The sequence below is a fragment of the Leiobunum rupestre genome, chromosome 6, assembly GCF_980474605.1.
Source record: "Leiobunum rupestre chromosome 6, qqLeiRupe1.1.hap1, whole genome shotgun sequence".
Classification (NCBI taxonomy): Eukaryota; Metazoa; Arthropoda; class Arachnida; order Opiliones; family Sclerosomatidae; genus Leiobunum; species Leiobunum rupestre.
The window spans coordinates 25,863,930-26,008,108 of NC_143389.1; the positions used below are offsets into that span (position 1 = coordinate 25,863,930).

Here is a 144,179-nt window from a genome sequence, read left to right on the forward strand (position 1 = left end):
TTGCAAGCCCCTTCGTCTGACTATAAAAGTCGCCGTTAAATTCAAAGTAGGTGTTAGCTATACATACGGATTGCACACTTAAGTTAGTCTTCTGTAGTAGAGTTTTATCAGAAAGCAACCTCCCTCGAAGAACATTCAAAACACCGTCAATAGGTACATTAGTAAAAAGGCTAACTACATCTAAACTAAGCAATTGGTCTTTGGTGGATAATTTCAAGTTTTTAATTTTGGACACAAAATCAGTAGAATTATTTAAATTTCTTTCATTTCCTACTGATAATAAAGTACCGGTCGGACAACACAGTGGCGTGGTTTAAAAATTAGAATGTAGTTGCTCTAAAAAATATTTTGGAGAAATTAAGCGAAAGGTAAATACAAGAATTAGTGAACATATAAGAACTGTGTGGCTAGAGGTGACATGGAGAATGGGTTAGCCCATCATATTTGGAACTCTACGGGTGATAATCATAAGATAGATTTCAATGGGGTGGAAATTGTATACTCGAAAAAAATTGGTTTAAAAGGAAATTTATTGAGGGTTTATTTATTAAAAAACATCAGGATAATATGAACTTGGACGAAGGCCGCTTGGAGGCAAAATTATGGGGGGACATTTTATAAATATCGGTCGTGACATTTTTTACAACAAAAATGTTTGATGTTTTTAATTTTTTAACTTTTAGTATATATACTAATGGTTTTTATATTTTACTTTAGATTGACTAAGGCCTTTCGAGGGCTGAAAGCTTTCTCCCGGGTTTCTTTTAATTTAATTTGACAATCCATGAGCTTCTTCTTTTAAAGAATTTTATATAATTTTACCATGGAATTTAAAGGTTTTAGTATTTAAGTTTTGATATAACTGATATGTATGGTAGTATCCCAATAACTGAGGCCCTTAAAATTATTGGAATCTAAATTGAGAAATTACTCTAGTTTATCACAAAGATCTCCTCTTAAAATTAATACAATTCTGAAGCTTTCGGAATTATGTTTAAATAGTACTTATTTTAACTTTAATTCCCAATTTATAAACAAAATGACGGCCTAGCAATGGGGAATCCATTATCACCGGTTATAGCAAATCTCTTCGTGGAAAATCCAGAGGATACCAATACATTTTTGGGTCGGACATGGACAAAAATCATTTGGCTTGCTGGCTTCGTTTTATGGATGACTAGCTTTAATACCCGGCTTCGCCCGGGGTCTTTTTGATTTGTACGTAATAAAAGAACGGTACCATAACAAAACCGACTTCAGAAAACTTCGTATTTTTATTTCCTTCTAATAATTCTTCGTAATAACTTTTGGGAGAGCTAACAATTCTCGACTTTTAATTTCCAAATGACTTGTGTTGAGTCCGTTGAAGAGCCCCCAAATTATCCTTTTACTAATTCCAAATTATGCGCCAATAATATTTCATATACATATGCATGCGTTTAAATTATTTTTACTTTTTAACAATATAATTTAGACAGCGTTATATTTACGAATTAATGGAACTAAAGTAAGACCAAAGAACAAAGTAGTAAAATTTTCACTAAATACGCGACATTTTTCAACATCCCCCCCCCCTAATATCACGTGCGGTTTTGCAAAATTCGTATTTTTTGTGTAAATACGTAAAGGCCCAAACACACATACGGTTCACAAGCGATTTCTCCTGCGAATTTTCACGCACGCGCCCATGCGCCATGACTTCCATTCTATTTAATTCACGCGACGCGACGCGATTTGCCAGCGAAATTTCGCGCGCGAAGGCTATGTGTACATCCGCCTTAATTTGCGTTGGATTTATTTATTTATGCGCAGAGGTGTTATTGTGTAGGATTAGGCATCATGTTTTACTTAATTTTACCCAGTTTTATCACAATTTTACACTGCTTCTTGCGGGGAAACAAAATACGTGATATTTGCCGAAAACCCCCCTCTCCTCCACGTGAGATTGGGTGAGATTGAGCTCGACCCCTCACTCCCCTAAACGCCTCACGTAATTTATGGACGCTCCCCTATGGGCGACTAAGAAAAACCCTTCCCGTCAAAACCTCCAGCAAAGAGGTGAAAGTCCAAAGTCGAGTAAAATAAAACTGAAAATTGAATTAGATTAATAACCATGTCAGGTATTTGAAATTAGGCGCGTTTAGTTGGAAATCAGGCCCTGAACATTGAGTTAAAATTTCAAAGCTCTAGAGCTGACCGTTCTCGAGTTTTTAGGAACATGACATACAAATAAATAAATAAAAGGACAAACTTTCAGACTTATAGTTAGTGCTCGGCGATTTGAATAATGAATAATTATCCGAAGTCTATCACCTTACTTGTTTCAGTTATTTTATTCGGATAAACAATTTAGTACGGTTAACCGATAACTATTATTATCCGTATAGATAAATCTGTCAAAGAATAATTTTATTATATACCACAAATGTTCTTTCGTAGCAAAGATATTTGAAAAATAAAAAATCAGCGATTATTTCATTTAATGAATAAAAAACATTCTTTATCCGTCTGGTCAATTACCCACTTTCTCGCAAAAACAAAAGATATTTTTAAAGAATATATTTTTATAGTTTTGGTACGATTAATTTAAAGAGCAGCTAACCGCTGATGATTGTTCGTTTTTTTAAAATATTATTTTTCCTGAAATATTATTATTCGAAAAGAAGCATATTAGAAGAATAATATTTGCCGTAAATCGATTACGAAAAATAATTAAATTGCTTTGCTAATCTAAAAAAAATTGTCCTTTTTAAAATAAAATAAATAATTTATATTCGGTTAATTTTTTCACTAAAATATATCATTAACCATCCGAAAATTATCCTTTTAGGTATTACCCCGGTGTATAAATTTTTAAACTTATACAACATTTTCTCGGATAATGGATGGATAATGCCGACCACTTGAAACAATTCATATTGCATTGAAATATTGGCATTTGTTTTTGTTACATCATAAAATTATTATAAAACTTTCCAAATGTATAATTTGTTTCATTGTCATGATTAATTTTGCTGTATGTATTAATGTTTTTGTACCTTATATTTTATAACCATTATTTGTAAATGTCCCCTAACAAAAATAACTCTTTCCAAAAGTAAAATTCCCCATCCTAAAAATTCCTGAATTGAAGCGGCACAAATTGATATATTCTATTCTCTATTGATTTGAATGTAAAACTAAAACTTTACCGCAAGCCGGGTCACCCCGCCAATTTATTCCCCCTTTTCGCTAAACGGCCTTTGTACCTTTTGCGATTCTGCGCATTGATGTACGCAACGTAGTCGTAGAGAAAAAGGCTTCAGTTGCAGTTATGTTTCCCACGAGCCGGTGAAGAAGGGGGGATTATGATCTCACTGTCTGGAAAAGGGAGAGACCCAATCAGCAGCCAAGAGCTTCAATATACGACGATTTTTTCGGAAATTTGCTCCGATCCCGTTCCATTCCAAAGGTTTTGGAAAATTTTACTCCGATCCCGTTCCGTTACAACGTTTTTTCGGAAATTTGCTACGATCCCGTTCCGTTACAAAGATTTTTCGGAAATTTGCTCCGATCCCGTTCCGTTACAACGATTTTTCGTAAAATTTGCTCCGATCCCGTTCCATTACAACGATTTTTCGTAAAATTTGCTCCGATCCCGTTCCGTTACAACGATTTTTCGTAAAATTTGCTCCGATCCCGTTCCGTTACAACGATTTTTCGGAAATTTGCTCCGATCCCGTTCCGTTACAGCGATTTTTCGGAATTTTGCTCCGATTCCGTTCCGTTACAACAAATTTTCGGAAATTTGCTCCAATTCCATTCCGTTCCTCTACTTTCTTATAAATTGGCTCCGATTCCGTTCCAGCGCCGTGGAACGGAACGGAGTCCGCGGAAACGGAATAATTTCCGTTCCGTTGCAGCTCTCTGATTTCTACCGAATTCTGAATATTAGGGATAACAAGGCATTTTAATTACTGTGTCTTTAATGATTATCTTCATATTGAGACGTTAATACCAAAAAATATTCGATAAAAAAGATTAACTATACATTAACAATTAGTGGCTACAAGCTTTCTTCACACGCTGTTGGTCTCTCATTTTACCCACGAGTCACCGAGCCTACCAATATTCTTGACCTTGCGCTGGTCTCTGACGACAACCTACTTGAGGACCTCTCCCATCTACCTGCAGTCAGTGATCACGACATTCTCTTTCCAAGAATCCGAGTGGCTATCAGCTCACCTCGAGAACAGGGAGTTTCGAGTGGTACTCCTCGGTGCCACCTCCGACTGGCTCCTTGCTTCGTCTGGCGTACCTTAAAGATCGGTCCTGGTGCCTCTCCTCTTCATCATCTACATCAACGACATCGGAGACAACGTCGTCTCCCAACTTTACATCTTCGCGGATGACATAGCACTCAGTCTCCAGGCCGATCTTCTCGACACAGGACTGCATTACTCTTCAATCCGACCTCGACACCATCGGCATATGGAGTGAGCAGTGGCTGCTACCGCTAAACTCTGCAAAGTGCTCAGCTCTCTCTCTCTTTGCAGAGTTGGTCAGCCAGTTCACTCAGCGAAATATTAGGAGTTAAAACCTACGTCCTTCCGATCCGGGAGTACTGTTCGGCCGTCTGGTCCCCATCAACTGCAAGTGGCGTCCACGCGGTTGACAGTATCCAGCGGCGTGCCCTTCGCTTCGCGACCAGTGTTGGATTCACGTGGCGTACGTCGATGACAAACGTGCTCAAGAACAAAAAATGGGACACCTTAGCTTTGCACCACCGTCTTAAGCCGTCGTAAATGGGGTGGCTCATGGCTCCTGTGGTGCACTCGCCACCTTCTCGGCGGTCTTGTCCGACTGGCGTCGCCCACCAAGAGGGAATCGGGTCCCCTCTATGATCCTTCCGGGCTTCAGACTTGCCGTCCGCAAACATTCATTTCTCCCCTCCTCCATACAAAAGTGGAATTCCATTCCGGAGTACCTAAAAGGGCGGTGGCGCACTGGGAGATGTTAGCTCTGATTAAATGGTCCTATCTCCACCTCCAACTTCGGTCAGGTTTGGGCTGGATACTGAACTTCGGTTTAGGCTAGCATTGAGGGTCCAGGCAAACTGGTTAGCCTGCTGTGGGGCGGCGGGCCTCCATATGAGGGCACGGCGATCATGTTTCCCGGCCTTTCGGGGCCTACCGGGATCTCCGGTGCCAGCTGTGCCGGGTTACTTGGGCTACTGTGTGCTCGTCGTTCCCCTTTAGGAGCTCTCTCCAAAGGGTTTGGCTTCTTACCTACGTAGGTAGGGTGTCGGCTGGAGTTGCTATAGCATCCATTCTAAATCCCACTGCTGTGTGCTAAGTGGGGATTGGTCCACCCATTGCTTCACCTTCTGCTGGGTTGAGTGGCTTGCGTCAAAGGTGCGACCATCAGTAGTAGGGTTCTGCTACTCATGCTGGATTTGTCACCTGTCCGGTCTAGGTGGACGCTGGTGTAGGGCACTATGATGATAGGCCTCCTGTGGTATGGTCTCTCTTACTAGGTACACCGGGCTATAAATTCTGACACACTGTCCCGCTGCTCCTTTGCGACGAAGTCGTTAGGAGTTAATCCGAGGGGCAGATCACTTTGTTACAAGGTGTCCTAATAATCATGATTAAAAAGCTAGTCATGATTTAATCATTTTTAATCTTTGTACAGCCAAAGCTACAGATTTAATTTTAATCTAATCTAATCATGATTTAATCATGCGAGGGGTGTCCTAATAATCATTGGAGTGAACTGCCCCTCGAGTTAATCGAACTAAAGAAGCTTCATGGCGTCAAGGAAGATCATAGTTTGAATCACCACCAGAATTCATCATTTTGCAAAAAGGAAAATAATTTCATATTCCTAATGAAAATAATTTGCGTAGTAAATTTCAGATATATGGCCAACAAGTAGCGTTCAAAATAATGGAACTAAAAATTGGTTATTGGAAATTTTTACTATAATATTTTTAATTCGGCATATGTTGAGATATTCATTAATTCATTTGGCCTTTATAGATAATTTATCAGAACTAATTATTTTTGAAACTTGCTATTCAATAGATTGTCTTTTCTAAGTGAACTAAATCTAATGGAAGAATAGAAATAAGGTTTGTTTCAGTTACAATAGCTATTTTATGAATAAAACGAAAAAATAATTGATGGCTTTGGGTAACTAAGTTATTTTATTCAATCAATTCTTATTTGAGGAATATCTGATATAAATTATCAATAGTAAAAAATAACAGGTGAACATCACTTCCAGATAATCTTCTTTTCGTCTTTTTCCAATAATTTATCCGACCCGCTTAATTTCTTAGCTTACTTACAAATAAAATATATTTTTTATCTAAGTAAACTTAAGTGATTAAACAATATATATAATTTTTTTGAGGTTTAAAGTTATTTTATCGGATTTCGTTTGTTTTTTGACTTTTCTAAATTAAATTATCTTTACAATTAACTAGAAATAGAAAAACGGATAAAAATAACTGATTTTGGTGGTTATTTGAAAAATAACCGAAATTTCCTCGGAAAATGGATGGATAATGCCGACCACTATATTTAACCCCCGAGTTTGAAACAAAATCGGGGAGAAACACCTCGTGGTGTCTCCTTTGGAGTTTACATAAATGGTTATAATACACGTATACGTTTCAACAATTGAATTGAATCTTATATGTACTCATATTCATCTAATTACATTTTATTAAGCAAAAAGTGTAATTTGCGTTTAGTGTACAAACAATAGTTTTTTTTTGTTTTTAGCGTCTCTCTTTCTTGAATTTTTTTTTAAATTCCTCGACACAATGCTGAAAAACAAATGATTGTGTCATAAAACGTTTGCTGAATGCATTACCTACCGATATTATTTCTGAAATAACTTACTTCCAACTGGGTAATATCTGGTACTACTCCCAATTGGTTAATTAGACATCGCATCAAAGGTATCTTACAAAACAAAATCAATAAATAATCTACTCTAATTTATCTGTTTTAATTCTTGCTTTGCGTCTTTTGAGTAAAGTAATTTTACACTTAGGTTGACGGCCCAGAATAACTTATAATCAATTGAAACTCACTCCTTTTGGCGTTTGAAGTGCGGCGCACGCTTCATAATCACCATTTTGAGAAACGTCATCTGGATTAACTAGAAATTCGGCGCATGGTGCGTCTCCATCTTGCACACTTTGTTTAATCTGCAACAAAATATTCTTACATTAAACAAATTGTACCACTAATTGAAATAATTATTTTTTTTATCTATTTTTGTTCATTCGCAATTAAACGTACATGAGGTTTATTTGTGTGAATTTTCATTCCACATTTTGTACTGTGAATGCTAATTAACACTTTTAACAATACTCGAAATCAATGTAACGTGAGACAACCGAAGCTGTCGTTATTTAACAATAATAAACATTGGAGTATCTTCATTATCTGATCAATAGAGGACCGCTTTCGTATTGAAAGCCGTAATGTTCAAATAAAAGCACCCACAGATAAAATATTATCTCAACACTTACGGACTTTTCTGGCCCATCTTTAGTCCTTAGTTGTAAAATATTTTAAAACAGGGTTGAAATTATATTTTTAATGTAGAAGCGGATATTGTTACGAATTATGGTATATTTCTATATATATATATATATATATATATATATATATATATATTTGGTTGTCCGCTATAGGAATCTATAGTATTAATCAACTTAGGTTGACCACATTTTGTATACTCTCTCATGGTCGGCAAAACAAATTGCATTAATTGAATTAAATTAATAATAAAATAATATATATATGTATATATATATATATTTATATATATATATATATATACAAGACACTACACTTTGATCATAGCAAAAAAACCGAGTTTCTTAATTGTTTAGGCAAACACACCAAAAAAGCTTAAATTATTGCATTTTTTAAAAGCCTTCTGCTATAGACACTAGGCCGTATAATAAAAGGCAAATTATTATGTAATCAACGTATAATTGGTTAAAATTGTCTTTAACCCGTTGGTTATATTGGGTACCGTGTCATGCGTGGAGACAGCTATGGCAGCCTTCTATTATCGTGTTGAATGTGTCGGAGTTTATCACTGGCGCTTTTTCATTGGTATTCCTTGGTTCTTTTGTGCAAGAAAAGTTAAGTTGTAGTTTAAGTATGTATAAAAATCCAAATAGTTAAATATTCACCGTAAAATTTGTTAAAAGTTTCATAAGAAGAGATACTACACTTTATAATATAAATATTCATAATATCCTGGGAAAAACATGAAAAATCCCTGAAGAAGGAGGAAGAGTTCCTCCGAAACGTTGGATTTTAAATAAATAAATTGTGAATTTTAAAACCGTTTTAAGTCTCTTTTCATTTAGTTTTTCACAATGTGCTTCTCTTCACTTCTAGCATTAACATAAATATAATTATTTATATGAAAATACTTATTTTTTACAAGGCCTTTGTTAGTGGTAGACAATTAATTTCACCTTACTCCAATCTAATGAACTTAATCAGAGATCACTTTATTTAGCAGAGTATATTTCCGGCGGAGGCCGACCAATCTTAGCCTTTGGCAGTGGTCCAAGGTAACAGTGCTTTCGAGTAAAGACATCGTGAGCTTTAGCACTTGAGTTATACGATCATTGTTAAATAAGTTAAGTGTATTTAATCGATGTCGGATGGGGAAAATTGAATTATCCGGTTTCTTCCAATGGGTCAACTCTCCGTATCACCTCTTTAATAAATTGTGGTATTTAGTAAAAGAAAAAGTGGAAAACCTACGTTTTCATGATTTGGCGGATTAATTTCTGCTTCACAGTTTTTATAAAACATTCTCTCCTCTGTGCTGGTGTCAGTACCTGTATAAAAAAGGGATAAGAATCCCAAGAAATCTTTAGTGGAATTTGTCGAATTTCAAAGTGGTTTTATTGACTTTGGTAATATATTTTTTTCTAGACGGTAAAAATTACAATTGGCCGACTGTTCAAATAACTGACGGTGGTATACTTGTTTCGGGCCTGATTACCGACAGTCGGCCGACCGTTGCATTAAATCGGAGGGGGGTTAGTTAATTCGAGATGTTTTATATTTTTGTTAGTAATTTGTAAAATACTAAGTTATAAGTTTGTACACTTCAATTTGAATTCACCCTATTGAAAACGGTTAAAAGTTAAAACACGATATTCTAATGTAGCAGACGGCGTTCACTGGTCCAAGGTTAGTAAATTTTAGTAATAAAAGGTTGCCTCGATACGCTGTGGTTGCTAAGGGCTAAGGCTGGCTACTTTGTTGCTAACGAAAATCGTGACGTCACTGAGATGAGATCCTATTGAAAATCAATGGAATCTCATCTGGGTGACGTCAGCAACAGACGAATTTTTGAGGCAATCTAATAATTCTTTCAAACCATTTCTCGATCGAGACCCCGTTGGTCAAGGTCCAGTTTATTTATTCTAAGCCAGGGGGTCACTGGTCACATGTCCACTTTAAAAAAAATCCTCATTTCTCACCCTGCCACCTAGACTAGTTTCGGTTAACGAGGATAGGAAGGGAGGCGAAGTAGCTGGAATGAACGCGCCATCATCCTTGTAAGACGTGTAAATGGCGGTAAGAAGACGGCCGCTACGCCAAGGGGTTCTCATGTACGAAAAAATGCATATTGGCCGAACCAGGTGACGTCACCTGTAACTTTGAGAAGGCTAGCATTTTCCGAACCAGTGATGTAGAAGGCTGAGTAACAGACCTAGAATCAGAAGACGCGTAGACCAAAACCCCCTTACCAACCTTGCGCTACGTGCTGCCGTCATTTTTCCGAATTTTACCAGCCGAGCGCGCGCCAAACTTTTTACAAGGATACTGGCGCGTTCATGTCTCCTACTTCGTCTCCCTTTCTAAGTTTCTATCCTCCTTGGTTTCGGTATCGAATTGATTATACGATTGCTTAAAGACTATTTCAGCGATGAAGTGACGGACCGAATATTCAGCGTTCAGGTGTGGGAGAAATAGTCACATCGCAAGTAGACTATTTTTACTTGTTGTTAATATATTCCCAACTGTCCGTCTTATTGAGTTATTAAAGACAGAATAGATTTATGGTTTTTTCGACCTGTTGTTAAAATAGCCACTTATAAGTTTTGGTTTCATCAAAGATAATTTAAACTCGTACCCTAGATTCGAAATCACTCTCTCGCGCGTTGCCTATAGCGTTTACCCACTTCCCGCTTAAACTCAGAAAAAATTCGCTCCATGGTTTGCGCCTTACCGCAACCGATAGAGCCCGATTTTTCTGAGGTCACGTGCCGGAAAAGGGTAAACGCTTCGTAACAAAACCGTCAACGGGAAAGCTCTCAGTATTCGAATCTAGGGTACGAGTTTAAATTATCTTTGGTTTCATCCGTCTGCTTTAAGGCATACACGATTTTAGTAAGCTAGGCTCTAGGAATTATATTACTTGGGCGAGTTTCGTTATTCATTTAATCGAAATATAAAAATACTCCTGGCGTTTTTATTTTGTGTAATATTTTGCTAAATCTAACTAAAAAGGCTTAGTCTAATTGATTCATATTTTATATGAATCTTGGATTTGAAGTAAATGTTTTCTATTTGAAAAGTGTAACTGTTTTATTTAACTTAAAATTCAAGTAAAAAAGAACACCTTGAAATTAAAAGATTGTTTATGTTTTAAACTTCTAAAATTTTCAAAACAAAGTAGTGATATTAAGCTTTTCTTGTTACTAAAGTGCTTTTACACTTGTTCTGAAAGCGTTCTAATATTAATTTGAAAATTTAAAGTGTTATTTCCTATTGAAGTGAAAACTAGGAGAAATTTTGGAAATCTGAACAGTATTAAAAAAATTAAAGTCCCATCTTAATGATCAATATATAGTTATATTAATTTTATAGGCTATTTCTCAATAAATATATTTTTAAGAAATATTGCACTGTTTAAATTCGGGATGTATTAATATAATACGTTTTTATAGGTTCATACCAGAATTATACGTCCAGAGACATCTTAATATTCCAAAGAGTTCGTGTTGGGTATGAATCCGAAACGGGGTCGGGTGGGTATCCGAAATGTGGTCGGGTGGGTATCCAAAACGGTGTCGGGTATGAATCCGAAACGGGGTCGGGTATGAATCCAAAACGGGGTCGGGTATCATTGCAATATTGAGTCGTAATACCTACTAATTGTTAGTCGGAAAGTAATTTCTTTGCGGAAAAAATATTTTCCCCGACTGTAATTTGGAAGCACATAGTACCAGTCAAAAGAGTAGTTTCCCGACTGTATTTTGGCCACGAAATAGTCGCCGTCAGACAGTCGGCCCAACCGAAAATCGGCGGAATGAAGGCTGCCATAGTACTCTACTTTAAATGGTTCCATTTACTAAACTAAGAATAAACCAATATTTAAATAAACCCACTCTGCAAAGATCCACTAACAAGCAAGAACAATATTAAACAATTCAATATAACACTTAAGATACATCGGCATTTCGCTGTTACACCAGGGCCGCTGCTGTTTCCAAAAATGTTACCAAGGCAGTTGGTAGTTTCTTGGCTCTGCTCCTACAGATTCCAACGGGGCGTGGTAGCTTTGGCCATAAACCCATAAAGCCCAAAGCCACTACAGATCTGCAACCGGCAGCCTTTATTAATAAGCAGGGGGGTCTCGGGTAAGAAAAGCTGACTCACAATGTCCTACCCAAACCTCGGCGGCCAGCGGGAAAGGGAAGACACACGGGGATAATTTAACAGAGAAGGAATTTTAATTGGTCGAACCCACAGCCCGCGAATAATTTATTTGCGATTAAACTAAAATTATGTAAGATTCAACTATAACATTTAATTAATTACCATCTCCCTCTATTAAAAAATATTACTAAAAAATGTTCGTCACAGGAGGATCAACGAATTCCACATTCCTGCCACCAGGCTTAACAGGAGCTACGGTGATTGGTGCTAGTTACGTTAAGTACGAGCCGTAGCGTGATTTAGCAGACGATTTTTCCAATAATCGGAGTCGTATCTGTCTGTCACTCGAAACGAACGAACACGAACCAGAGCCTTCTCGTTTATTGGGCCAGAACAAAGGAAAACCATCCGTTAATAAGGGTATATGGCGAGCCTAGTTGACTTGGTTTTACTTGTAGTCCAGTAACTTTAGTAAAAATGCAGGCCAAACTTCGGAAAAATTGCTACCAGTCTGAATTTATGCAGGCACCCTAATTTAGTCATATTATATAAAATATTAAAAGCACCCATCATTTGGTTGTGGCGAGAAATAGGCGTTGGTATTAGATTTATGGCTATAAACTTAATTACGAAAATAAGGGCACGGCTATTTTCTATTTCGGTACGAGCCATCGTTTTTACGCAATCGCAGTTTGTAACCGAAACGCGTTTTATAATTTGGCGCCTTTCGCGTTTTTAGTCAAGGAAATCTCAAAATTGTAAAACGCGTTTTGGGTGCAACGTTCCCATTTCATTAGCGGAAAATAATGGGTCGTATCGAAATATTCCACAGAGCTGTTTCCGTAGAAAATAGCCAGACCCCAATTTTCGTATTTAGGTTTATAGCCGTAAATCCCATGCAAAAGGAAATATTAGCCAAATAGCAAATGATGGGGACTTTCGACATTTTATATATTATGACTAAATGAAGGTGCCGGGAAAAATTCAGCTCGGAAGCAATTTTTCCGAAGTGAAACCCTACAGTTGGTGGACTATTGAGTATGGATTATATTTGTCTTCTTTGGTTAGCCAGGCGAATCTAGTAAGCGAACACTGGAAATATTTCATTCGACGAACTACTTTTAGCCACGTAGGAGGAGGATAAAAAGAGTGGATCTTTTATTGAAGCGAATAATCAACCTTTACCAATTTACACGCATAAACATGTATGTAATTACGAATATTCTGTTGTCTGGGGCACCTAGCGTGAATACCTTAGTTATTCTCGTTCGATTAAGATATGCCGTATTAACTTCCGTTAAGAGTAATCAAGTATTTGCAATTTAAAACGACCTTAACGTATCGAATATCAGTTCAATTATTCTAGAGCCACGTCTAAATGTAATTAAGAGTAAAATGTGACTACTATCAAGAATGTAATTATTTATACTAAGGAAAAATGACCACGTTGAAACGATTCTCGGGCATCGTAGTCTAATTTACTTTGGTACGAGAAAGTCTGAAGGGAAAAGGAAAATATCACCGACTCGTGCTTCAATAGCGTCGGAAGACGTAAGGTTTAGAGAACCCAATAAATACCTGGCTAATTTGATTTTTTATAGCGCAAGCAGTTTACGCTACGAGCGTGAGGGGATTGAGAGAAACGCTAAAAATCGTCTCAACACAGTCCTTCTCCCATGTATAAAGAAATAAATTCTCGTTATTATCTTACCACAGCCAGCTTGTTCAAGAAGAGTGATAAATTTCATAATTTGTTCGTTAGATAGACCGTCTCCAGCTCCTTGCTGCGGACAAACAGTAGGAAAGCACCCTAGTACGGCTATGTTGATGCAAATACCTAAGAAAGAAGAACTAGGTGTCATTTTCGAAGTTATTGCTATTTCGGTTTCTAGTAAATAGCAACTAGAATTCTCGGTGTTCAAACTACGAAAACCTTTGTTGTCAAAGAACCACTCTGCTAAAATGATCGGAAATCTATGCAGGATTTTGTCACTTTGGATCTACGGTTTATGAAGAATATTTTTGCAGGTGGCTTCACGAATGGAAGGACGATCATGATTGCATGTTGTGTAATAAAGCGTCCATCACTCGCTTGACATATCATATCCATTTGTTACACGAAAACGGAAATATTCGACATAAAATTGCTTTTATGACAAGCAGCCTTGAAGTAGGAATTCCACTACTCATTCTTGAAGACGTAATCTATTTTATCTTTCAAACACCGTACATAATTAAAAAAAATATTTATTAAATATATAATGTATTTTTATTTATTTATCCTGAAAGATATCAAATAAATTACAAGCAAATAAATAATCCAAATTCCTTTAATGAAAATTTAAAGTAAGTTTAAAGTTTAAGTAGGTAAAATTGGAAAAATTGCCAACAGCTTTGGTGAAAAACTGAACCTAATTTAGGAAACCATTTTAATTTTACCCCAAAGGTTGTTGCTCTATTTTATATTTTAGTATAGTTTTAAGTTATTTCTTTGCAAACGAATATTTTTCGTTATTGTAATAAACGCTTAATCAATGATGGAATTGATGCTAAAAACGTAAAAGGTGATGTTCATGGCCTTGATGAATATAAAACCATTTTTTCAAGCTTTCACGTTACTGTTACCAACTAAAGCAATTTAATAACAAAATGGTGGTTACAAGTGTTTACCTTAATCCTCAAGCTTGAAAAGCCGGGTTCCCTAAAATTTTCTTTTTCCGACGTGATTAAACCACATGAATTCCAGTTCACCTATCTCTTGGCAGAGCTAAATTAGACCACGAGGACCGCGGATGGTCTCAACGAAGTCATTCTTTTTAAATATAAATAAAATATTATAAATTTTCATAGATTATGAATTTAAAAGTATGAGTAAATATGTTCGATTTTAGACTCTTTATTATACCTATCTGTTGTGGTATAAAGAATTAATGAAGGTTAGCAATGTTGTTTATCAACTACAATGACACCAAATTGTACCAAAGCAATTAGCCCTTTTTAATGATTAATTTTGTTTATCATTGCTCACGAACTTGAGTGATTGGCACAGCAATGACAACGTCGCTATTAAGCATAATTTAATACCTACTCATTACTATCTCAATTTCCCCGGACACAATGATAACTAAATTTAGGTAAAGTGCCTCCACCAAATATTTGGTTAGCAGCTGTTGTACATTTAAACTAAAGAACTTATATGATAATCAAAGTTAATGAAATAGCTCTTTATTATGGCTATTATTTTTTAGGAAAACGATATTGAAAATTGTATATTGTTTACAAAATATTTTCCCGTATCAACGATTATAATAATAATTTACCACGATTTTTATTTATTTATTTATTTATTTATTGAAAAGCAACTGCGAAGCCAAAGGCTGGCTTATGTGCAGAAAGACAAATAATCAATATAACAAAATAATATAGAATAATAAAATACAAAAAAGAACAATTTTAAAAATCGAAGTTGTAAAAGAGGGACAATTTTGAGCGGAATTTGAGATAATTTTTTCGGTTACAATATCATTGGGGAGCGATTTCAATCAATAATTTCACTGTTTGAAAATCAATTAAAACGAAGATAAAATTTACATGCAGGTTTGTGAAGTTTGAGCGAGTGCCTATACGGGTTCTGGACTCCGCACTTAAAGAAAAATAATCCGAAAAATTAAGTTCTAATTTGTTATTAAAAAACTTGTGTAGAAGACTTAAATGATTAATTTTGTGTCGAATGGAGATGGAATTTATACTAACAGCGTGTAATCCGGAGGGGGCTGGGAGCTTTTCAAATTTGTTCACTAATTTTGAAAATTGAGTCCCAACGGGGGAACAATAATCACTAAGCGATAGAGTGAGCGAATTGTAAAGCTGCTTTATAAGTTTAGGGTTCCGAAAATCAAAATTACGTCTAACGGACTCGTTTAGAAACTTTATTGATATGCGTAGAAAATTTAGGGCAGGGTCAACCAAGACCATCAGGTCACGCTCAGAGAGCGTAGAAATAATTGGAGTACTCTTGATATAATAATCAAAATTACTAACATGTATTTTCAATATGATGATTTGACATGCTTTCGTGTTGTATGTCAATATGTTGAATAAGTCGTCAGTCGTAGACTAATATCCTTTAGTGAAACTCCTTGAATATAGAGCTTGTGGTTGCAATGTGATTTGACATCCATTATACTAGGAACGCAAAGGAACTAAAAATGTGATGTTCCGAAGCATATGTTATGAAAGATGTCATTCCAACTTTAATGGAAAAAATGTCATAATAAAATTTATAATCAAGCGGAGATGTAAAGGACAATTTTGGTTGTGCTCTACTTATACAGGGTTGGCACTTTTTTATTTGTTTTTTCAAATCAATCGATTTTTTTAATTTAAAACGGATTTTTCTGATTTATTGACTTTAATAATTTGTATACAATTAACGGCTCTTTTCGTGTACAATTAAGGAATATTTTACTTTTAACAATTGGCTAATCTTGAAATATATTACATCTGAATTAAATTTAACTATTATTTAATATTTTCGTATGCTCAGATATTTGATGTATTTTTACCCAAATACTTTTGAATCATGATTTAAAATAAAGTTATTTAAATTAGCCAACCATGGCTCGATAGCCATTGTCACTCTACACTCTCAATCAGCGTTGATATCTTACACTACTTTATTCTCATTCATATGCATAACATAAAGCACCTTTCTATCAAAATTGTCTAAAATATCTCGTCAGTTTAAAATGACGCTTTGGCTAAATTGGCGTATTGCATAAGCTAGGTCTGTTAGCCGCGTCTTCATAGACGTTATCTTCCCCAGAAAACTTTAACCATTTCCAAACATTTCGCCACTTTCTTCAATTTGTTAATTATGAGCTACGTCTTTACTTTTGCATTAATGCTGATTAAGTATCAACATAAACTTAAATTTAGTAAACACTAATTATCACCTCAAATACATAAAACATTTACAAAAAAGCAAAAAGATACTAATCCGGGGTGTTTGTTGGCTTTAAACAAGATGTCCCGGACATTTAAGTAAACACAATCCGCCCGATGTACGTATTAACTATATTTCAAATATTAAATTTATAATTGAACAAATTTCCAATCATTTTGTACTTTAACTTTTAAACCCAAGAGGAATTTAATCGAAAATGAATTTTTCGAGTTACCTGGTTTTGGAAATAGGGTAGCGAAACGTGAACACGTTAATTTAAATTAATTTTTAGGGAAAACGAATTTTTCGAGTTACCTGATTTCGGAAATAAGGTATCGAAACGACAACACCACAATTTAATTAATTTTTAGACAAATCGAATTTTTCGAGTTACCTTCTTTTTGGAAATAAGGTAGCGAAACGTGAACACTTTAAATTAAATTAATTTTTAATCAAATCGCATTTTTCGAGTTACCAGTTTTTGGGAAAAAAAAGTAGCGAAACGCGAACGAGTTAGATGGCGCCTTTATAGAGCTCAGCGGAACAGATAAATTAACCACAAAAATTTAAATTATTCATAAGAATTTCGGTTAGTAATTATTTATGAATATTATTCGCGGTTATATAACGAATTAATATAAGTTTTTAATCGGATAATTTTCGGCTAAGGATAAAAACAAATAAAACGGATATTTCGTATCCAAACGACGAGCTCTACGCCTGTATCAAATGGCACGAAATTCAAATATGACAATAGTGCGTACGCGGGTTGTGGGGTCCCACGAATTAGCCAAAAAGATCACTTAAAATTAAAAATTCTTAATGCAACCGAAATCGTAGTTCAGAAATGACCAGTACCAACTAAAAATATAATATTCAAACAATTCACTCTTAATTTTAAAAAAGTACGTACATTTTAAGACGAAAATCGGCAAAAATCACTTAAATGGGTCCCGATCCCAAAAATTATGAAAATCCCGTCGAGGCTATAATAGTGCCTACCGATTGAGATATCAATCGCCTTTGTACCACTAACGTACCGCGAGCAATCGTGTGTACGGCCCAAGCGCGCCGAAAGTTCTTACCTCTTTAGGTGGTGTGGAAACAGAACAAAGAATTGTCTCACTTATTGTCATACCTCTTTACATTAATCACGAAGAATATAAATCACGAAAATATTTTTATCAACCCAGAAAAATTCCTCTGGTCATAAAAATATACTCTGGTCATTATTACTGATGAAACCGAAAATAAAGGTCCGGCGATAAGTGTCAAACCTTTTTATCACTTCCCGTCATATTTTATAGAAATTTTAAAATTTATCGGTGTCGCACTTATTTATTACTTCAGGCCAGAAAATTACCTATGGTCATAACAACATTTAGTGGCACACTTATTTTTGACATCTGGACATAAAAAATATTTAGGGTCACACTTATTTATTACGCTCCTGTTCCATTACGTTAGTGATATTCAGTGGCGGCGGTAATAGTTCTTTTTATAAAATAACCTTGGCCATCTTGTTGAAATGTTGCCTCCCCGCTTCAGCTGTGGATCCGTTTATCTCCCACTAAAGGGTTTATGAACTCATTCTTAGGCATTGGCTGAACTACTCCAGGACAACATTTCAACAAGTTGGGCCAAGGGCGTATCCAGGATTTTATTTAAGGGGGGGGGGGGTTTGTGGAAAAATTTCTACGGGATGGTGCTGACGGAGGTTTCACTGATTTTTATTTGGCACCCCCCCCGTCATCAACATTTCGGGGGGGGGGGGGCTTTGAACCCCCAAAACCCCCTTAAATACGCCCTTGAGTTGGGCAAGCGCAAAGACATTTTATGAAATCAACTATTGGTAGTATTACTGTTCTGCAATTTAGGGGGTACAAATACATACATTGTACCCCCTAGTTAAATCTGGGGGGGTATAATGTACCCCTGTACCCCCCTATTCCGCCGCCACTGGTGATATTTAGGGTCACAATTATTTATTACGCTCCTGGTCATACGTTATTGTAAATTGTACATAATAGTGGCCTACCGATTGAGTAATCAATCGCCTTTGTACCACTAACGTACCGCGAGCAATCGTGTGTAAGGCGGCGGCGGCGGTGATCGTAATACACAGAAATCCCTAAGGATTGTGTGTAAAATCGTGTTTCGACAGCTCTGGGATTCCTTCGCGCTTGGACTCCAAAGTTTTAATTACCTTGCCAGCTTTTACTTCTCAAGGGTTCCAACGCCCCAGACGAATAACATTTGCAGTATAGTGATATGGATACTTCTTGCGTAATAGAGATAAATACTTCTGATAATATCTTTATAAAATATAAACCATGAATAATGACAAAAACACGGCTTATAAAGAAAATAGATTCGCAAATAGATTTGCAAATTTCCAAGAACTAATAAGAAATCCATTTTGAAGAGTTAAATGAAGCAATGTAAGTTTATTTTTTTGGTATCGGAAAAAGTTTCTTTCCATAGTATCAAATATCCCGAAAGACTTATCTGTTATTGAGATACCGTTATAACGATAGTATAAACTTTGAGCCTCTCCATCGAAGGTTATAATTCTAGTTTTACTTTTGGTTTTATCGAAGTGATCCGAATAAACATACTTTCAAATAGCGCAGAAAAGTTTAAACGTTTACTGTATCGAAGGTCTACTTTCAAACAGAGTTATAAGTGCGCTTTTGTAATGCTACCAAAAAACCACAAACCCTTTGTACGTCTTTTTCTCTGGCTCGGGTTCATTTGCGTCCTGAATTTTGGTAAGTTATTTTTATTTTGTTTACTTTGAGCGACTGATATAAGTTATTGAACTACCTTTACGCCAATTATATCGTTTCAACAAGGAAATAATTGATTTATGAATTGCCTTCCGTTACTTATTTGAATTTATGCAGTTTGATTAATTAAGGGACCATTAAGTTATTTTTTCAAATTATCTTTTGATTTAAGCTAAAAGTAAACTAAAAAGTCCATTGTTATATAATAGGCGAATGTCATAAAATTTGTAATGTGATAAATTCAAAATTTAATAGTTTTCCAAAATTTATTATTTGATAACTGCAGTCCAAATTTAACACGGAATCAATTATCTATTCCAAATTTATGTTTTTCAAATGAATCAATTAAAATGAAGTCAATATAAGGTTATCTTTTCTTTAAAATAAATAATCGCTGGTCGAATATATTGGAGATTTGGGTTTCTCCTCCTGGCAGTAGTGTTCCAGGAATTTCCCGCTAAAGTAAATAGATTACATGTAAGAGCCCGCGTCTTCATTTTGAGTTCTGCGGTTTCCCTATTGATACTCGTTTCCTGCGTAGGGTTAGCAATGCCCGTGTTTCTAGAGAGCTACTTCCATCGCGACCTTAATTTGTGACGTCAAGTGGGGAGGTGATAAGAACCAAGACTATATATACGCTCAGTACACCCGCCAGGAATTTTTAACACACAGGCCCGGTCTGATTTAAAGACCCCCCCTATCTATATATTTTAATTTTGAAATGTCCGATTTTAAAGAATTTTCTTGACTATAGTTAATATTTTAAAATCATGACACTAATATGTTAATTTAAACGTTTTCTTAGGAAAGATAAAATTTTCTGCCCTCGCAATTTAATCAAAGAATGATACTCTTCGATTAGAGCTTTTACCAAATTCGTCAACCACTAAATTTGGGTTTTCTTTTAAACAATTCGACAAATCCCGATTAATGGACAACGTAGCCAGATTTGAAAGTCGAAATTATCCCATAGTTGTTCGAAGACGTGTTTCTATTCTTTTCAGGGAACTGAAACTTCTTTCTGAGGTGGTGTTTGCGACAGGAATGCATTGAACAACCTTGTAGTACTTAACAAGGTCAGGGAAGCCATCTTCCATGGGCATTTAATAGTGGAAGCAGTCGCTTACGCTGTTAAATTTTTTGGGGATAATTAGATTTCTCGCAATTTTAATTTGACTTTTTAAGGAATCAAGGTCGAAATGAAACCTATCGTATGTGTTACAATGTGTTAGGATATAGATTTCGTTTAGGAAGTTCTAAGAGTTAGTGTCAGACGCCATGATACCATTATATAGACCAGAGTTTTCTAATAGCCGGATTTTCATTTCAGAAATAAATTTGTCTATTAATTCGAAATAGGTAGACCTCATCTGGTCTATTAGGGTTTTTGCTTCAGTTTCCCTGGTCCCCGTTGCAATTGTTACCACACTATGTTTTAATCTCCTGTTAGGGATAATTTTACGTTTACGTAAAGCTAATGGTTCGCTGTTACGGTCAGGTACTGCAATAAAAGCCGATTCCGCGATTTTAGTAGCTTCTTCCCAAATAGAATCAAAGCGTTCAGAGTTTCCACAATCTTCTAAGGTCTTGACAGTAGCTTGGCAAATGGCAACGGCTTCCGTAAAAATAACTTTGGAACTTTGTAAATATTCCGAAAGGGAATTTGTTACGCCTAATACTTCGTCTAATGCAACGACTAATATTAAGTTGTTAAAGTTATGTAATTGGGATATATACCCACGACACTCAGCAGCCTCGTCGGGTTTTCCGTTTTCAATCAGATTCTCTAAAGCTAAAACTACGGAATCGAGTTTATTTCTAAAATAGTGAATCCCTTTTTTTTGCTCCACCATCGAGTGTCGCGGCTTTGTGGCATTTTCAGTATGTCGTACCCTAGATCTTTTTGAGAGTTTTCAAAATATTCACTTCTAATAACCGAATTGCTTTCAAAGTTGTAAATGGCTTGAACCAAACCAAGTAATTCCCTAACTGTCGATATTTTGGAGCAACAGTCAACTAAAACTAAATGTAAGCGGTGGGCGTAGCAATGAACGTACGGACAATGGCCACCTACTGCTTCTTCTACTTTAACCCTTACTCCTTTTACGTGTCCACTCATTACACTAGCTCAATCATATGTCTGTGCAACACAATTCTCCAATTTGAAACCACCCTCTTTTAAAAGATTTATAATTAATAATCAGCTAGGCTAATACCCAAGGCACCACCTTAGGCCTAAGTCATCAAGCGACTTTTGAAGCCATTAATTCAGGTGGCCGGGTTACAATGCGTAGGAGGGTGGTGGCCAGCCCTTCAAGCCACGCGAGCCAACAGCTCCCTACACTAACTATTACCGTTAACCTCGACAAGTTTTTATGGAAGGGGAAACCGAAGAGCTCGAGGGAAAACTCCTTAAACAAGCGGGGAGAGAACTTGCAAACTCAACTCAGAAGGAGTTGTTCCGAGTTTTCACCCAGTGCCACAAGCTGGGTTCGAACCCGGCTCCTCTTGCTGCGAGGCGAAAGTTCTAACCACTCCGCCACCCCAAGCTGATACTATCAGAATCAAACTTGTGTAAATCTGTGAACCCTATAAATCGTTATACGACACCTATTTCTGCTTCAGTATATCGAATACAAAGTTAAAGACTCACGCTTGACAAGGGGTGTCATACCCGAAAGCTAGCCACATTTTTAAAAATAAAAATGTTTTAACCATGAAGTATCCGTCGTTGATTTTAATTTTAGTTTAAAGACTTAACAGCTCTACTCCCGCGTTGTCTCGTGTTTCGTCTGCTATTACAGAGTAGAATCCACCGGATTCGTTGACCTCTTGAACAATAAATTTTCTCACTAAACTTGCACAAATGCCAATTATTTCGTTTTGTATGGTTCTGTGCAAATATTTGGCATTATTCGGCATATTATCGCACTTGGCTTTTAAATCAGGACATTTTATTTTTAAAAGATCTAATATTGCAATAAAGATTCCCCTATTCCCAATATTGTCGGCGGATGTGTAAGTGTTCCCCTGAAGTGCTAAATCTTGTTGGGCACATAAAATAATCACTTCCACGTGTGTAGATAGAACCTCTCTGTTTCTAATAACGTCTAGTCTATGGTGGTCATTAACCTGGCAAACTATTGATCCACGGGATTTCGATTCCATGTAGTCTAAGTACATTTTGTAGGCTAGTTGGTGAGAAGATTTGTGGGAAGTGAAGTGTTCTTCGAATTGTCTCCCCATGTTTTTCCAATCCGAAAATCCCTTTAGAAATGCAGTGTTTCTACTGCCTAAAAAATGACGGCCACAAAAACAATACATTGCATCCTTTGCAACAGAATATTCAATCATTTGATATTTGTCATACCAAGAAGAATTGAAACCTCGATTTTTACCGCCAATTAATCTTTTAGGCTGAACTGGAAGGCAATCTTTATCTAGACTTATATCCAAGTTATTTAACGCGTGTAAGCCCATTTATTTTGAATTGGACACGTTGTTTTTTTTGTGCATGGTTAGAGTTGGGGTTTGCAATTACTTCTGCAATTTCTCCTTCATGAGTTAATTCCATTTCCATATCAGTACTGACGTTTGGAAGAACTTCAGCAGTATTACTAAAACAATGACTGTTATCAGTCCCCAAGGATTCTAAAGCCTTTCCCAATTCTTTGACTAGGTTTTTCTCAGAACTATAGTTATGGCTTTGCGCCGACGATTTAAAAAAAAGTGCCATTGCACCTTTCTGACTACTAACGAAACTATCTTCCCTTTTCCGTTTTTCTCGTTTTTGGAACCCAGATAAAAAATTTCTGGTACTCATATTTCAAAATGCTACTATTATATACTAATAGCGAAATAACCTTAAAAAGGCTTAAGAAAATAAAGCTTAGTTAAAGCTATGTAGTCTTCAAACAGACTTTTTAAGAATACCAGCTATGTCAAAGCCCTGAAAAAAGCTGTTTGAATATTTTTTCTAGGTTAGCTAATTAGCCTTGAAAAAGGCTTTTTGAATAATTTAGCTAGAATAGCTAATTAGCCTTGAAAAAGGCTTTTTGAATAATTAAGCTAGAATAGCTAATTAGCCTTGAAAAGGCTGTTTAAAAATTAGCTTAAAACAGCTAAATAGCCTTTAAAAAGGCTGTTTGGCAAAGTTAGTCTCGGAAGAGACTTTGAAAAAATTTGACTGGGAGAGAATCGAAATTGAGAACTACCTGATTGTTCAGGAGCAGAAAACGAAATGAAGAAACGCGCGTTATCTGGGACAAGTCCGACCACCGAGGGTCTAGGTCCTTTCTCTACGATCAGTGGTCACTGATATCACGTGATTTCGCAAAAGGGACAAGGAGTAAAAAAGAAAAAACCCTAATCCCCAGGACGCTCTCTATTCAAAGTAGTGACTGGTACGATGCTTTACGCTTCGACTTCAGCTCCGCGGGGATTTCCCTTCGTTTAAGCCTTGCAACGGTTTAAGTCGTATTAAAGAAATCCAGTTTCTCACTTTATGCCCCCTTTTGTAGAATTCCTAGAAACTAAGCTTATGTTTATTGTGTTGGTTGGAGCTAAGTTATCACTGAGGCGAACAGGTGTTTTTTGCTGCTTTCCTTGCACGACGGACTTCCCCATCCCGGGCCAGTCTTTTGTCATATACTCTATATCAATGTTAACAATAACAGAGTTCACTACCAAAAGCAGAAACCACAGAGTTCGCTGCCTTTGGTTGTGTACTCAAGTAATATTGATTTCGAGTATAGGTGGTTCAAAAGAGAACGTTTTGTTAGGGCCATTTAGGACTCTTGGAAATTGGACTTGAATGGGAGTTCTTTTTTTAGGGGGCTAGATGACCAATTTTTTTACAAAATTAAAATTTAAAAATCACATTTGGAGGCCCAGAGGCAATTTTTTTAAACTTTTAGAGGCCCCTAAAATAGGCCTAAAATTTTTGAACATAGGCACGTGCCTACTTGGGCCTACTGCTGGTGCTGGCGGGGGCACTACGCTTGGCGTACTAGACAGACGTCTCCAGGTAAAAAACCCCAAATCATTTCGTGGCTGGTGCCATCTAGTGGCTGGTCCAAACGAATTTTGAAATTTATTTTCCTCTGCATACCAAAGACTATCCAGCAAAGTTTTATAGTCTTTAGATGGCGGTAAATTTAATATTTCCCTATTAGCAAAAACAATATACATTTTTTTATAATAATCATTATTATAGACAAATAAAAGATATTTTATTTCTCGATGGTATAGGCAATAGATTGAACCCTAATTGCTATTTAAAATATATTTCTTTAGTATTAAGATACCATGCAGAAAGTAAATACGAATAATATATTTTAACTTTTAAAAAACCCAAAAACGTGGTTTAAGTTTTTTAGCAAACTTCAGCCATTTTCACTGTGAAATCAAAAGCGACTGTCATCTCTATGCAAGGTTCGGATATAGAGTAGCTACGTGAGAACTTGCTATATTATTTCGGAGCAGAATGAAGGCGATTTTACCCCCTCGTATCTCAAAAACTATAGGTCATATCAAAACAAGTGATGTATCGCTTGCAAGGTTACAAGCCCGCGAGAAACGTATACTAATTACATCGAACAGGGCTGGCGCGAATTGTGGTAGACATGAGTCAAAGTTAGGCTTAACTTTTCTTTTTCTTCTTCCATCTTCTCCTCGCAGACCGCTCTACAGCAAAAACTTGGGTATTAGCCTAGCTGATTATTTTTTTATTTAACTACTGAACCAATTTAAATGAATTTTGGTATATAATTTCACTTTAAGCTCCCATTGTGAACTTTCAAAGGAAAAGTTTCAATCTGTTATAGTTCTTGAGAATCGGTGGAAAATGTACAGCTCAGCGAGTCGGTAACGACGCCAAGGAGTGTTAAACCTAGGAGCAACAAACACAACACCCCACACAAGGAGAACGCAACCCGTCAAAAGTCATACATTTTCTTGTGTACAGTTTTCATTGGTTAGACGCTTTAGCGCCTGCGGTCGTCGGAAGGGGAAAATTCGGAAATTGTCTTCCCCCTTTCCGTAAAGCGTTCAGCGAAAAGGCTCGTTCAATGAAATTTGTACACCACACTGCGTTAGCGTGTTTAAAGACTAGCTGTGTTCTCCTTGTGTTTTGTTTCCCCTAGGTTAAACAACTTAAACACAGTACAAAACGTGAATCCGTTCCTCCATCTTCTCCTAAGTTCGTCTGCTAACCTTGGCTTCGCGTTACCAGACTTTGCTTATATTGTTATAAACAAAAAGGTGTGAAATCCACCCAAAAACCATTCAGTTAAAAATGGCAAAGTTCTTTAGACAAAAACGTCACGTCCTATTTTACTCTAGCCCATAAAAGTCGTAAAATCAAACTATGAGCAAGCTAGTCTTTACAACCCATAAAAGTCGTGAAATCAAATAACGAGCAAGATATCTAATTATATTCCCATAAACATAATAAACTGGACTTATTTTTTCAGAGCACATCACTTGTCGACAGTGGCGGCGCCAGGAATTTTCACCAGGGTAAGCAAACCAAATAAATGGGCCCCCTACTCGCCCCCCCCCCCTTTTCAACGAAATGCTTGAATAAAAAATTACGATTAAAACCTTTTAATATGCTTGGTTACTGGAATAAATTTTACAATGAAAGACTCAAATATCACTTTTTCATTATACATTTTATATAAGAAATTAATGAGATTCGCCTATTGCCTCTTTTAGCGAATTTTATCTCTTGGGAGAATTTTGAGGCCCTTTCTAGATCAATTTATAGGATGATTTTGGGGCCCCCTTGAAATTTGAAGGTAGGCAGTGGGCTACCTGGCCTACCCCCTAGCGCCGCCACTGCTTGTCGACAAATATGCTAGACCTTGCGCGTCCTAAGTGTTTTACTGAGTTGTAAGGCTTATCTTCGTTTAATATTGACATCCAAAATTAAAACTTTTTAAAAATGTCTCTATTTATTTCAGTATATATCAAAGATATGGTTCGCATGTAATATGTGATTACAACGTTTTATATATTTAATTATTTCATGTTTGTTCCGAAAATAATTTAGTATCGGTTGTTTAAAGAACTACAAATATCTAAACTTATATCCGAATATTTTGTATCAAATATATTGTTTATTTCGAAATATATTATCTACTCTATTTAAATTTACTCTTTTACATTAAAAGCATAATAACATTAAGCAGACAAGTTGCTGACTGCAGTAATTACGTCCAAAAAATGTGATTCTAATATTAGCCATTCTCTTTGAAATGTTTTTTGGTTGTACAAATGATTTTAACTCACAAGGAGGTGTTTATGGCCGATTTTGTTCAAAGTCGAGGGTAATGTAGACCTATATGAGATATGAAATTTCCCGAAAGGAGAAGTTGTACTACTCATTCTATTTGCCATGGAAACCGAAAATCATTTTTATAAGCGGATTGAAAGTGAAATCCAATCAAATAATAAGCACCTTAGAATAGTTTTAATTGAATAATTTACTACGAAGTTTTCCTATTTTATTTCATTCCTGAGAAAGTATGTTTTGGGTAATATAAATATGGATAAGTGATGCATTACAATACTCCTGCGAATAACCTTTACATCCAAAATTTAAAATTTTACTCTTAGTACAAAGATTTCGGAATTTTCCTAAGGACGAAATATTTCATTTAAATACCGCAGTTGGTTGTTATGAGACCATATTAATGTTAAGTGTCGGATATTTGTCCATTTTTTCGGTCCATTTCCTTACATCAAGATTTAGGAAATTTTTTATCTTGCTTTGGTGGGCAGTGCAAGTTACGAAGTTATTTTTCGTACGTTATTGAGAAGTTCATTGTGCGTAACAAAAATAAGTATTAACCAAATAGATTAGCTCTCGTCAGGGGCGGATTAACCCTTTCGGCGCCTTTAGGCACCGAAAAATTTGGCGCCCCTTTACATTGGTCAGCTAAGGAGGGGCGTATCGGTTTTTAATAAATAAATAAATAAATATATTTTAGTTTCCCCAAACCCTTTCGGCGTTATCTTGAGTAGGGGCAAGCCAAGTACATGGACCGCGGGGCTTTATCAGAATTTTGGCGCCCCTAGAAAAATGGCGCCCTAGGCACGTGCCTACTTTGCCTAATGGTTAATACGCCCCTAGCTCTCGTGTTTAATAAAGGAAAATATTGTAAAAGGAAAAAATTGTGAGGCTGAGGATAAACTAAAACTATCGATAGTTAGTCCAATTCTCCACTGTCGTTGGTTAAATCTATGACTTCAATGTTCTGGTCAGGGTGTATAAGCTAGTCATCTGTAAAGTCATGGTGATTTCGCACCATACTTTTCTTCAATATTTATTTGGGAAGACATTCGGAACACTCGCTCATGCTATGTTTGAAATGTTCATAGTAGCAAACCTTTTGAATTGGATATGATTGATTCGATTTGTACACTTCAAATGTTATCTATGGTGAATTAAATCTATCCACTTGCGTTTATTTGATTAGGCAGCTTCATACTCTAATCTAAATTTGCATTTAAATTTGTTAGTGGAATACGATCGTGGTTAATAAAAGCGCTTAACTGCGAAGAAAAATTCACATATTTGTCAATTGAATTTAAGGTGCATAAAAAACCTGGAATTACCTTAATGATCCATATTATATTGATGGCAGTTTCTTTTGATACCCAAATGCCGCTACTTCAACCGAATATATTGTAGATTCGACAATACCGTATACAACCTGGAATTTCACAATAACAAATGTTATAAATGATGGTAATAAATAAACAAATGAAAATGCAGGAATTACTTATTAGTGGCGTAACATTTCCTCTTTGGCAGTTACACATGTTATCGCATTATGATGTGTAAACAATGTTGAAAATAAAATACGGTTATCATCATTCCTTTCGCTATTGTATGACTCGTATTTAATAGTAAGAATATGTCGAGTATTTCAGCTTCCCTATTACCACCATGGAAATTCTGGGAATTCTGATAGCATGTTATGACTATCTTCTTGAGTTTGCAAGTTCTCTCCCCACTGGTTTAAGGGGTTTTCCCCCGAGATCTTCGGTTTCCCCTTCCATAAAAACTTGTTGAGGTTAACGGTAATAGTTAGTGTAGGGAGCTGTTGGTTCGACCGCGTGGCATGCAGGGCTTGCCACCACCCTCCTACGCATTGTAACCCGGCCACCTGAATTAAGGGCTTCAAAGGTCGCATGATGACTTAGGCCTAAGGTGGTGCCTTGGGTATTAGCCTAGCTGATCATTCTCCGAGAAGCAGAAAATAATCGTTTCAATGTTACGTCCCTAGCTGAACCTCACTATCATAATTAGTGTTGGACCCAAACCGATTTGATAGCGGTATTAGTTACTGGTTAATCGAAAAAAAAAACCGATTTTTTGCCGAATATTTATTTAAAAGGGGTGAATGGAAGATCGCACGTGTTCAGCGGTGTTTAAGAGGATTTTGAGATCATATCCACCTAAATGGTGTTTTATTAATAATTGTTTGGCTTTCGGGGGTTTTGATTTTTTTTCGCTCGCATGTGCTATGGTTGATGATACTATTGTCGATGGCTTTATCGTTGATGGTGGTGCCGATAAATCTTTGCTTGTATTATTTCGATTTTGAGTTAATAAGGTTAATCTCGTCCCTGTCATTTCTAACCCCTGATTTCACAAATTTGATAGCATGGTATAGCCACATACGGCCACACAGTTTCACGAGCTTTTTTAGAAACCCTTCACAAATTTCACGACTTTGAGTTTTTCTTTTGATATTATTAGGCAATTTTAGGGTGGTGTATGTTTTCTTTAATTTATTTTAGGAAAACGTCTTCACAATGTAACATCAAACTAAATACATCAGATGTCGAAATTAGACTGCCAAAACTAACCTTGTTGTTGACCATATTTCGCAAGGAACTAACAAATTTCTTTTGAGGAACTACACTCATGGTCGTTCTTAACTTTCCGAGTAGAGTTACCGATGACATATGATAAGCAATTAAGGTCCCAAAGTCTTTAACAGTTTTTTCAGTGTCTAGCAGTTAGGAATGTTTTTAATGAAAATAACGTTTGATTGGAAAAATTTTCGCAGTTTTCGTTTCCATTATTTGAATTTAAAGTCATCATCAGCACTGGCTTAAAAGAATACTTAAAGTGTGTTGAGCTCGGATTGGTGCTATTTCCTCGTCACGGACTAATTTCTGCAAACAGATTTTCCAATGGGTCTTGTGTTAACCTTCTAGTGTTAATATTTGCACAATTCAAGGATTGCCGTTATGGATTGAATCCACCCTTTTACTCAATATATTTCGACCTTTTTCTGCACCAGAAATTCTAGATCCTCAAATATTTTTTTGCCTTCATCAGTTTGTGACCTTAGTGCTGCTTAGGACTTTTAAATCTGCTACAATTCACTGCGTCAAACGCTTCATCAACGAAGCTGATGAATTCTGCTGTAGCAGCAGCGTTTGAATTCCAGTTTGCTACTGAAATGTAAGTGGACATGCCAACAGACACCGCGAGTTTCTGAAAAGATTGGTAGCTCATTTTACCCTCATTTTCCCAAAATTGTTCGGGTTTATAATTTAGGCGCTAATCTGATAAGACGCTGGCTATCCATTTAAAAAAATTCAGCAACGTTATGAAACCAAATTATTTTACCTTTATAGAGAAGCACATATTTTCTGAAATTGTTTTTTAAACTTTTTCAAAAATGAGAGCAGTCATACAAGCAATATACTTTTGTATCAGTGGCATGATTTGGTAACATTTTTTAACGCTTCTATTTGTTCCACTATTATCACAAACTATGGCGCGAACGTATAGACCGATTGATTGAATTTTTTCAATACGTGAAAAGGAATGTTTTCAGGAAATCTTAGATTACCACTTGTTGTCTATACTGTTTAGATAAACCATGTACCATAACAACCAGGGCTTCATTGGCAAGGATCTGCTCTTTTTTATGTCTTCATAATCGACCAATCAGTCTATAATATCTTCAGCAGGATCGTACACAAGACCTTCTGAGAGTGTCATTTCGTCGACGGGTCCTTGGGTTTCATGTTTTGCATTTTCTTCTCAAGCGCCTCAAAAGTAAATAGCTGAATGTTAATAGTAGAAAGTTAATCCCTAAGTGTTCTCGGATGAGGGAGGCACAACGTTTTACGAAGAACGTGGTAACACTTTGGACTTTGATAGCTAATTGATAAAGAAAACTTTTTATTGTGCTCTGTTCACCTCTTTCCTTTTGGCTTGAGTGAAGTAAGTCATAATTGACTTTCAAAAAACAATTGCTGGTCTACTAATAATAGGCTTTTGCTATATTCTAAGATTTGTTAATATCGGCTTATTTGGGACGATTTCACTCTCACCTTTTTTAGATAATTTACTTTTTGGTGTTCTTAAAAAAAACATTTTAGTAAAAAGATCCGAAAACGTGTAAATTAAAAATAAATTGTCGAACAATGTACGCAAATTTAAATTTGGTCGGAATATTTGCTATAATGTGGTCAAAAAATCAAAAATATTAATATGTATAACATATTAATATTTTTGATTTTTTTGGGCCTATTGAAAAACCATATTGAAAAGTTAAAATTTTAACGGTTTTTAGATAAAATCGAAAATTATCGGACGTTATTGTACGCTCTAGCCTAATTATCGAAACTATTTGTACTTTATCATACGTTCTGAACAAATAATCGAAACCTAGCGTACGATACAGTATCATGTTGTAATAATCGTACGGTCCAAAAATAGTTCAGATATTATCGACGTGTACAAAAAGCCCATTATTGTCCACCCTTTTAGCGATTTTCAAGTTAAACGAAGGTCTACTTACCACCAAACTTTGAACGAAATCCTAGATAAACACCTTGGGTAGTCTTCTTGTAAGTATTTCTTGAGTAAAGTATTCACAACATTTGAGAAGATGTTCATCTTTTGCAAAAGATTCCTATATGTTCCTTTTCCTTAATGCCAGCTCTGGTCGTGATAAAACATCTGTAATAAATTTAGATATTAAGTCATTTAATTGAATATTGAATTGCATCTAAGTTTAGGTACCTTGTACATTTTCGTCAGACAGAAAGGTTTTTTTAGGAATTACAGGGTTAACAGTCCTTGTGAAATTCTGGAGTTTTCGTTTTCGTCCTGGAGCTCTTTTTGGACTTAATAGAACTTCTCTACTTTCTAGTCTTGGACTTCTAACGACTTCTCTACTTACTAGTCTTGGACTTATAACGACTTTTATGCTTACTAATCTGGGACTTCTACGAAGTTTACTTCTCCCAACTTAAAAATTCAAGACGATCAAAGAGGTAAAAAAGACCAACAACGTTTGGGGAAACTAAAATATATTTATTTATTTATAAAATTAAACCGATACGAGGTACTTCGACCGATAGTCCTTCAAGGTGAAGTTACAAGTACCACGTATCGGTTTAATTTAATAAATAAATAAATACATAAATATATTTTAGTTTCCATAAACGTTGTTGGTCTTATTTACCTCTTCAACCGTGTTCATTGTTATCTTTAGGCCAACGGTCAGGACCGTAGCTACGATGCCCCCTCAAAAATAAATGTTGATCCCTCAAATGAAATTTTGATTTGCCCCCTCAATTTAATCCATTGCCCTCCAAGAATATTATCTGCCCCTTCATCTTTATTAATTTTTTAAACTTCTATTCGTTAATTTTTTTCTTTTGGACCACTTGTCTTGGTTTAAGGTTTAGATCGTTATTTATAGGTAACTATTTCTGAATAAAATACAAGTTGTAGAATGGTCTGCTTCAGAGAGCAAGTTTTTTGTTGAACACCAAAAACAATTCACGGCGCCACTTATGTTGCTTGCTACGGGCCTGCCAACGGTGGTTCTCGTTTTCTTAAAAATTGTAGGAACAACGATTTTTATTAGTTTATTATATGGAATGTCCATAAACTTTGAAGCCTTAAAGTGTCCAGAGCACAATCGATGATTTTTGTGGAGTACTGTGAAGTTTCCACCTTGCAAATTTATGTTACCCCAGTTGAAAACCCATTTATCATAAATGGTTATAAAATATTAATATATAAAATATAATATATTGACCAAAACTTATCCACTACTATGTTAAGGCTAAATGAGTTGGGTATGAACATATGCGGTATATAACACAATTCACTCATAAACCAAAAACGGCGAACTGCATGAGCACCAATCAAGCAACATGTTGTTTATACAATGAAAAATTGATTTATATGGACGAAAGACATCAGTCATTGAGACCTATAATAAGGCATAGTAAGCCCAAGTCACATGTGAATTACCCAAAACAAAGTTCTCGATCATTTGCAAATCTAAAGAATGATAAAATACATCTCGAAACCCTTTGCTTGTTGGTGGAATTGGGTGCTGAACAACTCGTCTTTCCACTCCACCAGGTTTTTTCTTTTGCACTCATTCCGACCCCTTTGGCAGACATATACTTCAATTTTGACAAACAAATCTTTAAACTATGCTTATAAATATGATAATTAGACATTATGTAATATCAGATGGTATTTATTTTGAAAGCACCTGTTGAATAAAATTCAATTTAAAAATCCAATTATATCAATTATAAAAATATAGCTTAATTAACTTACTTTATAATGAATCCATTTTTATAAAAATGTATTATAACTCTTCCTACTCATCGAGAACTAAAATAAAACACACGAATTTATCATATCGAGACCCGCGATTCCTGGAAGGAGAGAGTGACGGTGTGACCAGGACGCTAAACCGTTTACTCGGCCCAAACCCTTGCCGTAATATTAAGTAATGTCGGGATGTAACCAGGCGCAAGTACGGAATTACGGGTGGTCGTGTTGGAGCTTCCTATCACGCTGTGTGGAGCTTCTCACCACCCATGGATCGCCGGTAACCACCTTCTTCGTGATCCGCCGCGGACCGAAAATCTGGCGAACAGTGGCGTAGCCAAACCAAAATCGTGGCTACGCCACTGCCAGCGGATCACCAGCACCACCGATCTCCAAGGTCCAGTGGGCACATTGAATTTAAATGTACCATTTAAACCTTTATCGTCGGTCGATTTACTACATCGCGACAACTTTTCTATTGGTTAAAATTTAAGTCAAGTTGCGTGCACTAGCCAGAATGCCAAATTATGCATACTTATTTTAAGTATTGGTTAGGAATAGTCTTAAGCTAGCTCCTCAGTATTGCTTAGGATTGATTTTAAGTTAACTTCTCAATTTGTTGCTTAGGATTACAATGTTTAAAATAAATAATTTAGTTATTATGGTAATCCTTAATCGTACTTGGTTACTTCGCATATCAACAACTAGACGTAAGGTTAGTACACCTTAATGTGAATAAAACCATAGAAGCTTATGGGAATTTACGTAATGGATCCATCCGCCCGCAAAGCTTTACCCAGGTTAAGCTTAATATTTTACGCTATGTATACATTTTTGGTTATTTATAGTGATAACAGACATATTTTAACCCAAGTCAGGTGTTAAGGGAGTGCAGCCGATCAAATGATGAAACATTGATACTAAAATAGTAATTTTTAATCGAAATATAGAACATTAGTCAATAGCGTAGCCAGGAACGCAATTGACATTAGTTTACCTGACTTGTACGATATGGAAACCACAGGAGGCTTGACTAACCAATGTGTGACCTTGGTGCGGAAAATATCCGGGGCAATTAGAGGAGGGGTTAATTTTGCTTTTCTATTTTTGTACCATTGCGAGTAGGCATTAGTCCGGCGTTGATAAGGTTTCGAAAACTTTTCACTGCCGCGATTCGTCATTCGTTCGTTACGAGACGAGGCGGGGCGGGGCGGGGCTCAAAGTGCAACCTCTTTCTGACTAGGATGGCATTATAACCATATTCATGGTTAGAATTAATACATTATCATATTAACAATAGCTGTGGAGACAAGCACACTCTATGAACAAATAATTTAAAATATTCTTTATTCAATCCTAACTCCAGAAAAGGGGAAGTTTTCAGTTTTCATCTCGATTAATGTAACATTTTCGCATTAGGATCGACTACAACACTTCGTGTGACCTGCGGATCTGGAAAGTATCCGTGTGCGAACAATGCGTCTTGCATTCCCAAAGATTATTTTTGCGATGGAAGCTACGACTGTTCGGATCGATCGGATGAAAAAGGATGCGAAGGTAGATCTACATTTAATTATTCGTTTTTGGTGATAAATATCGATAGTTCTGTTACGGTACTGCTAAGAAGTGTTAGTGAAAACGAGAATATTGCTCTTAGTGGCATATCAACAAATATCGCACCCTTCCCGTGATGTCTTCAAGGGCCCTTTCCAAAAATTGTGTTATTATTTCCCGATATTTTTATCGTCTTTTTATGGAATTTTAGTTTGAGAGCCACTAGTGGCCTGAAATATATTTAGCGCTACTTTTGCTATGGTTTTTGAATACCCCACCTGGTATAATTGAGGATTTTGTCATTAAAGTTTAACTTTAGATTCAGTTTTGAGCCGAACTTAATTTTAATTACAAACATCATTATAATAGAAATTTTTCAGTTCTAAGCACGTTGTTTATTCACAATTTATTACACAAAAGCGCTTTTGAGTTTTGGTTCTCTTTGTATCACTTAAAAAACATTTAACTTAGTGGCAATTAATTATAAAAAAGATAGTATACAAGTATATCGTTTGTTTTAGACGGGAAAGAATGCAAAATAAAGGCATGTTCTCACGTTTGTGAAAGCTCAACAAGTTCGGCTAAATGTCTCTGTCTAAAAGGATACACTCTGGATTTGGATGGAAGAACTTGTAACGGTAATGGTTTATTTAATTATTTTTTACTTAAAATCATACGGAAAAAGAGTCAAAATTATGTAAGTCAGTTTTTCTATTTATACCCGATTCGAAAATATTTGTATCCACACTCAGTACAAAGACAGTAGTTGCACAGTAATTAAGATGTTTAAAACTTCAATTTCTATTGGCTAGTTGGCTTTGCTATGAACCATTAGATTAATGATCTTACTCTGATGGAAAAGAGATAGTTTAACCAACTTTGAATCATTGCCCTATCAAAAGCAAGAAATAATGAATGCAGCATTGCAGCCACAAGAGATGGTAACTTTATATTTACTCACATTTGAGAGTTGCAATCTATGCTCCACTTTTTTCACACTTAATCGAAAGTTGAAATCGGTGCTCCACTCTTTTCGCGCCCATTTGAGAGTGGTAATCAGCACTCCACTCTTTAAACTGTAAATCGAAAGTTGAAATCGGTGCTCCACTCTTCTCGGGCTCATTTTAGAGGCGCCAAATTAATGTAGTAGGAAAACTAAAACCAGGCCTCTATCAAAAACTAGAGCGCGGATAAATCAGGAGAAGTAGACAATATGTTCCTCGTACCATATTATATAATATCTCCCGTTATTATAATATCTCACAAATTATTTGATAAAAGCATAATTTAACGGCAATTGCTTCTGCTTAAATCATTAAACGTTAACGTTTAAATGAATCTGTACCGACCAAGGAACTATTTTTCCGACGCGTTTCTAGAGAACATTTATAGATAACCCATTCTCCAGCCAGTAGCGGAGGGATGCGATGGGGAGGATATATCAAGTAAGTTTATTTAAAATTAACATTTTTGGTTGGGCTTGGGTATCATGCGCCATCCATTATTATGACGCCTGCCCTTTTTTGCAGAGCCATCTATGCACACTTAGGAGATAATACCGAGTGGTTCCACCAATTTTCTGTTACACGACAGCGAAATAAATAATTATTTTTGCAGATGAAAACGAATGCAAGAACAGCTCGTTGTGCAGTCAGATTTGCGTCAATACTCCTGGGAGCTACCATTGTGAATGTAGATCTGGCTATTTTATTGATGAGGACGGTTCTTGTCTGTTAAATGGAACAGGTAGATTAATGAAAACTAAATTCCAGCAAAAGTTTAAAAATAAATTTATTCACGGGCACTATAAAAAGTTAAATTCAGTGGCGGATATGGAAAAAACTGAAGGGGGGGGGGGGGGCACTAAAATACATCATGAGCCTCCCTCCCCTTACCGTGTATCCGCCACTGTTCAGAGCCGTAAATTCTCCGTCCTGGGAAAAAATATTAAAGGAAATATATATCATCGGTTATTTAGCAATTAAAAATAACTCGGATTTCATTGGATCTGCAAAACAAGCAAAAGACTTCGTTTCGCCCTAAAAAGTGGAAGTTGACTTTTTATTTTGCCTTTAAATCAAAATAGCCTATTATAGTTATAGTGGCTCAAAAAGATCCCCTATAAATGGAAATTATATAATACGCTTTTAACAAAAAATATACTTATGAAACATCTAGCGCCTCGAATTGAATAGCAATAGATGCCACCAGGAAATTATATATCTATTCACTAAATAACTCGGCTAATTTGTTGTGGCCCAGTTCCGCTTAGAATCACGAATTTAGATGGTTACAAAAAATGAGGCTAGTGTGAACTAGTAATCGAGAGAAAAATCAAATCGAATCTAAGCTTAGCCGAAAGTATCACAGCACAAGCCAAAATGTTGGCTTTAAATCCCTCTCGTTTTAATGGAAATCATCAGAGAAACCAAAGCCTTTCATAGAGATTCCTAATGTATACGTATATAATCTCCTGTTTAAACTAATACCGGGTGTCTTTTTCTGCTCCGACTGGGTTAGAGTTACGAAATTTTTAGGTATTATGTCTAGTATGGGAACTTTTGGTTTTAAATTTATTTTCAGGTGGGAAGGTGGTAGATAAATATTTCCAATGAGAAAGTTGTAGAGCACTATCGATAATGTGCAAAGAAAAATATTCTATTGAAAAAGACCAATTTTTCACTAAGACACGAGGTGATGAATAAAAACAAGTGGTCCGTGTAAAGCTTTAGCCAGTTTTGTGCGCTAATTTAAGAAAATTCTTAAAAGAGGTTCGTTTTAAAGTTGATTCGTACCATATTATCAGAACATTTATATGTAAGGTTCAATGATATCTCCGTTGGCGACGATGCATGTTTTGGCCCGATGGAGCATCTCCCGAAACCAGCTGGAAATCGTTTTCGTAAATCATCTATGCTCGCAACGGGCGTCTCGTAAACTCTTTCTTTGATAAAACCCCATAAGTGTTAGTTCATCTACGTTTGGTCGTGGAGGCCATCAATCAGGACTGATTCTAAAAATGCAACTCTGAGGGAACTCATTGTTAAGATACTCCACAACACATCGAGGTTGATGAAGTGGTGCACCGTCATGTTGGTACCATAGTTGTCTGTAAGGTTCCAGCGGAATGTCGTCTAACGCTACTGCTACTTCGTTCTGCAAGAAATTTGTTCATTAAGACGATTGGGGAAAAAAAGGGCCGATAACTCTATCTCCAACCAAACCCACCCAAATTAACATTCAGTCGAAACTGTTGTTGATGATGATGGTAAGGGAAACCCACATGTGGTTGTTTTGGTGGTTGAAAGGTTCATATCTTCCAAAGGAGCACTCGTCGGTTACCAGAAGATGAGTGATGAAATTTGGGTCATCATCAGACATGTTAATTAGCCAGTTGCAGAAATCATATCGTCGTTCCATATCTCCTTCGTGCAGAGCTTTCAGCGTAGCTCGATACGGATGAAAGTGGCGATTGTGAAGAGTTCTACAAACGTAGTTCCTTGATAACCTAAGATCGTTGCTTGCGCCTCTTATATTTGCTCGAGGGTACGCAGCAAAGAAGACTAGAACGATTTCTTTCATGTTGAGGTTTTGACGACCTTGTCCACGGAACCTGGGATTAACGTTTCCGTAGTTGTAGAAGTCTCAAACAGCTCCAAGAACGGTGTGGTGGCTTGGTCTTCTGTTAGGATAGCGTATGCTAAACATTTAACTTTTTCTATGAGCGTTACGATTGGCATCTCCGTACAATAACTCGACCATAAAAAGGCACTTCTCAAGAGAATGAAGTGGCATCGTTGTTGATTAGACTCATAAATGTTAGAGAATGGTTTATAACTGAAATATTTCGCTTTAAATAGTACTTGATAACTGACCTTTGCGCAAAAGCAACAGAAAATATTTTATTAGAAGGCATCAGATTTTTTTATATTTGGATAAATCACATGCCAAAAACTATTTTAAGACATGTTTTAAATTTGCGCACAAAACTAAATATTGATCCCATATCGACAGCATGTTTTTTTTTTCATCACCCCGTATCTTCGTTGGTATTTTTTCTTTGTACATTATCAACAGTGCTCTACAATTTTATTATTGGAGTTTTTGGTCTATCACCCGCAAAAAAATAAATTATTCAAAAACGTGAACAATGTTTTAATTTTTCTGGAAATTTGGATTTTAAGCGTTCCCATACTAGACGTAATACCCTAAAAATTTCGTTATTCTAACTCTTCTAGTTTTTTAGATAAATGCCCAATCAGAAATATTACCTTTATTTGATTGCTATTGGATTGGGGTGACTGAGAACCTGAAATAGGAATGTGCCCTAGAAATTCGGACATATCAGCCCTACTGTAAAAGGGCGAGTCTAGGAAGACGTTACACTTTTTTTCGAGCTTTCTTTTTTAATCTCGGGGGCTTCTTTTCGACAGGTTAAACAAATTATTCACTGTGTATAAACAAGTAAGTATCATTATCATTAGTTGCAGGAAAATCAAATCAAGAAACGATCACCTGCTTAGGAGGAAAATACCCTTGTGAAAACGGTGCATCTTGCATTCCGGAGAGCTACGTTTGTGACGGCAGCAACGATTGTTCCGATGGCTCGGATGAAACCGGTTGTGAAAGTATGTATTCAGTACGCAATTGAATTATTTTGGAGAAATTCGCCAATATTTTTAATCAATTCAAACCCATAACTTATGAATATTCCCTACACATTATCAGCGTGTCGTGGAGGCAGGACTTTACGGATATTAAAAAACATGTACAGGAATAGTGACTCTCCAATTGGTCCTAGAATACCCAATGACAACTCGGTCTAGATTCCCGATTTAGAGCGTAGTAAATATCGATAAAGGTAGTCCTGCCTCTACGACAGCCCCATCAAAGTAAGGCGATCTATGTACTTTCTACATTCATGTTTGTATATGAATACATTCATCGTTTAACTTAATTTAAAAGAGTGCAAATTTGTTGGGTCATTTGCCTGTTCCTGCAGCTTTGGTAAGAAACTCGCAAATTCGGAAGGACGTCTTAAGATTTTGGTTATTTTATAATTCGTTCAGATTTAGTCAGAATCACGCAAACTTCGATTACTTCTGTACATTTATTTAAAATTGCATGATCTATAGTACTTATTCAGCTTTTGTAGGAAATTTAATTCGAATCGGTTAATACACTAAATTAACTAAATTAATCAGATAGTACTTGGATCGGTTTATGCCCACTAGCGCAGTTCCCATTTGCGTGGTTTCCCAAAAGCGCAGTTCTCAAAAGCGCCTTTCCCATTTGCGCAGTTCCTAATAGCGCGGTTTCCTGTTTGCGCACTTTCCCTATCTCAACAAATGGGTTGAAAACACCTAACCTAACCTACAGTGCCTACGCGCCTGCGGCGCGCCCGGCTAACCTAACCTAACCTACCCTAACCTACCCTAACCTAACCTAGTCATTTTATATTCAAAGTTATATACACTGAAATTTGTATAATTAAACCGCGCTTTTGGGAAACCACGCTATTGGGAAACCGCGCTATTGGGAAACCGCGCTATTGGGACACTGCGCTATTGGGACACTGCGCTTTTGAGAACTGCGCTTTAGGGAAACCGCGCAAATGGGAACTGCGCAAATGGGAATTGCGCTAACGGGAACTGTGCTAATAGGCAGATACCCTTGGATCACAGGTAAAATAACAAACATTATGTTTCGTTACGAAACGTATAGTTTTTGGGTTTGCTAGTCTACGATATGTTAGGTTTAAGTTAAGGTTATGTGTGGCTCCTTTAAATGTTGCGATAAGTTTGGTAGTTTAGTATTAACTTTTGGAAATGCGAATAAAGTGAAAACGGATTCAGGAGAATTTTCCTGTCGTGAGTGGGCTCCGAGGTAATATCGAATTTCAATGGTGTTATGCGTTTTTGTCACGCATTAAATAAAGTATAATGGAATTAATCAATCTCCGAATTTTGCAATCGGAGTGACGCTTTAGCAGTTTTGTCTGGTCTTTAATTTCGAATTAATGGTATACATCTAAAATCAATTGAAATGTAAAAATTACGTAAAAATATGTTTTTAGCAGGCTTTTTCGCGCCATAAAAATTAACTGTCATGTTATATATAACGACCATAAGTAATATAATAACCATAAATATGGCAATTCACCTAATTTCACATCGAACTGATTTTTAGAGCTATTGCGAGATCAAACTTTAGTTCTAGTGTCTAAATATGCTCAAAGCAAAATACAGGGTGTCTCACGGCGATCGGCCAGAGCAATTTTTCCCAAAATTAAAAAAAAAATTAAAAAAATTATTCTTTCACCGATAGGCGTCAGATAAAAAGTTTCAATAAGAAAGTTGTAGAACGTATTCTCGAGCCACAAATAAAATTTGTTCCATCGAAAAGTGTCAACTTTCACTTATATATTACGTCATGAACGAAAACAAGTTGGTAATACCGGAAATTGCTTTTGGGGACCATTTTTTAATTAAGTCATAAGCATAACACTATTATGTGTACCAAAGAATAATTTTTTAATCAAACAATTAGAAATTTAAAACTTACTAGAACATGCTATTTGGTCATGGACATAGTGAAATGATGTTTTACAGACATTAAACAGAAGATACTACGGAAATAAAACTCAAAAGAGTTAAGACGTCAAAGTAATTATTTAAAGGTATGGTTCAATAATTCCTCCTTCTGCTGCGAGGCAGATCTCGGCCCGAGTAACCCTATTACGAAATGACCTCGGAATCATATCAGGAGTCACCAGACAACAAGGGTCGATGATTCTCTGGGGCAAGTCGTCAATAATGGCGAGATGAAACCCCACAATAAGTCGAGCGGGTTTATGACTGGCGATCTTGAAGGCCAAGGAACAGGACCATTTCGGCCAATCCATCGCTGGGGTAACTCCGCGTTGAATTATTCAACAACTTGACGCTGTTGATTTGCTTTAGTACGATAGTGCTTGACCTCGAACATCAGCCAATGGAAGTTTTTCCAACTCATTCGCAGCTTCGTTTTGTAAGAAGGCCAAACAGGTCTGCCCATTAAGACGAGGAAAAAGAAAAACGAACCAATAAGAGGACTAACTGGTAGTTGAAAGGGCCATCTTTTGAGAAAAAGCATTTATCAGATTTCAAAAAATAAACATAACAAATTCTTGTCAGAATGATTTTAAGTACTAAATGAACTGTTTTTTATAAAGCGTTAAAATTTACAAGACTAACTTGTTTTATTGTATAAAGTAGCTCTTTTAGGGATATTTGCTCGATTGAATACCGAAATTTAGAAATGGCTCACCAAAAGCTATTTTAGGTAGTTACAACTAGTTTTTGTTCATGACGTAATATATAAGTGAAAGGTGACCCTTTTCGATTGAACAAAGTTTATTTGGGGCTCGAGAGTGCGCTCTACAACTTTCTAATTGAAACGTTTTGTTTGACGCCCCTAGGTGGAAAAATACCTTTTTGAAAACTACAAATTAAAAGGTTCCCTTGCCAATAGGTATAACCGGCAAATTTCAGATAACCCTGAGACACCCTGTATACTACTACCAACGACGACAATTCGATCCGGCTCTGGCCGCTTAAATTTCAAAACGTAACACGCCTGAGTACGCCACCTGGCCATCAACCAAAAGTAAAAGTGAAAATAAAAACTAAACTGTCTGTAAACCGAAATATTTTAAAAGCTTTTCTTCGCGTCACGAGCTTAAGCTTCTCAGTACTTTATTGGGCCGCGCGTTTCGCAAGTGGACTTCAAATTCCAAAGTCTTTACCGACACCAGCGCATGCTTTCTTTCTTCTGTAACTATAGCTAGGGACGTTGAAAAAACATTTACACGTGAGCACTCGTATTTTATAGAAACACCTATACACTCTTTTATATCCTTATTTGTGAGAGCTGCCATTTTATTACAGGTCTGATTTCAAATAGTGCATGCGAGGCCGCTTCACGCGGTCAAGTGCACGCGACGTCTCGAGCTGATGAGCACGTGCAGGCGCCCTTGCCTGTACTATTTTCATTTAGGCCTGTAATGAAATGGCCGACTTGGTAAAAGAGTGTATAGATCCTAAAAGAAATTGATTTGAAAAACGTCAACGGTTACATTGTAGAAATAAGCGCGCGCTGGTTCGGAAGGGACAATCTTATTGGCTGAGACAAATATAGATAAATATTGCTAAGCCTGCGTGATTCGATTTTCATATCAGAATCACGTGCGAAGAAAAAATGCACGATATTATCGAGATTTGAATTTAAAAATCCTTATTGACGCGAATTTCTTTTAGCGTCTATTCCCGAGTGAAACGGAACTCGAGAGAAAGGGAAAATTAAAAACCATGATAGAGAGACTATGCCACGCTTAAACTTCGAAATTCTTCACGATTAACTGTATTAACAGCATATTCAGTGGCGAAGATACAAGTAACATTAAGATGAAATAAGCATAAAATTTGATATCGTTAGATTTATCCAGACAAAAATCGTCTCAAAGTGTACCCGGTTTCACCTAATTATCTTAATTTATGGTAGATATCATAAAATACCCTTGTAATGTATGTGACCAAGAAAGACTTAACGATCTAGTCATGTACGCAGATTTTATCCGGAAGACATCGACTTAAATTGCGAATTCACTGACGGAAGAGCTATTAGAAAGGCAGTGGGGTGGCGGAGTGACTAGCAATTTCACCTCGCAGCAAGTGGAACTGGGTTCGATCCCAACTTGTGGCACTTGGTGAAAACTCGGAATTACTCCTTCGTTGAGTTTGCAAGTTCTCTTCCTAATGGTTAATGGGTTTTACCCCGAGTTCTTCGGTTTCCCCTTCCATAAAAACTTGTTGAAGTTAACGGTAACAGTTAGTGTAGGGAGCATTTTGCTCGCGTGGCATGAGGGGCCTGCCACCACCCTCCTACTTATTGTACCCGGCCACCTGAACTAATGACTTTAAAAAAAAGTCGCTCGATGACTGAGGCCTAAGATGATGCCTTTTATATTAACCAGCTGATTATTATTATTATTATTATTATTATTAAAAGACTTTTTAAAAAAATATAGTAAAAAATATTTAGAACTGTATATTTTCTTTCTCGAGTTTTAAGTACATGGATTATTGGATAGAAAATAATGGACCAGGCCCCCACAGGAATTTTAACCGATCGCCGCCGCTGAGCATATTATGATAGTTTAAAATTTCTTCAAATTGCATATGTAGTCGGAGAAAAATACAACGGACAAATGACGAAGAGTGTACATTTATTAAGCGTGAAATAACTTAAATTCAAACGCTGTTAAATTTTTTAAATATAATATTATGAAAATTACAATGGATCCGGTCTAATAAGAGTGGATCTGGAGCCTCGGCTCCAGTACCAGCTCTTCAATAACTTGGAGTGGAGCCGGACTCGCTTGGAACTAGAGCAGTGTTAAGCACTAACAACGATATCCTACTCAGTGCACTTGCATGTCCCAGTCGGAGCTAGTCGAGTTGAGTATATGTTCGCAAAAAAATTGCATTAATTCAATATGAAAGGGCCAATTTTTTGTTATTATTTTACTTATGTAACCACTAAATTAAAGTGCATACAACTCAACGGAAAAGCTAAATTTGACACTTTTATTCAAAATTTAGGTTTTATAAATTTATTTAATAATATAATCTCATGTTACGTTTTAGACGGAGTTCTTTGCAAGAGAAAACGCTGTGAGCAAGAATGCAAACAAACAACCCGTACAGAGATAGTGAGCAACATTACTGCATACTCACTAATTAATTTTTCCGAGCCATAAAATACATTTTAATATTTTAAGATTCAACCCCAGTCATCTTACGTATACAGTTCTTATTCTTATAACAACATGTACAACAAACCCAAACCCCAATCCAAGGAAATCAAAGAAGCGCATTGCAGTTGCAGAAATGGATACAAATTGAACGTCACTGGAAAGTGCGATGGTAAGTTTGAGAAGCAATTGCTTACTCTTAATTTCATTTGAAATTTTAAAATTAACTGGGGCAATTGAAGAGAAGGCTTAACACCTTCCCTTTATTATGCTAAAATAAAGATATTTTCGAGATTACTGAATTAATAATAAATTATATTATCATGATCTTACATGTATTTATTTAAACTTAGGAATAATGACGATTTTAATCGTTCGCACAATCCAACTCACAGTCTCACGGTCTAAAAGTAAGCTCCTTCCCCCTAAAGAATCAAATCAGCCCGAGCATATCATTGGCTGTCTTCCGACGCGATTGAAGCACACACCAGCTTACTGTTAGAGTGTGAAGTGGACTGGAAACAGCACTAAAAATCGTCTAACGGTCGATATAATGCTGAATCCGTGGTGGATCAACAAATTTAATGTTTCTTCACTGGGAGCGTTGTTGGTTGACCTTTAGTATGAAGAGTCTGTAGGAGTATTCTTTTTCTAGTACCACTTCATAAAAAATTTGACTAGGGCGCCACTTTTCCGTTAAGTGGAATATTTTATTTAACACCTCACTGCGTAAACGTGGGGAAAACCGCTATCCTAGTTTATCGGAGTGCAGATTTGACTGAGTGTGGCATGGAGGACTGAAATTGCTGCCCAGATATATACTACATCCCAATTTTTAAAACAAACGTTATACTCCATTGGCAGCTGGTGTCATGTGGGGCTATGACCGTGTATAGAGGTCAAACTCTCAATGTATGGCGTATAAATTTTCAAAAAAATTTAATGGTTAAAGTATTTTTTCAGATATTGACGAATGCCTTTTGAAACCTTGCTCTCAGTCTTGCGAGAACGTTCCTGGATCCTACAAGTGCTTATGCTCGGACGGGTACCAATTGGAGAAGGACAATTCAACGTGCAAAGCCACTGGTCAGTATTATCCGTTAACCGGGTATTTATTATCATTCTTATTGATCGAACAAAACGTGTGGATAACTAATACTAGATTCGTCTTAGAAACATGAAATTTTAATCATACAAAGGAAAGGCGCTTTGTTATGTGGGTCTTGGAGTTATTTCGAAATAAATATTTTTAAATAAAAGGGTTTCGGGGAACCTGCATTTTCTTCGAAGTAGGGATGCACTGATACCGGTATAAGAAATATATTTTCAGGAAAAACTTAAAAATAGGAAAATTATCGATTAACTAACTATACGATTTGTGATAGAAAATATGTAACAATTAAAATGAAAAGAAACATATTTGGTACTTTTCCAGGAAAAATTAGAATCTAATGGTATGACAGTGCACGGAACCGTCTTTTATAATCGTTTTATCTACATAACTTTGTTAATATCGGTCGATATTACGGACGATATTACGGACGATATTTCGGCTGTACCCATATGTAATGTGGGTTTTAAATAAAGGTTGAATGACGGAGATTGGTTCTTAGCTACAAATCGTGAAATTTCATCGTAATTTCTTCTTTAAACTGATTTTGTCGCTTCTAGGTGACTACCCTGTTTTGATAAGCACATCTTTGAAAGAAATATCACTCACTCTGTTGGGACCAAAACGAACTTACCATTTCAATGGTTCAAGTCAAAACACCATTTTAAGAGCGGCCTTTTACGGAGCGACGTCCGAAATAATTTGGCTGGAGACGTTCGTCAATGGAGGAGTTGTCAAACGAATGTTCTCAAATGGCACGAACACCGTCCAGACGATGCTGAGCAGCGATTTCAAGAACCCCGAAGGATTGGCGGTCGACTGGTTGAACTCGAAGCTCTATATCACTGATCGCGGAGAAGGGATCATCGCGGCCTGTTCCATGGATTGCAGGAAATGCACCAAAGTCATCAATGATTACTCGTCGTCACCGGTAGCTATTGTGTTGGAAGTTCTTGAAGGGTAAGACACTTCGCTTAAAAATCGATAACTTCTTAGTTACTATCTATTTTTTTAACAATTTTTACAATGGATGTACACTTGTGGCTGAGCGAAAACATTCTGTAGATATTGTTCGTAGCTCAAACAACAAGTTGGTACTAAGTAAAAAGTGAAAGTGGGAAATTTCTGGTTGTATTAACCAGTTTAAAGCTGTGTTAGACCTTTCTTCTGGGAAAAAGTGGAAATTTTCAAGATTATTTGAACGTTATCGCAGATCCAGCTTCAAACTTCCTAGATATTAATAAATTATAAAAAATTATCAGCTATGCTAATACTCAAGGCACTACCTTAGGCCCAAGTCATCCAGCGACTTTTATTGCCTTAAACAGGTGGCCGGATTACAATGCGTAGGAGATGGGTGGCAAGCCCTTCATGGTACGCGAGCCAGCAGCTCCTTACACTTACTATTACCGTTAGCCTCAACATGTTTTATGGGAAGGGGAAACCGAAGAACTGGGGGAAAACCCCTTAACCAGTGGGGAGATAAATTGCAAACTCCATGCGGAATGAGCTTCTCCGAGTTTCCACCCAGTTCTACAAGCGAAAGTGCTAAAAATTCCAACCCCCCCAGCACCTATCTTCTAAGCCGGAACTAAGAGACGCCTTCAACTGTATATGGTGTCTGAAATAACCTTTTCATTCAACGTATTTGTTATTTAACCGAGAACTCTGACATTTCCAGGGTATACTTCTTAGATAATTTACGTTTTAATTTTTAATTTTAGATTTGATTTGGTCACCCTTAGTACTTAGATAAAAGGTTCTAGAGCTTCAAAATGTTGAAATTTGGTTGGTTCTATCGCAAAGGGTTTGTTCACCAAAAATACCGTTTCGGAGATGACTAAAACATTTCATTACGTCAGTTCTTATTTTTCGACATCCTTTTTTAAATTCATTTCATTCATTGATTATTTTTTAAATATTATATGCATGGCTAATTCCCCTGCGGTATGGTAAAAAATATTTGACAAATCGATTTAGTTCTAATAGATATATGATATTTAAAACTACTATCCTATTGTTTAGACAGTAACAGTAGGTCAAAAACGTCTGACAATAACCGGATTAATATAAACCGATGAACGCGAAATTCGCCAAATGCATATGTTTATTTTGATAAGTGTACATTTGTTATTGAGATTAGTAGAGCAATAGAAATTATCTGGATGGGAGAAAATTAAAGTAAGTGATCGAAGACCAATACTACTTGAAATTGTAGTTCACAAATTTGGAACAGGGTTTTGATGTTACTTGTATATTGTGTAAAGAAATAATGTAGTGAATAACCAACGTCCAGAAATATATTTATTTACATAAATTAGAAAGACATAAGCCACAATCAGTAGTCGACTTAATTATTTGTGCAATGAAAGTTGGAGTTGAATAGACGATGTGAAATAAAGGTAGTAAAACGCCTAACCACTTTTGAAATTGAGATACTCTATTAAATACCACTATTCGTACATTATTAAAGGTATTTCTCAAAGTATCCACTACAAAAGAATTAAAGTTATGAATTTTACGAAATATCATAGACCTATAGTGGCTAGCATTGCATACTTTTAACACGGCGTCTTTTTGTCAAGGAATAATACGAAAACAATTATTTCCAAAATATGTATTCGATCTTACTGTTAAATAATTTTATTACTGACTTGGACCCGGTGAATAGATCACCGTTCTGTAGATTTATAAGTTTATTTAAGGAAAGCCTTGATTTAATGTAGAAAAATTTATATTTTTGTTGTTGTCCAGATCGATGTATTGGTCAGATTTGGGATCGAAGCCGGCAATTTATAAAGCGGGGTTGGACGGCTCGGACAAAATTGCTTTTATAACAAAAGGCATTGGCCGACCGAATGATTTGACCATTGATCTGATTAGTCGTGTTCTTTATTGGTGCGATTTGGACAAGTCGGGCATATTTTACGTATCTCTTAAAGAAGAACCATCAAACATTGTGATTTCAGAGATTTCCGGGATGAACGAAGTCGGTAAGGAATTTCAATGTTACCCGTGAACAATATCAATGTTGTGATATTGCTTTCTATTACAGTGAACACTTTGGAAGTGTTTGAAGACAGAATTTATTACTCGGCCAAGGACTCTGCGCAGATTAAGATTCTTAATATTAGAACTAAAACTAAGGAGTTATTTACAACTTACGTGGAACCCGTGGTGCACATTTCAATCTATCATCCTGTCTTAAGCCCCATAGGTATGTTAGTTTTTACCTTTTAAATTGTTTGGTTAAACGTAAATGAGTTTTAACGAAGGTTACCTAAGTACTGTATACTAGAATTTAGTTATTTAGACATTTTATTATAGTAAAATTATGAAACTATATTTATACATTATGTATCAAAAATATTTACGTTCATAAATTCGTTATCACATTAAAAAAATTATCAATAGACCAAATTAGACATTTCGAAAGTCGCAGATCATCATAAGATATTTTGAAACTAGCAGATCATCATCAGACAAATTGAAAGTCGCAGATCATCATCATACATTTTGAAAGTCGCAGATCATCATCAGACATCTTGAAAGTCGCAGATCATCATCAGACATCTTGAAAGTCGCAGATCATCATCAGACATTTTGAAAGTCGCAGATCATCATCAGACATTTTGAAAGTCGCAAATCATCATCGGAAGAATTTAGTTGATGCTAAAGAATTTTCGCTGAAATGATCTAGTTGAATATTTTCTAGTTTATTAAACAAAACACAAATTCGATTATTTCTGAATCCTTTGTGGCTCATTTTTCTCGCTGGAGTACTTTTGATGTCGTCGAGGTGCTCTCTGAACCTTACGAAATTCTTCCGTTTATGATAGTCCCGGTTTTTGGATTTTACTATTGCCTACGTTATTGGACAGGCCCATGCACGTCCCCCGACAAGGGAGTAGACTTTAACGACGCAACGAATTGTTTCTTTGTGTCTGATTCAAGAAAGGTGGCTCTCTGGTCTGCACCTAAGAAGGGGTTTTCAAATGGTTATTTTCCATTAACAATTTATATTAAAATCAATTAAATTAATGAAATATTTATCGTCTTCTTTTTGTTTCTTAAAGAATTGGAATTAAACTTCTTTAAAGAAGCTAAAAAATGTAAATTACAACCCAACTTTGTTATAATGCCGTTTGTACTTTTCAATGCCATTTTTGTTTGGGAGTCTTGACTCTTGAAAGTTGATCCTTCAAGCTGTTGGCTAGGGAACGGGGTTCAGATAAGAAATAATATAGTGGCCAAAATTGTGTAATTGAACAAAAATTCCGGATATTATTGATGAAATTACCCATGCATGGGCCCTTATAATAAAGTAGGCAACGGTTCTAGTGATTCTTTTCCTTTTGATGACGTGTTTTTATCGTCACGCGCTTTTATTTAAATTCCCATATACTGTTGTTAGTGTTAATTTTTGTGTTTTGGTATAGAAGGCCTAACTGCGTGAATAATATTAACACAGGTTTTGGCTACTTTATGCAGATTCACACAACAATCCTTGCGATCAGAGCAATTGTTCTCAGTTCTGTTTGCTAGCTCCGAATGAGACTTACAATTGCGCTTGTCACGATGGATACAAATTGAAAACGGATGGACTCACGTGTGTTCGAAGACATACGTTCAAAGGTACCAAAACAAATTGTATCCTTGTAAGCTGAAACTCAGAAAGAATTAAGTATTATTTGTAAATGTAACAATGTAAAAGATGAAGTGAATAATATACTCCTATACGTGAATATTTCGTTGTCTTAATTAGCGGTGGAACTCATAGTTGTGATCCCAATGGCTAAACGTTTCTCTAGAGTAAATGGCTTCAACTTTTAAAGCTGGAAAGAAGTTGAAAAGTTGAAAGGAACAAGGAAAATTAAAAGGAGTATAACCCTAGTGCTAGGGCAGATCCATCGTCAGTCAATGTTCACTCGTAGCCGCGACAGTCTAGAATCCTGGAGAAGAGAAGGTGGTTGTGGAGGGAAAAGTACGATACCTCTAGCACAGGCGCTACGTACCTAAGCCCGAGTCAGAGGGAGTGCAAGGTTCCTGCGGGGGGGGGGGTAGTCATTTAAGTACGGTTTTACAGACATCTAGAGGTCAAGGTTAAATAAGACAAAAATGACATTGCTAGTTTCAAATTCGTCTAAATGATTACAGGTCTGACTAAAATAAAACTCCCTTTCCCGAGCTGATGTTCAGAATTTTTTCCTCCAGAAACACCTACTCTTCTCCAAGCTAGAACATAGAACATTCCATTTTCCCATTTTGTGACGGCGTGTACAGAATTATTGTTGCGAGACATAAGATCGCAGCAGGATTTTCTTAATTAAGAGCCATTTGCTTCGCCAAATCTAGCCCCACCGTCAGGGGTAAATAAAAATAATAATTAAAATTACCTTAGGCCTTAGTCATACAGCGACTTGAAAAGCTGACCACAGTCGTTCAAATTACACCTGCACCTGGCGTCGGTTAAGCTCACGGGGGATTCAGACAGATTTTTTTATACTATAAGATATTACTAGACGTTTCTAATGTACCCCTTACGAGATAAGTATTTAAATACGTCGAAAAACGAAATGAATACCTTCACAGGATTTGAGCAGCTTCTAATAAGCGTGAATTTTCCGACAAACCGTGGATGTCTAGACCGAGTCACTGCTCAAAATGTGCCACGCATTTTAATTAAACCTGACGATTTAAATTATAAATAAATTAAGTATACTTTATCATATTTTCTACTCTGTAATAGTTTTAGAAACTTAGTTTATGATGTATTTCCGTCACGCGCTATATTTTCTTCCGAGGGAGCCTGTGAACATCTGAAGGTACAATACATGTTTCAGGGGACTAACCTTGGCGGTGTAGGCAGATGAATGCTTCTCTCGTAGGTTATACGTTATATACTTCTGATGTTACTAATGATGAATATTGAACCGGATAATTGTGAAAAACATAATATAATGGTTGTCCGTTATGTTGTTTTAAGGTTAAAGAATTTCTTTTTTTACAAAAAGACGAAAAAACAACATTTGAAGACAATGAAATGCCATCAACGCACATTCCCAAATTTCTTTCCGAATCTGAAGAGTTTACAGTCCAGGAGGGTGGATCTGAAATCAACCTTCCATGCCAAGTGGACGAAAGAGGTTGAATTATTATTATACGCGTATAAAGATGTTTTGTGTTTGTGGTGCACGAATTTGTGTCGATCAGCTACGAACAACGTCTAAAACTGCGTTAAGATAAAAAAAAAATTGTCACGCGCTGGAATACTAGCAACGTTTCAGTTATAGAATCGCCTACCCCATACCACTTTTCAAACCTTCGCCTCTTAAAGGGCAGCGGTATAGTTTGAGCTTTTAAGGTGGAGCTAAGTAATTACCAGTTTCTGGAAGTGGAAAAGTACGTCTGAGACACATGACGGAAATTTGTATCGAATCACCGGCCTTATTACCTGGGATTTTTCATACCTTTTCCTTGCCTTATGGATATGGCAGACTAGAAAAAGTGCATAGTGGCTATGATTCCATATAATAGGGTCTACGAAGCTAATTGAGATTTTGGCCTAAGGCCTACTGAGGGTTAAACAGCTCTATTTCCAGTACGCCTCTTAGCACCTCACGAAATGTAGACCAAGAGGAAAAACATCAGAATAGTTTCGTTTCTTAATTCAACTACAAGAAATAAAACAAACATAAGATTTAAACTTCTTATTCTCCCAACACAACAAATTTGGGCTAGTCGTTAGTATTCATGGAAGCTGACATGTAACGATAATAAAAAAATCGCCATCTTTTTTAATTTCTGCGTAACACTTGAATCTGTTAAGAAATCGTTGAAATCAGTTTCTAACATTTGTAGGAGCAGGTATTTCCTTGCTCAATTTATTTAATGATAATAATAATTTTTAACTTCGCAGATCAATAGAAAAATCGACAGATTTCCTTTTGATTAATTTCTTTTGTGTCCAAGCTTAAAAAGCTACTCGTGATTCCAAAAGTTCCATAATTACAAAAATTTTGTCAATGGAAACGTTTTTGAAATTAATGTTACTCGCGAAGAAGGTAAGAGAAAGTGGAAGGGTATACATTGGGGAGGGAATAAAGTATCGAAGTAGAAGAGAACTAAGGAAGCGCTGGGGAAGGCTAGCGGGCTTAAGAATTTTTTTGTCCGTTGACGGAAATGCTACCGCCATCTATCTACATTTTAATACAAAACAAGAAAGAACAAAGCAGAAAGTGGGTGCTTAGTACAACCTAGTCAAGTAGCGTAGTCCTATAATCCTAAGCTTCTGGGAGATAAAGATTATGGATGGCCGTGTGAGGACGACCACCAGTCCCCCAACGGGTGGTAGTTATAATTTCCGCCACGGTTGTCCCATCCCTATCCCCAAGTATCACCCCGTTGGCGTGGCCGTAACACGTATCTTCCCTCTGATAAATCAGTTGGATGAGAGGACTAAATGATGTCCCGAACATTCTAACCGCTAATTAAAAATAAACCTAATCTACGCGTTCGATCTCGATAGCGTAATTCAGTAGATTTTTAGCATTGGAAACCATAAGAACTGGCACAGCTTTGGTAATTATGTAACTTTTAGTGGTTCTATCTTTGTTACGTTCAAACCGCAAACGAAATACATAAATTATGAATTTTATTTTAAAAACAGGATACTACTCAACATTGTGGCAAAAAGGGGACAACGATGAGGTGTTGTTCATCAATAATTTTTCCACCACAACTGATGTCAGTTACCTCCGGGGAAAAGATGGATCTTTGACCATTAGAAATCCGCGAGTCAGTCATTCCGGAAATTACTTCTGTAAAATCCCTTCGGAGCCTGTAGTGGTCCTCAAGCATAAGGTGAACGTGCTGTCCGCGCCGAAATTAACCATTCAGCCCGAAAGCGAGATTTCGATACGTGCCGGTGACACCTTGAACTTGACTTGCGAAGCGTCCGGAAACCCACCCCCGACTGTTACTTGGAAGAAATTAGTAAGGACCCCTTGTACCCTTTGTAGTTAACTATGAAATATTATTTGTTGATTGTCGAATGTGATTGTTTTCAATTTCAGGAAAATTCAGAAAACAGCATTGTAGGAGGCGTCATGGTCATCAGTTCAGTGGAAGAGATTCAAGCTGGAAGTTACGAATGCACTGCTAGCAATGGAATCGGCGAAAATAAGACTGCAATTGTCCATGTGAAAGTGTCCAGTGAGTTTACTTAATCATAGTTATAATAACAATAGTATTAATCAGCTAGGCACAACCATAATTAGCGAGCGACGTTTATAGTGACATTATTGCAGGTGTCTGAGTTATGTTGCGTAAGTGGGTAGTGGATTTTGTGCAAAATAGACCAAACCAACGGCCGAGTTGTTGAGCAGATGATTTACTATTAGTCGTTGTATAGATGGGTAGAATAGTTTCAGCGTCATCAAGTGTGCTTAGATGGGTTTTAGGTCTTTTTTTGTTTAACACTAGCTCTTATAGCAAAGATAAATTCCTTATTCAATTTGGCTATGCATTGAATAAATAGTCATTTTGGACGTTACCGCTCTTTCTGATCTTCAAGCACATTAATGACATACAAATGGAAATTATTGGTGAATGATTTTGAGAAGTTTCTTTCCACGGACACCTACTAAAAGGCGTACCGGCATACTTGGCATACCAGTTAGCCAAAGTAAGAGTGAACTTCGCCAACTTTAACACCGCTTACAGCTATCTTAGAAACAAATGTGCCACGCCATGCCCCAAATAATAGTTTCACACGAGCTTACCTAGCGAACTATGTGACATCCGTAAATAACAATAAATGGGTCAGTCCCATATCTGTCGCAGTTAATTTTTTTCTGAAAGTTCTATCTAGAATGACCACGAATTTGACAAAACTGGTTATTTTTATTTAATATTTATTAAAATACTTTTATAACAAAAATGGAATCCCAACGCGAGATTGACAGACTATCTAGTCACCATGTAACACGCCTGAGTCAGAGTTACCAGCCATAAGTAGAGATCGGCGGAACAAATAAATTAACCGGCAAAATTATGATTAATCATAAAAATTTTGGTAAACTGTTTATTTATGAACATTTTATACGAACAAATAACGATTTAACATGCAAAAATAATGGGTTTTTTTTATATTTTTTGGATAATTGTCGGTTATGAATAAAAATAAATAATTGGATAATTTCTTATTCAAACGCCGATAAGTGAAGTTCCACAGCCAAAACGGAAATTAAACTAGCCGAAAAACCGCCCACACTCAAAAATGTTTTTCCAAAAATAGCCCATATTCTATCGTAATTTATAGCAAAATTTTATCGAAAAAGAGTGGAAAATTTTATTGGCGACCAAAACTATATCAATGCCCCCTTTGGTTCGCCATTGAAACCTAGATAGGTAGCAGCTAAAGCAGTTGATATTAGTTTTCCCCCCTCGTTATTGGTAAATTTGACTTAATTTAAAAATAATTTTTCCTTATATTTTGATAAGTTTATTTAAATAAACGTTCTTATGACTTTTTAATTTGACTGTAGCAGACGCCAGATTATAGGCGATAAATCGGAGAAGCTAGCACCGTTACGCCTCTTAGAGACGTTTCGGTCGGGAATAAAAGCGATAATTTTTGCTCAAATAATTATATTTATAAAAGCTGAGGGCTTTGTGAGCTTGAGTGCGAACTCTGGAGATGTGATGGTCCCAAGAGGGTGTGGCAGTAAGAGTGACGCGATTATAGTTAAATTCCGTCACGTGATCAATAGCTGCGTCATCGACTTGGTATGCAAAGTCCACTGGGTGAGCCCCATTTAATTGGAGTTTCCATTGAGTACCCCAATTGGCAATTTGATTTAGGTTGAGTTGGTGAGGAACTCCAGAGGTGACCGGGTACCAAGCAGATTCCGCACCAGGCAGAACCCCGCGGAGCTCCCGCCCCACGAGGTAGGAGGAAAGCCGTAGCAGGGTAGAGCCACGGATGCCATAACTATAAGATATTGACTACATCGAAATGTCGTTCACCGTAAAATAGTCGTATATACCCAAAATTCACAATGTAAAATTATAAAGAAATTGAATTCGTAGAACCTTTCTATACGTCTCATGGCATTTAGTGACGCGATAAAAAAGCATAGACAGGGCTGTTAAATAACAAAATAACATTGGTCTATCACAATTGGCGGTAATCTACTTCTTTAATATATTTCTTGCGAATAACCTGATTATAAAAGTAAATTTTTAATGGTTTTTGAAATATTGAATGACAATATTTTGTTGAAACATTTCAAATGATATGGGATGGCTGAATTGGTAATGGAATAACCCAATTGTAGAAATGAAAGTAATCTCTATTATTGAATTTCTGGTCAAAGTTAAAATACCCTGTTTTAACGGTTTTCAAAGTTTGCACTTCATGGCTTTTATTTTAAGCGCGAATGTCACTTAAGTTGACTAAGACTGTACCCTATACAAAAATCCGGCAATTATATTTTTGGGATATTTTTAAACTCCATTCTACGAACCAAAGCGCAATGTTTCGAAAAGGCCAAACTTCGGCCAAAGCTAAAACTCATCAATTAGTCATAATTGAAGTTAATAGTAGTAATAAAAGTTAACGGGTTTGAATGAAATACTGGGCATATCTAGAACTATCTAAGACTCCCAACGAAGCCCGAATTTGAAAGATTCATCTTTGGTCTGGAATATTTTAGGATAAAATGAATAATATGTAAGTATACGGAAATCTACGACGGTCTAAAGATTTTATGCAAGATTTTAGGTAAAAACCCTGAGACACCCTAAGTTTATTTATTAATGTGCAAAAATACGTATCTTCAATTATGTGAGTTCTATTCTGTGAGCCATAAATTAAATTTCGATCAGATTAAATTAACTTTCGTTGTAATACGTTATACTACGTAAAGCGCACCTGCTTTCCTGCATGTTCGACACTTTATTCATAGCTTTACAATATGAACATTTAAATCTTAAGCAAATTAATTTACATCGATTCAGTATCACGCCGCTAAAAACAACCAAGTAAATTTCTTAGCCTTAACAAATAAATAAGGAAGAGTGACTTATCACGGAGATTTGTAACCCGTGCTCCTAGCTTGGAAGTAAGCTTTCCTGCTGAAAAACATAAGGTGGCCTTTGGTGGTATTTAAGAACCGTGTGTCATATGCGGATAACCTTAATTTTTCCCAACGTTTATTAATATACATTTCAATAAGTCCAAACCATAAATATTTGAAACTTCCCTGTTCTTTAGGAATAAACCTTAAGGCAACAACCTATTAAATGCACTTTTTCAACAATAAAACAAATTGTATATTGACTTTGAAATAACTTATGGTTGTGAATATTTTAGCATGTTCTCTAAAGGATACTGTCACTCTTTTTTATTTCATTGTTATAATAACTCCCCTTTTTTAATTTTTGCGAAAAATTGGCATCTGAAACACTGCACTGTAACACTAGCGACTAAAATGTTAAAGTAAGAGCACACGGTGTTAGACGTTTTCCATTTAATACAAATCTCTGAAATGTTTTCTACAGACTATACGGAATATAGATCAATATAGCTGAGATAAAGTGCGAAAAAAGATGACATATAGTAAACTGTTTGTCATTGCACTAATCCCAAATCTTAAAAAAAAATTAATCCATTTTTAAAAAACTTTTTGGCTACTGCTGAAACTAAATCATAGACAATATATTTTAGCGAAGCCTGTGAATTGTGATTTAATTTCACCTGCAGTTTACTGGTTATAAGAGGAAGGCTCGAGGTGATAAAAGTATCTTCTATTGCTAATAATGTTTAGTTTTAAGTATAAAGTTAATCCACGAATTGTAGTAATTCTTCACAGCTGTGAAGTTATCTTCTATCTAAAATTAGGTGGGACCTTTATAAATGGAATCTAAGATGACTTCTTGCTTGTTATGCTTTTTCCAGAATAGCTGCAAATCGCGTTGAAACGCTTACAATTATCTTCAAAATTGAGTAGAATTGATATAAAATTAAAATAATTTAATTAAAGTAATTCTAAAATGATTAAAATAAATTAAAACCGAGTAATGTTCTCGATAAAATTGGGTAAGACCCGTTAAAAATGAATATAACCCACATTTTGTCCTCGTAGGTGCAATTACGTTTTTTCTAATATAGCTTTAAACGGCGTTATAGTTGGAAAAGTTTGCTCTTACCTTGGCTAACTGGTATGTCAAGTATCCCTTTTAGTAGGTGCCTTTCAAGGTGCTAAGCTATAGCTTTAGACTTTAGTATCGTACAAGGATGGTCCGTATATTAACTGTCCATGGTACAAGTTTGAATTTGAACGCCACCTGTTGGCTAAATGCCCAAGCTGGCATTTGTATAACTATTTTTCCCTAGTACTGTTTTACCTATCCACCTTTAATTAAATTTAATTTAATATTAACATATTATTAATCTAAACATATAAATATTAACATATTATGAATCTAAACATATAAATATTAACATATTATGAATCTAAACATATAAATATTAACATATTATGAATCTAAACATATAAATATTAACATATTATGAATCTAAACATGTAAATATTAACATATTATGAATCTAAACATATAAATATTAACATATTATGAAACTAAACATATAAATATTAACATATTATGAATCTAAACATATAAATATTAACATATTATGAATCTAAACATATAAATATTAACATATTATGAATCTAAACATATAAATATTAACATATTATGAATCTAAACATATAAATATTAACATATTATGAATCTAAACATATAAATATTAACATATTATGAATCTAAACATATAAATATTAACATATTATGAATCTAAACATATACATATTAACATATTATGAATCTAATGCCAACGCTAGATTTTTCTCACAAGCTATTTTAAGTTTGTTTTTGGTGTTATCTCGAAATTTCTTTGACCTTTTTGCACCATCAATTTTGCGCTTTAGGTGACTTTGGAGATCTGACAAGTGGGCTCTCTTGTCTTTCAGTTATTTCTCTTGTTCACTCGAAATAAGACCCGCCGAGTGTCTATTTACTAGGCCAATGATATCACCACTCAAAACGGAAATCTGTCGTTTGAGGTCTTCTTGAGCTCTGGCTTTATATTCTCTTTTCACATCGTCTGATAAATAACTCGATGCAGACTCGCCTACGACAGAACATTCGTCGTTTGTAGTTTTCGGAGATGATTCAATAACGTCCTGTTTAGTAGCCGTCTGCGATTGTTAACTTCTTGTTTGTTTTGCCCAATAGCTCATCAATAGTCCCTTTTTCTTAAGTGCTATTGCACCCCATTCTTCTAAGAGTGACTCAACTAGACTTTTCAGTTCCTTGTTTTTCTTTATTGAATTCCTTTTCTTGACCAGTTCTACAGCCTTGTTAGTTCGATACATAACTGTTGTTGTGCACGTTAAATAAAAGCATTTAATTTAATTTCATTTCAATGTTAAATAAATAAATATTAAAATATTATTATTAGTAAATTAAATTAATATTAAAATATTATTATTATTAAATTAAATTAATATTAAAATATTATTAAATTAAATTAAATTAATATTAAAATATTATTATTATTAAATTAAATTAATATTAAAATATTATTATTATTAAATTAAATTAATATTAAAATATTATTATTATTAAATTAAATTAATATTAAAATATTATTATTATTAAATTAAATTAATATTAAAATATTATTATTATTAAATTAGATTAATATAAAATATTATTAATTTTAAATTAAATCAATATTTAAATATCATTAATTTTAAATTAAATTAATATTAAAATATTATTAATTTCAAATTAAATTAATATAAAATATTTTTAATTTGAAATTATATTAATATGAAAACATTATTAATTTTTTACTAAATTAATATTAAACCATTATTAATTTTTAATTAAATTAATATTAAAATATTCTTAATTTTAAATTAAATTAATATTCCAATATTATTAATTTTAAATTAAATTAATATTTAAATATCATTAAATTCAAATTAAATTAATATTCCAATATTATTAATTTTAAATTAAATTATTATTTAAATATCATTAAATTCAAATTAAATTAATATAATATATTATTAATTTTAAATTAAATTAATATTTAAATATCATTAAATTCAAATTAAATTAATATAAAATATTATTAATTTTAAATTAAATTAATATTTAAATATTATTACTGTTCTCACGAAGGTAGATAGGTGGATTTTATTTTTGCTACGATTAAAATTATTAAATTATTTTCTTCAGGTGACGATGAACGCGGTACAGATGATGCAAGGTTTAAAAACCTCATGAAATCGCTCTTTTCCGAGGGACACGATGACATCGATGATACATCTAGCTCAACACCCACACCTTAAACATGATACAAATAAATCGCATAATTTTACCAACACAATTAATTTAGATTATAGTTATTAATATTACGACTACGTGTGTTGCACGAATATGTTATTTGTTTGAGATCAAATTAGCGGAAGGTTTAAGGAATGTGAAAGTGATTGCAAGAACAAAATTATTATTAAAAATAACACATGTCAGAAGTGACCGATATTAGGCGTAAGGTGGTGCCTTAGGTAATAGTTTAGCTGATTATTATATTATAAATGTAACTTGCTTTTATTATATTAAAAACTGTTTTCCTTTAATTCTTTAAGTTGGAACACCAATGAAGTTTTATTAATACTACTATATCCAACTTAGGTTCAAATTGCTCGATAACCTCAAAGTGGATTAATGCCATTATTATTGAAGTTTGGTGTTTTTTAAATAATGCGTTTCGGAACATTTAGACCTATGACGTTTAAAAAATGAACGAAGATTTAAACGAACAAGTTTTATTTTAAATCTTACAAAATTATAGAACTTCCATTTTGAACACGATATTTCTCCTCTATGATGTAACAATTAAAAGCCAAATTGAGATTACAACGAGTTTTAGATAAGAATCCTTGAAATTGTTGAAACTGAAATATAGCAATATTTAAATTAACAATAAAAATATGACGCGTATGTCTCTACGTAACTTCTAATGCCCGACAGTAAAATTAATCGAACTAGTCACGCTAGTCTTTCATAGATTTTCAAACACCTTTGGAAAGTCAGCTTCAGACCCTGTATACCGGCTTCTTGGCAGTTAAATATTGATTTTGTACCTGTAACCCTAGATATATGTGATTTAAGTTACCCACGTATATTCCAAGTTCAAAAATTTTAACTAAAGGTTTCGTAAGCGCTTAAAACGATAGTTGTTTCAACAAAATAATGAAATTGTTGAAATCCTTGTTTAAAAAAATCAAAACTCAAGTTACGACAATTCTAAAGTAAGGTAACGAAGTATAAAATGCTGCTCTTACGTCAGGAGACAGACCTTTTTTGGTAAAGTCTTTGCGACTCTAACAAGCGCTATCACGTGCTCTAAGTCTGGTAAACAACGACGTAAGAACTACATTGAAAGGGCCACACAATCATTTGCAAAATTCGAGCCAAATTTCAAGTAGCCCCTCCTTGTGATAGTAGATTCAACGAATCAATTTCTAGAGACTAGGAGGATAAATTTCACAAAATTCAAACGATACTGTGTCTCTTGAAATCAAGAAGCCCACGTTACTTAATGGTAAGGCTATTCCAAAAAAATTAGCTGATTTTAATTTTCTCTTATCGTGAGACAATAGAGTATAAGCGGAGCCTACGCAAGCTGCTGTCACCCCTATATATCGAGCGTGCACAGGCCTTTATAATAACGTAGGCTCCTGTATAAGGTAATAGGTGCAACCACGGACAACTTTGATTTCTCATGCTGTAGCGGCCAACCCATTCGCCGAAATTCCGTGAAAAAGGAATTTCCCGCTATAAACTGTAGGAGTTCAACGCCACGCTAGTTTTTATATTGGCTTCAATGAAAAAACTATTCTAAAAATAATATTCCGCTAGGGGTGCTCAAACCATACAGATATCTTTTGCTAATAGGTTAACATAGAAACTTCAACAAATGGGTTGACCGCTGTAGCGCGAACAGCGCGTGATCAAAGTTGGCCGTGGTACAACAAAAATAACTCGTTAAATAGCTTTAGCCTTTAAAAGCGCCTCATCCTTAAAGTTTAGCTCTGTGTTGAGAATTGGTTTGGAAATCAACTGAATCTATTTTTTAATTTCATACATTAAAAAACGGCACAAAGCCACTGATGGTGTATTTGTCTAGTCTAGGAATTGGATAAATGAGAGGGAAAGAAATAACATTAAAAAAATAGTAATAATAATAATAATAATAATAATAATAATAATAATAAAAATAATAACAAACTAATTGAGTAATCATTAAAAAAACTGATAAAAGTTTACTTCTTTTATTAAAAAAATCCTTGTACTTAAAGTTGCTTAAAAATAACTACATCAACCGAACAGAGCTACTCGAAAAATAAATCAGCTCACGTAAGGGAAGATAAGCCCGAGTGGGGGTAATGCCGTCATATACTTATTTAACTATTGTTGATTTGTATTAATTACATTATTTATTATATTATTACTGTACTTCTATGAAGAGTTTAAAGGGGCTGGAAAGTGGGGTTTTGAATAACGTCATCCGTGACGTCATTAACGAAATTTGGCGCGTAGAACTACTTTTTCTCAAGTTCGCGAAGACGTAAACAGGCACCGCTGTGTTGGGATTTTGGTATGACGAAATCCAGCGTGGTCTTGGTTAATGTTAGCTGAGCTCGTAGGAAGTTTTCAAATTTAATTAATCTTTATTAAGATTTAGTTTAGTGAACAACAAATGTTTAACGAAAAATTCATTTCAGTGATAAGGTCTTTTGATTGTAGTGTGTTCATAATTTTTAAATTATTATTTGCGAGTTTCATCGAATTTGGTAAAAAAACGCTAGATGAATCGAAGCCAATTTCTAAGGGCCTGGGTTTCATTGGAGCATTTTGATAAACCTTGGTATTCAACCACAGTTCTTTTGCCTTTTCCCACTTATCTAATTCACCAACAAGAGATATTTTCGTATCATCACGTTTCCGTTTTTTATTTGAATTAAACTCCTTCATTATAAATAAATAAATATTAAAATACTAGAACCAAAACCACGTCCACAAAGGACCGAATATCTTAGCTCGCGTATGAATAACTCTCACTAGTCTCTCTCGGGTCGCTCCTCACGATTTCAAAACCCCACTTTCCAGCCCCTTTAAGATAAATAGTTTTTTCGCTAACTGTTCCCGGTTTTTCGGTGGGAGTCTGATTTGAACTCAAGTTTTCCGCTAAACACTAATTACTTACCTATGAACAGCGGAACTGGTGGTTTCTGAACACGATCCAGATTGATATGTGAACATGACACAGTGTTGATGAATCAAAGGCCCTGACATTCTTTCAGTGTTAAGATTCAGAAATCTGCTGGCATCCGAACCGCAATCTCGAGACGTATAATGAAATTGGCATCGCAAAAATAATGTGAGGGCACTGAAAATAATTTTCACATCATTAGTCGAAATATATATTGCTTATTGCTCACCAACTAGTTAGCTTTAGAGAAAACCTAACAGAAGGATATTCAACAGATTTCTACTTTGACATAAGAATAATGGTCGCGTTTAAAAAATTCTGGATGAATGTCATGTAGCTCCTCCTCTTCCGCCACGTTACTCAGTATTACCTTCCCTCTTTCTTAAACACGTGCTTATGTAGTCCAATTTTCTTAATTCAAACGATACTGTGGAACTTTAAAGTACAGCGGCACGGGCCAACCAGTAGCTAAATTACATCAGAGGCCGTTCAGAAATTATGTAACGCACTAAGGGGGTAGCGACACTTAGTTTTTTTTTTGAGAACCAAAAGCCTTAGGTACCAAAAGCGACACTTACAAAGTTAGTTCAAGTGCTGCTAAATAGTACAGGATAATGGTCCCCATTTCGATCTTATTATCTTGTTTCTACAGATAATATAGCCGATAAAACACCTTATCTAAAAAGATAAAATCTGTAAGCCTTATCTCAACTAAAAACCGTTAATAAAGTCTATTAAGGAAGCCGAATGAATTTATATTTTTATCTTTTTATTCAAATTCTCCTAACTTGTGAAGACATACGTCCATTACTTCACTTGTTTGTTCCATCGTCTTCGCCCTACTCTCTAAAGCGTAAAATGCCACAGAATCGTACAAATTTAACAAGTTTCCCGCGCTAGTCTCCGGAAAAAGGGCAGGCAAAATGTAAAATTATGATTGGTCGTATTCCCGAGATAGGCAAGAGGTGGAGCTACCTGAAAGTCGGGCAGAATTTTTTAAATGGTCTTGTGGCTCTTAAAGTAATGATGACGTAACGGTCATTGGGTCAGCACTTAGGAGAAGTGAGTTTTATCAAGATATGACGGGGGCATTGTCTTTAGGCTCCGAGAGGATGAGTCCCTGCCTCCCATTGATTCCTATGTCCCGAAGATGAAGATAGGTAATTTTCACCCATTGACTTACGGAATCGACCTAATCACGAGCAATTACCGTAAAAATTTTAACCAACTTATTCAAAAATAATCCAGACAGATTTATCAAATATATAAAGTTTTAAATTATATTTACTAACGAGGAGTGTACCCGAGGTGTTAATCATCGATTTTGATGAAACTCGGGGGGTATGTAGACCTTGGGGTAACATAAATTTTCACCAAGGGAAAAGTTACGCTGGGCTTCCGTTTTGCTATGGCAACCAAAACTGTTTTTGACAACTTAAAATGAAAAAATCTACATTTAAAAAGCATGGGATTTTTTCGGTTACTGTGAAAATTTTTCGAAAAAAAATTTCAAATCTCAACTAAAATGCTAAATTTGAACTATTTTGGATGAAATTCATAAAGTTTAGGTAAAATTGAGAAAATTTCAATGAATTTGATAAATAAAGGAATATTTACAAAAGTTTACATAAATAGGGTATTGTCTAATAATTTTTTTTTAAATCGACAAAAATTGGGTAAATTGACCAAAATTGGGTAAAATGACCTATAATGTTTAAAATTGGATAAAATCGTGTTAAACCAACTAAAATCGTCTAAAATGGAGTAAAATGATAAAATTGAGTAAAACAGCCAAAATTAATTAATATTGAATACAATTGTGTTAAATCAACTAATATCGGCTAAAATTGGGTGAAATTACAAAAATTGGGTAAAATTGTGTTAAAACCACTAATATCGGCTACAATTGGGTAAAAGGAAAACATTTTGGGTAAAAAGACCAAATTTTGGGTAAAACAGCCAAAAACGTGGCTAAAGATGATTAAAATTGAAATTTGGTTAAGCAACCGAACTTTGGGTTAAATAAATGAAATTGACTAGAATCGTGTTGAATTAATTGTGTTGACTAAAATGAACAAAATAAATAAGTTTCGACTGCAATCGTCTTAAATCAATTAAAATTGATGAGGAAGATATTGAAAAGTCAAAAATGTTACTTACGAGGAGTGTAATGACATATAGATATTTGACTCACTTGAGAGGGAGCTTCGACAAAACACAAGTCAATTTTTTTGCAAGTTGTAATTAACGAACAATATTATGGAAAACGTTGAAGTATGTTTTTTTCAAAATTGGGGTATTTTGGATGTGAACGAAAGGGTGGTTTTTAACGAAAAAATCTCTAAGTTAAAATAGTTTTCGTAATTAATTAGTGTTTACGAAATTACAACGAAATCGATAACTTTTATGTTTTTACTTTACCTTATTTTGTAGGTTTTCTTCAGTTTATCTACTTTTGGTCCTTTATCACTTTTGGTAGTTTGACAGATTGATTTTAGTCAATTTTAATTTATTTAAGACGATTGTAGTCGAAACCTATTTATTTTAAGTAAATACTGCTTATTTTATACAATTTTGTTCATTTTAGTCAATACAATTAATTCAACACGATTCTAGTCAATTTCATTTATTTAACCCAAATTCCGGTTGCTTAACCAAATTTCAATTTTAATCATCTTTAGCCACGTTTTTGGCTGTTTTACCCAAAATGTTTTCATTTTACCCAATTGTAGCCGATATTAATGGTTTTAACACAATTTTACCCAAATTTTAGCCGATTTTAGTTGGTTTAACACAATTGTATTCAATTTTATTAATTTTGACTGTTTTACTCAATTTTATCATTTTACTCCATTTTAGACGATTTTAGTTGGTTTAACACGATTTTATCCAATTTTAAACATTATAGGCATCTTACCAATTTTGGTCTTTTTACCCAATTTTGGTCAATTTACCCAATTTTTGCCGATTTAAAAAAAATTATTTGACAATACCCTATTTATGTAAAATTTTGTAAATATTCCTTTATTTATCAAATTCATTGAAATTTTCTCAAGTTTACCCAAACTTGATGAATTTCACCCAAAATAGTTCAAATTTAGCATTTTAGTTGAGATTTGAAAATTTTTTTTCGAAAATTTTTCACAGTAACCCAAAAAATCCCATGCTTTTTTAAATGTAGATTTTTTCATTTTAAGTTGTCAAAAACAGTTTTGGTTGTCGTAGCAAAACGGAAGCCCAGCGTAACTTTCCCCTTGGTGAAAATTCCTGTTACCCCAAGGTCTACATATCCACCGAGTTTCATCAAAATCGGTGATTAACACGTCAGGTACACTCCTCGTAAGTGAGAATGACTAATCAGGCTAGGTTCCAGAGGGTGGACATGGGGGCCTTGCGCCCCCCCCCTTAATCCGCTGAAGATATATATGGTGCTGTATGAGGAAAAAAGATGCGGTCGCTTCCCTCGCTCGCCAAATATCAATGTGATAGTCCACCACTGGAGGCGCCCCTATCAGTCCGTTATTTCATTGGCTCCCTTAAAGGGTAACGCAAGTGGCCATGCAGGGGGTAAATTATCTAAAGATTAAAAGAACGACTGCGCATGCGCTATCTACCATAGCTTTTCCCTTGTAAAAAAGCAGAACCATATTTGCCTAATTCATTTTGTATAAATGCGTATCTCGCGATTCTTATGCGATAGCAAAATCCATGGATTCCGAGGAAAGTGAAGTTATCGAGGTTACCAACAAATCGGATCCTTTTTACAAATAAAATGTAATAAAACAAAGATAAATATTCTGACGGGATGTAATGATTTGGAAATTATTATAGTGCCAAGTGTGTGAGGCTAGCCGCCAGCGGCAGAGATATACCGCGTCCAAGGCCTAATGTTTCAACCTCCATAATTGAAAATATTCAATTGGAAAATAATTTTTTCCAAAACATTGTGAAATCGAAAATATCAACGTCAACCTCTTTGAATTTAACTCATTCCTTTTCTCCATGATAAATAAACTAAGCTAAGTTTAAAACCCTCGGCTCGTTGGTGTTGAGCTAAGAAAATCGAAAAATTCGCGAATGAGAGCGAAATTGCACCACGTGGCTACACCAAGGAGAATAAGGTTTCCGCGCGAAATAAAATCCTCCTTGGAAAACCAAATTACGACTTGTAGAGAAAACATAGTTCCAAATCTAGCGCCCCCTTACATGGCCACTAGCGTTGCTCTTTAATCTTCCGTCTTCCGACGCGATTGAAGCACACGGCGTGGACGATTTTCTTCTCGTGCCCGGGGGAAATCTCGAACAAGAGGCCCGCAAATCGTCCCAACATAGTCATTCGAAATAAATAATTTCTAGGTTTCACTAGGGAGTAAATACTTACCAGCAGTATTTCTTTAAAGCGTTATCAACATTTGAAGAGTTCCCGTGATTATTCAGCTCATGAGACACTTGAACCACCCTCTGATAGTCATTGGCGCAACGCGCTGCGTCTGTGCTGACATTTTTGTAGCATAAAGCATGCTTTAAATATTCTGTTGGGAAAAACACACTTTTAAAAATTTTATTTAAATATTTTTTCCTTCTGATGAAACATTATCATAATGGTTGACTACCATTCATATTACTCGCCATTACCTAGTAGTCCAGGTAAATTAGCATAAAAAATTGTACTTGAACAAATATGAAAACCGTTAAAGCCCATGGTAATTGGAAAATATCTATTTGTGTAAGGTGTTCTTGGGATCGACATATTTCTGATTGTACTAACATAATCCAGCCGTTGGAAATTCAACGGCTAAGAATTCGAAGTCGTACAAACACCATTATATACAAACTCTTGATATCAATCTTTGACACATTGGCCAATTCTTTGAAAAAAATGGGGTTAAATGGGAAAACCAAACACGGACGTTTTAGCAAAATTACGCGTAAAAGAGTGTTTTAGAACAAAGAAGAAGCTTGTTTCCAGTGTTGCCGATAGGTATTTTTGAATACGGCAAAAAATGTTTTTTGTACTTTTCTATAAGAAAATAATACGTCACATATTTCCGTATATTTTTAAAACCAATATTTTTCAAAAGCTGGTGTTGAAGGTTTTTTTCCGCCGAATAGTTTTACTTTTAAATGGAAATAAGGACCAACGATATTTTGGTAACATTGTGCATGTGAGTCTCAAAAGTAAAATTTTGCAAATCTAACCTAGTCAGGAGCTTCTCAAAAGCCGTTTTGGAAGATACACTTTCAGGAGAACTTTCCAAATCTTAAAACGTACCCATATGGCTATAAAAACACCTTTTGTACTTAGAATTTTAAATTGTCACTTTTATGGAAAAGGTTATTTACGACCTTTTCTGTAGAGACTAGCATAGGAAATAACCTACCCATTGGAAGTATTAAAAAAATGTTAATAGAACATATGATATTGGCAAAAAACGATTATGGCCGCCATTTTTCCAAGATGGCAGCCAATGCAGACCAGAAAATTTATCTTTTAAATAAGACCTACTAATAAACCGATTAACAAATTCCAGATTTCCAAGAATTATTTTCTTATTAAACTACCTGCCGCCTGGCCTATTTGTCAAGAGAGAAGATACTCTCACAGGGGTAACGCCATTAGAGGTCGATTATTCATAAGTCAGATGGGGCGAATATTCCGAAATGTAGAATCATGAAAAATATGAACATTTCCTCGTTTATTTTTATGACGAATTTTTACTACGTTGAAACTTCTTTAAGTCTTTCGCAAAAAGTGTTAGATGTATTTTTTTTTAAATAAGTCAGGAAATATTAATTTACTTGAAAATGGCGACGTCTAGTACAAATAAAATCATCAATATCTTAACGCTAGTACTTTTTCTCGCTGAATTATTGTTTCCCTGTAAGCAATTTTGGAATCGGTCTAAAGATTTATATTTCCTTCATTTGCGCACTCTTAGCTATTATATCGAAACCAATAAAAAAGTAATTATTATGAAAGGACACCTTTCTGCATCTGGCCATCGATGCAGAGGTCCTGGAGGGTTTGTTTCGAACCAGATACGACGGAATGAAACACTGTTCTTTGGGCTCTGGTGAAGCATTCTCGCATGTATTGATCTACACAGTAGACACCACTTCGAAGTTGTCTGAAATTAACATATAGCTTTATTTAAAATATTTAAATGTTAATCCTGAAAAAAGTGTATGTAGAAGATTAAGAGTCTAGATACAAAAATTGTCACTAATAAAAACCAGGTAGGCTAATACACAAAGCACTATCTTGAGCCCAAGTCAAATAGCGACTTTTAATACCTCAATTTAGGTGACCAAGTTACAATGCGTCAGTTACTTTCTTCTACTGTACGAGTAAGGTGTATCAATATCTAAAAAGGCTAAAGTTCAAGGGCTCTCGGAGTGTTTCCTACTTGTACTGATTTGTAGGGACTACAGCGCTTTCCTAAACAGCATTTGTTTAATCAGCATTTTCCAAAACAGCGTTTTTCAAATCAGCGTTTTATCAAAATAGCGCTTTATCATAACAGCGTTTCTTTATACAGCGTTTCCCAAAACAACAAATTGTTCAAACGGCGCTTTGTCATAACAGCGTTTCTTTATACAGCGTTTCCCAAAACAACAAATTGTTCCAACGGCGCTTTGTCTTAGCGGCGGTTCTCAAAACCGTATTTTGTCGAAACAGCGTTTCCCAAACGGCGCTGCTTTCTATAGCACTAATAATATATGCCTATTGTAATACATATTATTCTGGAATTTCGGCAAATTTCATTACCTAATGGTTTCTGCCTATAGTTAGTATTCCAAACTTACCTAACCTAACCTAACCTAACCTAACCTAACCTAACCTAACCTAACCCCTGAAGTTCATATGTATGTTATACATTTTCCATCGTCAATTCATATAAATTTTAAGAAACCGCTGTCTTGAAAAAACCGCTGTTTCAAAATCACTAATTTGAGAAACGCTATATTCAGAAACGCTGTTTATGGAAAAAGCTGTTTTGACAAACCGCTCTACTGAGCAACGCTTAACCAAAAAACGCTTCAAAACGCTCTTTCGACAAACCACGGTATTGATAAACGATCTTTCGACAAACCGCGTTATTGAGAAACGCTATTTCAACAACCGCTGTTTTAACAAAGCGCCGTTGCAACAAAATGCTGTTTTGAAAAACGCACTTTTGAAAACGCTATTTTAACAAATGCTATTTTAGTCAAGCGCTCTATTCCCTACATACCACTTGTACTTTGTACTAGTAAAATTAAGAAATCGCTAACTTAGTGATTTTGGAGTCACCTATAATTAATTTCCCGCAATACTTTAAAATAGCATAGGCGTTATAAGAAAGGTTTTTGTACTTTTTGGTAATTTTAAATAATTCCAATTTCTTTCAAAAGGAAATTGATAATTACTCTTTAAAACAAACGTTAATATCGCAAAGCGGAATTTTGTGATTTGCATCTGATTTGTAATACTTAAATATATTTTTCTAATAATTTCAAAATATTTAGCCACATAAAATATTTAATAACCACTTTTAAATTCAAACTAACCGTGCTTGAACTAATCCTGTCGAAATAGGCAACTCAAATATAACAACATCAAATTTTAAAAAGCTATTTAAATATTATTAAAATGCCAATTCTTTAAAAATAATGAGAAATAACCGTAACGCGTGACACTGGGCGATATTCACATTGGTTTTCAGACGTAAGAGGTACACCATTTTGTATTACACTTGAGCTCTAACCTTTTTAGTTATTGAGTAGCCTTGGTTTTAATTAAAGGGAGTATTCAATTGTTAATTTATGTCATACGATCTTTAATGAGTTCAAAGCTACATGTATAGCTAAGTTTATAGTTAAACTAGCTTTTTGTAAAGTCTTATTTCCATAAATATAACGATCAATTTGCTTAGATGGCGCCACGTGCTCAATAAGGTATCGTCATTTACGTTTTCCATAGTTAATTGTTATTCAAAAATATCAACAAATCCGGTGATCCATCGCTAGCTGCGTAGAGGTTTGAAGTTGCGAAGGTTAAAAACTCCACCCCCATTTATTTTACCATCTATTCAGGTTCGGGCTTCAAAATATTTTTCCAAAAACTATTTTCCGGGGGCCAAAGAGTGTCTATTCTTAATTGAGCTTTTTTTGGTCACTGATCGATCATTTTTTTGACCTAGTTAATCTTACAAATTTCTGAGCACCTCTTATTCGACCTTCCTCCCGTTTAAGTCCTCCAGAAATCGCGTCACCACGACCAACTCGAAGAAAATTGCGTTCGGTCATTGTCATAGGTTTGAAAGTTTTCGTTCTCTTGCCGCGCAGCTGTCTTTTGGAAGGTTGACTCTTCACTCGATCATTGGTGCCACTAGTGTCTCGCAATTCTATTATAGCAAGTAGGGGCCCATATATATTACCTCAATGGCTATATAGCAAGTTGGGGGTCATAGATAGTATCTCGATGGCTCATTAGGCGCCGATGTCTTCACCTTCCCCGTGCACCATTCAAATGGGGGCACGCAAGAAATACCAAGACCCGTTTTTTGGAATACCAGAATTTCCAATCCAGATCGATAGTATACATTATGGGGTCCCTATAGCTTACAGGTCTCAGAAGAAAATCAGTTACTTCCACCCCGGTTTCCAATTCTTACGCACGGGACCTTAATAACTGCAGTCTATTGACATCAGTGCCCCTTTCAAGGTCTATTTTGTCGGTCTCTCGTATTTACCCCATTCGCGGGATTTGGCCGAGGCTTAGTAGTAAATTTTACTCAGTAAATTATAACAAACATCTTTTGGATTTAGAAAAATAAGTTAAAATATGTTGATTTTAAGTTCATCAGCTTGCCACCACCCTCCTACACATTGAATCCCGGCCACCTGTTTAAGTCATTAAAAGTCACTAGATAACTTGGCCCAAGGTGCAGTGGCGTAAATAGCGCCGCCGCAGACCCCGCGGCGCGGGGGGGGGCGATAACTAGGGGCCCCCAAACGTTTATGATTAAAATCGGTGCTATTTAAAAGGGCCCCGAGTTGTTTTTCGCGGGGGGGAGGGCGGAGTTCCAAGTTACGTCACTGTTAAGGTGGTGCCTTGGGTTTTAGCTTAGCTGATTGTTATTATTATTATATTGTAGCAGTGGCGTAAGCCGAAACGTTATCTCGCTCCTGCGAAATGGAAAAATGCACCCCCTCTATGCTTCTGCCACAGTTATTTAACTCGTTGTTGAGGATGCCTGAGCTTATTGTCCCCTCTAAATAACGCGAGACCTAGTGCAGTACATACAGGATTTTAAAGGGAGTAGGAAAGCATCGAAAAATCCTCTGCTAACTCTCGCTACAACTTGTTTTAAAAGTAACTAGCGTCAATTTTCCCTGGCTTCTGTTAAGCCTAGTGGCAGAAACGTGAAATTCGTGGATCCATCATAAATATGGTAGTTCATACTCCCTTTAAAGTATTTTCCTTCTTCTGTTAAACTGGAGAAATTTGCTGAACTTCATAACATTCGATAAAATGTTTTCCACTGCAATTACGATTGTTTTGGGGTGTAAAACGCTAAATGATATTTTCTGGCTTCAAACACCGTGTTAGATATCTGGATCTGAATAACTACAGTGTCGTAGCTCGTCTATATTTTGTAGCAAGATATATAGCTACCTCTACACCTCTACCCGTTCTCCCCACAAATACTTAAAATTAACGTTATAAAAAATTAGATTCCCTTTATTTCGGAATTTGATGTCAACTACAATTAGACCAACAAACTAATAACATTACCAGATGAAAAGTACAACTTACTCGCATACAACATCTAGCTCAGCCATTGTGGTTGCAAACGCCATGTTATCACTTTGACCAACCTTTTCCAACATAAGTAAGCATCTTTCCAGCGCTTCCACAGTGCAGTTCTTTTTACTCCTAACTAAAAATAAAGTCAATTAGTTTTGGGAAATATTTTTAAATTTCCAACACTATCAACTATACCCATCGTTTCCAGTAAATTACAATTACGCTTCCAAGAGAGTTATCACGTTACTTGTGTTAATCGCTGTATGGATCCGAATAATGCAAGTTAAGAACCTGCCATGCTAATCACAAAATTTATTTGGACAGGCTCAATTTATCATAAGAAGACTATGAAGACCCGAGCTCTGATGGATTTCCCAATTGGAGCACAAAAAGCGTCATAGTCTAAAGAAGCCTCAAAAATTAAATTCTAAAAATAAAAGTGAACTTAGTTTATTGGCTCTTGAGCAAATACATAATTAGCATAAGGGCTAAGTCAACAGGCGACTTGTAAACAGTAATACAGGATAATTAAAAAATAAAAAACAAAAAAATATGTATAAAAAAACGAACTTTAGTATAAAACAAAAGAAAACAAAAAAGTGGACAATGTTAAGAAATAGTCCAGAGTCTCTTTAAACTTAGCACTCTTTAAACTTAGCAAGAGTAGTTTCAGATTGAATTGATCGATCCAAGGAGTTGTATTCCTTTACACTCGTATAAACATTAAATTGGGTTTTTTACTCGTTTTACAACTTGGGACTTCAAATATATTAGAGGGTCTTCTATAAAAATTGCGCCTAAGGCCTTAACGGAGAAAAATTGCCACATGGCATGACCAGCCTTGACCACTCACTGACACCGTTTTATATCAAAGACCACAATTATAATTTTATAACTAGAATTGAACACTATTACTTAATTGTAGTAGAGCTCATCATAAACGATTACTAATGTAGTTCAAATACAGAAGAAATGCAACAATTTTTTTCTTGCTAACTTTAGTTGCATTAACAAATAGAAATGTGCAAAATTCAATTTTGGGTAGGCTCCCCGCGAAACGTTTTATCGATGTATTTTCTCATAAAATGGATGCATTCATATTTATATTACAGAGGTCAAATGGTTAATTTAGTAAACTGTCAATACATGTGAAATCCACCATCTTCCCTAAATGGTTACCACCATTTTCGATTATTATTTTGTATCAAGAGATTCAGAAACATAAAAAAAGGAAGAATGGCGTTTCCATTGGTTTTACTGCATCATTTTTCCAGAACCTTTTTTCTTCAATGAAAATCAACTGAACTGAGCAGTATCGTATCAATCTGGTAGAAGCATATTTAGACCTTATAGGGATTTATGCTGAACTTTACGTTTATTCCACAATACTTCGTTATTTAATAGTAATATTTAGTTATATAAAATTTATTAGGCTGTGCGTGGATTGAAGAGCTTTCAAAGCGAGCCAGAGAATAGAGCTAGATATAATATCATTCAATAAAAAACATGGGAAATTAAAATTAGTTATAAGGCGAGCTAAAGACAATAGGAAAGCTAAGATTTATTAACTGTTTAATCATTTTAATGACATGAAAGTTTATCAATGATTTCAGCCGGAAATTTTGTTCCAAATGTATCAATTAGTCGGTTTTCTTGCGTTGTCCAATGAGGAAGACGTTGAGGATTCCCGGATATAAAAGCAGCAATGGGGAAGATTGTGACTCCAACTATGCGGGAGATGGCACTGCTCAACATTAGGGGCTTTCCGCATCTATTTTATAACGGCGCGCGACGCACGCTCGTTTTCAGGTATGAATTGGAACGTGCAACCGAGCGTTCAAAATAATTTCGTCAGTTAAATGAAACCCACTTTCATTGCCCCCGGATAAGTTTCAGAAAATCATTTGATTGGGCTAACGAAAATTGCCTTTGATGCAAAGTTTATTTTCCATATACAGGGTGTCCACTAAAAACGAAAAATGATAAATAACTGAAAAACTTTTTTTAAATTTTCAATTTTCAATGGAACATTCCTCGTGCAGGGGGACATTTACAATTTTAAACATTCAAAAACTATTTCGAAAACCGTTGGGTTTACGGATTTGCTTCCAATTAGAAAGTTGTTCCTCGCCATATTATTAGTTCAAATAACTTTGATTTGACCAAAATACTTTAATAAGTAGCCTAATAAACTACTTAAATAAAGAACTTAAAGCATTATTAAGCTAATTTTACCAGTCAGAAGCCGAGAAATTGAAGGTTAATGAATTGAGCATGATTTCTGTAAGATTGGTTGTCATGACAGCAAATAATAATAAAGCCTTCCGTGACATTTCAATTAAAACGTTGAACAACACTATGAACTCCGTCGTTAAACCGGCTCAAGTATGTATCGTAGCCGACTGTGGCATAATTGAATCGTTGTAAACTATTCATTATTTATTTTATTTAGTCACATTAAAACTAATCAGATTATTTTATTATCAAACACTAAATTCAATTTATTGAGCTACAACGGTTCTCGAGATAGTTTTTGAATGACCTTGAAGACATGGTTCAAGGTCCTTTAATTTTACAATGGACAAATGAAACCTTTTGTCGGAATGGCTCATCTTAGACTCAACGGGGTAATATCAACATATCCTATGGCATAGGGATAACGTTAATTATCTTTTGCAAATTGTAACTTAGACACTAAGACAAAAGTTTGAGAAGTCAAATGTCTCAGGTCTCCGGTCAAATATCTCAGGTAACAGGCCTAAATTAAAGCTTGTTTGCTAAACATGTATTCAGAGTTACATAACATTTGGTAGGGTAGTCTTTGATCAACAGCGTTATCCACATTGCATTTCGATTCGCTAGTGAGGGTACTTCGCTCGAAAAAAGGTACGGGGTATAGATCTGAAACGGTTTAAATTTTAGAGTTGTCAAAACTCTACGTTTCAATTTAGCTAAGTATCGTGATAAGATATTATCTACTATTATATTTAATAGTAGATAATAATTAATTAATTTTCTGAAAGCTATTTTTGATATTGAGAAAAACGAGTGGTTTAGTTTGCGAATATGCGAGTCACCGTGAGTGTATAATAAGGCACCACCCAAGTCAGCTAGCGAGTAGCCAGGTTACAATACGTAGGAGTGTGGTGTATAGCCTCCTTAACCGCTCTGCTTTCATCGTCCCTGCTCAACCACGACCCAATAAAGTTATCGAGCTGTTTATCGATAGGGCTGTAGAAGTTTAAGTTTTTCCATTTAAAAGCGATGATATTTGCGAGCTAGAAAGGTAAGCGGTACTATTTGTTTAACGCGGGGATTCCTTGTATCAGCGGTGGTAATCGCGCTAACAATGGACCACTCCAAATACCTACTTATAAGCTCAGTCACGTTCGCCGGGAGAACATTAAGCCATTGTCATTAAAGAGATCTCGGAATTTTTTTCATTCCGAGATCAAAGGAAACGTAATTTCAAAAGCGTTACGCTGGCTTTGCCACGACAGAGATCGATCTAAATGGAGCGCGAAGAAACGGGGATCAAAGGGAATCCAACGTGATAAACTGGGCTCGTGGCCACTTCTCCGGGAAGTGTCTCGTGCCGGATGCCCGACTAAATCACCGAGAGATCTCTTCCCATTTTTAACTTTTATCGCTTTGGACTTCCTTACAGTCGGGGGATGCCTGTTTAAATGAAATATCAAAGGAAGTTGCCCGGACGATTTTTTAAAACCTCGATTCTTTCGAAATTGGCCATTTAAACGCTACAAAATTGACCGAAACGGAAATGTTCAAGCTTTAATTTGACCAGTTTACCCAAAAAGGAATATTAGCTGGGAAATTTTATCATATACGTAACGTTTGAAGAGGTTGGAAGAATTGAGAGCAAGCCTATAAGATATCATCAAACACATTACGAGCATTCTCCTTTCGTAACAGTTCTTTTTAAGTGATTCTCTTGACTTTGCCACGTTGTTGTCTCGTCTTTGATGCCGCGTATTTTCCATCTCTTGTATTTCTTAAGTGGTTCGTTTCCCAGGAAGGCCTATCAGACATGTTGTTTTCATAATTAGAGCTTTGTGTCCCTCAAATCATTGTTTTTATTTATTCGCGATTTTGAGAAACGACGCTGTAAAAACGTTATGGTACCAAGTACTTAACGCAAAAAAGATCTAATTTATTTTAACTCCCCATAGTAACAAAGATTAAAGAATTATGATGTGACTTAACATATTTCAGTGAGCCCCCCTATCAGTAACATTTAGTAGTTAACGCCTCTTCCGACCTTAGCTTGTTACAGAGTTGAAAGGTTGACTTATACTTAAATGTTTTCTATCGGAAGCAATGGTAAGTGTTTTCTATCGGAAGCAATGTTATTGTTTTAACCTATACAAGACAAATTGAAAGTAGGAATTACAACCTTGTTTGGTAAAATGTATCCGTAAATTATACAAGCAATAACCAAACTAGATGAAATGCTTATACCCCTGCTCCCTGACCATGTCCATGCAGATATTTTCCCGGAACTTTGTAAGATCAATATTAGCTAGTGTTTATCTTTGTATTTAAACTTTTTCTCGTAATTTTGGAATTAATGCTTTTAAAAATGACCAGAATGTTTAAAAATCTTTCAAATATATAACATTCATAATTTTTCAAGTAAAATTTTCTGATTTTTCCCTGACATTTTAGGGTTATTTTAAAAATGTGGAACTTTTCCCTGTTTTCCCTTACATATGGGAATTCTAAAAACGCGGTATGGATCTTGATGGCCAAATATCTTATAGAAAAAGTAATTGCTACTGCACTAATAATAAAAAGGTAAACCCACTATAGATAACGGAGAATACCAAAATGTATATAAAGTTTCTAACGTGAAATTAAGATTATATTTTTATTTGCTGGACGTTGGCGTTGAAGAATTATCTAAAATACGGTTTATTTTATAAATTAATTGTTTTTTTGGATAAGGAATAATTCATTTGAAAGATTTCAATATAAATTTATGATCATATCATAAATAAGGTTTATTAATAGTAGGCGCTCACGGCTTTTTAAATTTAACATTTATGATATTTTCCAAAATGGTATTCACCGACTCCTTTGATCTTGGCATAAAGTAAAGTTCATTTCAGAGTTTGAAGCCCTCAACATTTACTGAAATTTTGTTTTCGATACCAAAGGCTCGAATTTTATTTTTTGTGGGATAGCGTTTGCTTTGAAATTAAAACTTCTGGTTTTAATTAAAACAATAGGAGACATTTCCAGTTTCATTAAGAAAAATTTCCGCTTCAAACGCAAACATTAAGCTAATTCACTTTATTTAACGAAACGGAACTATTCATCGTGCCTTAGAGCAATTCCGCAAAAATATGAAAATGGGTCATTTTGGAACCAAAGCAATTATCATGAAATTGGAGAGAACTCCCTATCCTATACGCCCAAGACAGTCTGTGGAAAGCATTCGAGAGAGTTTTGGAAATGTAATGATTTTTTGGTCCAAGCAAGAACTTGTATTAATAATATTATGTCTCTTACCTATTTAAAATGAAATACCTTTACACGGAAATCTGATCCTAAACTGAGGTCGCGCGGAGACTACACGAAAAGGCAAAGTTCAGCCGCGGAATTTCTTATGACCTTTCATTTTTATACTTCTTTAATCTATCTAGTGTGAACGACTGACTGTAAGAAAAACTCAATCACGCAAAAAAACGATAAGTAAAATGGAATATTTTTTTAAAGACAATAAGAATATCCATATCAAGAAAGTCTCACAATGAATATTGGTGATAAAGTAAACAGCTCAAATAGCCTGCATTTGTTTGAAAAGAAATCGAAATCGACACGATGTTTTTTTTCAAACTTTACACACGAGTAATAATCGATCAAAGACCATGTTTCACAATGTACATAAAATAAATTTAACTATTCGGGAGTTGATTCCTAACACACTTTATTCCCGAAAAATGCAAAGATACATATATATCAATAAACTCAACTGCATCGATCGAGATTTTTAACGAAAGGAAAGGATGTGATATAGATTTCTCAACATTTTGTTTTTAAAATTTCCTTGTTTCGACCAGTGGCGTAGCTAGGGTCTCCAGGGGCCCCCGTGAAACCCTTTTCGGTGGCCCTATAATCAGTGGCGTTTATAAGGGGTGGTTGGAGACCCCCTCCATTACCGGTTTCGACGGGTATTACGTTTGATTTTTTCAATTTTTCGTTAATTTATATTTATACCAGAAACGTAATATATCTCCTGATTACGTCAACGATATTTATATCTTGAAATGGTCAATCCGAAGTTGAACGACTACGGAAATACAGTGCCCTGACAAATAATCAACTGGTATTAAGTTTTCGGAAAAATACCACGCATGTGCGATCATGGTCATGTGCCTCTCTTTATTTATTAATATGAGTATTATTTAGGGAATCCTCGTGAACGTTTTATGCTTTGGATACTTATAAAATATTAGATTACTAAGCGTTTTTCAATATTGGTGAAACCTAAGACATATAGGGATATAATTTAATGCTGTCACATTTATGAAGTTCAAATTAAGATATTTAACAAGATAAATATGCGTTCAATTTGTTGGTTAGATGTTTATTTTGTAAGTAGGATTCGTGTCTTTCACCCCAAATTCCCGAAACAAAAACAGTTTTGTCATTGTATCATTTTTCATTATAGTAGCTCAAATACACGAAGTATGGGAATGCTTTTCTCATTTTAATTTTATTTCAATGACTCGGATACGACTTAAAACTGGGTGTTAGTATATTTCTTTAGGATCTCAAGGATTTGTCACTTTCGGTCAAACGCAAATAGTGTAAAATAACTAAAAAAAGTGTCTGCCAGATTTAATAAAATCAAATTTTCCATATCAATTTTTCAGGAAAATGTAGTTAAAATTGATTTCAACTCTATTTAATATAATTAAATTAACCACATCAATTACATTACTCCAACTGTCAATATGTTTTATACTACGGTTAAAATATTTAACTAGCCTATTTTCTATACTAACCAAAATGATCTGAAACTAAGACTGATATGAATTAATAAAATTAAGTGTCCCGGCTAAGCTCCAAAAGTGGGTATACTATATTTATGAAATTTAAAAGTTCTAAAGCTATTAGTAAAGGCATAAATACATTATTGGATAGGGAAGTTTATTATAACGAATTAGCAAGCATACAGAACATACTTTCCCGTACGTTAGAAGGAGTAACATTTCCTAATTTTTGGTTTAATCATAAATAATAAACCTAGTTTTCCTCGTGTAGGGCGCTGTTGACTCGATCGCGTGGCATCATACATGGGCAAAACTCCGGAGGGAAACTCCAATTTCGGAGCGAACAGGAGGGAACGTGGAGGAACACATTTTTCCCTCTACACTCCATTCTCACCCCTCCGGAGTGAAAACATTAACTCCGTTAGCCCTCCACGGCATAAATCTCCCACTCTGCTACTTTCCCTCCAATCTCCGAAACATAAATCCCTCCTCCACACTTTATCCCTCCACACTCCGGAGTAAAAATATCTTCTGGCTTACGTCCCTCCAGAGGTAGGCAAAACTCCGGAGAAAACCTTCAATATCGGAGTGAGCCGGAGGGAACGTGGAGGTACACATTTTTCCCTCTACCCTCTTTCGTCAGCCCTCCGGAGTGAAAAAATTAACTCCGTTAGCCCTCCACGGCATAAATGTCCCACTCCGCTGTATTCCCTCCAATCTCCGAAACATAACTGCCTCGTCCACGCTTTATCCCTCCACACTCCGGAATGAAAATATCTTCCGGTTTACGTCCCGCCAGAGGTATGCAAGATTCCGGAGATAAACTTCAAGATCCGGAGAGAATGGGATAGGGTGTTTGTGAAAATGTTTTCCCTCCACCCTCTGTATGAAACAATTTACTTCGTCGGCCCTCCAAAGCATAAATGTATCCCTCCGCTCTATGCACTCCCATCTCCGAAACAACTTGTACCAGGAGGCAGAGCCATTAACGTAGACAATCGTTACTAATCACACCATACATGTACAGTCCCGGACAAAATTTCCGGGCCGTTTAGTTTTTGTGGCCATTTTTGTGTAGTTTAAGCTAGAAATTTCAGTGATAGCTTTTTGGAAAGAACAACGTCGTGACCGTACAAATCTTTAAATATATTTGCGGTAAAACATATTGCACCAAAATGAAACCGGAAGTGGTCACACCCCTCGAAGTCAGCTTCTCATAACTCCTCAGGAACGTATCGTGAAGGGTTCCATTATACGCGCCTTGTTGCCCTGAATACAAATATCTTTACAGATTTAAAATCGCTAAAGTATTTCAAAAGATATTAAGCAAACAATTCAGCATTTAAACTAAAATTTTAACCCTAATGTTATTTATGTAGCAAAAGTTAATACGGGTAAAACAATAATAAATAACCATAAGGCTTAAATTGTAGTTTAAAAGCTGAATTGTTTGTTTAATATCTTTTGAAATACCTCAGCGATTTTAAATCTGTAAAGATATTTGAATTCAGGGCAACAAGGCGCGTATAATGCAACCCTTCTGGATACGTTCCTGAGGAGTTATGAGAAGCTGACTTCGAGGGGTGTGTTCACTTCCGGTTTCATTTTGGCGCAATCTGTTTTACCGCAAATATATTTAAAGATTTGTACGGTCACGACGTTGTTCTTTCCAAAAAGCTATCACTGACATTTCTAGCTTGAGCTGCACAAAAATGGCAACAAAAACTAAACGGCCCGGAACTTTTGTCCGGGACTGTACATTTATTGTAGGGAACTTACGCTTTAAGTTATGTACTGAATATTCAGATCTGCCAAAAGTAATTGTTAAAGAAAATGATTACGTCCAACACCTAGTTAGACAAAGTAGACAAAAAAAAATGCGTCTTCCATTTCAACGTGGTTACGAGTAAGATACTAAAACGAAGATTTGTTGCCCAAATTTACGCTTATTTTTTGTTTTTTTCTACAACTGGGGTAATATCAATCCGAGGTTTCGTGGTCGTGCTCTCCAGGACATCGCCATTGAAAACACCATCCTTGCCTACTACGTCGCCTCTTCTCGAGAGAGCGTCAGGACCATAGAAATCTCATAGGCAACTAGAATGCTGCCGCCTACGGCCGAGCTTGACGCCAGTTCGCCTTGAATCTTCAGCCAATGAGAGGCCGTAGAGTGGTTCCGCCAAGGAGGATAATAATCCTCCTTGGATCCGCTACTATAGCGGGAGATAGGTGACGTCATTCTCTCTGGTTACATTAAATTCTTGGCAGAACCACTCTTTGAGCTCTGATTGGCTGAGATCTGGCTATCGTCTGCCACGGCGTTTGGCCCATTTGCCAGTTACACGGCAGCATTCTAGTTACCTATGAGATTTCTATGGTCAGGACTGCCAGCTTCAACTTAGGGTTGGGTCGAATTGTTCTTTGTTTATTTTCGAAAACCTATAACTGAAATGCACATGTTTCCTACAATTTCTTAAAGGCTATTGCCTCATAGTACAACTCGTTTTTTTCACGGCCTCTAAACTCACAAGCCAGTGATAAATAGGTCTTTTTCGACCGAACGAAATATATTGTTAAATTTTCATTTATACTCTACAACTTTTCCATTGGAACATGTTGCGTGACACTAACCGGTGAAAAACTAATTTTTCCAAAACCGCGAAAAATATGAAATTAAGAAAATATACCCTTAAAATTTCAGAAACCTAGGATAAACACCTTTAGAGAAAAATGGCCTGATCTATCAAATTGAGACACCCTGTATAGTATTATTATTACCATATATATAGTACCTTATTATTATATTATATTATATTTATAATATAAGTAATATTTTACTCGAATCCTGGTTTCAAGGCGAGATTTTCTCAATTTCATTGGTCAAAACTGGCAACGAAACCGACTTAAACGGACTTCTACGGCCTGGTGTGACAGTGGCTTTAGATTTGTTCTGTACACCCTAAACCTGGCATTAGTGAGAAGTTAGAAGAACTTCCATCGTCACGGATTAACGACTGCTACAATTGACATTATTTATTTGCGGACTACGAAGTTTAAGTTTAAAAAATAAAACTAAATCATTATAAAACCACTGAAAACGTAGATAGGAAATTTGTAGCTCTGTAGAAGTAACTTTGTTTTAACGAAAAAAACCAAATCTGATAAAAAACATTTTTGAGGTTTCATTTGAGACTTTCCACCAAACTTGTCAAATCTGAAACGGTTTCACATAATGTTAATTTTTTGACTATTTTAAAGATTATATTGCACCGAAACAATACCAAAAAAGTGTAATTATCACTTTAATATTCGATTTCGTAAGTAAAATAACTATGTCTCGAGTATAAACCATATTTTTGATATACGGAAATCAGAGCCCACGATTATCGAAGGGTGATGTTGATCACCTTTCCCCCCCAAGGCGATATTTCACAATTGTTATTGTAGCCAATGGGTTCTAACACATACAATTTTCTACTTACGCCTACCTAAAACCATGCAGATACTCCTATCAATTAACATACATACATACACACGCACATACATACCTTCCTACATACATACATACATACCTACATTTACACAAATACCTGCAAAAAATGCAAATTAAACAACCGTACCTTTTCGTTACTCTCAACACACCTATCGTCATCCCTCCACACCCGTACCTACCCACCTACGTATAGACATATTTACACACAAATTCATTGAATATTCTGGAACGTGATAGCGTGTTTCACACCATTCCCCATACATTTAGTACTTAACACTACCTCATTTATAACCCAATCTTAACGTGAGATAATTGAGTCTAGAACAAGCACGCGTTTTCAGAATTGGGAGTTAGACCTATAAAAGATAGCTACAGTCTAAACTTTCAAATTACCAACCACTGCTATATGTAACAGGGCGAGCTAAATGCCCGTTATGAAACTCCAATACAGCACGCAAATATCAAATTACTGAACTAAACCACAAATCATTATAATATTTTATTAAAATTTTAAATAATAATTGTACAATATTTCTATATAACCATGATCTTTGTGTTACTTGTGCAAGTTTATGAATTCGTTTGATTGGCTAAAAAATGATAACATTTCCATAATTACATAAAATAAAATGTCATGTATTATAGGAAGGCGTTATTTCATTAAACACATTATTTGTTAGACGTAGAGAGTCCTGAATAAAACTCCGCAGTTCTGGAGGGAATCGTAAAAACCTCCAGCACTTCTCCCTCCACCCCTCTACCCTCCAGTCATAGTGGCAGTCTTTTTCCCTCCGCCTGAAGAGTATCGCACTAGCATTTTCCCTCCGTCCCTCCGCCTGAAGATTATCGCTCCAACACTTTCCCCTCCGTCCCTCCACCCTCCAATCGTAGTGGTATTGTTTTTCCCTCCGTCCCTCCGTCTGAAGACTATCGCTCCAACACTTTTCCCTCCGTCCCTCCACCCTCCAATCGTAGTGGTATGGTTTTTCCCTCCATCCCTCCGGAGTAATCGTTCACTCCTCTAATAAATCCCTTGTGACTCTGCTAAATTGGAGGTATTTATCAGGCTCTCCGAACTTATGGAAGTTCTCTCCGGAGTTGCGGAGTTTTTTGGCGTTCCCTCCGGAACTCCGGAGTGAAACTCCGGAGTTTTGCCCATCTATGCGTGGCATGCAGGGCTTGTCACCACCCTCCTACGCATTGTAACCCGGCCACCTGAATTAAAGGCTTCAAAAGTCGCTTGATGACTTAGGCAGAAGGTGGTTCCTTGGGGATTAGCCTAGCTGATTATTATTATTATTATTACTTACTGATAACTGTTTATTTTAATTCGTTCAGACGTATGTTAATTTATTTTTACCAAAAAAATACATTGTCGCGTTGTCCACAATCCAAGATACTATTTCTATAGCTTAGAGATTTAAGATAGTCCGCGAATTGTAACATTTTAGAATGCAAGAAATAGTCAGATTTATCGCGTATAAAGGCTAAATATTGAATTGAAGGGGTCCCAGAGACGAGCCCCGAGAAACGCCACGGAAGACGTCGAATCTAATAGGAGTCAATTCCCCATTGCATTTGATAAGGCTTGTAGGACCATTAAGAGTGACTGCCCCGGGTAACGCAAGATGCACCAAACAACGTCATGGAAAGGTAAATAGCGTCGTGATGTAAGCGCCGTTTGAACATAGTTTAAAAAGGAAGGGGGCTTGTTTTTGAGGAAATCTCCCTTGAGAAAACCGTGTTGGGTAGATTCTACCTTCCTGGAATTATAAAGTAGAATACAAAGCCTATTTTACGTACAGGATAAGTAGGGTGGTAGTTCCCGGAATACTCTCTAAGAACTTTCACGACCAACGGTTGTAAAAGAGATATCTTACAATTTTAGGGAAATTTGCCACAATAATTAAAAGAATAATATATATGTAAAACTAGAGCTAAACCATATAATTTTTACACCACGCTTTACTGAAATTCGGTACACCATCTATTCCAAACATACATTTTTCTTTCAATTTGTACATCGTTATTTCAATGTCTACTTCGCCTATAAAACATTATCATTTGTTCTTAAAGTGTTTACAAGTTATCAAGTACAAATATATAATTTTTTTGTGTTGTCTTCGGCTTCTGCTGAGAAGGTTTATAGAAAATTTGGTGGCTATATCTGAATTTTTGTGATTATACAATGTTTTTTCAACTAAATTGTATTTTGGTGTTACCTTAATTTAGAATTTATCAAGGGGCAGAACGCTCTCTTGAATAATCATTATTAAAAATTTTCATTATTTCGTAATTCACTGTTTGGTAAATTCTGCCAAGCTTAAAAACGGAAATTGAAGTTGTTTACTTCCGGAAGATGGGAAGGTGTAATTGTAAAATGTTACTAAATTATTTTATACCAAAACATTCATGCTGTTTCAAAAAATTTTTTATACTACTTATAACTAAGGAATTTGATTGTTACGATATGACCACAATTAAGATTGGTGTCAACCTTACTGAGGTGTTTTCTTTATTTATTGACAATTTCTAAATATTATAACGTTTGTATTATACATTTTTACAACTAGTAAGCAACCTTTAACAAGTTACGTAACGGAACAAACTCACTTTTTCGAGGAATGGGGAAAATTCCATACCCTAAATCACGAAAACAATTTCTTAATAATATTAGCACCATTAACTTGAAAAGTATTAAATTTAATTTAAAATGAAGCTGGTTTATTTATTTATTGTTTTACCCCTAGAAAACTTATAATACTTTTATTTGTAAATTAGAAAAACAAGTTCTAAACTGCGACTGTAAATTTAAATAATTGATAATTTAGGTTCCGGTACAAAACTAGGATATGTGACGTAACATTTGAGATACCCCTCTCCTTTACACCATAACATTCACCGCCCTTAATGGGTTACGTCATTTCTGAACGGCCCTAATTAAAATGAATTTGTATATTGTTATTTTACCCTTAAGTATTTAAGTGTGAGAAACCTATACCACGAAAGCTGTGAAAGAAAATATGGCAGCTCCACCAACTTGTTAAGTATTAAATTTGGAGTACCTCTCACGTCATCTGTCATATCGTGGTCGTCACAAAAACATTAATCGTTCAAATTCGATTAGAAAGCATTTCTTTTATTGAGTAGTGAATGACTGTGAACAGTAAACGTATCAGTATAAATGGACTACAGCTGTGAGATTTCGTTTAGATGATAAAATACTGTATTTAGCGAAGGCACTCTGTTTTGAGCGGGCAATCCAAGCGTACAAACGTTACGAGAGTAATCGATATAGAAGAACGACGAAGAAGCTTAAAACCACGGGCTTACATATAGATCAGCACGATGCATTATAAATCTTTCATTTCTCGATATTGAAATTCAAAGCGCCGGCTCGCGAAAACAAAGTCTAGGCCATCCGCGAATACGATATTATATCAACATTTTATGGCGGATAAATATTTCGCAAACGGAATATCAAAAAATAAGTAAATATAGCGAAATATATATATATATATATATATATTTATATAAGGTGGAATATAATCTGGGAAACTCAACGAAAATCCCCAAACGCGGTCGTGTATCATGCGAAAAATAAGAACGTACCTTCACGGCCGAATGAAAGCAAAAGGAATAAGGTGAGAAGTCGATAACAGTTCATGAACGAGCGAGCTAGCAACATATATATGGGGCTAAAGAGAAGATAAAATCATCTTTTTCGGGCTCCGTATCGAACTCGGTTTAAGCGTGGAAGCGGCGCTCTTTTTCATGGTCGCGCTCGGCCTCGGAGAACCTCTCTCCCGAATCGAAGCTTCATCTTTCTCGGAAGGAACGGCACTCTCAGGGACGATGATCTGGACGCTGCCTCTTGAGATACTTCTGTCGCTGTTTACGGCGGACGAACTCACAAACCCGTCAAATATTTTACGACGAAAGTAAACGGCGAGTGTCGGCGAGCGGAGCGGCGCATCACGAACCGCGGACGTCGGCTTGGGGACTGCGTAAGGAGCGCGACTTCATTTGGGAGAGAGTACGATTTCTTCGCCACCCGTATCGATTACCGAGCGTATTTTTCTGCCAGCAGATGACGACACCGACGTACTCCTTCGTTAAAAGGATAGGCGACACTTTAGCGGGATCCCTTTCCACGAAAATATCGGCTCATCCCCCTCGCCCGGGCTCACCGACAGTTAAAAAATTCCACCCTGTTACCGAAAATCGCGATATAGCGTAGCTGTTGAGTTGATCCGGCGTTCGCCAAAAGCAGAAATGAAGATAAATGAGTGCCGTAATAATAAGTAGGCGCCGGTGTCCCTCCTCGGAGCCAAAAAAATATTCTAATGAAGTTCTAATGGAAGGTTCGCATTTGCTCATTTTTATTGCGCGCCGCGTTACCGTTGGCTCCGGGATTAGGAAAATAATCACGCTCCAAATTTGGCATATTTAGGCGTAAAAGGGGGAAGGATAATGGGTTCGTGGCCCGTCCTCGCTTCCCGATAACGTCATCCGAAACCAACGGGGAAATGATTAATATAAGGCGAAAATTACGATTACTTTTCGCTAAAAAATGGCTCGTCGCGCTTTTGAAAAGTCGACGGGCTTTCGTATAAATTATTAAAAGGAAATTGAGATGTTTTTCGCGACCAGCGCCGTTCGGTGGAGGCCCGCGCTTATTAACCATCGAGGCGCGCTAATGGCATTTCCAGATTTGGGAATTCGATATCACCGCGTTTGTCATTAATACGCGTTAGCATCTCTTATTCGCGAATGCTAGAAACTGGTACGTATCCGGACGAAACACCGCCTCTTATACGAGATATTTGACCAATTTTAGATCTATTTTTATGTAAGAACGCGAAAGCTTCGTTAAAGTTTTCTGACAAAGTTTTGAGTGTCCACTTTGAAATGTTAGAAATACACAGAACGAATAGGCGTGAACCAGCTTGGAAACGAGTTCAATTTATATAAATTAGGCTGAAAGCTTGCCTACTTCATAACCTAATCGGTACTATATTAATTTGATTGAGCTCGAGTTTGGTGATGTTTGAATAACTCGTACCATATGGATAATTCAACCCGAATCAAAGATATATTGATTTGAGAAGTTTCTGAGAGATTAAAGCATGGACAGTAAATTAAGAGGACAGGTTTTCGATACCCTTCCACAGTGCATTTTATTTCTCCCCGCGTATCAATCAGCTCGAGAGACTCCGAGGGAGTCTTGCAAGGTCGTTTGTACCACGTGATCTTAAAATTTCAAAATGGCAATCTAATGCGGTTGATATTGTTACGTAATTTTTGCGCTTTATATTTTAGTAATTTTTAATTTTGGTTTTTTAATTCAATAAAAAATATCAACTGATATTTAGTCTATCATATTTAATCTATAAAAACGTGAAAAAATCCCTTTTGGCGTAAAAAATGTACTTCGTGTTTATCTTTTTTCTTTTTTCAAACAGTATCGTCCACTCTTAGCGATACTTGTTTTTTTTTTCAAATAACCTTGGACGACTCCCTTAGTGTGATTGGCTTACGGGGGCTAAAACCCAGGCTTTTTACCGATCCTCTAAAATCTACTATCCATGATTAAAGTGTATAATTTAACAAAATTTTTAGGAAAAAAGCTTTGAGTTTCCAATTGAAGTTTAAAATTATTTTGGAAGAAATTGCGTCAAGGCTTCAATTAACTTTCTCTCATACTAAAACCTATTGTAGAGGGACTAAATGAAATTGATTCAAACGAGCTGAAGATGAAATATTTCCTTACAATCAAATGTTGAGGCTTAGGTAATGCGTTGTTAGTAAGTTTCGTAATAAATAAAAACGTCGTTACATTGCATATATATATTTTTAAAAGATTTTTCTTTACAATATTTACATGAGTGTCTGACCGGTTTCGTCGGGCTTAGCCCTTCATCGTCTCCGAATATTGTAAAGAAAAATCTTTTAAAAATATATATATGCAAATGTAACGACGTTTTTATTTATTACGAAACTTACAATAAAATGTTGATAATTGAAATTCATAATTAATTTGAACCATTGAAATTGGGCTTTATAAATTAAAAACTAAATCTTTATTTTCAAGAGTTAATGAATAGTTTTGGTGAAATTTTTTTAATTAAAAATTTTTACTAGGCAAAAATTAACGAGGGTTAAAACAATGTAATTTGAATGCAATATTTTTAATAAATATTTTTTACTAACAAATATCTCTAGTGTGATCCAATTTTCTATTCTTTAAGCTATAATTTGCTTAAAGGGCCACAGAATCCTTTGAATTTTGAGAATGGACCAACAGCATCACGTGTTTTGGGAAGCGGGAAGGTATAGCCTAAGTCACATGAAAAAAACGACCTAAAACTCAGCCCGTATTTTTCAAACGATTCTGTAAACCTTGAATATAACACCTTATCTCTTTAAAAAAAAACGTTATGAGCTCTTTAAAGCAAAATGTGTTTATCTGGCTATGAAAAATATAACGGTACACCAAGGAAAAGTTATTTTGAAGTAAAATTCGGACTTTATGGTGTAAATTGTAGATTTCTTCAACAACGTAAGAAACTGTTTCCTGAAAAATTATTTTCAAGATGACGTAGAATCTTGCTGAACACTTTCTTTGACTATAGCCAATTTTGCGTAATGGCACCTAGGAGCAACAAACACAGCACCCCACACAATTAGAACGCAACCCGACAAAAATCACGCATTTTCTGGCGTACAGTTTTCATTGGTTAAACGCTTTAGCGCCTGCTGCTGTCGGAAGGGGAAAATTCGGGAATGGTCTCCCCCCCCCCGACCGTAAAACGTTCAGCGTAAAGATCGTCCAATGAAATTTGTACACAACACTGCGTTAGCGTGTTTAAAGGCTAGCTGCGTTCTACTTGTGTTTGTTGTTCCTGGATGGCACCTACCTGTGACAATTTTACGTGTCCAAGGCTTAAATAAAATTAGAATAAATAATTTAACTTTTTTCGTAAAACCTTTGCATTTTTATACGTAAAACAATACAATAATTAATCAATCGATTGTTTTTAAAGATTGTCAATATAATGACTTCACCCCGCTCTGACAGCCGGTGACTTCGTTGAGCAACGAGTCGTTGAAACTGAAATTGTGAAAAATCGTACAGTAAGAAACAGGACTCAACATTTACTCAATGGTTGTTCGTAACTGAACGCAGACCTGATTTCTTGTTTCCAGAACTTTAAAATTAAATGTGCTTTAATCAAACAGTTTAAACCCGTTTTTAGGCCTATATTTTTCTATAGTAACTCAAATAATCGGAATACTTTGATTTATTTATGACAACAAACCAAACTTTTTATATGAAAAATGCACTGTCGCAATGAAATCCCAGACCACATATTCTAATCTGGTGAGATGGTTTTCTTTGTTCCAAATCTGGTAAACTAGTTTTCAATAAAGCCGATTCCAACTAGGCCCCTCGGTAAATATGGTTTTAAAAATGTATCGTGAAACTTTTACCTAAATAAATGAAAGCAGCCGGAAACAGTAAGTGCGTTGCCCGTACGTGAGATCTCAAGATATCCCTCAATTCTGCAGGCCCGAAAAGGAAGGTACCAGAGGAAGTACTTTCTAGACGTACCGAAAAACTGCCATTTAGGTGAATGCTCTTCTCTATACAAGGCTGTCTTAAATATTAGCACAACACGGGAATAATGAGAATAGTCCATAATGAAAAGGGATAAAAAAGTTTAACCCTAAACAAATTTCAAGAAATTAAGAACCTTACAAATAACTCGTACCCATAGGTCTTCCAGCAAACATAAAGACGTGAATCTCGAGTACTACTTAAAAATTAAATAAAATTTGGGGCTCATCAGTACCATGCGGAAAATCTGGCTTGCGGCTATTATTAACTTAACTTTTATCACGACATCTATATTATCCCACTTAAAAATGGCTTCACAGACGCCAGGGCTGATTGGCTCTATTTGCGTTGTAGCGTGCGTTTTAAGACGATGTTTCTACTCCCTTTAAGTTAATAAGAACACCAATGGAATGTCATGCAAATAATGATAATACTCGAACCAAAAAGACCTTCGAGTCAAAACGAATTAAAAAGTATAGAAAATAACCAGAATTTCCAACTTTGGACCGGTTTCGGCTTATTTGGGGCTCATTAGTAACGTGCAGGGAATCTGGCGAGCGACTAACAAACCGAAAAAGAGTTCTAAGTTAAGCTTAATCATTAAAAATTTCAAAACTCGTTGCGTAGCAACGGAAAGCCGAACAGAGGGATAGAGATGGATAACAAAATATATCAAAAATTAAGTCAATAAAAACCTTCAATGGTTTGTAAAGTTTTTGCAATTTCTTGAAATTCTTTTAGGGTTGACTTTTTCCCCGGTATGATTTACAGCTTCTGGCACTGGGTGAAAACAGGGAAGAACAGCTTCTGCGTTGAGTATCTTCGGTTTCCCCTCTCCATTAAAACTTGTTGAAGTTAACGGTAGTAATTAGGGTAGGGAGCTGTTGGCTCGCGTGTCATGAAGGGCTGGCCACCACCTCCTACACAAAATAACTCGATCACATTCGATGAAATTTTACTTCAGTGCACTATATAGCCCGTGAGCCAAGAGCTGAAAATGGGCGCACCAAGGTTTGATCAGATTTTCAAATAGGCCTACCCCAAGGGTCATGGGGAAAATTGGTGGACATTCGTGGGGAAGGGGGGTAGTCCCCCCAAAACGGGGATGGAAATCTGAAAAATGGTAGTTTTTAAGAGCTCGTATCTTCTTATCCAATTACTTCAGAGTACAAAAAGTCATGTTCAGTGGCAAAATGCAATATAACGAGTGGATCGGGAGCTTGGTTTCAAAGTGGTAAAAAACCTTGTTTCATCACATTTTCGAATACGCCTACGCCCTAGGTCATTGCAACACTGCGAACGTTTGAAGGGGGTAAATTAACCTCCATTTTACCCTAAAAAGGGGTGAAAACCCGAAAACCTAAGAAAGCTTGAAATACGTTTTTTTTAAGATGACTCATTTGCATTGCATTAAACTTAAGCCCGTATAAGGCACTCGTATATTTAAGCTGGTTAGAACTGCTAGTGTATAATTCCCTAACATTTATTCCCCCTTTAGTAGATTTTATATTTATATGTGAATCTATTAATATTAAGATTTTAACCCCAAAAGGAACTTGCTTTCCACCCCTAAAACAGCAATACAGCACATAATATGATAATTCTAGGAACTATAAGCTACGCATTGCATTTAATTCCAACGTGTTAGGGCTATTATTTCAGGCATTCAGATTTTAACTCCCTTTTGGAGGAAAATGGTGGTTAAATTACCGCTTCGAAAGTGTTAAAATAACCTAGAGTGTAGGCGTGTAATTCGAAAATGTGATAAAAAGTGTCAAGAACGTCCGGTTCAATTTGTGCGACTCGAAAAAAGGTCTTTGTTTACCACTTTGAAACCATATAGTTCCCAATCCACTCGTTACATTGCAATACGCCACTGAACATGATTTTTTGTACATATGATGGCCTATTGAATTATGCCGATACGTACTACCAAGAATGTATTTATTTATACTCAGGGAGAATGAATATGTCGAGACTATCGACGGACACGTTGAGGCCCTAACCCCGTCCCGCTAAGGGGGGGGGGGTGGAAAAAAGGAGGAGGTCTTATTTTTTGCGTCCTCGCAGCAGCGTTCATCGCGTCGAAAAACGTAATTTTTCAGAAGCAATGAGATTGTAGTATTATTTGATTTTTTTAAAGCGGATGAGCATACCGGGGGCCCCAACGGATGGAATTGGAGAAACGCTAAAAATAATCTCGACATATTCATTCTCCCTGAGTATAAATAAATATATTCTTGGTAATACTCTGAAGCAATTTGATTAGAACTCCATTTTTCAGTTTTCCATCCCCCTCTTGGGGGGGGGGGGGGGGGGAATTTCATCCTCTTAAATTTTTAACAATTTTATCGATGGCCTTAAAGTGTAGGTCTTTTCGAAAAAGCAATAAAATATTTTAGAATGCATGTTTCGATTTGAGTGACGTCATTAATTTTTTCAATGCTTTTCATCCATACTAATTCCCGAACGATACGTTTTAAGGCACTACATCACTGGGCATGCCTTACTCTACGGGTGATTGTGTATCCAATGCAATGATTTTCAGTTCTACTTCGCTACTAGTTTTGGAGATAGCAAGGCTTAAAAACGAGATAAATTTTTAATTTAATCCTCCCTTTGGGGGGGGGGGGGGCTACGATCCACGAATGTCCATCAATTTTTACCATGACCCTTAAGGGTAGGCCTATTTGAAAATTTGATCAAACCTTGGTGCGTCCATTTGGTACCGATAACTCAGGTTTTTTTTAAAATAAATAGCCTTGTTTAGCATCCACCTGAGCTGCTAGCGTACGATTAAGGTCGTGTCTCGCTGTAATTTTTTAATGATTTTCATGTTTTCCTCAGGTCGAATTACTCTCTTGGGAATGTATTTCTAGTCGAACAGTGAACCGTAGCTTCTCGGCCGTTAGACTAAGATGAAAAAATGGTACCTGTCTAGCTTAGGCCTTACCTTAACTTACCTAACCTAAGCCTGAGGCGACCACCACCTAACATAAGCTAAACTCTACCGGAACTATAGCCTGTACTACGCTGCAGATGTGAGATAATCTTTAGTATCACATGCTAAGCATTGGCGACTGACGGCGCCACGCACTCACTTCGGTAGAGCGCTGGGGGCGCGCAGCGTCATCCCAACCACATTCTTGCTATCACAATGGGCCGTTTACAACGCGACCTAGAGGGCAGTACCTAGCCATAACGAACCAGGTATTGTCAACTTATTATTGAACTAACGTATCGTAAAAAGGGAGTATATAACAAAAATTGTCTGCTTCCTAACTTGACTAGCGCCAATTATTACTAGTTTTTGCTAAACCTGAAGGCAGAAATGTGAAATTAGTTGGTCCCCACTCACCATAAATAATAACAAGCAATTAAAAGGAATTCTTGAATTTGAAATAAAAAAACATTTACGACGATTTTACTAATTTTCGGTTCGGTACAGCTTATTTTCGGGTAGCTTCAGCTTATTTGAGGGTCAGTTTAACATTCTCAACAATCCCTAAATATTCTTGTCCCTGAGAAGAACGATGTTCCCATTTAGATGAGAGCTCATTTTCATCCCTGGTCTCGCTTAGTTTGCTGGATTTTCCACCTAAATATAAACTTAAACTCTATAAAATACCACTGAATTAGGTCTAATGCAACTGTTACAGGTTGCACTTATTCCTTCGAACCGAGAAACTTATTCACCGCGTAATAGATACTACATTTTCACCTTAGTCGAAAGGCCAAGAAAATACTAAACTTATATACCCTAGAGAATAGTTCAACGAACAATATTTAAAGTCACTTGATGACTTAGGCCTAAGGTGGGGCCTTGGGTATTAGCCTAGCTGATTATTATTATTATTATTAACCATAGAAAAACATTTAAATTATTAGTACATACACTAGCAGTTCAGCTGGATGCTAGACAGAGTTAAGACAAAACAACACGAAATGCCTTTTTCCAAGGAAAAAAGGTTTAATGTATATTATTTAAGTCATGAGGAGCTACGTAAACGGAAAACCGCGCTAATGGAAAAGCGCACAATTGCATATGCGCTAATGGGAAATGTGTAAATGAGAAAACCACGCAAACGGAAAATCACGCAAATGGAAAATATCTGCTCAAGTGGAAAACTGCGGAAATGGGTAACTGCGCAAGTGAAACTCGAGCAAATGGAAAATCGGGCAATTGCATATGCGCTAATGGGAACTGCGCAAATGAGAACTGCGCAATTGGAACATTACCGTTTAAACTTTGGTCAGAAGTGTCGCCGGCTACCGACTGAGTTTTAAATCGAATGTGTGAAATCTGTCTGCTCATTCCAAATTCTCTCGATATAAAATCTAAACGTTTCAGTTAAAGAACATTCATATTCAAAAGTCGTCTGCTAAGGCGTCACACATTTAGTTGACAGTTATTAAAGTAGATGGCGCTTTCTTTTCTAAGCTCGAAGCCCATACGATTACTCAAATGTAAATTTGAAAACACCGCGACCTGACCTCTGGTGGCAGAAATAGCTTACATAACAGAAGAGCTAATCACCAGTGAAAGCATTTGATATTCCACCATCGGTGTTGTCAAATGGGTTGCAGTGTAGCCTTACCACATTGAAGTGCAATCCATATCCGTTGCACTAAATAGGAAACCATGGTTCGGAATGGATACTTTGTAACTTGACCGTAGACTAATATTTTGAAAAGGATATCGACGTCCCTCTATCTCAATTACTGACAAGCGGAGGTTACCTTCTCACGGCCTTTATCTCCTCCTTTGTCAAGAAGACATTGATATTAATCTAAAATGAAAATGTGACTGATTTAAAAAAAATGAAATGCAATAGCTAACTAGTTATTGATACGAGTTGCTCAAAATTCTTATTGAAAACGAGGTTTAAGAGAGTAGTTATAACGAGTACTGGCCATTTTTACAATAACCCAGGTTTAGTGGTTCCCAATTCCATCTGTGCTACTCAAACTCCGCTTTTATACAGATATCATAGCAGAGAAAACACGTCAACTCCCCTTTCTCTTATCACAATAAAAAATATGTTCGCCTTATTTGAATTTCTAATTTGATCAGTTTTTAAATTAAATTAAAAATCCTTTAATAAAACAGAATTTCAAGCTACCAATTTTAAAAATAATTTAATTTTAATTTTATTTTATTTAAGGCCAAGTTGACTCTTTTACCTCACGTAAAGTAAACGTAACTTTCTGATTTGATATCTCGGATAAAACTAGATGTCACGGACATTTACGTATTATCTATATTTTAAATATTTCATTTAAATAGGAAAATGACTAACTTGTGGGCCCCGATCTCCAAATTTTTAACGGGCTACCGAGGGCATGATATTTACTTACGATTGAGATATCCCTGGACCTTCTAAGCCTAATTCTGGGAGAGTTATGTAGAACACGGCGGCATTGGTCTCATCGGCTACACTGTACGTCGGCCCAGTACACACAAATTCTTTAGTTTAAAAACCGATGTTAATTTCGGTTAAAGACAAAGAACGAATTTTTATCTGTTTAATAAGAAAACCGTGAACCAGCTAGCTGCTATTTGCAGGTGGTTAAAAAATATAGTGGATCTGATTGCGATACAACGTTTACAGAATATTTAACAAAAATCATTGTTAATAACAAGAAAGCATTTTTAATCACAATAAATCATTGGGAAATCACAAGAAATCATTGTTAATAACAAGAAAGCGTTTTTAATCACAATAAATCATTGGGAAATCACAAGAAATCGTTGTAAATCACTAGAAATCATTTGAAATCACAAGATATCATTGGTAATCACAAGAAATCACTTGAAACATCGAGCTACAGAGAAAAATCCAGTGATTGGCTGGAATTATTCTGTAATAACATATTCCTTGAAATATTCACACGAATCATAAAAGGAATCACAATTTCAATTGGAATCCCCGAAACAGTCTGAGAATGTCAAAACATTCAAAACTAACCTGCAATATTTCAGAGGCAATCAAGAAAACTTTGTCCAAATCCCATTTCTCGGATTATCTTCAATTTGAAATTCAACTCGGGAATTCGGTGAAAAACAGGGTATATGAATAATATTTTGAAATTATATGAGCTCTTTAGAATGGTTCAAAATATTAAGTTCACTTTGAGAAATACACAGCAAATCTTTATGACATCTAAAGAGCACCTAAAAACATCGGTTGAACACATAAAATGCCTTCATATGTCTAAGAGATGTTCATTATGTATGACTTAGATGCTATTTACATATTTACAAATGCGATACAGATGTTCAACGTGTACTCTAAATGGTCTAATCCGTACTCTATATGTCCATAGGACATCTGTGGAACATGGAACATCTACACTGAGAGAAATAAGCCCTGTTCAAATTACATTAAAGTGTTGGAAGCAGGGGATGCCAAGACGTTTCTGTAAATATAACAGCTTATTCCGTATTATAATAATAAAAGTAATTTTATGTTAATTTAACATGATGAAATAGCTGTAAATAACGCAGTAATAAAGTCTGTCAAATCAACATTAATAACAGTCTAGAGTTCGTGAACCTCATACGTAATTTTATTGGCATATTAAAGTTGGTTTTACACATCCGTCGGTAGAAAATACTTTTTACATCTCAGTAAATTCGATAAGTAGCAAATAATAAATTCAACAAACATTATTGTAGAAAATACACTAACACGTTTGGTCAAATTTACGAATATGAAACTGAATTTTTGACATGGTAGCTAGGAAAAACACAGCTAATATGCAGGGCCGATCTCACATTTTTCAATAAAATATAATTAAAAGGTTATCTGAATTGACAATTCGATAAAATCCGGGGCTAAACGGGTCAAATCCATCAGAGGGACCCAATAATGAACAACTTGTTCTTGGGTTTTTAAAAATTAGGCTTTTGTTCAGTCCTTTTTGGTTGGTGTTTTTTTAAAGTTTCACGCGTAAGGTTGATTTCTAGTATATAGCTAAGGTAGCCTACGTAAAGATACTATATTCCAAAATATAGCACGATTTTAATTTAGCTGTTTACGTAATTACTGATACACAGCTATTTCACTAGTAAAAATGATTTTGTTTAAAAAATAACAATAAAGTCAGAAGACTTTGGAACAAAATTTTACATGTTTTCCGACGCAACTGGGTTTTCAGGTTTGCCAGATAGGTACATATCTAATTGTGATCCTCTCTGGTACAAGAGAAATCGGGTCAAGCCTTATGCCTCTCTATAAACCAAAGTAAATACATGTAATCACGTAAGTAGTATTTTACCGAATTGTTCATTGCTGTAAATCAATTCGACAAACGACTAAATATTAAAACGTTCGCTCTTTTCCGAAAGAAACTCTCGCTTAGGTTGTAAAAAATATCTCACGGTTTTTATATTTATTCATTTTTCTTATTTATTTCTTACAATTTGTATAACGTTTTAATTAAAATTTAATTAAACCCCTTTGAGGCCGATAATGGATGGCTATAACCACAAAACATATCATGACTCTATCATTAATAGAATTCAAAATAGAGCTATTGAAAGTCAAAGTTTAGTCAATCCCTACGGGGCGTTCCCCCTCCCCCCAGCAATGAAACAATAAATAAAACTGTTTAAATCATTTGTGTGCTGAAATAACCAGTTTTTCAAAAATACTGCCTCTCCGATGAATTATACGTTTGTAAATTGAAATTAATGGATTCCAGTATATCTACAGTGTTAGATATGCTAAATGTTTTTAAAGAACTTCACTGTTAATCTTAAAGAAGCTTGCCGTTGAAGCTAGCCGTTTAAGTACATATCTGTTATTCGAGTAAATTTTACATAATGAACTGTTAATTTTACACACTCGATGTGTGTAATTAATACAGCTGCAAATATTCCTGAACATTTTTACCATGACCTTCTGTACATTGTACAAGACCAACCCATTTTTATAGAATACAGGCCATTTATGTACTTATGTTCCTGTATAAAATAATTATACGTGTAATTTGTACAGGATTATTCTGTACTAGTTGTACACACATGTTTCATATAAATATCTTCTGTTAAATTAAAGGATAACAGTAATTATCACAGGATTATTCTGTGCAAGTGATATACAGATGGTCCATGTAAATTATCCTGTTAAAACTAGGGTTTTTTCTCTCAGTGTATGTTGCATCTAACGGGTCGTTTAGGGAGCGCGTGTGTTACATAATAATACCAAATTGCCTATGTCTTGCCCTCTTGTTGAGATAGCTAATCGCGGTTTTCAAAGAGTAACGGTTAGGTCGTGGTTCACTCTATCGGACTTGGCCAGATATTTCCATGCAGATAAAATTATCATCACAACAAATAAGTAAGTAGAATTTCATAATAATGAAGTCATTAAAGTTGAGTAAATATATGCATTGTATTTTTCATATATATAAATGGCCTAGGCTTAACAAAATTAAAGTTTACAAAAATAGCACACCTAATAGTATTTTCACCCTCACTTTTAAACAACTTTACCCAATACTGACTAACTATAATTAGAGCAATAATAAGGATGGTTAAATAGTTTTGGATTCAATAATTTTATTTATGTGTGAAAAATTCGCATGAATTAAAGTAATCGCGTTGAACAGAGGTTCAGTGTTTTCAAGTTGCTTTTAAAAATAGTTGAAAATAGGCATTGTTAATCTGTGTCCACTCATTGATTATGGTAGGGGATGGGAAATTTTCATTTAGGTAGTTTTTTTAAATTTCGGTTTGAAATTTTTATATTCTGTAGCCTATACCATTTATTTAAAAGCTCAAACAATTGTTTTTTCAAATGTGATTGAACCCTCACTAAAAACCACCTTCCCCAAGTCTGAATCGCTTTGTAGATTAAACATTAAGTGGTTAAATATTTTTGGATTCAATAGTTGTATTTCTGGGTGAAACATTTGCATTTATTAAAGTTATCGTGTTGAACGGAGCTTCAGTGTTTTCAGAATTATATGTTAGGGAAGTTGCCTTTAAATATAGTTGAAAATAAGCATTGTTAATCTGTGTTCACCCATTGATTGTTGTAGGAGATAGAAAATTTGAGTTCTAAATTTTGATACTCTGAACCATATATTATCATTTATTTAAAACTCAAATTTGAAAAAGTGGTCTAAATGAAAATTTTCTATCTCCTACCTTAACCAATTGGTGAACACAGTCTAACAATGACTATTTTCAACTATATTTAAAGGCAACATCCCCTACATTTAATTCTAAAAACACTGAAGCTCCGGGACCGTTCAACACGATACCTTTTAATAAATGCAAATTTTTACCCAGAAGTACAACTATTGAAACCAAAAATATTTAGCCATTTCATTTTTAACCTACACAGCCTGTCAGACTTGGGGAAGATTGTTTTTAGTGAGATTTCAATCACATTTGAAAAAAAATTGCTTGAGCTTTAAATAATTGGTATAGGGTATCAAAATTTCAAACTCAAATTTAAAAAAAACTACCTAAATGAAAATTTCCCATCTCATACCATAATCAATAAGTGGACACAGACTGATAATGATTATTTTGAAATATATTTAAAGGCAATTTCCATTAAGTTTAATTCTGAAAACACTGAAGATTGTTCAATGCATAACCGTTAATTTATATACATTTTTCACACTGAACCAGAATTATTGAACTCAAAAACAATTTCACCATTTTCATTTTAACCTACCCAGCGATTCAGACTTGGGGAAGGTTGTTTTTAGTGAGGGTTCAATCACATTTGAAAAAACAATTTCTTGAGCTTATAAATAAGTGATATAGCGTGCAGAGTATTAAAATCTCAACAAAGCTTAAGCTTTTTTTTTCAATTGTAATCTGTGTTCACCCATTGATTATGGTATAGAAATGGAAAATTTTCATTTAGACTACTTGTTGAAATTTGAATTTGAAATTTAGATACTCTGCACCATTATCATTTATTTAAAAAAAAAGTTGTCTAAATGGAAATTTTCCATTTTTTACCATAATCTATGGGTGAACAAAGACTAACAATGCCTATTTTCAACTATATTTAATGGCAACTTCCCTTACATATAATTCTGAAAACTATGAATAGGCAAGTTCAACACAAAACTTTAATTAATGCAAATTTTTCACCAAATATATGTTACCACTTTATTTATTAACCTACACAGCTAGTCAGACTTGTATGGCACGCCAAACCGGACAAAATTCGTTTCATTGGTTGCTACCGTACGTTTTTAGACTATTCCGTACTTTTATTTTGGTTCTCCCCTACTTTTTTCGACTCTTCCGTATATTTTTTGGTTCTCCCTTTCGTTTTAAGTATTGATTTCTTAATTTATTGAAATTTTTAAATATTTAAAAAGATTATGCTTTGACTATTGGTTATAATGTAGAAATCTGGCACATATCCCCAATATTTTCACATAACTTGAAAAAATGTAGTAAATAAAAAGTTTTTTTTTATAGAGTCGGATTCACAAATGACTTGCAGGGAAACAAACATTTAAAGCATGCCATGTTGGCTTGAATTGAAAGCTATTCCTTTGTAGTAGATGTCGCCAATGTTAACTTTTTATGTTTAGAAATATTGTAGAATACTATATTAAGTCACAGATTCGTTAAATAAAAACTCTAAAGTTAAAATCTGAACAATCTCAACATTCAAACAAACAACCGAATATTATTTGCGCGATTTCTAGCTAATAAAAAAAATGTGTTTCTGACTGGTATCGCCTTCTAGTAACACTTGGCGTTTTTATTAAATTGGCCAAATATGGCCGGTAGCCCTGTTAAAGAATCTTCTCCCACTTCAAATGCGTACAGGCAGTAGCGGCGCTAAGGTTTTTTCACGGGTGGGCTAAATATTTTGTGGCCCCTAAGAATTTTGTGGCCCTTACCATTTTAGTTACCCCTTATAATTTGGTGGCAGCTGTGGCTTGCCCTCCAATATGTCTCTTATAGCTTCTACATATTTAAAATTTGAAAATTTAACTCAAAGTATAAATTGCACTCTTCTCTTTTTTTTACTAAACTCGTCAACAACCAACAAAGGATTGTCTCTTAACCTATTAGATAAATCTCTATTTATAGAGAGCAAGGCTAAATTTGTTAATCGATTTTCAGACATTGTTGTTCTTAAAAATGATTCGAGTCTATTAAGTGTACTAAAACTACGCTCTGAAATAGTATTAGCAACAGGTATGCATAATACAATTTGGAAATATTTTACGAGATCTGGGAATGCCTGCTCGTATGTCAATAAATATTTATAGCAATCGGAAACATTTTGCAAATTTTGAGGTTTAAGATATTCATTGGTTTCAAGCTGCGTTTGCAAACTTTCTGTGTTTATGTTTTCACCGCTTTTGGTACTAAATAACATTTTAGCAACGTTGACCTGATTTTTCAGAGACTCCATTTCAAAATTAAATCTTTTGTAGTTTTGACAAAACGCAGTAATTTTTTCAACGTTCAAAAACTCGCTCGAATTTGGGTCTGATGCGCAAAGTTCTTCATAAATAGAACAATTTTCTAACAATCTTTTTTTCATTTCTAATACGAATCTATCTAAAATTTCAAAATAAGTTGCTTTAAGTTGGTCGCCAATAGTTTTGAACTCCGTTTCCCGACTTCCTATAGTACCCGTTATTATGGTACCTTTTAACCTTTTGTTTTGAATAATTTTTCTTTTCATGGGTACTTTGACGGAACTATTCTTTTCTGGTACTGGAATTGAGGCTAAGAGAGCTAATTGTTTCGCAACATCCCAAATTTGATCGAAAAAATTTCTAACTTTTTTATTGTGGCACCGCAAATTGCTACGGCTTGAGTTATAACTACTTTTGGATTTTGCAAATATTCAGACAACACATTTGTTACGCCTAAAATCTCATCTAATGCTACGACCATTAATAAAATGCTGAAATTTTGAAGCTGGGAATGGTACCCTCTACATTCGGCTGCTTCCTCAGATTTGCCACTTTCAGTTAAGTTTTCTAAAGCTAAAACTACAGCATTTTATCTAGTTCTAAAAAAAATGTATAATTTTTTTTTACTGGACCATCTAGTGTCATAACTCTGGGGTAATTTTAATATTACATCGTATTCAAGCTCTTTTTGGGCATCTTGAAAATACTCACTTCGAAGTGACGAATTACTTGGAAATGTATAAATTGCCTGTAACAAACCAAGTGTTTCACGAATTATTGGTACATTCTTACAGGTATCCACCAAAACTAAATTTAGGCGATGGGCGTAACAGTGCACATATGAACACATCCCACCCACAGCATCCTTAATCCTAATGTTCACTCCCGACTTACTTCCACTCATTACACTCGCTCCGTCATATGTTTGCGCTACACAGTTTGATATTTTTAACCCATTTGATAAAAGAATATTAATAATCGCGGAAGATAAAGATTCAGCGTCAAATTTATGTAAATCAACAAAAGACAAAAACCTTTCAAGAACCTCTCCCTTAGTGGTGGTAAATCGAACACAAACACTTAGTTGTTCTACACCACCTTTGTCCCTAGTTTCGTCAGCAATTATTGCGTAAAAACCACCCGAATCATTAATATCCTGAATAATCATTCTTTGAACAAGTGCACCACTAGTGTTAATAAGCTCGTTTTGTATTGATCCGTGGGTATATTTTGCTACATTGGGCATGCTATCTACTTTTTTCTTTAAGTCAGGTGAAATGCGCTTTAACAATTCTAGGATTTCAATGAAATTTCCACGATTTTGCTGATCGTCGTTCTCTCGATGCCCTCTTAACGCGATATCCTGTTGAGCGCATGTTAAAACAATTTGCACATGGGCGGATAAAACTTCTCTGTTTCGAATAGTATCTAAACGGTGTTGCTTATTTATCTGTGAAGTAATAGCTCCTCGTTTCTTAGACTGTAAAAAATGTATGTACTTCGTTTCCGCTAATTGGTGGGTCGATTTCTCGGAAGTAAAATGTTCGTGAAATTTCTCATTCATATTTTTCCAATTTTTAAAACCAGTTGTGAAATATGTTTTTTTACCACTGCTTGGAAAATGACGGCAGCAAAAACAGTATACCATGTCATTTTCTACAGAATATTCCAAAAAGGGATATTTTACATAATAAATACTATTGAAACTTCGTTTTTGACCCCTAATAATCGTTTGGGGAAATGATAAGAGCCTTGGTTGAGCGAGTGGAGAATCCATGTCGATACTAATGTCAGGAATAATTTGAGTTGCATTTAAATCAGATAGAGCAGGAGTTAAATGGTGCACGATACTGCTATTCTCATGGAGTTCTCGGGAATTCCTGGAAGCGACAAATGAAAGTGCAATGTCATTTGAATTGTTTGATTCACTTTCACTAGGAGCTCCTATTAAGATATTATCAATAACTGATTCTTCAATGCCTTCTACAACTTTATCGAAAACATTTGGACTCGTTTGCAACATAGAATGTTTATTTATAACATCGTTCGATTTATTAGTTGAAAGATTACTTTCAACATGAACCCCTATAGCGTCCTTCAATAAGCTTATTTTATTGTCAGTACTATTTTGTTTTGGTTCGGATTCTAGCGATTTGTTTTCGTTGTGGGAAAGTTGATTTTTTAAAGATTCAGTAGTGGTTGGTAAGTCAAGTTTGTTCGCAATTGCATTTAATTGAGTTTGTTCTAAGACTGGAATTGATGTTTTGAAGTACTTATTTAGAGCCCCTTTTTGAGAATTTAAAAATACTTGACTGGCTTTTCGCGACTTTGGCTTCCGGACGGAAATTTTCTCCCACTCATTTCTACAATTTTTTTAAATTTGTCAATACATAAATAGTTAAATTTACCGGATATAATTATCTGAAATGTATCTCTAAAATCCTTCTAATTCTCGAGGAATATTTATCTTTGTAAATAATAAGACTAAGTTCCTAAGATATTAGAAAAATAACTAATAATAGTAATTTGCCTTGACAAAGGCGGTTTGGAAAATATATATCTACTAATAGTTAGCTAGCCTTGAAAAAGGCTGTTTGGAAAAATTAATTATTAATAGTTAATTAGCCTTTAAAAGGCTGTTGAAATAATTTGAAATAAAATTAAACTATCAACTAGTCTTTTAGCTAAGTGTTTATATTTTAAACAAGCGCATTAGGGCTTCTTTAAACCTCGAGGAGGTAGAAGCAAAGAATATAAAGCCCCAGGAATGGAAGGATTGATATTTTTGGCCGAGCTAGAAACTTCCGGCAAAGCAAATCAGAGTAACCGGAAACGGTTAAGGCAACCCGGTCTCTCTCTTTAAAAACGAGAGGCGCAAAAGTTCCACTAGAAGGAGTTACACCTTCCATTCCTGGGGCTTTATATTCTTTGGTAGAAGTCCGCTCTTGCCAAAATAATAGAACAGAAAGACTAAAGACTTAAAATTCGAGGAAGACTTTCAAAATAGACCTGACTCGTTCTGGAGCTCAAGACGAAATGGAAAGAAATGTTTAAAAAAAAGCAGCTTAGCGGTCGAGCCAAAGACTATATAATAGCTTATATAGTCTTTGGTCGATCCTGGCATTGACCATATTCCGCAAAAGTGGTGAAATCGAAAAACCGCAGAATTTTCCAGGAAGCGAGAAGAGCAAGGTCGTTTTATTGTTGTGGCTATCGTCGCGTTTACTGGACCCCCTTCTGAGCTTGTATCCGAGCGTCGGATTCCGAGCATTGACGTGCATGCCCGCTGGGGTATTTCCCGAAATTCCCTCAAGCCCCTTTCTTTTCTTTCAATTGTTCATTAAACTTTCTCTCCATTTCCGCTCCCTTCGCCTCCCGATTCCCGAATCTATCTGTTTATGGTCTACTATATTTTTGAGTAAACGAATTGATTTTTAAAGATTTCCCCCCCCCCCGAAAAACTTTCCTTGGCAATAAAAACATAAAGAAATTTCAAATATGTTGCCTCTTAAATATAAATATGTGGCCCCTCTCAGAAATGCAGGGGGGCTAAAGCCCACTTCAGTCCACCCTTAGCGCCGCTACTGCGTATCGGTCTAGTGCGAAGTCTATCGTCGTCTTAATATACAAATTTTGGATCAAATAGAAAATGCTACGGTCTACACCGTCTATATCACGAGTAGACATGTTTTGCATATTTTTTTAATTTTTAGGGTAATGATAAAATGCGTTTTATCATTACAGAAAATGTGAAAAACAAAAGTTTTTAAGATTTACCATATTTTCAGCATGACAAAAATTGAAAGTGGGGACTTTCAGAATCTTGGTGCCCTAGGGCAGTGCCCTTTTTTGAAAGACGGCACTGAGCTCTAACATATTCCCTCCGCCCATTTGCGGAATCTGGAAAAATACCACTGTGCACAGATAGGGGGAAAGAAGGCGTTGACAGCTACCGCAGCAGCAGTCAAAGCGTCTGTTGAGAGAAAGCGGGGGGATGAAAGCGGCTTTGGCGCGATTCTGCACCCTCTCGGTCCACGGTAGCATAGAGAAAGAAGGTAGTGAAAATGTCTCTTGAAAATTTTAAACATATTCGGTAACTTAATGCATAGAGGAAAAGTTCCTCTATGCTTAATCTAGTACCTTGAAACATCAAAAACACACATTTTTACATTCATTTAAGATATAATGTATATATATTATTGAAAACCTTTGAAACGAATAACAACACAATATTTAGGAACTTATTAAATGCTGGGGGGGGGGGGGGCGAAAAATAGACATAAGTAAGCAGCGTGGCAGAAAAGTCGTAAATTTTTACGCCCCTTATACACTTAACCCTTTATACAATAAAATAAATAATGTATTTATTTATTTATTTATAACTATGAGTGTAAATAAATGTAATTTCGATTGTTAATCCAAATCTCTGATATTGAGTTGATATGAAATTTGCATAGCCTAATCACCATTGCAATTATCGTCTTGGGGTCCCCAGTCAGTTTTTTGCTAAGAGTGGGGGGTGAACATTTAAAGTTACCGTGGACCGAGAGGGTGCCAAAGCCGCTCCCACCCCCCCCCCTTTCTCTCAACAGACGCTTTGACTGCTGCTGCGGTAGCTGTCAACCCCTTCTTTCCCCCTATCTGTGCACAGTGGTATTTTTCCAGATTCCGCAAACGGGCGGAGGGAATATGTTAGAGCTCAGTGCCGTCTTTCCCAAAAGGGCACTGCCCTAGGGCGCCAAGATTCTGAAAGTCCCCACTTTCAATTTTTGTCATGCTGAAAATATGGTAAATCTTAAAAACTTTTGTTTTTCACATTTTCTGTAATGATAAAACGCATTTTATCATCAAGAACCCAGAATTACCCTAAAACTTAAAAAAAAATATACAAAACATGTCTACTCGTGATATAGACGGTGTAGACCGTAGCATTTTCTATTTGATCCAAAATTTGTATATTAAGACGACGATAGACTTCGCACTAGACCGATACGCATTTGAAGTGGGAGAAGATTCTTTAACAGGGCTACCGGCCATATTTGGCCGATTTCATAAAAACGCCAAGTGTTACTAGAAGGCGATACCAGTCAGAAACACATTTTTTTTTATTCGCTAGAAATCGCGCAAATAATATTCGGTTGTTTGTTTGAATGTTGAGATTGTTCAGAGTTTAACTTTAGAGTTTTTATTTAACGATTCTGTGACTTAATATAGTATTCTACAATATTTCTAAACATAAAAAGTTAACATTGGCGACATCTACTACAAAGGAATAGCTTTAAAGCCGAGCCAACATAGCATGCTTTAAATGTTTGTTTCCCTGCAAGTCATTTGTGAATCCGACTCTATAAAAAAAAAACACTTTTTATTTACTACATTTTTTCAAGTTATGTGAAAATATTGGGGATATGTGCCAGATTTCTACATTATAACCAATAGTCAAAGCATAATCTTTTTAATTATTTAAAAATATCAATAAATTAAGAAATCAATACTTAAAACGAAAGGGCCCCATTTTTTGTGTAAATGCCTTGAACCCCCCGCCGTCGTGGGGTCTGCGAGTCCTTAATTACGCCACTGGTATGGGGGGGGGGGTTGTTTGAATGTCACTAAATGTGACGTGGGGGAGGGTTCATCGAAATGTTACATCACACATCATAATTTTACATAGGAATTTAAATTATCAATGAATTTAGCTTACAGTCGCAATTTAGTACTTGTTTTATCATTTATAATAGTGTAATTACCTTTCTAGAGGCCAAAGAATACACTTAATTTTGAAATAAATTCAATACTTCGAAGGATAATGGTTTTATTATATTGGAGGGCGGGGGGTATTTGTTAGGTGGTATAGGGGCTCGAAACTGACCAAGGGAGAGGGTGAAGGAGGTTCGAAAAAGTACCTTTTCTGGGTTACGTAATTTATGAACAGCCCCTAAGTCGTAAACATTCCAGGTACTTTAGTTTCAAAAGTCGAAAATGCGTTCGGTTGCGAATAAATCAAAGTACCATAACAACCCATTTTGAAAGTACCGTAATATCCAATTTCAAAGTACCGTAACAGTCGTTTTTTAAAGTACCGAAACATTCGATTTTAAAGTACCGTAACAACCCATTTTGAAAGTAACGTAACAACCGATTTTAAAGTACCGTAACCTCCGATTTTAAAGTACCGTAACAACCCATTTTGAAAGTAACGTAACAACCGATTTTATAGTACCGTAACAGTCGTTTTTTAAAGTACCGTAACAACCGATTTCAAAGTGGGATAGCAAACGCTTTCTAAGTACGGAAGAGACGAAAACCGTACGGGATAACAAAAAAAAGTACGGAAGAGACGAAAACCGTACGGGAGAACCAAAAATTATACGGAAGAGTCGAAAAAAGTAGGGGAGAACCAAAATAAAAGTACGGAAGAGTCTAAAAACGTACGGTAGCAACCAATGAAACGAATTTTGTCCGGTTTGGCGTGCCATAGACTTGGACAAGGTTGTTTTTAATGAGGGTTCAATCGAGGGGTTATTCACTGTTGCAAAATTTTGTACCAATGATTTCAGATTTCACGTGATTTCACTTTTGATTTAACGTTATGGAAGCTACTGATTTGCAGTGATTTCAGTGATTTCCCTGCTGATTTGTACACCTGATTTCAAAAAGGGTTAACCCTTCGGGTTCGATTACAATTGAAAAAAAAGCTTAAGCTTTATTGAGATTTTAATACTCTGCACCCTATATCACTTATTTAAAACCTCAAGCTCCGTTCAACACTATACCTTTAATAAATGCAAATGTTTTACCTAGAAATACAACTATTGAAGCTAAAAATATTTAGCCACTTCATTTTTAGCCTACACAGCCTGTCAGACTTGGGGAAGGTTGTTTTAAGTAATGGTTTAAATAGAATGGGGGAGATAGGTACTTTGCTACCGAAATATCAAATTCAAATTTTAAAAAGTGGTCTATATAATTATTTTTACTTTTCTAGCAGAATCAATAAGTGACCACAGACTGATAATGATTATTTTTAACTATATTTAAAGGCATTTTCCATTACATTTAATGCTGAAAACACGCATTAACGTTAATTTATGCAAATTTTTCACACCAAAGCAGAATTATTGAACTAAAAAACAATTTCACCATTTTCATTTTAACCTACACAGAGATTCAGACTTGGGGAGGGTATTTTTAGTGACTGTTCAATCACATTTGAAAAAACATTGCTTGAGCTTTTAAATAAGTGATATAGGGTGCAGAGTATAAAAAATCTCAACAAAGTTCAAGCTTTTTTTCAATTGTAATTGAACCCTCATTAAAAACCACCTTACCCAAGTCTGACTAGCTGTGTAGGTTAAAAAATAAAGCGGTAACATATATTTGGTGAAAAATTTGCAATAATTAAAGTTTTGTGTTGAACGCAGATTCAGTGTTTCCAGAATTAAATGCAAGGGAAGTTGCCTTTAAATATAGTTGAAAATAGGCATTGTTATTCTGTGTTCACCCATTGTTTATGGTAGGAGATTGAAAATTTTCATTGAAGCTTTCTTCTATGTGATAACCTTAATATATTCAAATTTTAACCCAGAATCGCAATTATTGAACCCAAAACATAACCACTTTTTTTAACCAACGCAACTATAAGCTTCAGTGTTTATAGCCTGCAATTTAAGGGAAGTTGCATTTAAATATAATTCTTTATTGGTCTGGGATCACCTATTTTGTAAGGCACCATTAAAAAAAAATTATTAGGATTTTTTTTTATTATGAAATTTTAGTCGTCATTTAAATCTTTTCTCTATTTTTTGCAATTGCATTTAATCAAAACTTTTGGATGACACAAAACCCGCCTTAAACCCTAAAGTGCTTAAGGTTCATTTATTAAAATAATTTTATTGTTTAGCTGCAGTACACTCAAAGAAGACATTGAAGAGTTTCAATTATAAAACATATTTTTGAAGTATTTATGAAAATCAAGATTGAAGAATATTAAACTGGTAGAATTTGTGTAATATTATATGAACTATTAAATTTTAAATAGCCAGAAAAGTTAAATTTTGTTGAAATTAAAAAATAAATAAATATAATTGATGTTAACCAATATGGGGCTTGTGGGCAGCATTGTAATTTAACCACTGTAAAAATTGTGAATCTATTTTTAGTAAATTTTGTTAACTTAAGTTGTTTTAATTCTATATATGTGTACCACGTCTTTGAAATAAATTAGTTCATTCAATAATTTACTTTTATATATTTAAATCGAAAATTCCTATTAACATAAAAAATTTGTTTAGGTCACTTATGTACATACTTAATATGTAATAACTGATATTTAAATTTAATTTCGTTATGCCTATAACAACAGCGTAATTCCATGTCACAACAGGATAGTACATTGAAGGTTCTATTTTTAAAATACTGTTAATTGCACTTTATACATCCAAATGTACATTGTATATACTGTAGCAAACGGTTTTTACTTGCTAAGTTTGCATGCATTTTCCAGGTAAATTACTGTAAATTTAACAGTAATTGTTAACAGTGATCAAGGAGCTAAAGCATTGAGCTGCATGCCTTCGTTAAGTGTTCCCTTTGTGTTCATTTAGTGTTCTGCTGCTTTTTTCGGTTGGCGTTCTGCAGATGTCCGATGTTCTGTATGCATTACAGATGCTCCAATTTGGTTTCACTATTGTTCTCTTGGTGTTCCGAAAAGTGCACTTGTGGAAACGGATAAAGATCGTCTAACGTACACCTAGAGTGCATTTTATTACACCTAATAAACGCTAAGAGTACATCTGCCCAAGCGTTCAACAGATGTCAGATGCTCCAATTTGGTTTCACTTTTTGGCGTTCTACAGGCGTTCTTTAAACGTCTTTTAGGTGTTCAAAAGATTTGCAGTGTAAAAGTGTGCGGCAAGTTTACATGAACACCATATCTGGTAGTCGGTTACAATTTTGACCACGACATTTTCATAGACTATAATGCAAATAGTGCGGAGTAAATATATACTGTTTATCGATAAATATCATCCGTTAACCCCATTAAGTTGCTATGGTACCTTAATTAGTAGGGTCCACCGTGAGTCAATATTATTCTGGAAAAGAGTTTATCGCAACCGATCAATTCCTTTTGCGCTTCAGGAAACCTTTATCAAACACATTCACTCGACATATACCCCAGATAAATAATGGGTTAATATTACAAAATCAATGATATGATTCTGAAACAAATTATATTACATCAACGAGTTTCTTCTTTAGCCCAAATCTAATTTAATTAGCTGATAACTTTTTAGGGCCAACATTTGACACTTACCTTTTGATCCTTATTTACAGATTCACAATGGAGTTTGAAAAATGGTTTTTCTTTGAACCAAATTCTGGATGAGTTTGGAAGTAAAATAACATCAAACGCTATTTTTAACACTATATACGTGTATACATTCCTAAATATTTATGTTGTTTTAAGGCATTTTAAATAAATATATAATTATTCAATTTAAAAAAATTTGTAATAATATCTGTGTTTTCTGTAAATTTATCTTCAGTTCATCGTTTTAATTCTCCAACATTATTAAAGGTATGTTTAGTTTTTTAAATTCCTCATTATGTACTTAAAACGAAGCAAATAGATAATAATTTAACTAATTTCTAATTTATAAAAGCTTAAACCAAATTACTGTTGTGAAAATTTTTATATCAACTTATACATAGTTAAAAGAAAAAAAGTTTGCAATTTGGCATAAATTCTCAATTTAGTATGTTTAACCGTGGTAAAACTGACAATCCCAATTACAAAGAAACAAATTAGATATTTATATCAAAAGTCAAAATTAAGGCGTAAAAGATGTCTGCTGAATAGCGACCGCCATGCAATAATTGGTGAAGAATTTCACTATAAGTTGCTATGGACTGCTCACATATAGGGCACTCTGAATGTCTATTACCTATAGCATATGTAACATAATTACTCATAAGTATGCCACTGTACCTTTATTCCATTCAAAAATCTTCACTAATGGTTTGTTTCAGCACGAACCAGTAAAAGGTGGACTACGTTAGATTTTAACCTTTTTATTCATCCTAGTAATTTTGGGAGTTACACTATTGGCTACTAAAATATTTATTTAAGCGAATTTAAAACCTCTAAATTGAAATGGAATTTTTTGCGTCGAAATTTTAGTCAGCCCAATGTAGCTATATTGAAATTCATAAACTCGCTCGGTTTGTGTGGATGAAGTTAAATAATGAGTAGTTTAAAAAAGAAAAGGTTCTGGAAAATGATCCATACGGTTCGGGTCAGAGATCACTTTACGAAAATGGAACAAGTCGTCGAAGTGGGATATTTCACCAGCGTTTTTAAAACCCATACCAAGCCTAGAAGAGTTAGGCCTAGGCTCAAAAGAATCTGCAAAGACTCCAACCTTGTAGATGCCAAAGAAAAGCTCAACCTGAATTTCAATTATTTTTTCAATAAACCTGCTTCTTTTATTGGACAATGCGATTTTTTTTAAAACCTGAGTCTCCAAAAACTTCATTAATTGCATTAACAGCACTTGACAGTATATTTTAGTTCATTTTAGCTCCTAAGCCTTGGTTGTTCAAACCGGTTTGTTTTCTAAAATAATAGCCGTCGGTTTATCAGAAGCAGAGCTAATTGAGCGACGGCATAATCAGCATTTGATATTCGATGAAGTCAAATATTAATATGACGTCAAATATTACGTAGGGTACGGATGACGCAATATCTGTGAAACAAAAAAAATAGAGCTAGTGGCATACTTATGAGAATTATGTTACATATGCCTATAGGTCGTTTAACTTTGCCGAAATTCTCAAAGGTATTAAATTTGGCTGTATATAGAACACCCACGGTTTCCTATTTTAAGCTATTTTTCCAGAATCGCGAAAGAACTGAACTTTTTATGGATTTAAATTACTTACTACTTCCTTCATTTTGTTGAATGGCTCGCGAATGACCTTCTAATAGGCGTTATTGGGCGATTCTACTCGAAAATTGAAAGATTAATAGAAAGGAAAACTCCTACTTAAGTAGGTTTGTAAAAATCTAGTTTTCTCTAAATATAAAATGGCGTTACGCGCAAAATTCCTAATGGCCAATAGAAAAGAGGGTGGAGCTCATTTGACTTGGCTCGCTCGAGGTATTTCGTACTTAGCCAAGGTACGCTCCGACTTTGTAAAGGCACCCTTTCGTGAGTAACAAATTTCAAATTAGTTATTTTTATTGCCAGTTTCCGCAGCGAGATTTCCTGGCGAACTACGATATCTTTCGTCGAATGTATTTTGGTTAACACCCTCCAACACTTCGTTTTTTTCGAGTACGGTTCGCTGAAACTAAATGACGTTAAACTGTTGTGATTTAAGAATAACATAATCGCGATATGTCGTGACTGGAACTCTTCGTACGTCTCTCGAAAATCTAATCAGGAAATAAAAACTAGCGCGAGTTCGCGTTTAAAAATATATTAAGTCCGACTTACACGCGCGCCGTTATTAAATAATTATCTGACCGAAATACAGTCGCTTTCTGTAATAATTACGGACTTCGGTGACCTTTAGGTTTTACGTCGACAATGTTACACGAATATGGAAAAATTCATTTTATAAAAGTAATTTGATTAATGTAGCTCTTGGCAAAAATTACCCTTAATTTTCATCTTCCTGATCCCTCGAATATGAAGTCGCTTTCGTGGACTTTGATGTTTTAATATTAGATATTTTAGAGCACCGCGTTAAATTAATCAATTATGTAAATGTACTTGCTTTCAACGAAAATAGTTTCGTACAAAAGGCCTTAGTATAAATGAATTATTTACTTTTCAGTCTTGTATACGAAAATGACTTGTGGCCTTTAATGGTAGTAAACCGGAAAGGAAAGTCATTAACAGGTGCGGGTATTTCTAGTTCCTGCGCTATTCGATCTTTTTTTTTTGCCCCTGCGCAATGCGTCAACTAATAATTGGTTTTTCTATTAATTTAAAACCAAGCCGGTTTAAGTGGTCTAACGTAAGCCTTTGTTTCAGAAGCTTTAAACTAAATAAATTACATTTCAATTATAACAATTCTTTCGAAAATTATTAATTTCCGCAAAACGTTGGGAAACGTTTGGCTATCAGAGTATCTGAAATTATTGATCACTTTTCATTGCGTTTTATGGTTTAATGCGAATAGTTCATTTATCTGAAATTTCAATGTAATTATAGCTTAACTTCTTTTTAGTTCTAATTTCTGTTAGAAGTACTTTTACTCGGTTAGTAACTAAAATGGTTATTTGATTGAAGCAACTTAATTTACTTACCTATTGTGGTAAGACTTATAGTTTTAGTAGGTTAAAAATGAAAAAAACTATTGCTAGTATATATTATCCCATAGTTCTAGTGTTACTATTACACTTTTCAAAAATACCAACGAATAGTTTCGAAAGTAGATCAATTTTATTATCCTCTTTTTTCCTGTTGTTTGATGTAGAACACTAGCACAAATGGAGTTAATAAATTCCACTTAATTTCACGTACCCATCTCCAAGTGAAAAATAACAAAAAATCAATACCTAACTTCATAGTTAAATTTAATTTAAAATTTGAACACGAACAAATTTATTTCTATGATAATAAATAATCTTCAACCATTTTGGAAAATGGTGACTAATCGCTTATAAATCCGTCTTTGGCATTTTGGGAGTAAAAGCAAAAATAAATTTAGGTTAATAGAGAATATGTGAGGGTCAATCAGTTCGCCTCGTGATTACTGGAAGACACACAACGCACCTCGGCTAATCTTTCACCCTTTGCGAAAACATTCCGGTTGGATATCAGGCTCTCTCTCTCTCTCTCCGTGTAGGCCAAGGATATGTTCCGAGAATCATGAAAACAGAGGCTATAGTCGCGACCACGTACGTATGATCTTTTAAGCAGAATATATTATCGGTGTAAGGGTCTGTGCTCTGTGGGACATGGCGTGTGGAGCCGGAGAGAAAGTGGAATGACGATAGACTCACTTTGTTCAGATGAATCTTTGATTAGCGGCAATGAATGGGCTGTCAATTTAAGGATACTTTATACTTAATCAATATGAAACTATTATTAGCACGAAGCCCTTTTATTTTTAAAAAAGGGCCACACCATTTCTGGGATCCAGCGCTCTCGCCCCAGATTTTATGGGTTCTGTTTTAAATAAATATTGCATTTAGAGAAATTCGAATACTCTCTTTGACGCTGTTTACGGAAATTCAAGTGATAATACCCTTAATCAATTCGAGTTCATCGTTAATGATAAAATTGTAAAATGTCAAGTTGGCAAGATTGCCAAAATATACCTCTCCTCGGAAGAATTTGCCCTTGAGTGTATTAACTACTGGACACGGCACTCAACGATATTTCGCCATATTCAAAGCGTCCTCCAAAAAAAAAACGTTTTCCCGGTGCTAACCCAATCAGTTGGATACTTTTTATTATAATTATAATAAATATTACAAATGTTATTGTCTTAAACAAATTTCCAATATCAATAGAACAAAAACCAGCTTTAGATCCGAAACGTCATTAAATTAACAAAGCAGCAAAATGATAAATAGAAAATACAAAATTTAAAATTATTAGAACGCTCACGAAACGTAAAATATACGTGCGAGAAACTATTTTATAGATTATTATTGTATTACAATCCAATTTATATGGAAAACAAAAGTTAAAGCGAAAACCAAAACTATAAGTGAAAGCACTAATAACAAGTTGGCAAGCTTGCCAAAATATACCTCTCCTCGGAAGAAGTTGCCACTGGGCGAATTAACTACTGGTCAAGTGGTCACGGCCCTCAAGGATATTTCACCATATTCAAAGCATCCTCCAGAAAAACCCAATCCTCGTTCTATCCCAACCAGTAGAATATTTTTTATTACAATTATAATAAATATTACAAATGTAATTGCCTTAAACAAATTTCCAATATCACTAGAACAAAAACCAACTTTAGACCCAAAACGTTAATAAATTAACAAAGCAACAAAATGATAAATATAAAATACAAAATTTTAAATTATTAGAACGCTCACGAAACGAAAAATATACTATTTCATAGACAAAAACCAACCCATTGAATTATAGGTCTTAAACAATCAAACGTATATGGAAAACAAAAGTTAAAGCGAAAACCAAAACTATAAGTGAAAGCACTAATAAAAACTGCGTGGGCTCATGACGACCACCCAACGAAGCCGACAAAAATCAATGCAAATAAAAAATTGTAGACATGAATTCTCCCCCACATTATCAACACTTTAGATAGACTAAATAAAACAAGAAAAATAACCAATAGAAAAATATATAATAATAACCCAACCAAGTAACAAGTTAATTAAAATACTAAGGAAGCAAGAAAAGGTCTATCTAAATTCTCACAATAATGAACACTGTATTAGCAGAAATATGCAATATAAATATTTAATAATAACCCAATCAAACAAGGTAATTTAAATACTTAGAAATCCAGAAAATGTCAATCCATATACCCTCGGTAATGAAAATTGTAATAGAAAAAACCAAAAACACCTTACCATTAACAATTCCCGGCTTATAACCACAAAAACCCTTAACTGAATAGTGCAGGCTAAACAACATCGCTTATCTCAAAATATAAAACCAACGTAACCACATTAATGAAGATGTATCACACATTTAAAGCCGAGTTTAAAGCCGATAATAAAACACGTAAAATAAATTACGAAGTTACGAGTAAAGTAAGCAAAATGAAAAAAGCGCGTTGTATACCACTTGAAATTGTATTCATAACCCTCGCGCAAAAACAAGATTTGACCTTTATAATTTTATACGTAAAAAATGTAAGACTTTTTTCAGTGCTGCATAACATGTATCGGTGTTTCTGCGATAGAACACTCGTCTGTCATGCAGAAGCGATCGCAAAGTGATACTATGAGGGATACCGTGAATGTTTGGTAGAAACACAGCCATTTGGACGTTGAGAAGCTTAACGTAACCCTCAGCACACGATCCGTCACAATCGTCAAAAATGCGTCACGTACAATCACAAGTCGCAAAAAAATGATATTACACCGAATGACAACCAATGGAGGGCGCTTTTGGAAAAACCTTTTCCCTAATTCTAAGAAACTGCGTACGCAGTGATTACACTTTGCCCCGAAAATGCGTACGTGTTCGCAGCCCAGACAGACCCACAGACCCACACCCCACCCACAGACAGGGTGATTGTAAAACCTCTCCTAGAGTACATAGTACCCTCGGAGAGGTAAAAAAATTAAATAAGGTTCTGTTCAAAAAAATCGTCAAATATTAAAAAAGATAAAAAGTTGCCCAAAATGGTATATTTAATGAGAAAATACAGTTTGTCTATTTTCTATTTTTAAAATCTACTTTATCACGAAAGTAATACCAGAAGTATATAATATATCTCTTACGAGAGATTTCTGGAGTTGTAAGAATGGAAGTATAAAATCATTTATTATACACCCACGAGGCTATTTTTGAAAACTGAAAAATATACTTTTTAAGTAATTAAGGCACACTCGCAGTTCATTTATTAATAAAAGGTTGCTATTATCAAGGTTGTTCTACAGCCTTGCTATTATTTTAAAACCAAACGCGCCATAGCTTAAAAAAATAATATTATTTATAAACATCATTTATTCAAGTTTATTCAAACTAATGGCCCCTTCCATGATGGAATTTTGGTCATAAATTACCCGTCCCGAAGTTTTATATCCTTAAGGATGAAAAAGAGATCTATTTACGACGAATTCGGTATTTGTTCCGTCGTTACGAGTGAGAAAGATGGAATCAACGCGAAGAAGAAGAATTTAAGGCATTTTTGCACGCGGTAAAAAGATAAGAACATATCAGAACACATTATTTATATCGAGAAAGTTTTCAGTGTTGCTTATATCCGTCTGTTCCTTATTTTTTCCCATTTGCGAAGAACTGGCTCGGAATTCGAAAAGAGAACGACACGAGAGAAAGCTTCGGCGGGTTTCGAGTCGTCGGCAAATGCAATAGAAAGAGACGAACGAGAAAGAGAGACAGCTAGGTTAGAGGAGTCGGCCATCCGTCCTGGCCTGTTCGGACGCGCGCGGGCCTGTTCGGGCCAGTTAGCCTTCCCGCTCTGTGTCTGGTGGCGAGCCGTATCGATTTCCGTTTTACCATCGGCTTGGATTTTCGCTAAAGAAATAATAATGGATCTCGTAAATCCTAACGTGCCGTGCGGGATTTAATGGAGGTACGGGGCATCAGACGCAAAAAGACGACGAGAAAAATGAGATTATTTATATCCGTGTCTAAGCTGTACGGTTGCTGCCTGCTTTCCTCCCATTCGAAGAAACTGTATCACCATTTATGCATATTAAGCAACAGCGAGAATAGAAAAATTGGCCTTAAACAGATTGCTAAAGACTTTACGCTCTGTCTAGCGAAAGCGGCCCCCTAAAAATATCCTCGCAGATGCAACTTGCCATTTTATTTCCTTAATTTGCCGTCGCGTTTTTTGAAGCGCAATAGTCTCGAAAGCAATGGCCGATTTAAAATAATGATATTTTGAATTTATTACGGCGTTTGTTGCAGTTTTATTATTTTTATTCGAGTGTCCATTTTTATGATAGGTAATTAAAATAGGCGTCACCTAGCCGTTAGGGTGACGTTAAAAATTTTCACTATGATGGATGGGGTTTTAACACGAGCAATGAAAGTTCTAAGCGAAATCGACCAATTTCAACTCTTTATTTTAATAAAGTAAATTATGTTTTAATTATAAGCTAACAATCACATTGAACTCAAAAATGTTTTTATTATTACCCAAACAGTCAGGGGTGTATGGATCACCCAAAGATTAACACTTTGACAAAAAAAGAACAGATACGAAAAACGTAAACTAAGAACGTATTCAGGTTAACGGAGAATTTGTAGCTGCAACTATTCATGATTCCGGGAAAATATTGTTCGCATACACAGGAGAGTCTTAATAATAATAATAATAATAATAATAATCAGTTAGGCTAATACCCAAGGCACCACCTTAGGCCTAAGTCATCAAGCCTACCTTAACGGAAAATAAGGGGGAAAGTTTATACCACGAAAGGAAAAGATTCGTGGTTCTTCTACCGGAAATAACATTATCCGTTAAGCTCTATACATTTATGGTAAAACGAATAAAACGGTCTATTTCAAAGTAAATGCTAATGAGAAAATGAATAAATGTTGATGTAATCATCTTACTTGATTCTACGCCACAAAATATTCAATTCACACTTACCTATTTGGTGGAAACAAAGAAGATATGTTAAGCCTATTTCTGAATCTGGCAACAATGCTATCTTGATTGGACACCGAAGATGGCGAACGTTTATCCCGAATAAAATTTGCTGTAAATTGGTTGACGACGTTTTTCAAAGTGTTTTAAATGATAAAACTTGAAAGATTATTGTACGGGGGTATAGGGCCCTAAATGGGTTAGAGTGTGCAATAACTGGTGGCTTTACCGGGGAGTCGGGGTCCGGCTCTTGTAACCCATAAGGGCGGTGGCGCACTGGGAGATGTTAGCTCTGATCAAATGGTCCTATCTCCACCTCCGACTTCGGTCAGGTTTGGGCTGGATACTGATCTTCGGTTCAGGCTAACGTTGAGAGTCCAGGCAAACTGGCCGCCTCGGCGAATTAGGTAGCCTGCTGTGGGGCGGCGAATCTCCATATGCGGGCACGGCGGTCCTGTTTCCCGGCCTTTTGGGGCCCACCGGGATCTCCGGTGCCAGCTGTGCCGGGTTACTTGGGCTGCTGTGTGCTCGTCGTTCCCCTTTAGGAGCTCTTTCCAAAGGCTTTGGCTCCTTACCTTCATAGGTAGGGTGTCGGCTGGAGTTGCTATAGCATCCATTCTAAGTCCCACTGCTGTGTGCGAAGTGGGGATTGGTCCACCCAATGCTGCACCTTCTGCTGGGTTGAGTGGCTTGCGCCAAAGGTGTGAACATCAGTAGTAGGGTACTACTACCCATGCTGGATTTGTCACCTGCCCGGGCTAGGTGGACGCTGGCGTAGGGCACTACACTGAGAGAAAAATATTGGGTAGAAATTACATGGAACTCCTGGACGCACAGTAGCCAGGAATGTTCTGTATATTTTACAGAAAGTTTCGTAAATATCTTTTACTTGAGATTCCTGTAATTTATACAAATATCTCATAGTAAAATTTTCAACCAGAATCATTGTATTATATACAACTGAAATAATAATTAAAATTTCTACCACGCCTGTAAATTTTACGGAATTTAATTTAAAAACTGCGTGAATATAGCCAGGAAATATTATATACTTGATTTGTTCTTACTACCCTTTTTTAAAATAATTTTATGTACACTAAACATTTCCGTAATTAATTTTTAACCAACAAAGGTACTTTAATTGTAAAAAAATATTCAACACATTTGCTAAATATATACCAATAAGCTCCAGCAGAACTAGAGTCCAAAGAAAGAGACATAAACACGTGCACAACATAGTAATGCAACTCCTTGGCTCAGGAATCCAGACACGTATTAAACTTCGTTAGTTCAAACCACAAACACTAACGCGATGAATTTGCATTTAAATGTATAAACATTAATTTGTTTTAATTTGATGGGTAATTAAAAAAATGACTCCATTGGTGCTTTTACGAGATGTCACTAAAAATCTTTTCTTCATATTAGTTGATTTACAACAAATAATGAATTTTTATGAATTATTACTGTTTGGTAGCAATTCAACTTCAAACACAATAACTACAGGAACTACCTGTATTTTAAATACCTTAAAACGTCTTCATTTTTTACTGTAAATACATAGTAATATGTATTGAGCAAATATGTACATATATAACATTTCTACCATAGAAACTACATGGCTGTCCTTTATTACAAATATCTGAAACAAACCTCTAATTTTTACTATAAACAAATAGTAATATGTACTGAAAATGTATGTATATATTACAATTCAACGATAAATACTACATGAAGCCCTTGTATTTTAAATACCTAAAAACGTCCTGTAATTTATACTGTAAATATTTCTTGAATATGGTAATTTAAACAGTACAGTACTGTATTAAAAAAAATACAGAACGGGTTTTGTAAAATATTATTGTAAATTCTACAGTTTTCTCTCTCAGTGTATGATGATAGGCCTCAGGTGGTATGGTCTCTGTTACTACACCGGGCTATAAATTCTGACACACTGTACGGGGTATATGAATCTTGAGAGTGTATGTATTACAATATTATATTTCATTGTAGAAGTTTCTTTAACCAAGGAATACCCAAAGGTCGTAGATTCAATTCCTGCCCGATGTGATATGATTTTTCTCAGGCACTCTGGTATTGAAACATAAACTTCTATAATTTATTAATTCCAGCGCTATAAATATATATATATATAATAATCTCATTATATTTTATTACTAAAACATATAATATTAATATTATATATTTGTGATCTAGATTTATATATTAAATCTTTATATCTGTATACGAAGAATACTTCCAGGGGCTAGTAGGTCACACTTTGAAACTCTCTGGCGCTCTTTTAACTTATCGTAGGAAAAGGGAGAAAACAGGCATACTTCTCAACTCACCCCCTACAACTCCTCAAATTTTTTGCATAACATTTTGAAACACCCTGTATTTATTTTTAAGGCTATATTTAAGTTTTTCATAGGCACACTTTAGAGGCTACATATACGTTAAAATAACCATAGTTGAATAAAGTATATTTCTATTTTGCCTACACACAGAGGAAAAACGCTGTTTTTTTAACAGCAAGGTAGTGGCGTCCGTAGATGCCAGTAATGTGCTGTTTTTATAACAGTGAATCGACATTGTTAAAATTACAGAGAAAATGACAGTTTATTTTTAAACAACCTCGCTGTTTTTGCAACAGCATTTTAGATTTTTAACATCAAATGCAGTATAATAAACGGTTACATATACTGTTCCAATGGTGTTTGCTGCGGTTTGCTTAACTGTCGATTACTGTTTTTTTTTAAAAATAACTCGCTGTTGTTACAACAGCTTTTTAATACATTTTTAACATCAAATTCAGAATAATAAACGGTTGCGTATATTGTTTGAATGGTGTTTGCTACTGTTTGGTTAACTGTCAATTACTGTTTTTTTTTGTAAACACCACGCTGTTTTTGCAACAACATTTGGGTAGATTTTTAACATCAACAACAGTATAATAAACGGTTACATATACTGTTCCAATGGTGTTTGCTGCGGTTTTCTTAACTGTAGATTACTGGTTTTTTTTTAAAAATAACTCGCTGTTGTTACAACAGCTTTTTGGTACATTTTTAACATCAAATTCAGAATAATAAACGGTTGCATATATGGTTCCAATGATGTTTGCTGCTGTTTGGTTAACTGTCGATTACTGTTTTTTTTAAATACATCGCTGTTGTTACAACTGTTTTTTGGTACATTTGTAACATCAAATGCCGTATAATAAACGGTTGAATATACTGTTCCTATGGTGTTTGCTGCTGTATGGTTAACTGTCGGTTACTGTTTTGTTTTCTAAATACCTTGCTGTTTTTATAACAGCTTTATGCTGGATTTTAACATCACCTGCAGTTCAATAAACCGTTGCATATACTGTTTCAATGGTGTATACTATTCTAATGGTGTTAACTGGTGTTTAGTTAACTGTCAATTACTGTTTTTATAAATACCGATAGCTAGAGGTCGGGGACGGTTAATCATTATCAAAAATGTAAGCAAAGAAATTTACCGGTTAATATTTCGGATAATACAGAAATATAAATTACTTGATCAAAACGTTTTACGATTAATTTTGAGATCTTTATCTATTGAATAAAAGTTAACCATCCTCGACCTCTACCGATAGCTTCATTATTTACAATGGTAACTTTTTCTTGGATAGAGGTCGGGGAAGGTTAATCATTATCCATGATTAAATTGATTTTTTTCGGGAAAAAGATGTAAACAAAGAAATTTTCCGGTTAATATTTCGGAAAATAATTAAAAATCATGTCTTATTCGGAAAATTTGAGCTTTTTATCGAAAAAAAAATCATTTTTCCGTTTATTTTACAAATTTATCAAAAAAATAATCGGATAATTCAGAAATATAAATTACTTGATCAAAACGTTTTACGAATAATTTTGAGAGCTTTATCTATTGAATAAAAGTTAACCATCCCCGACCTCTATTCTTGGAGCTGTTTGCTGTTTTAAGAACAGTAGATTGTTACTATTGTAACTAATTAGGCAATGTTTATTGCACGTTGTCTGCTGTTTTCAAAACAGTTTATTGCCCAATTAACGATAACTACCGTTCTTAAAACTGTTGAATGCAAATTTGTTACTACTGACCATTACAGTAAGCAGCCCCTCTAAAACAGTCTGCAGACTGTTTTAGAGGGGCTGCTTTTAAATAGTTATATTATAAATAAGAAAAAATCCAGCGTTTTTAAAAATTCAAAAATAAAAACAGAACAGTCGTTTTGAAATTTTATTAGATTTTCTTACAAAACTTTAGTCATCTTCTAAATTTCTGGAAATTAGAATAAAGTATATTAGTGATTTTATCAGATAATTATGACATGTTTATGATTAACACACTTTTCATTGGTTGAGTCGTAGTTCCCTATTATTGTTATTAGAGAAAGACCTTTGGGTTTGTTGGAGGTGGCTTTTTAAATCCCTTGCATTATTCATTCGGTTTTTATTTATTTATTTGAAATAAAAGAATATGGTTACGAAGCTAGTTATAGCTTGTGTGTAGCCTTACATGAAACATTCTGTGACCATAGGGTACCAGAAAGATATATACAAAAGGATATTTACATACAAATAGTGAACCCAAAAGTTGTGACACTAAGACGAAGGGCACTTGGGGGCAGTGAGTTCCACCTTTCGACAGCACGAAACGCAAGGTGCCAACGGCGGACATTAGTCTGGACACGTGGCTTAAAAATCTTAGCGCGATGGCCCAGTGTCTTGTGGAGAGTAGAGAACTGGAAGAGAGTTGAGGCGGCTAGCGCAGATTCACCAGACCACATGCTCCAGATTTGCACAACGTCGTTAATTGCGTGGCGAAGTAGCTGGGCATCAAGGCCAAGGCACGTATCCCGTTCGTCTGGTGGTAGAGTGGCAAGACCTTTAGTTAATTTGGTGAAGCGATTATGTGCCTTCGTTAGTCGAGTTTGGTCGCCTAGCAGCGGCGGGAGGCATAGTTAATTTGCTCAAGCACCAAGGAGTTGTATAGCGTGCGGATAAGTTTCAGGGAGCGAAAGAAAAACGTTCTACGCGTCAGGCCGGTGATTAAGTTTTTTGACAACACGTGTTGTGTGGTTAAGGAGGGATCTATCCGTAGTCCTTAATCGCGAATGGGAGCGTCAGGCTTAAGAAGGGGGGAGCCATCTACGCGATAACGCTCGCGGGGGTTGTTGGTGCCCAGATGGTTGACACCACTTTTCTTGACGTTAAATGACATTACGTGATTATCCGCCCATGTTGAAACACTGGCCAGGTCTTTCTTTAGCTGGGCTCATTCCAAATCAGTCACTACCGCATATTTTAAAATCATAGTTTAAATATATTAACAACATGCAATTGTGAGAAGTTTATAACACTTCCCAAAAATACTGTTTACAATTAAAGCATAACTTTACCTCTGAAGGAATTCCAATGTGCATTTGCACTCTTCCGGGTACTCTATGTTCATTGTGTAATACCAAGTCTATCGAAGCAAAACTTTATTTACGTCCGAAAGTAGGTAACGAGAGCGACTATGAACCATGGCGATCGGTTTTAAAGTCTCTTCCAGTTTCCAAAATAGAATTTATCATCTCTCCGACCTAAGCCGAGAGCCCGACACGGCAGTCTGACAGTGTCCCGTGAACAAAGTTCAATGCTTGCACTCGATGTCAACTTCCCGAAAGATTTATCTCAAAAATGAAACAACAAATAACGCCGTAGGCCTATGACGCACCCTATAAAATATTTCCAAGGTTTAAAAGATAGCTATTCAACGGAAAAAGTAAAAGAATTAAATTAAGTTGTCACTGCATCACTGATGTTCCGGGCGGTACATTTGTACTTTTTTAAAACATTTTTAGATTTTGAATACGTATTTAGTACATTTTGTAAATTTATGATAGAAAAGTAAAATTTTTGACACGTATTAAGTACATTTTTAGGAAACTTTGTACAGTTGCAATTATCAAAAACAAGGATCGTGTAAACTAAATAAAGTTTTTTCATTCAAACCACACCAACACTGTAATACTTGGTTATAAAGCATGAACTCGTCGGTCTCTTGAAGCCTAGTCTAAGCTATCTGTTTAATTAGTGCTGATTTTTCTATCATTCCGCTAAGTAAGGTTCGCTGTTAGGTAAATCTGAATCGCTATTTATTCCTATTAACGTTTCGCGCCACCTAGTAGTGATTTTTGGAACCTGCGGAAATCTATAGGGGCACCTAAAAATTTAAATACATAAATATCGTGCGGTTATTTAATAAATCTTGTGCCGAATATTGAAATATCGCGCCAAGATTTAATAAATATCGCGCTGACATTTTAAATACTAGGTGTTTTTTTGAGAAATGTTATAGTTACAGTAATTTTTTACTAACCAATAAAGCTCGTGACTTATTTGAAATAGTTTTTAAATCGCGCTCTTTTATTTTATCGTATGCCTATTTTATTGAGGCAACGTTATATTTAGTTTGAAGTAACGTGCTGTTGCTTTGGCTGCGAGGTACTCTTTCGCTTGAAGTTCAATTTGAGCAACGTACTGTTTCGTTTGAGGCTCAATTTGAGGCAACGTACTGTTTTGTTTAAGGCAACATACTGTTTTGTTCTAGCAACATACTGTTTCGTTTAAGGCAACGTTTGGTGTATCTTGTAGCAATTTACTGTTCCAAAGGGAGTAGTGTAATGTTTATTTTTATACCATTATATTGTTATTTTCCTAAAAGGTTACTGTTATTATTACAGCAACTATTTTTTCTCTCAAAAAACACTAACGCATTGTGAATTTAACTGCAAGTTGCAATAAAGTATCGCAAACCACAAACTATTGTGTTTTGAGAACCCATAACTTTTAAATTAACAATATGTAGAAGTACTTTTGAGTGCTACATACTGTGATTGCATAAAACAGCATAATGTTGTATAAAATACTGTTAATGTTGTATATTTTCCAAAACAGCAGCATGCTTTTATTTAAACCGTAGTATTTACTATTGTTTTGACAGTAAGGGATGAGTGTGTACCATTAGTTTCCTGTAAACCCAATTTATCATAACGTTTAATACACCTTTTCAGTCTTGAACTCTGACGTTTAACATATGTGATAGAAAGTGTTACTCACTCTCTTTCTGTAATACTTTCCGTTCGAAGCCCTTTTCGGATAAGCGAAGGCTACTTCTGAAGCGATCAAAACGATGCTATGTCTCACTTGAAACTCGAGGGGTTTTTTCGTTGAAAAATTAACGGAGCGAGTGATCTAATGGTGTAAATTTATTGCTTTTATCGCGGGGGTCATTTGAGCGGATAAAATGTTAAGGTGTGGCTGAGAGCGCCCTTAATCAGTATAAAAACATACTTCAAAGTAATATTTTTATAGACGGCTTCGGGTAATGGGTGAAATAAATGATCTAGAAAGCGCTTTCATAAAAAATGGACGACGGGTTTCTTTATCAAATTTATGTGATAGATTCATCCACGGTTAGACTATATTTTTTCGAAGAAAAAAACTATAATTTCGTTAATACACCGATCCTATAAAAGACTTTTGTTCGAAGGACAGACCAATCCGTTATGAGGTGTCTTAATAATCGTGATAAACAATGAATAATTCTTGACTGGCTCCTATTCAAACGTTTTCACTTTTCATGTTTCTTCTTTACCAGGGATTATTTTGACACAATAATGAGCCATTTAATGTTCGTAACAAGGCCAACTACTGTTTAGTTTCGCCAAAGGGAACTATACTCGAATTCGATGCATTTATCATTAATATTCTTCCGAAGTACTTCGTTACCTGATCAGTAGTTGGCGTTAGTCGGTTGTGTGTTTTTTTTTTAAATAAGAGCACCTATGGGTGATTCCGAAAAAGATTGGTGATCACATGATTTGGTTACTTTCTGTCGTATATGGTTAAAGTAATTGAGCGCGCGCTTTTTTTTTAAATTTTCAACACGCGCGAAATCGTGCGAGCCGAGCCACAATCTACTAATACATGTATATCAAGAGCACGCGCCCAAAAATAACTCTGTTATACATGTAATTGTCGATATTATATTTCAGAATAGTCTATTCTGCAACAACGCTTTTCTAAGTTTTGGTCTTACAACATAAGCTCGCAAAGCAAAATGAACGTGTTAATTTACATTGACAAAACTTTCGTTTTCCGTCCAATCGTTGGTCTTTAGTTATATATCAATTTAAACCAGGGTGCCTGGCTATTTTCTTCTTAACGTAGAAGCGCGTGTTATTACAAATATCGATGGTAGAGATAGTGACGTCACGATGTGATTCTGAAATATAATCTCGACAAAAGAGTTAATTTTTTGGGCGCGCGCTCTGGATATATTAGTAGATTGTGGCTCACGCGATTTTGCACGTGCGTTAAAAATTAAATAAAGAAACGCGCTCGCAAATACTTTAAGCATACAACAGATAGTAACCAAACCTTGTGACCAGCGATCTTCTTCAGAATCACCTATTTGAAGTTCGAAATACTTTTTATTAAAATAATAATATTTTGGCAAGCTTTTTAAGTTAGTAGTTGATATTAGTGTTGGAAAATATATTTAACTTAACTCTAATATATTATTACTTCAGGGAGATAACTTTATCTAACGGACTGTACCCCCGAAAAATTCCGGGCTGTTATAGTAACAGTGATTTCTAGTATAATATGAAAAGTGTCATAAAATCAGATGGCGGAGTCACTTTAGAAAGCTTCATTTCCTAACTTTCACGAGAACTTTAATATAAACGGTCGGACGATGATGCTAAGGCTCTCCCTCTCGTTCTATCCGCTACTTCTAAGTCAATATTTTTGACACCAAGTATATACGCAACCACTTAAACCGTAACTCTAGGTTGCTCTATACAGAATAACTTTCGGAACGATGCCCACGGAAAGTGATTATGAGGGTCAGGTTTGGATAGGAAGAAATTCGAGAAAACGGTTTGGAAAATAATAAATGAATCTAAAGAGTTAGGAGTAAAAACGCGAACAAGTAAAGAGACCAAGAAGTGGGGGAGAAAACTAAACTTTATTGGGGAAAAATATGCGGTACTTCGGCCTTGAAGGCCTATCGGCCGAAGTACCGCACATTTTTCCCCAATAAAGCTTAGTTTTCTCCCCCACTTCTTGGTCTCTTTACTTGTTCGCGTTTTTACTCCTAACTCTCTAGACCATTGGTGGTTCTCGTGTTTTTGCAATGAATCTAAAGGCCTATTCACAGGAGCCAACATTTTTGCAGAATTTTGTTGGTGAGGGCAGTTTTCGAAAAAAATCGTTGCATTTTCTTTTTCACGCTGCACGAAAAGTTGACGAAAATTCTCACGATAACCGACGAATTCGTAATTCTTTAATTAAATATTATATAATATGTCAATTTACATCAACAAAGGTATTTCAAATAAATATTTTTCTGAATCGAAAGGATGTGTATTGTGTACGAAAAGTATTTGGAGCTAAGCCCAAGCCATAAAAACTGGTCATTCTTTAAAACTTGGCCAACAAAAGCTTTTGTGTGGCGAACATGTTAGGTAATTTTTTTTCTATTAACTCGGAACAGCTTGGTTTGTGAATACGACTTATGTCAGTAATAATCAAAGCTGAACAGAATCTGTAGATTGAAATTGGAGTTATAATTTTACAATTGATATTTCCTTACAAGGGATATGAATAAAAATAAACTACCTTTATTTCTACAAAATATATCAATATACATTAATAAACGTATTTTATATTTATATTATCATTTAGTTTTGCTTAATAAAAAGATGTTTACGATAACTATAAATTTTAAATATTTGAAGCTAAACCTTGGTCGAGAACATCGCCTGCTCTTTAAAACACGGCCTGCTCTTTAAAACACGGCTAACACGTTCTGGATATTCGTATGTAAACAAAATGTGGCATTGTAACAAAATTTACAATTGCAAAAAAAATTTCACATTACATGTAAACGAAACTTGGAATTTCAAACAAAATTTGGCATCGGAAACGAAATTTGGAATTTCAAACAAAATTTGGCATGGGAAACGAAATTTGGAATTTCAAACAAAATTGTACCTTCTTAACGGCCAATGTAAGTTGAAATTTTAAGTTCCCGTTTTCACAACAAGCTATGAATATCTACTTGAAAAAATAATTAAAGAACGAACAAAAGAAGCAACTCCATTATGGCGCACGATTATGCCCCTGGAGCGTAACAAATTAGGATTCTTTGCCTTAGAAGTAATTGAAGACGCGAACAGGAGTTGTTAAGTCTTTTCGGGCGTTAATGATGAAGGTCCCTCATCCACTTATGACTCGTTGGCGAGGCTTAAAATCTAAGCTTCTCTTCTCTGTGAGGAATGTATAAAGACAATGGTCATATCACTGAGGTTAAGAACGGAAAATCCGGTTAGGAAAACATCGACCGTATCAAGCTTTTTCAAGGCAATTCCTAAACCTATCTTCCTTTCTTACGCGTTGTTTCGTCTCTGGTAGAACTTTGATAAAGCGTGATATTCTCGACGTCTTGTTTGGATTTTGGCGTTCTCAGTCTCTTATCTTCCAGTGCAAGCGGAAATAACACCAGAAGGCAACCGAGGATTTAATTATCGGCGCCATTTAGGTACACATTTTCTTTTTCAGTCCTAGGCTTAATTATGGGAATATCTCCGGAGATACAATGAAAATGAAAAATAACGATATCTTCTTTTCGCAAGGTTAATTACAAAAATTGTTAATTTTAAAGCGTCTATTCATTGCCAACCTTAATTCAATTTCTTATTCTACTAAAAGCTAATGCATTTTACAAGTTATAAATGCGAGTTTCAAAGACGTTTTAGCTGTTGAAAAACGCGAAGAAGAAAAACCATTTTTAGTCGTGACCGTCGCTTTATGTGACGTGAACCTTAACGGGGTATAGCGGTCCATAAACTAGTGGCTTGAAAAGGGTGTCGGGGTTCGGCATTTGGTGGCGCATGGGGAGATGTTACGCTTGGTTAAATGATCCTACTACACCTCCAACTTTGTATTTTTATATTTATAAAAACAATAATTTTAGCAAACAATTCATTATGTTCAATTAAAGTTCACGCCATTTTTTGCTTACGATAACCTAACCATACCGTTGGGAAACGGAAGATCTGCTCCTACAGCCAGTGACTTCGTTGAGCAACGGCTAAGCAACATGAGGTCGAAACGGAAAATTCAAAACAAAAGTAAGATACTGTACTCAACGTTTACTCCATTGAGCGTTACTGGCAACTCGATTTAGTATATTATTGTACAATAACGTACAAGCTTTAACTCCTAGTGGTTTCCGTTTCTATTTGTTAAGTCTTATTTTATACAGATAACAAAGCAGATAAAATACGTTGACGATTCACTCCTTCCCTTTATATTATCTGATCTGCTAAAATATCTTTAAACTTTGATAAAATGTCAGGGATATTTAAGTACGCACAATCCCATCGTTGTATTAACTATCTTTTAAATATTAAATTTGAACACATTTTCAATCATCTTGAATATTAACTTAATAAACCCAAGATGCATTTTATCAAAATGAATTTTTCAAGTTACCTGGTTTTGGAAATAAGGTAGCAAACCCGAGAACACTCTAATTTAAATTAATGTTTTAGAAAATCTCATGTTTTCCAGTTACCTGGTTTTGGAAATAAGGTAGCGAGACGCGAACACGGTAGTTTTAACTAATTTTTCAACAAACTGAATTTTTAAAATTACCTGGTTTTGGAACTGAGTTAGCGAAACGCTAACGAGCCTATATCAATTGGTAAAAAATTCAAATGTCACAATAGTGCGTACGTGGACTATGAAGTTCCGCTAATTGGCCAGAAATATTATTTAAAATTAAAATTTCTTAATGCAACCGAAAGCCTAGATCAGAAATGATCAGTTCTAACTAAAAATATACTTTTCAACCAAGTCGCTCCTAATTCATTTAGGGATTGTGTGTATAAATACGTTAATCCATAAAAACTTGTCGAGGTTAACGGTAATAGTTAGTGTAGGGAGCTGTTGGCTCATTCTCGTGGCATGCAGGGCTTGCCACCACCCTCCTACGCATTGTAACCCGGCCACCTGAATTAATGGCTTCAAAAGTCGCTTGATGACTTAGGCCTAAGGTGGTGCCTTGGGTATTAGCATTGCTGATTATTATCAAGGAACTATATACTACAAATTTAAAAATAATATAATATTGTCTCATTAGTAAATAATAAAAACATTTCGATAAAGGTTTTTATTTTAGCCCGAAAGAAAGTCTTATTGTTATTTCAAAGTTTTGTTAATATTGTTATCATTTCGTTATTTTTATTTGAAATTGAATTTTAATCTAGTTAATTGAATCTCATTCTGTGTATCGTGCCCGTCGACCGGTTTATTTTGACAGTAGGAGGAATAACACGTATTGCTCAGTAGCTTTTACCTCATACGCTCCCCACCTTTTCTATAGTAGCACCTGACGGGCACACTCCGCTGTTTATATCTCTTGATAGCTTGTGACGTAAAGAGCACATTTCATTCCATGTCCTATGATTTCGAGTGTCACCCCCCTCCTTTTCTAGTAGCACCTGACGGTCATCCAACACCGAAATTTAAGCAGTGGTTTCTAAAATCTACGGCAGTTATCAACCAAAGCAATACATATCATTTATTGGATAATACCAGCCAATAAAGAAAGGTTCTGACAAATCGATTAAGATTCTCGGTAGTAATCGTGTTAAGAACGATAAATTACTCCATCAGTACATTATGTACACAGCCTACAACTTCTTTCATTTCATCACAATGTGTTTATATGTCACTTTCTCTGAAACTGGCATAAAATATAGTCGTTTACATTAAAAATGACGTACAAATTTACAGCGAATGTGAAATAAATATTTCAGTGGTTTTGGTTATGAAAATTTAATAGAAAGACTTACGATTTAATTTATTTCGTAAGCTCCCTTGAAAACTATTTTTTAAAACTTTATATTCAAATGTGCAAATAATTCGAGAAATTGCCTTTTAAATTAGGGAAGCGGAATTCCAAAAGGCCCTCGAAGAGAACTCGCCGGGAGCCGTGTTTGTTTTGCGTATTGATCGGACAAAATTTTAAAATTCAACGCTCCAGAAAATTACAACCAGCGTAGAATAATATCGAGCTTTAAACTCGAGGCTTTAAGCGCATCCGCAAAAGTCAGCCAAAGAGACGGGAAATAAACTCAGTGGAGCGCATTTTCATATCGCTCTAAGCTTCTTAGAATTATCATATAATTCTCATTCCCAACTTGTACAAACGAAGTTAAGCAAATAGAGAAAGAGAAATCTGCTTTAAGAAAGTTCCTAAATTGTTAACTTATTCCGCTGAACTCTACTTGTTCGCGACTTGAAAACGCTGACTTTGTTTCACTTCCAAAAATGTTTTAATAAAACGCCTGAAGGAAATTCATTATTTCGTACATTCGCTCGGAATTTAATTAATTGTAATCAATAGATATTACAAACGCGTCCAACTGAATGCTAACAATAAACATCACCAACCTATAAATGTAAATTAATACGTATTTAATTAAAACTTCGCGAAGTCAGATTAGGGCCCAGGTGCAATAGGTCCCCGGGCTTGTAAGGTCACCCAGTGACTGCGGCGGCGTCGAATCAAATTTGACCGTGCTCTGAAAATAAAGCCAGAAGTGCTACTCTAAGATATATACATATAATTCGAGATAGAAGCAACCCATTTTACAGAAAGAATTTCTAAAAATTGGGGTGTCAAGGTAATGGGATAAGGCGATTGAGATAACGACCCTGTGTTCCGCGCTTTCAATATTCGAGCTTGCAGGAAATACTGAAGGGCTATAGCAAGCGGCGATGGTGGGCCCAGCACGTCTCATGGCCTGTTAGATTTCTTATATATTTTTTATACAGATCGAATATTAGCCAGGGTATTTCATTAAATATATTTCCATCCCATTTAGACCACAGTCACGTATTCTATAAGACGTTCTTGGAAGAAGTTAATGCGCTGATGTGGATTGGGAATGAGTTATCCAAGAAAAAAAGAATGTACAATCGTAAAACCAAAAGCTAAAGAAGAAGATCCTTTCGAAAAGTCCGAACACGTTTCCTGAAAAAAGTTGTATAAGGCAAGGTTCTTCCGGCAGTCTAACTCACTTCGCACTGATTGTAGGTGGTTATTTTGCAAAATGCCTTATACGTTCCTAAAACCATCTTACCGGCTTCTGCTAACGTGTTTTCTCCCTTTTGGGTATGAAGGGCTGATTTAAAGTGCCACAGCCAAGTTCGTATTTTAATGGGGCTACATAATCACGCGTTTGGTCACCCAACGGAACGAAAGGAACTAGCTTAATTAACTCCCCATTTTTTCAAATGAATCTGTGATAGAAACCTTTATGGAAATTATATTTTGTTTATATAAATTAGAGGCGTAACTGTCAATTTTTATTCAGATTTCAATTGGAAATTACTTTAACTTTGAAGATATTTAACAATATGAATATTCAACAGGCTTATTATTATTAAGGTCTGGCTGCCGAAGGATTACGGTCTGAAAGCTCCCGCAACGTTTTTTAATGTAACAAAATAATAATCCGTCAAGTAGCAGTCTCTTTTTAATAGCATTGTGAAATTTTAGATAGATAAGATAGCAAGAATTGAGACAAGACTTAAAACTTATATTTTTAGCATTCTGTGTACGGTGGGAGATTATCTGCACACGTAATTCAGCTGGTGTCTCTAAAATTACATCGTACACAAATTCATTCATATTGGGGTTAGGTTCCACCCATCGCTTTTAAAGAGGTGCCATATGGTAATAATACAGTCGAATATTCACCGTGTTAAATAAATCTAACCTATATCTTCCTCGTTAGTTAAATTGACACTATGCAACAAATGATAAAATTAGTCAAATGCTGATGTGGATACATTATAACGATTCGAAATGTTTTTTATTCACGACGGAGAAATGTTCTCATTTACGTATATAAGGAATAATTTTATCATGGGCTCTTCCTAGGACATTAATTAGACATTACCTAAATAACGCCAAAATAAGCAAATGTTGACGGTGATTTAAATGGCGATACGTGGCTATCTATATAGGTTTACAACAAATCTTAATATAGATACAAATTTTGTGTGGGCTGCTTCAATATACGTATTAAAGATATGGTTTCCTCTTATCAAGGCTTTATGTAAGCTCTCCCTAAAGGGAAAGTAGGTTAATACCAGTTAAATTACCTTTCAGTGAACTGCCAGTGAAGTGGACTGTGTAAAATAATAACATTTTATTTGTTATACCATTGGGACTTTGTGTCCAAGACTAAAATATTTACGAACGCTCGATCTCAGGCGCTCCCCCTCTCTCTGGAGCCCCCCTCTCTTCCTTTTTAAATAAAGGAAGGCGACGTCTTATCGCTTGTTTTCTTTTAAGAGAAACTTTCTTTTCTTTGTTCCTCGGGGCTTTAATGACAAACCCTTTTTTCACTATCATAAACGTCATTTAGATAACCCAGGAAATAAAGTAGTTTTAACCGTATCACAGGCGAAAGAAAAGAATGTAAAATGCATTCAGGAAGTCAAGGGTCGTACGTCTAGGTTTAGTTTTCATCTCTCGTTTGTCTCAAAGACTTTCTTACAAATTATGGCTACATAAAAGTTTCACATAAATAATACTATTCCCTTTAGTGTAATAAATCATCCGAAAACGACCCTTTATCAAAATGTCTTTTTTATGACAAGCGAGGGTTAAATTACAGACCTTGTTGGGCTAACACTATACGTATCTTTATAAGGCTAAGAGTTTTAACGATCAAATAAAACATAGCTTGAATTTAAGTACGATCATTATGTAAAAATTATTATTGGTTTTAATATTTCATAATAATTATTTCCAGTAATCAATACCCCGACTTTCTCGAAAAATTATAAAATAATGAAACATTTCAGAAATACAAATACAAAAGCCGTTAGGTGACGTAATAAAACAAACGAATTTTGAGTATTCAAACCATTACAACTATCAACTCATGCTAAGATTTCCGAGTTTCAATGTTCTTTTGCCAATCGTTTACCTATCTCGAAAATGTACATAATAACGTGTAGTAGTTTCCATTTTTATGGGCTGTTTTATTTTCGAAATATTCTAGAATGACGTTTTTGTGTTTTCGTTATTTGTGAATCGAAAACTATATGAATTTTTGGTTCTTTCTGCGCACTAGCACGTTCGTAAAGGAATTGAAAAATTAAAGTGCCCATCAAATTCTAATGCTCTTTCTCCACAAACATTTACCTAGTAATCTCGAAAACAGTATAGCTATCCCTATTTTATTACTTCGTCAACTAAAAACGAATGAAGCAATATCATGTTAAACTTTATGTTTATTGTGGTATAAATTTGACCCCTTATCTCAGCCTAAACCCCTTGGGCCCTTAAAGGGTTTCAAAAACATTGGATTTTTTACACCACGTACTAAACAATACAATTCAGTATAACCATTAAAAAAATGAATCAAAGTGATCTAGTGAAACCCAGCTTGAGAGAAGGTGTTGAATAATAAGGTCTCATTGAAATGAATTCTGTCGTGACTCCATCCAGCAAGAAAACTTCAGTATCAGGTTAATTTAACTTTCAAATAATAATTATCCTTCGCTTTTTACACACAATCCTAAGGAGTTGTGTGTATTAGTCTCACGTACAGTGTAGCCGTTAACGCCGATGCCGCCGTGTCGCGTATATCTCTTCAACGGTTAGGGCTAGAAGAGTCAATGATATCTCGTTCGAAGTTTTCAAATCGGAGCCCTAGAATTTACTATTTTCGGTGGTTTCGCTTTATGTGGTAGATATTTTATTTAAAATTAAGTCCGATATCGTTCAAAAAATATTATTACATAGGTTAGGGTTCAACGGACCTACAACTTCGGTTATATCAGTAAATATTAAATTTAAGTAAAGTTTTCAGGGTAATTTACGGGACCCCAATTTTCGTGTTTTTATATTTTAGCCTAAAAATCTACATACAGTTCCTTAATTTAAGACCGATTTTCATGAGTTATATTTTTGAATAGCTGTGGTTTACATATAACCTACAGTTGCAAATACGTTCCCTAATTTTAATTCTAATTAAGGTTTTTTGGGTAGAGTATACGGACCCCCGCAATTTCCAACATTGTAAATCCGCGTGTTTATGGAGGTCTACGCACCCGTTTCCCTATAGCGTTTTTCAAGCCGTTCAGAGTGCGCCGCGCTTTCAACGTATGACCAGATGTAACAATTAAGTATGACACTAATCGACCTAGTCTTCGGCGTATGACCAGAAGAAAAAAGTGTGATCAGAAGTAACAAATAAGTATGAAACTGATCGAACTAGTCTTTGTCGTATAACCAGAAAAAATAAGTGTGAAACTCAACGGCTGACTAGTTATAACAAATAAGTGTGATCAGAAGTAAAAATTAAGAGTGACACTGATCGTAGGAATCGTCGATGCTTTCAAAGTATGACAAGAAGTAACTAATAAGTGTAAATACAATTATGTGTGACCGTGGATAAATATTGGTTAAGATACCGGCGTTGCAGGTTGCTGTGAATAGCTTAAACAAACTTATCACATTAGAAGGATTGTGTGTATTCTGACCGTCGTACATCTTGTTATGTCTTCTAACGCTAATGCATTCACACTTTAACAGCAGCACTGCTGTTGAATAGCGTTTATTATAAGTATCTGCAATGTTTTTTAAGACTCTCTTGGTGGTTTGCACTAGTGAGTCCTTTTAAGTACGACGTAACTTTAAATATTATCGCCAGTGCTTCCTTCTCGAGTTGTGAATAGTTTATCTCGGCTTGCGTAAGACTTCTCGATGCGAATGACATTAGTTTACAATATGCGAGATTACTACTCCAATACTAATTGGTGATGCGTCGGTGGCTAGGCAGATATCCTTGTTTATGCCAGAGTGAGCTAACACTTTGAAATTAAGGATCGCTTGGCCTCCTGAGCTGCTATCTTCTGTTACTCTTCTCATTTCCAAGGTAGATTTGAAACCTCCATAGCATACATGCGACTCGCTGCAATACCTTTCTTCACAGCTACGATTAGTGACGAGAATCTTGCAAGAGGTGAACTCTTGATGATTCAATTCAATTCAATTCAATTATTTATTATTATTTTTGTTTGTTTGTTATTGATGTTAGAGGGCCAAATCTGCAGGCGACTTATTTTAAATTGCTCCAGACGATCCCATTCAGCGTCAACCTTTTCTTTCGTGTGAAACGGTAGTGATCTTGCATTACAAAACTTCGAAGCTGCATCCTAAAATATGAACTTTTACACCTTATAGTTTTTCGAGACTTGGTGAAAATAACTTATTACGCTTCATCAGAACTTGTTTGAGAGTTAGACTGCCTTGGATTGATTTAACGTGATTTACGGAATTAACTGATGGTAGTATCTTCAATAACGAATAAAGTTATTTTCTGGTGTAGGTACTTTGATATTTTGTAAACAGGAAAACCTTATTCTTCAGGGCTTTACTTGAATCTGAACTATGTATATGTAGGCTGTTGTCGTTTCTGCTATCATCAGTGATAATATTTTTCTTTCCGTCTTTCCCAGGGTCATTCTTTGGCTCTTTCCTAGATTTGGTAAGATTCAAACACGGCCGTGCAATTTGTTCCGTCCATTAACACTTGTTTTGCGACTCGTTTGATTCTTGTGTCCAGTGTAACCCCATCGAACGCATTTGGCATTTCCACTTTTTTCTTCGGATCTGAATTTCTCGTCTGCATGTAGCTGACATTGTTTGGACCCGAATCCCACTTTGGAATTTCCATCACCTTGGTGTTTTGTGTGGCCATTTCCATTTCTCTTTCAGCTAATACCTTAATCGTCGTTTACTCCCCATGCTAACTTACTTAGTGAGCTCCAAATTGACAGTGATCTCTCAGATGATTATTTCGGCTCCGTTTTACGATATCTCCAGTGGAAGCGTAGCCTTTTAAGATGAACTGTTTCGTCAACATATTTGACTCGACGAGCTCTTTGTAAGGCTTATCTTTGATAACAGTAAGAAGTATCAGTGTGTATGTCGGTGGATCTAAAATAATAATAATAATCAGCTAGGCTAATACCCAAGGCACCACCTTAGGTCTAACGAAATTGAGGAAATGATAGCTGAGTGGCTATTTGGGCGAACAAACTAAGGGTGTACAAGAGTCTGTAATTTGAAGAAGACGTTTTAATCTTTTCTACAATTAGAATAAGGTTCATCGTATTCAAATGAATGTGGTAAGACAGTTAATTTACAGGCCATCCCCTCTTAATACCAATTTAATTCCTGTTTATGATTCAAGATAAAAATGGACAGAAAAAAGCAAAAAGACCCGCGTGTAATAAAACGACATTGATGTGTTAAAGACCTTTCATAAATTCCGATTTCAACCCGAAAATATTTCTTTTGCTTTGACCAAACCCTTTTTAAAAGCTTAGTTTAAGCTTAACTCTGGTAAAAATTAAGCGCTTATATTCCTGGATCAAGCCAAGGCCTTTGATTGCTGAAGCATAAGAAAGAACCATGTTTTGTCAGTGAAATTTTTAATAGCGAAAGGAATCCGCAAGGGAGATCACGTCTGTAGCTTTCTGTTCAACCGACCAATAGTGCCATTTCTCTGCCATCTCAGAAGCAAAATAGCCAACGATTCAATCAACCTTCCTTTCCTGCCAAGGCCTTTAACAACTCATTATTAGAGGCGACTTCAAGTCGTTTGTAACGACAAACACTGGTTTTCAGATTTTAAGAAATTAATAAGCTAAATATTAGGTCATCAGTAACGCTATATTTAATTTGTATAAAATAATAGTCTAGGTGGTTGGAGGAGAAGAAAAGCTGAACCGATGAAGATAAAATAGAGCAGCAACGAAATAAAGATTTTTGTCGGTACTTTTTGAAACGACAGCAGACAGCCTGAAAAACCATACCGTAAAATTAGAAAACGAAATTACTCACACCTTGGCCGACATCCAAAGAGTCACTGAAAATTTATCGTACAAAACACGAACGCAAGTTTTTAATATAGATTGTCTAAGTAAAATGTGTTACATTTTACCGATTTTCCACTCACTTACCGATCTGTCGGACAAGTTGTTTAGATCGTACGTCGATGCCATCTGGATTAAAGAAAAACACTGGTTAAACCAAGCACGGTACATTTTTGCCGGCTTTCGGTTACAGACCCTAAATTAACGGTGAAACCACTTTGGCTTCGCAAAATTAGAGAATCTGGTTGCGGAAAAGTGTCACACAGTAGAAGGCGCTTTTGTCAGATACTACTTGCAAAACACAAACATTTACAAAATTAGATACGAGTTTTTCGACATGCAGGAAGTCGACGATTTATTCAACTTTTGGAGGATATGTCCAGTGCGTCTCAAAAAAGTCGTCTAGTATTGATGACATTTGAAAGTGGAATTACATTTTTACCATTCAAAGTATAAGACTCTCGGGTTTCGCTTTATGAATGATATTTTCAACCGTGAAAACCAAATTTTTTAACCCATTTTAAACAAGGCATGTTCTCACCAATCAATTTAATAAAATGGTAGTTATTTTTAAAGAAAATTTAGAGTCATTACGCTAGCCTTATGATAAAAATACCGTTAAAGAAAATTGGAAAACATTCCCCTGGAAGTCGTTTCAAAAATACAATTTAGTAACTTTATCGCGTATAAATCTGAGATATTACAAATATATATAAAATTCTTAACTGTGATGAAAGTAACATACTAAATTTTAATAGTGTTTAGAACTCTAGTTTCTTTCCTAAAGAAAATATTATCATATAGAGCTTTTCAATATAACCACTCTCGTCATCGCCGATTTTTCTTAATGTTAGCTCTGTCTGCCCGTTATGCGAAATTCATCAACACATTTTTATTGTAATATTACCAAAAGAAATGTAATAGATATTGAGGTTTTTATAAAAAAAAAATAACTCTGATGTACTGGTTTCATTGCGGTACGATGTGTCTTTTTTAAAACTTGTAATACATTTAAATAATATACTTACTAAAATAGAATGAGCACTTAAGTCACAGATCCCAAGTTATTAAAAAAAACTATATTTATGTATTTTACCTGAATTAGATTTTTTTAAATGTGAAAAACTAGTTTTAAACTATTTCCTAAATACAATATTTGGGAATATAATGGTTCAAATATTTTTGTGACAAGATGATTGTAGCGGTGTTTTAAAAATCATCCTTCTATTAATTCGATAATCTTTAATTAATTTAATAATTTTATTTTTGTTGTTTTTCGCGTAGTTTTTGTTATTTAATTAGGCTAAATTTATTATTTTCTTTATTTTTATTTGAATAAAAAAATCGGTATGAATGCTTTAGAAAACAATAAACATCTACCTGCTTGACAGATAGGCTTAAGATAAAAAATAATAAAAAGGTTTTTTTTACTATATCTATGATATATCTTTATTTCTAAGAACTTAATGTGATTATTTACTAAAGATCATTTAAATCGTCTAGTAATTGTTATTAATGTACTATACACGTTGAGATCAGGTTTCCCAATAGATCTCGCCAGCCATTCCAACAAAACACAAAAAAAATCCGAAAATCCATAAATCGAATATAGTTGCTAACTCTTGTATGGTCCTTGGTCGATAGGGCAGCTGCTCGAGGTCCGGTAAAAGATATTTGAATATCCTCCTTCGATTGATTCGCAGCAACGGGGCAAACTGCGCCGTTTCATAATATCGAGAAACCCTATAATTCAAATGGAACATTTATTTTAAAGTTTTCCTTTACATTATGGACTGAAAGAGCCTAGTAACATATTAAATTAATAACGAAACCTTAAACGGCCTAGATGGATTTGCGAAGTTTAACGCAAATATTACGTTATAACGCTCTTTTTATAACGAATATTACTTGTAAGTCCTGTATATATAATTTTCATATACAGAATCATTTTGAAATTCGGTCCGAATTACAGGTAGATACAACCCTTCCGTGATAGTTTAGTAAAATTCAGTTAAAATATATCCCAGTGGTTTTTATACACGTTTTAAAAGACCACTAGTATGCCTCATTTAAATTCTAAAGATATTTCTTTAATAAAGTTTAGACTTTACTTTATTACTTACTTTATAATCTCTAGAACCCTTTGAAATCATTTCAAAGAGTTATAGCTAGATAGTTCACAATTTTTACTAGTCTGATTTTTTTTAAATTTTAAATAAAGTTTTACTTTTTTAAATATAGGTATAAAAGTTATTTTGGTCCATGAATGAAGTACAGAAATTAAATAATTTTTAAATACAATAATTACACATAGAGCTATTTATTTCAATTATAAACACTATTAAATTACAAGCCTTTAAAATATTACTGATTACTATCATTAGTAATACAGTCTTTTAATTAATAGCACTCTATAAGCCACAAAGCCTCGTAATTGTAAAAAATCGGAGTAATTTCTAGAAGCATTTTGTATTTTTAATTTTTCTGTTTAGGTAATAACGCACAAATTAACATTTAACCGTGACCAATACCAATACAAATGAAAATTAACAATTAAGAGTAAATTAAGATTGAAAAAGAAAAGAAACGTATTTGGAAATTACGATAAAGGAGGCCCGTTTGAATAGAGCTCGGGGTTTTGGAGAAAATTTTCCGTTTTATTTGTTTTTATCCATAACCAAAAATTATCGGATTAAAAACTTATTATTTGCATATTAAATCGTTTTATAACCGCGAATAATATCCATAAATAAACATGTAACCGAAATTTTTATGAATAATCGAAAGTTTGGTGGTTAATTATTTTGTTCCGCCGAGCTCTACGTTTGAATAGTTTGATATTGGTCATCTCACGAACTTCGGAGGGTAGACTGTTTTAGAGTGTAACTCCTCTGCATTTCAGAGAAATATTGCCAAGGTAAAATTTTAGCGATTTTTCGTAAAAATAACGATGAGATCCTTTGTATTTTCATAATATATTTCCATAATATGCATACCATGTTGACACACTGGGAAGGTTCGGTATTAAAAGTCGCTAGGTGACTTGGGCCTAAGGTGATGCCTTGAGTATTAGCCTAGCTGATTATTTTTATTATTGTTCTGAAATAATTTAACAGATGGCATTCTATAGGATTTATTCATTGTTATTGCTTGCCCATAGCGTATATCTCTGTAGTCATGGTTAGGCGACCCGTTGTGTTGACGAATTCCAAAACATCATTCTTTATGATAGAAAGGACCTTACTGAAACCCTACAGCGTAAAGAATGATTGTCTTTGATTCGAGATTTTTTACTTTTGAATACTTGTTATTGTACTTTGTAATTTAAGACATCGTGGTTCTAGACTATCATTGTTTCATCATGGGCATACAATACAAGAAGTCTGCAGCTACGGCAAGGTTTACCCAATTAATGTAAATGGAGTAGAGTAGCCGGTTGAAAATGATCCCTTGCGGAACACCATAGGAAGATAGATGGATTTGCAATATCGACCTTTTGTGTCTTACCTTCCACGTAATATTAATTTTAGTAATATTTTTTCGAGTTCACAGGATACTCGTGTAATGGTGATGTGACCCAGAGCGTAAAAATTATTGACGTTGAGAGATATGTTTATTTGTAGTTAAAATCCTTAAGAGCTACCCTAGTTTTGACCATTCCATTGTCTTAATAGGTGTCTGCATTATCACCTTTGCGTCTTGAGATTTCACGATCATCTTTTCATTAATCTGCAAAGGGTCGAAGTGGAGAAAGAGTCGAGGAAAGTGTTATTTATTAAAGTCAATAAAAATAGGGGCTTTTAAAACTCTTGGAGGGATGAAATTCGGTCCGGTAGACATTTTATGAAATTTGTGTAATTAGTTTATTAATTAAAAATTGTTGAAAACGGTAGTATTATTTTTCTGTATATCGTTGTCCTTTATACCTTAATTACCCCTAAAACACAAGCATGTTTAGTAGTTTTTCAAAAGATGAATCGGTTCAAGTAGCTATAGTTCAGAAACTAAATTTCTTAGAATTTTTTCAACATGATTTTCATGTTAAGTGGGTGCGTTATACTTAATATAAACTTCACTATTTGTCTCAGATTTAAAATTTTCGCGACATCAACCTTTTTAGTTAACCTTAACTAGCGACATTCGAGTAAAAATCGTCGTTTTTAACAATTTTTAATTAAAAATTAATTAAACAAATTTAATAAAATTTTGCCACCTATATTTATAGTGTACAAAGTTTTATGGGACTACCATTAATAGTTCTTGAATTATTTGTACGAACACACCGGCATTTTCGGCGATTAGAAAATGTCAATTTTTTAGAAAATCATATTTTCAACTACGTTGAATTTAGTGTAAGCTCTCGTCGGAATCGCGCAAGGTGCCGTGGGGAACTTTTTACAAAAATGGGACATTTGACATGGATAGACCCATACATGTACTAGAATCTAATGAAAGGTTAAATATCACAGATTAAAAAAATAGTTTTGATAGAAATAATGGTTTCTCCAAACCAAATTTTATAAAAAATTGTTCTATTTATTAGGAGGTACTAGTTAGGATTAAAGTTTCATTAAGTTTAAAGGTGGATCTTTTTGTAAATAAAGTTGAGTGCAACACACATATGGAGCTC

The 144,179-nt window shown here is 35.3% G+C and overlaps 3 protein-coding genes across 6 annotated transcripts; 1 reads left to right on the forward strand and 2 right to left on the reverse strand.

Moving 5' to 3' along the window:
- Window positions 1-6,754: 6,754 nt before the first annotated feature.
- On the reverse strand, window positions 6,755-13,477 carry LOC149940511 (uncharacterized). Its single transcript, XM_090180125.1, has 5 exons — window positions 13,414-13,477; window positions 8,790-8,866; window positions 7,085-7,201; window positions 6,891-6,953; window positions 6,755-6,814 (listed from the first exon to the last, which is right to left on the reverse strand). Exons 1-5 carry the CDS (start codon window positions 13,448-13,450, stop codon window positions 6,767-6,769), a joined length of 342 nt encoding a protein of 113 aa, XP_090036251.1. The 5' UTR covers window positions 13,451-13,477; the 3' UTR covers window positions 6,755-6,766.
- A 5,827-nt stretch (window positions 13,478-19,304) lies between these two features.
- LOC149940512 (vitellogenin receptor Yl-like) lies at window positions 19,305-60,232 on the forward strand. Of its 2 annotated transcripts, none has more exons than XM_090177437.1 (16): window positions 19,305-19,418; window positions 34,477-34,614; window positions 35,133-35,249; window positions 36,229-36,357; window positions 39,096-39,239; window positions 44,298-44,362; window positions 44,432-44,576; window positions 45,368-45,490; window positions 46,076-46,475; window positions 48,270-48,508; window positions 48,571-48,732; window positions 50,007-50,150; window positions 51,530-51,661; window positions 53,185-53,510; window positions 53,591-53,729; window positions 59,832-60,232. In XM_090177437.1, exons 1-16 carry the CDS (start codon window positions 19,346-19,348, stop codon window positions 59,942-59,944), a joined length of 2,589 nt encoding a protein of 862 aa, XP_090033563.1. In that variant the 5' UTR covers window positions 19,305-19,345; the 3' UTR covers window positions 59,945-60,232. The 2 variants fall into 2 exon arrangements, with proteins under 2 accessions (XP_090033563.1, XP_090033564.1); XM_090177438.1 differs by having other exon boundaries at window positions 39,102-39,239.
- A 179-nt stretch (window positions 60,233-60,411) lies between these two features.
- On the reverse strand, window positions 60,412-87,275 carry LOC149940513 (uncharacterized). 3 transcript variants are annotated; one of them, XM_090177441.1, is made up of 6 exons: window positions 86,789-87,275; window positions 72,674-72,797; window positions 68,857-68,999; window positions 67,253-67,403; window positions 62,866-63,048; window positions 60,412-60,550 (listed from the first exon to the last, which is right to left on the reverse strand). In XM_090177441.1, the coding sequence occupies exons 1-6, from the start codon at window positions 86,862-86,864 to the stop codon at window positions 60,478-60,480; spliced, it is 750 nt and encodes a 249-aa protein (XP_090033567.1). In that variant the 5' UTR covers window positions 86,865-87,275; the 3' UTR covers window positions 60,412-60,477. The 3 variants fall into 3 exon arrangements, with proteins under 3 accessions (XP_090033567.1, XP_090033570.1, XP_090033569.1); XM_090177444.1 differs by lacking the exon at window positions 86,789-87,275 and adding an exon at window positions 72,860-72,875; XM_090177443.1 differs by lacking the exon at window positions 60,412-60,550 and adding an exon at window positions 61,709-61,786.
- Between the last annotated feature and the right edge of the window lie 56,904 nt (window positions 87,276-144,179).

Coding starts and splice junctions, on each gene's coding strand:
- LOC149940511 (XM_090180125.1), bottom strand. CDS start 13,450: ATGAAATTTATCACTCTTCTTGAACAAGCTGGCTGTG. Junction 8,867..13,413: donor TCTTGAACAAGCTGGCTGTG/GTAAGATAATAA, acceptor TTTTTTATACAG/GTACTGACACCAGCACAGAG. Junction 7,202..8,789: donor ATCCGCCAAATCATGAAAAC/GTAGGTTTTCCA, acceptor ATTTTGTTGCAG/ATTAAACAAAGTGTGCAAGA.
- LOC149940512 (XM_090177437.1), top strand. CDS start 19,346: ATGCTACCAAAAAACCACAAACCCTTTGTACGTCTTTTTCTCTGGCTC. Junction 19,419..34,476: donor CATTTGCGTCCTGAATTTTG/GTAAGTTATTTT, acceptor TTTTCGCATTAG/GATCGACTACAACACTTCGT. Junction 46,476..48,269: donor GTGTTGGAAGTTCTTGAAGG/GTAAGACACTTC, acceptor GTTGTTGTCCAG/ATCGATGTATTGGTCAGATT.
- LOC149940513 (XM_090177441.1), bottom strand. CDS start 86,864: ATGTTGCTAGCTCGCTCGTTCATGAACTGTTATCGACTTCTCACCTTA. Junction 63,049..67,252: donor GCTTTAAAGAAATACTGCTG/GTAAGTATTTAC, acceptor AATTATTTTCAG/TGCCCTCACATTATTTTTGC. Junction 60,551..62,865: donor ACCAGTTCCGCTGTTCATAG/GTAAGTAATTAG, acceptor GCTATATTTCAG/TTTCAACAATTTCAAGGATT.